This window comes from Cetorhinus maximus, chromosome 16 (genome assembly GCF_964194155.1).
Source record: "Cetorhinus maximus chromosome 16, sCetMax3.hap1.1, whole genome shotgun sequence".
Lineage (NCBI taxonomy): Eukaryota > Metazoa > Chordata > Chondrichthyes > Lamniformes > Cetorhinidae > Cetorhinus > Cetorhinus maximus.
Genome location: NC_135894.1, coordinates 93,137,925 through 93,282,103, shown reverse-complemented (window position 1 = coordinate 93,282,103; position 144,179 = coordinate 93,137,925). Strand labels below are relative to the sequence as shown.

General features: G+C 44.1%; 3 protein-coding genes across 3 annotated transcripts; 1 reads left to right on the top strand and 2 right to left on the bottom strand.

The window, feature by feature from the left end:
* Nucleotides 1–15,688: 15,688 nt before the first annotated feature.
* On the bottom strand, nucleotides 15,689–45,212 carry mrpl39 (mitochondrial ribosomal protein L39). The gene is made up of 10 exons (XM_078560349.1): nucleotides 43,339–45,212; nucleotides 39,010–39,216; nucleotides 35,645–35,784; nucleotides 29,029–29,128; nucleotides 27,135–27,202; nucleotides 21,113–21,225; nucleotides 19,625–19,690; nucleotides 18,245–18,398; nucleotides 16,661–16,708; nucleotides 15,689–16,498 (listed from the first exon to the last, which is right to left on the bottom strand). The coding sequence occupies exons 1-10, from the start codon at nucleotides 43,379–43,381 to the stop codon at nucleotides 16,448–16,450; spliced, it is 990 nt and encodes a 329-aa protein (XP_078416475.1). The 5' UTR covers nucleotides 43,382–45,212; the 3' UTR covers nucleotides 15,689–16,447.
* An 18,073-nt stretch (nucleotides 45,213–63,285) lies between these two features.
* jam2a (junctional adhesion molecule 2a) lies at nucleotides 63,286–128,825 on the top strand. Its single transcript, XM_078560479.1, has 10 exons — nucleotides 63,286–63,515; nucleotides 96,697–96,762; nucleotides 106,568–106,681; nucleotides 108,384–108,533; nucleotides 114,363–114,565; nucleotides 119,815–119,917; nucleotides 121,513–121,620; nucleotides 125,690–125,705; nucleotides 127,263–127,305; nucleotides 128,793–128,825. The coding sequence occupies exons 1-10, from the start codon at nucleotides 63,467–63,469 to the stop codon at nucleotides 128,823–128,825; spliced, it is 885 nt and encodes a 294-aa protein (XP_078416605.1). The 5' UTR covers nucleotides 63,286–63,466.
* Nucleotides 128,826–138,056: 9,231 nt separating this feature from the next.
* On the bottom strand, nucleotides 138,057–141,620 carry atp5pf (ATP synthase peripheral stalk subunit F6). Its single transcript, XM_078560367.1, has 3 exons — nucleotides 141,451–141,620; nucleotides 138,693–138,817; nucleotides 138,057–138,180 (listed from the first exon to the last, which is right to left on the bottom strand). The coding sequence occupies exons 1-3, from the start codon at nucleotides 141,618–141,620 to the stop codon at nucleotides 138,152–138,154; spliced, it is 324 nt and encodes a 107-aa protein (XP_078416493.1). The 3' UTR covers nucleotides 138,057–138,151.
* Nucleotides 141,621–144,179: the final 2,559 nt, after the last annotated feature.

Below are 144,179 nucleotides of genomic sequence, written 5' to 3'. Positions count from 1 at the left end.
CAGTCTCTCGGGGAACCACCCAACAGGATCTAGGTATTGCTAACTGCCCTGTCCCAGGGTGCTCCTCTCACGCTCTCTTCTAGGTGCTGCTGACTGCCTGGCTTGGGGTCCTCCTCTCACATTCTCCTCTGCTCTCCAGTGCTCAGGATGACCTCTCCCCCATTGTTCAGTTATCAATGATGATCTCACCCTAGCATTATTATTTTCACTATTGTGTGAGACTGGATACCGGGACACTGCAGGGCATTGGTGAGACTGGATATTGGGGCACTGATTGCATCCAGCCATGCCTGGGTGCGCCCCTGCTATTAAGAGACCTATCGACACAATAGAACACAGGATGTCTCTGCTGAGGATAACACTGCTCTTACCAAAAAGACACCCGACACTGTCTGAATTCATTTTGCATGATATGCTCATAGCCCAGGGTCATTGGAAGATGAAAATGAAAGGAAAATTTATAAAGTTTTTCCTCATCTTGGCCAATTTTCACCCTTCCTCAATTAAATTCCTTGACTCCTTAATTCCATCAGCCCTTGTCATCCTCTGGCATATCATCTAATTTACGATTAGTTACTATAAAGGTCATCACGGCTCAGCTAGATTATGTCTTCACCCATGCATCCATCAAGCGTTGTGTGGATGGATGGGGTTGGGGCTCACTGGATAACATTTAAGATTAGGAACCTAGACATCTTTCCCTTCCTGACTCAGGCAAATCAATGAAAACTGCAATCCCTAATTGCCATTCTGGTTGCTTTCACTTAAATAAGCAGGGATACGAAATCAAGTTCAGGATGGCTTGACTGAATCCTGAATGAACATGCTGACTCCTCAGGCCAGTCCATTATTCATATAGGTTGCTTAGCACTCAAAAATTTTGAAAACTCTATATTGTACAAAACTAAACCATTGCTTTTATAGATACCTTGCCTAAATTACTCCTAAACTCATAAATAAATGCATTAAACAATACGATATGGAACTGGGTGAGACAAATAACTTAGTAAAACAGAAAGTGCCTCTAATGAAAGATTAAATGTTTGCAGTTAAGCGATTAATAAAATTGCCCAAACAGGAGATGCAATAACGTTAAGCACAATATCAGGAGTGATATATCAAACCCAGGTCAGCAAAGAATCTCATTCACTGGGAGCTCTGACCGGCAATAAGGTTAGCAACAAATTTCCAAACCACACTTCTCCCTTGTCCTCACTTATCACCCCACCAGCCTCCGCATTCAAAGAATCATCCTCCACCATTTCCGCCAACTCCAGCATGATGCCACCACCAAACACATCTTCCCTTCACCACCCCTGGTGGCATTCCACAGGGATCATTCCCTCCGGGACAACCTGGCCACTCCTCCATCACCCTTTACACCTCAACCCCCTCCCACGGCATCTTCCCATGCAACCGCAGAAGGAGTAACACCTGCCCCTTTACTTCCCCCCTCCTCACTGTCCAAGGGCCCAAACACTCCTTTCAAGTGAAGCAGTACTTCACTTGCACTTCCCTCAATTTAGTCTACTGCATTCGTTGCTCCCAATGCGGTTTCCTCTACATTGGAGACACCAAACGCAGACTGGGTGACCACTTTGCAGAACGCCTTCGGTCTGTCCGCAAGCATGACCCAGACTTCCCCGTCGCTTGCCATTTCAACACTCCATCCTGCTCTCATGCCCACATGTCCGTCCTTGGCCTGCTGCAATGTTTCAGTGAAGCTCAACGCAAACTAGAGGAACAGCACCTCATCTTCCAACTAGGCACTCTATAGCCTTCCGGACTTAATATTGCGTTCAACAACTTCAGATCATGAACTCTGTCCTCCATCCCCACCCCCTTTCCGATCCCCCTTTTTCCAATTACTTATAATTTTTCTTTTCCCACCTATTTTTAAATTTATTTTGATCTATCATTTTATCTCCACCTTTTAGCCCATTTCGAACCATTCTCCCCACCCCACCCCCACTTGGGCTATCTGTCACTTGCTCGTCCTGCTTTCTACCCTCACTGTCACCATTAGCACATTCCTTAGGTAATATCACCACCATCAACACCCCTTTGTCCTTTTGTCAATAACATCTTTGGCAATCTCTTCTTTGCCTCCACCTAATCACTGGCCCTCTATCCAGCTCTACCTGTCCCACCCCCCTCAACCAGCTTATATTTCACCACATTTCTATATTTCCTTAGTTCTGATGAAGAGTCATACGGACTCGAAATGTTAACTGTATTCCTCTCCGCAGATGCTGTCAGGCCTGCTGAGTTTTTCCAGCTATCTTTGTTTTTGTTCCATCAAGAACCTCTTCCTATGGGGCCATGGGGTCAGCAAGTTCCCCTTATGAAAATACCAATATATCTGTCCAGCTGGTCACAAAGATCAAGTATCATGCTACACTTCAGAGGTGTCCAGCCTGCCAGCTAACATCATATATAGCTTCCAAGATGCAGCAATCCAAGCCTCAAAGCCCAGGCAAATATTTGTGCTCCCATTTCTTAGTTGCTGGTTTATTCTGATTGGATTTTCTGAGCCTAGAGTTTTGGAAAGAGATGGTTTTAATGCGATTGGCTATGCTTGTGTAGCACTGTTACCTTAAAGTCAGAGGGTTGCAGGTTCAAGTTACACTCCAGAGACTTGAGATCAAAAGTCTAAGCTGACACTGTAGGGAGTGTTACACTGTTGGAGATGTCATCTTTCAGGTGAATGTAAAAGATCCCATGGCACTATTTCAAAGAAGAGCAGTGGGGGGTTCTCCCCAATGTGCTGGCCAAGATTTATTCCTCAAACAAGAAGAAAAAAATATCAGGACATATCACATTGCTATTTGTGGGAGCTTGCTGTGTGCAAAATGGCTGTTGTAGTTCCTGCATTAAAACTGTGACTAGACTTCAAAAGTACTTCATTAAATGAAAAGCGCTCTGAGATGTCCGGAGGGTGTGAAAAGCGCTATAGAAATGCAAATCTTCAATTCTTTACAATCTGAAAGAGAAAGATTGGTTAGTGTTTCTGATAGAAATGGCCTGTTGTGGACATTCTGGTTAACTTTCTGATTTCATTAAACCCTGCAGCGACTCAGAATTTTAATTCTGTCATGAGCACAAAAGCAGAAACTGAAAAAAGAACCAAGGGATCTAACTTTGCACAGCAGAAATAAAGAAAGATGATTTCCTCTCGTCCGCTCACACTGTGTGATAAGGAATCCTAGAAAGTCACAAGCAGATCACACAGGTACATGTGATCACTGCTATTCCAATTTGCTCTGAAAAATGCTAATGCAGTCCAGCTGCATAATTTGGCCCCTTTTAAACATTAATCGTCTACTTCTCGCAACCTCCATCAACGAGCCATAGAATAGGAATCCTCTTTGAACTCACCACCCAAAGTGTTAACATAAATCTCTCTCTACAAGTATTATGGAAGAAGACATCAAAATTATCCACAGCTCACAGGGTTTATCATTTAATTGAAAAGTGAAGAAAATTAATTAAAAGTCTGTGACATTTCATTCAGGTTAATGGGGTCAAGGAACTCAGTGGTGTAATGGGATAGTAAGATTGCTATATCTCCTTTGAGACTGTGGATTGAAGGCTGACAAAGATCTCTTCCTTTTGTTTGCTATAAATGCTGTATGCAAAATTAGTTGGGTAGTCTTAACCCAGTTGCTGGTGGGTTAGGGAGCACGACACAAAACTGCCCCCCATTTGACATTAAATTGTTCCAGAGCAAACATAGGAATGGCTGTGTTTTTATATTTTTATTAATTCATGGGAAGTAGGCATCACTGGCTGGGCCAGCATTTATTGGCCATCCCCAACTGCCCTTGAGAAGGTGGTGGTGAGCTGCCTTCTTGAACCTCTGCAGTCTATGTGGTGTAGGTATACCCACAGTGCTGTTAGGGAGGGAGTTCCAGGATTCTGAACCAGCAACAGTGAAGGAACAGTGATATATTTCCAAGTCAGAATGGTGAATGGCTTGGAGGGGAACTTCCAGGTGGTGATGTTCCCATGTGTCTGCTGCCCTTATTCTTCTAGATGATAGAGGCCATGGGTTTCAAAGGTGCTATCTAAGGAGCCTTGGTGAGTTCCTGCAGTGCATCTTGTAGATGGTACACACGGCTGCCACTGTGTGTCAGTGGTGATGGGAGTGAATGTTTGTGGATGGGATGCCAATCAAGCAGGCTGCTTTGTCCTGGATGGTGTCAAGTTTCTGGAGAGTTGGTGGAGCTGCATTCATTCAGGCAAGTGGAGACTATTCCATCATGCTGCTGACTTGTGTCTTGTAGATGGTGGACAGGATTTGGGGAGTCAGGAGGTGAATTACTTGCCACAGAATACCTAGCTTCTGACCTGCTCTTGTAGCCACAGTATTTATATGGCTAGTCCAGTTCAGTTTCTGGTCATTGATAACCCCCAGGATGTTGATGGTGGGGGATTCAGCAATGGTAATGCCATTGAATGTCAAGGGGCGATGGTTAGATTCTCTCTTGTTGGAAATGGGCATTGTCTGGCACTTGTGTGGCACAAATATTACTGTGGGAAATGTCACACTGGTGCAGAGGACAGCACTCTCTCTGAAGTTGGGACCAGGACACATTGTTGGAGCAAATCAAAAGAGGTTTTATTCTGCATCTGTGATAGACCCAACCAGTGCCTACAATGATACTGAAAATAGCAAAATGTTCCATGCCCAGCGCCAACGTTCCTCCCCTTATCAAGCACAAACTTTGTTCTCACACCCCCAAGAAATGCAGTGTCAAAAACGTAGCTAAGATGGTAAGTAAGAGAAAGATTTTGGTGTTTGACTTTACCTAACTTACATTTTTAGTAGAAATAAATAAGTAGCCTGCTTTTACATACAGATATCTGCTCATAGCATTCTTCTGATATTTAAAGCACTTCACAGCTAATGGGTTCTTATAGAGATGCAATCACTGGGTACTGTTTGCTTACGTAACAACAAAGTCCTACAAGCAGGATATGCGATGAATGACAAATTCATCCGCTTCTTGGTGGTTTTGACTGAGAGAGGGTGTTGACCCGGAAACTAATAGAACATCCAATGCTCCTTTTCAAATTGCGCCACTGGGTCTTTTACATGTATTTCAGGAGGCAGGCAGAGGCTCAGTTTAACATCTTACAGGAACAGGTAGAGGCCATCCCCTTAAACCTGTTCCACCCTTCAATGAGGTCATGGCTGATCTGTATTTTAACTCCATCAACACCACACCCACTTCGTGTGATTCATTTAATAGACTTTCCTAACAAAGATCTATCAATCTTGAAATTTTCAATTGACTCCCAGCTTCAATAGCTTTTTGGAGAGAAGGTTCCAAATTTCTACTACTATTTTGTGTGAGGTTCTTCTTGGTTTCACCCCTGAACAGCCTAGTTCTAATTTTATGATGTCCTCGTGTTCTGCACTTCACTTCCCCCAGCCAGAGGAAATAGTTTCTCCCTATCATCTTAAAGACCTTCAACGATGCACTTAGTCTCCCACGGCTTAATTCCATATATACACGTTAATATTACTCTTTTTCAGGTAGCTAATTACTTACTTTTTCGAAACAGCTTATGGCCCAAGTTTCAACAAGTTGTGACAGGCAATTCAATATATCCCATGCCTTTGTGTCGAGCCATCTCTTTAAATATTTCTGCAATTAGATTTGGACTTTTTCCCCACTTATTCCTGTTCTACTATTTTTTGATTCGAAACAATTTATCATATTCACCTTGCTGTAACTCTTCATAATCTTGTAGACTTCTATCAATCACTCCATAACCTTCTAAGCTTTAGTGAAAGGAGCCCCAAATTTACAAATTTCCCTTTTGTAGCTGTAACTCTCCATCCCTGTTAATTTTAAAGTCATGCCCCCTTGCTTCTTGGGACAGACTATTATGTTAAACACAAGTTGTTGTTGTTGTTACTGTTTTGTTTTTGTTCTTCTGGAATCCAGGGGAAATAATTTCTTTCTATCTCCCCTATCAACTCCTTTAACCATGTTAAATCAGATCACCTCCTAATCTTCCATATTCATGGGAATACAAGCAGAGACGATGCAACCTGCCCTCGTAGTTTAACTATTTTAACCTTGGAGGATGGAAGGACAGGAAGGGAAGCCATGGTTAAAGGGGGGATTAGTTATTATCGATAATCATAACTAGTTCAACAAGATGTTGCACAATGACTGGTTTGAATAAAATATATTGCATAGACTCTCAGAGGGTCTCCACCTCTGGCAGCAATGCACTCAGTGATAGCATTAACGAAAAATCATGTTCTTGCAAAATTAACTGCACAGCTGACTAACTTTACAAGCCCTGGCAACATGACGATTCATTAAGCACAGTCCCAAATGATTCAGTTGAAAGGATGCTGACAGTTATTCTCATTGCCCCACATTTCTGACATGCTATATCTTATAAGCCATCCACAGTAATGGGAATTACCTGCACCAGGTGATATCTACCAACCCATTGCCTTGGATTCACCAGAACTGTTCTGATGAATAGTCAGCGACCTGACATGTTAACTGTTCCTCTTTGCAGATGCTGCCTGACCTGCTGAATATTTCCAGCATTTTCTGTTTTTATTTTATAGATACAGATATTGATACAAAAATAAGGAATTATTGTGAAACTTTCTAGAACACTGGTTTGGCCTCATTTGGAGCATTATATCCAAATCTGAGTATCACACTTTAGGAGAGGGTGCATTAAAGATGTAGGAGAATGATTCTGGGATGAGACAGTTACGTGGATAGATTGGAGAAGCTGAGGCTGTTCTCTTTAAAGAAGAATGACAGATATTTTGATAGAAATCTTCAAAAGCATGAGGGGTCTGGACAGAGTAGATAAGACAGAGTTATCTGACCTTTTCGCGTAAGGGGTCACATTTCAATATTTTTCTTCTCTCAAGGGACTGATGAGCAATTTTCAGAAAGATGAAGTTTGGCACAACATTAACCATGAAGACCACAAATAAAATCAATGTCAAAGCAATAAATTGATATTTTTTTTCCAAAAGGGGTAATTAATAAAAATGACCATTAAAAAGTGCCAAACAGCAGAGCTAACTAACTAATAAACCTCATTTGCCTTTTTGCTTCAGAAGCAGAGGTAGAGAGATAAACGGGGCACAAATCCTGGTCAACAGGGATGGGGCGGGGACCAGCATTGAAATAAGGAGTTGGATTTAGCTAACGCTGAACTTGTGTTCGACTCTGGTCGCGCACACTCCAAGCTGGCAGAATTCATACAGGAAAGCAGGGTCAGAAGCGAGTCGCCTTTCAGTCTGGGTTTCCCTCCTCTCCCGACCTGCTTTGTGGATAAGTCTTTGGGGAGGAAGAGGAGGAGGAGGGGAAAGGGGTGTGTGTGCATGCGTTTGTGTGTTTGGCTCACTCCGTCTCAATGTTCACACACCCTCACACAGACCCACTCGCTCACTAACTCACACACATACAGACTCATACTCACTCCCACAGACTCATACTCTTCCCATCCGAGCCTTCCAGGGTTTGGGCATTTTACTGTCGAAGAAGAATTCGGGATGGCCGCGATGGTACCAAGACACACTTCTTCACTCCGCCTTGCCTGAGGCTCCAGCTGCCCTGGGCAGGGGGCTGGGTGGGCGGACATGTTGCTGCAACTGCTGGTCCTCATGGCATCCCTGGCCCACTCCACCATCTTGACCTGTGTTCCTTTAGGGGCTGGCACCTGCATTGGAGTGCGAGAGAGATTGCACAGCCAAAGGCAAAGAGAGGGCACCATGACCACTCACCTTCACATGCCTCGTTGCTCCTCCAATCACAGACTGTATTTTGAACAATGGGTCTGTGGGCCAGATCGTGGGCTGCAGGCCGTATGCTGGACAAGCCTGAGATAGGAGAAACTGGTCCAATTGGTGGAAGGGTCAAGAACCAGAAGTCACCAATTTAAGGTGAATGGCAAAGAAATTAGAGGCAAAATGAGGGAAAACTTTTTTTATGCAGCGAAAAGAATGGGGAGGGGGATAATTACTTTTGACAGACATAACTTGAACAAGATGCTACACAATGACCGTTTTGAATAAAATATATTGCACATGCTCTCAGCAAACATACTGAAGGGTTTCACCTCTGGCAGCAATGGACTCAGTAATAGCATAAATCATGCTGTTGTAAAATTAGTGCACAGTCTGGCAGTGTAGTGGAGGAAGGTTCAATTGTGGTTCTCAAAGGAGAATTGAATGATTAATTGAAGGGAAAAAAAACGCTGAGCTACTGGAAAAGGCGGCAAGTGAGACCAGCTGAGCTGCACTTGAAGAGTGGGCACCAATAAGACAGTCCGAGCGGTCTCTTTCTGTGCTGTAACCATTCTATGATTCTATAGGGGCATGGCAGGGCATCTCAATCCTGTGGAATGTGCACCCTGTTCCATGAAAGAACTCCAGCGTACTTCACATATCCTGGGCAAACACATGAGCAGGAAATATCATCAGCTGGAAGAGCTCAAGCTCTGGGTTTCGAAGTTTGAGTAGCAGCTGGAATCACTGCGGTGCATCCACGATGCTGAGGGTTACATGGTTAGCACATTTTCAGAGATGGTCACCCTGCAGCTTTATAATGTGTAGGCACGAAAGGAATGGGTGACCATCAATGAGAAATAGGCAAGTAGTGCAGGAGTCTTCCCCACCACCACCCACCCCACCGACCCAAGTGCATCTCGCCCTCTAACCGGTTTTCAGTTTGAAATAGTGACGATTCCTCTAGGGATTGGCACCAGTGCCAATTAAATCAACCCTAGCTATGCTCAAGGGAACACAAACCTAGTCTGTGCAATGTGTCCTCATAATTTAAGCCTTTTCCTAGTGCAACCTGGCAAATCTGGGGCTGTAAACCTCCAAGACCAATATATTTTTCCAGAGGTATGATTTGACTTATCTACAGTTGAATCCTATTAGGTTATCAGAGAAAGCTCCCAACGCTGGCACTCTGAAACTGAAACAGAAAGTGCAAGTAGATTCACTGCTACCTGAAAAAGAGGCAAAGTTAACAATTGGCATGGAATTTTTCATCGCAACAATGAGTTGCTGTGTACTAACACTGTTCTGTTTCAATCTAAGTAAGTAAAGTAAAATAAAAGTGCTCTTAATCATTGTTGTAATTTATTGCAACAATAGTCCAATTTTGAATGGTTTCCACTCAACATCAGTGAAAGTTTTGAGAAAAACGTGCTGTAAATTAATCAAAAGGATATAGAAATAAAACATTCTAAACTATTTCTCTTATTTATTCTGTTCTAAGATTATAATTACTTCTCCCTCTAGCATTGTAGTCAACAGCCTTGTGACAACCATGAAGTATTAAACTCACCCCAGTTTCCTGTGTCAAGCTGTGACATTCAGACCAGGTGTACCTCATGTTTGATACATGGTTTAGAGTAAGGATATCAGAATAAGCCACCTGATACATCTCTTATCAATTTTGAATCATTTGGATTAAGAAACAGGTTATTAATTGTTGTAAAATGATGGAAGATTTGGGAATAACAAAAGGAAAAAGTTACGTCTTTCTCCGAACAAAAAGTATTCTTCTGTTACATTCAGACTCCACAATTACAACTCCGAGATTCACTTACTTCTGCCCATCCCATCATTCAGAGACAAAAGACTGCTTGTACTGATGGATGAGAAACAAGAATCTATTGACAGATGAACCTTCTCTCCTTCCATGCTACCTTTTCCTCTCATCGTTGCAACCCCTTATAGGAGGAGATGATCATATGGCTCCTCAACCTTGCTCTGCCATTCAATGCAATCATAGCTGATCTTTTGCCTCCGCTCAATTTTATCACCCACTCCCCATATTCCCTTGATTCTCAGAGACCAAATACCTGTCTGTCTTAGCATTAAATATTCAGTGATGGAGCATCCACAACTCTCTGGGATAGAGAATTCCAAAGATTCACAACCCTATGAGTGAAGAAATTTCTCCTCATCTCAATCCTAAATGATCACCCCCTTATCCTGAGGCTGTGACCCTGTGTTCTAGATTCCCCAGCCAGGGGAAACAACCTCAATGCATACCTTGTCAAGCCTCTTCAGAATCTTCCATTCTACTTCTCAGAACTTGTTGATTGATGTTATTGCCATTGTACCTCTGAACTTTCCCCTCATATTTATACAAAGCTTCAAAACAAAAAATCCCTCGCACCTTTCACTGCCTGCACTTTCACTGCATTGAAAATTCACTTCAGCCTCCAAACTCCTTCCATCCCTCCAATCCACTTGCTTTTAAACCCAAACTTATCAAGTCACTGCATCCTAACCTATCTAACTTTCTCTCTCACTCTTTACAAGTTGGGTTGTTTTCATCATCGATACATGAACTTTCTTTCTTTACTCCAGTTCCTTAAATCATATTAAAACAGATAGAACAAACTTGCTTTGGAGAGATCAAATAGGAGACATTGCCATATCATTTCTAACTCATCCATCATTTAGGGAGTCAGTCTGCTCTCAAAAGCTTCACCACCATGATTTTAACTTGTCCTCTTCCTCCTTCATGTGATCCTCAACAAGAATAAGAACTAAGCAAGCTCAATCATTAACCTTTCAGTGATTGCTCATCTCCAATGGTACATGTGCACATTCAGAAGACTCCAAATGGAAGCTTTAATAATGACATTTTCTCCAAAATGAACAAATTGCCCTCTTAGTCTCATGCAGATTATTATGCACATTATTTCATACATCAAGCAAAAGTCAACAGATGTGCGTGGGAGTAGCTGAAGCTTTGACATTTTGAATTTGCATAGCCATCTTGAGCAGGTAGTCAAGGTTCTGAATCCTCCACTGTAGGCTGGCATGCTGCCAACACTACTGTAGGACCTCAGCCCAAATCCAGCCTTACGTCCTAACAAAAGGGACAGAAATTGTGACAGCAGCACCAACTGCAAGTGTTATTTAAGATGGAATAGAAAATGACTATTAGTCAATACTTGAACCCATAAAATTTGAGTTCCCATATTGTATGGAAATTTGAGAAATAGGCTCGAGAGAACCAGCTAATTGCTGCACCTATTCCAATATACATGACAGCCATTGGAAGTTTCTTTACAAGCAGATCAGCTGCCCGATGACTCAATAGGTAGGGGTAGTGCCCAGTTGGGCACTCTAAAATAGAATGAAGGTAGTTGTCAAATTCTTTTCTGATCTAATCCTGAAATATCTCAGCTAGGGGAATAATCATGACACTACAGATGACCAATAAGTCTGCAAACTTTCTAATCACAACTGCATTTAGAGCACTGTTGTTGGAACTTGGATCAGCATTTCCTACATAGGGAGGGGGCTCGAATTAACAATAAGCCTATACTTAATCGCTATTCAGTGAAACCAGCTCCAAAGTGACAACGTATCTACGTATGGAAAACAAAAATAAAAATACCTGGAAAAACTCAGCGGGTCTGACAGCATCTGCGGAGAGGAACACAGTTAACGTTTCGAGTCCGTATGGCTCTTCACCAGAGTCATACAGACTCGAAACGTTAACTGTGTTCCCCTCCGCAGATGCTGTCAGACCTGCTCAGTTTTTCCAGGTATTTTTAGTTTTGTTTTGGATTTCCAGCAGCCATAGTTTTTTTGCTTTTATCTATGTGTATATATATATATATATATATATATATGGAGGTTGGAGGACAGTCTTAGGCTCAGATTATATGCCAACTAATGGGACAGCCTAATTACCCTTCCACATGCGAAGAATGGGATTTAAGATCGATACTGGAGGCCTTTCAGAACATGGTGAAAAGTGCTCTAATAATCAATGCTTTCAAGGGATAAGACTTCTTTAGAAAGGCAAGGTTGCATTAACTAACCACAACATGTACACTCAGCCAGAGGCCATACAACAACTAATTCAGAGACATCAACAGTTGCAACAGCCAAAACAATTGTCATAAGGCTGTCTTGGCAAACTCAATAAATAATGGAACGCACTACCAGGGGAATCTACAGACCACCCACAATTATACAACTTCTACCATATGTACTTATTTTGCATGAAGCACTGTGCTAACACTCATTGGGAGTAAAACTATACTTGGATAGGGATACAAAACAGGTTGTAGTACATTTTCCACTAGTCATACATTGTCAAAATTGAACATCATTTTGCATGGGTGACGAATGCAAATCTGCCCGTTTTGCATCCCCACCCAAGTTTCAGTACTATTCAATCTGCAAAATAATTCTGCAAGCTCTTAAGTCCTATTTTTACTTGTTTGTTCTTCTGCTGAGGCCAGCCTTCCTCACCTGACCTCCTTTCATATTTTTACTTCAATTCCTTCAGACCTCTGCTGCAACATACTGCAGTTCCTCAGGTACCAGTTGAGCTTCAGTACCTCTCTCAGCTGGCCATCCTCAATATCAGGGTAAAGGCAGCGAATGCCACCAGGTCCAGGCCAATCTTATCCTCACCCAACATACTTACCAGTTGGGAAGGCAGGGTGGGGTCAACGATCTGGAGGAGGAATCCTGGATAACATCCCCTACCTATTTCTACTCCTAACAGGACAGAGCTAACTATAGAATATTGGTAAGGGTGCTAAGATCAACTAACAGCAGAGGCCAGGAATTCAACGTGACATTCTGGCATGGGCAGCTCAGGATTGGGTAACATTTTGTACGGTAACACAGAAAATTTGAGGTGTAGCATTTTACATGAATGTGAACTTTTAATTATAGCAAAGATCTGGAGTGACAGCAGATAAGATGGGAATCTCCTGCATAGCGATGAGGGACAAGGGGGACAAACACTAACTGCGACAAACCATTACATCAGTAGCAACAATCAGATCAAGAACCTTGTAGTCAAGTAAAAGAAGCGCGTACAGGAATAGGTAGTTATGATTGACTTTATTTTCCAGAAAGAGGGTGGCATGATGGATCAAATGGATTCTTCTGTGCTGTAAAGCTACAAAGGGTGAAATAATTGATCAACTGCACTAGGCAAGCAATAGCATTATTGAACCTGACATTAAATAACAAGAGATGGCAGAGCAGGTTAGAGCCAGGTAACAGAATGACAACAGTGATAACAGTACTCTGCAAAAAAGAATAACACCGTTCAACTTTAGAAAGGTTATTTTGCTTCCTTCCTTCTCAAGTATAACAGTCCTGTTAGAAAAAAAATGGATCATGTATAGAACTGATACATATCAGTAGGAAAGAGAAACAAGAAGAAAAGAATTACAGGCAACAACGCAAGTTAAGCAGGTAGTGTGAAAAAAAAATTGTCCCTATAGTATAAGAACAAACTTGCATTTATGTAGCGTCTTTCACAATCTTGAAGCTTCAAAGCACTTTACAGTTAATGAAGTGCTTTTTGAAGAGCAGGAACAGGTGGCATGGTAGAAGAACATGCATATAAAAACAAAGTAAAGGAGGTTAAGAAGCTGCTCGGGAAAAAAAGAGAGCATGAAATTAGCATAGCAGGGGAATATTAAAATAAATATTATGCATTTTTATTTCTTCACAACAATCGAGTAAAAGAAAGAAATGGTGGGATCAATAAAAAATTCCAATGATGACATTTCAAATGATCAAGGGATAGAAAATATACTAATTTATTTTTTTCTTCTGGGTTGTGACATCAGTATAGAAGTTGAACTTCCAGCACAGGAGCAGGGGACAAGCAGAGGAAGCACTAAATCAAACAGAAATTTTGGATAAGCTGAGGGGGGGATGGTTAAAGACAGAGAAGGTCAAGGCTTGGTGGACTTCATACAAAAGGATTTTGTTGCCGCCGGCAAAATAAGTCATGCCCTGGTTGCTACATCTTTAGGAAATCATTAAGAATTTTCAGGCCTGACAAAGGGCACCTGAGTGAGATACCAGAGAAAAGCCAATACCCAAGGAACCACGTCTCTGCAGGAGTTGGCATCTTCAGGACAGGAGGGGAAAAGGTGGGTTTGAGATTCCCTCTCCTCCCCATAGCAAAAATATTCTGACCCTTTGTATTATGATTATTGCAGTCGATATTATTTATTCTCTAGTCTATACCTAAAGGCTTCAGCTTTAACCAAAGTTACAGTCAATTTCAAACATGTCTAGAGAATCATTTAGTCTCAGAATGTATTGAGTAATTACTGCAAATGTGTGAGGGTTATACTAAATCCTGTTTCCTGCCTTGTTTCTATTTCTGCTCTTGCTTTATTCAACTCAAAAAAAAATGTCTACCTAGCCTCAGGGAGGCTGGCAGTGTACTATACAACATTCATGGCAGAAATGAATATCCTACAATCCCTCACTTGGGAATTCAAACAAAAGGGCTTGGCATTTATATAGCACCTCATCACATCACCTCAGGGCTTCACATGACAGTGGATAAATCATTTTAAGTGTGGCGACTTTTGGCATGGGCACCAACATGGCAGCTATTTCACACAGCAATAACAGACTGAGGTTCTTCTCTCCTGAAAAGCAAAGAACTTAGGGGGGGTAACCTTATAGACATCTTAAATGAAGGGGTTTGGCAGGGTAAACGTAGAAAAAAGTTCTCTCTTGTAGAAGAGTCCAAAGCTAGGGGGCATAAATATAAAATAGTTACTAATAAATCCACAAGAATTTCAGGGGAACTTTCTTTACCCAGAGAATGGTTAGAATGTGGAACTCGCGACCACAAAGGGCAGTTGAGGCGAATAGCAGAAATGAATTTAAGTGGAAGCTAAATAAGTAGACGAGGATACGGCGAGAGAGATAGATAGGGAAGTTATCGTAGGAGGCAGCTTATGTGGAACATAAACACTATTATAGACTTGTATCTGTAATTCCACTGTCAGAAATGAGATGGGCAACTCGTTAATATGTCAGTGATGGTGCTGGCTGATAGAGGAATATTGCCCAGGGCAGGAGTTCTTGTTCAAATTGTAGTGACATCTTTAACAATGGAGTGTAACACAGGTTTACCAGAATAATACCTGAATTCCAAGGATTAAACTACAAGGAGAGACTACCCAACCTAGGGTTGTTGTTCCTTAACCTTCTAACTTTCAGGAGCGATTTGATCGAAGTTTTCAAGATACTAAGGGAAACAGATAGGGTAGACTGGAAGTAATTCAGCTCGTTGGGGAGTTTAGAACGAAGGAGTATTGTCTAAAAATTAGAGCCCATCCTTTTACAAGTGAAATTAGGAAACACTTCTATACACAATAGGTTGTAGAAATTTGTAACACTTGTCTGCAAATGGCAATTGATGCTAGATCAATTGTTAATTATAAATGAGATTGAGATTTTTGTTAACAAAAGGTATTAAGTAATATGGAACAAAGGCAGGCATATGGAGTTAGTTCACCAGCATAATCTCACTGAATGGTGGAACAGGCTCGAGGGACTAAATGACCTACTCCTGTTTCTATCTTAACATCCACCTGATTCAACAGAACAGGTGGATAGGATGTCAGTTTAATGTCTCACTACCTCTTGACAATGTGGTAGTGCTCTCTGCATGCTACACTAGTGAGTCAACCCAGATCATTTGCTGAAGTGGAGCTTAAACCCACTGAGCCAAGCTGACAAGTCGCACTGTTAGTTAACCTGGGGGCAGAAACTGTCCCTATAAATGCTGTGACCATTCAGTTAGTGGTCACAGGATATAGAACCCCGCATCTTCCTCGGGATTAATGGGTAGAAAACATTTTTTTTTTTAAAACTTTGGCTTAGCCAAAACACCAGCAAAGAAATTAATTTTTCAAAAATACCTAAAAGTTACAAATAGATGGAAATATGAGGAAAATCAAGTCCCAACCTCTTACTGGCAGGTTATCTCTCTCTCAGATTAACACAGAACTACTTGAGGTTGCCTTTGTGCCTTAAAAGGCAAGGTCTGACCTGGCTATGATGCCACCCTAAGTTGAGCAGCAGTTAACACTCACACCCAGATTTTCTACCTTCAAGCAGACAGAGTTCATGCCAGGAGGTTTCACACTCATGGCGTGTGGTTTTTCAGGGCTGGGTACCCAAGAACTACCAGCCCCGTGGAAATGTAACCCAAAGGATCAGTGTCTTCAAGGAAGTAGAGAAAACCTAATGCAGGCCTAACATTTTTTGTCCTAATCCCTGCATAGCGTAACACATGAGGCCATTCAGCCTATCATGCATAAATCTGCTAATCAGTTAGTCCCAGTTCCCTATTCTTTCCCTGTAACTCTGCAAATTTCTCCTTTTCAAATATATATATCCACTTTCCTTTTTAAAATTACTATGGAATCTGCTTCCACTTCCCTTTACACAGTGCATTCCAGATTACAACTTGCTGCATACATCCCTCTTTAACACAAGAAGCTCAATAAGGGTAATATCATATTTTGCTGTGTACATAATTAGCCCATTTACTTAAAATTACAATTCTTATTTTTCAAAGCAAGTTGGTTGATGTCCCCTGCTCTGTCTCTTTGTGCAATCTGTTCACGATGCTCTTGCTTCCACTGTCTCTGTATGAACTTTGTCATCTGTAATCTGCAGAACACAGAAAAAAATAAGGAAATACAAAGCTTTTCCCAATAGCACATCAAATAGCACCATCATTGGATACAAGACAAACCAATGTCTAATAATCAATTGTGTTACACTAAAATAAATACACAATTATCAGAATTAAACTGAACTTATTCAACTCACCAGTTTTTGGGATCGCTGCCTTAACCTTTCCCACACAGCAAAGAGAGTCTATGGAAAGGGATGTGAATAAAGAGTGGATAGTTACATTATAAGGAGCTGAAGAGGAGAAATAATCACCAATTACGTGGACATCCTCAAAGGATTAAACTACAATTTGAACCCTTCATTATTATGTAACAATGAGCCATAGGGTCTTCAGAAGAAAAAGGAGATAAAGAACTGCTATCTTTTAAATACCCTCAGGATGAACTGAAGCAAGCTTGTCCGACTCTCAGCACGCAGGCCAGGTTGTGGCCCCCAAGGCCCCTGGACTTGGCCTGCCAAATTTGTTGGATATTTAACTGACTTATGTGAAAAATGCTGTAAAGCTGTTCATCCAATCCAGGCTGGTTTCTCTTTGCATTTGCTGCTGATAGGCTCACTAGCTTCTTTTGTTAATGACTTTAAATCTGTGTCCTCTCATTCTCAATCCTTTCACAAGTGGGAACAGTTTCTCCCCATCAACTCTGTCCAGACCCCTCGTGATTTTGAATACTTCTTTCAAATCTCCTCTCAGCCTTCTCTACTCCAAGGGAAACAGTCCTAACTTCTCGATTTAATCTTCATAACTAAAGTTCCTCATCCCTGGAACCATTCTCGTAAATCTTTTCTACACTCTCTCCAATGCCTTCATATCCTTTCTAAAATGTGGTGCCCAGAACCAATACTCTAGCTGAGACCGAACTAGTGTCTTATACAAGTTCAACATAACCTCCTTGCTCTTGTACTCTATGAAACCTAAGATAGTGTATGCTTTAGTAACCGATCTCTCAACCTGCCCTGCAATTTTCTTCCTTTCAAGTATTGATACAATTCCCTTTTGAAAGTTATTATGAAATCATTAGGTTGTTATATTATGTACCTTGGCGAAAAAGCCATTAAGTCCATCCATGCTTGCGTATATGAGGCTTTTAAAAAAAATTTTGTTTGCAATCAGTTTATTTTTTTTCACATTGGCCGGGCAGTCAGAATGCAACATCTGCAATGAAGGGTTAAATCAGCAAAGAACTAATCCCTGCAGCTTTACCAATAACACTAGAGGGCTATTTATTAACGATGAACCAACTGCAGTTTGAAATCCAGTTTACTATCAACATAGCTATTCACCTTCCAATGCAGAGAAGCCACCTGTTCCTTGCCCTCTGCCACTGTCGCTCTAAAAGCTGTCCGTGTGCAGACCAGGAGACTGACCCTTCTCTACTTGTTCTCCAATAGAGAAAGGGTCTAATCTCTGCTCTTGTCTCCGGAGTCAGCATGTAGCTAATACTGCGATGCTTCAGTCACTGACACTTCACCATTCTACAGTTAAATTGTTACTGATTTTACCTCCTTCCTTAGCTATTGGTAGCACCCTGATCGCTGTCCTGGTAAAGATCAGGTAAATCAGCAGAGACCAGTTATTGAAGCTGGACATAGACGCGGAACTACCACACAAAACCAAGCAAAGCATCAGGACACAGGTCATATTACTAATCATAACAAGGCTAAATAAGAGCCATCACTACGAATGATTCAAACACCTTGTCCACATTTGTGTCAGCTTACCTTCAGCTGAAGGGGCAGAGACACTCCCTGGAATCTCCGTACCAGTCCAGACTGGGTAGTGTTCAGGTTGTGGGCAGCAGTAATCTCATACTGCGAGCAGACACTGGTCCTGGAAATGTGTGGTCCATCGCTGACATCTACAAAATCACCACACCTACAGAGACAGGCAGAGATTGAGAGGCTTACACTTATACTGTGAACATTCAAATGCAAGGGAAAGAACAGTTGACAAGGTTCACGCCATTCAAAATACATTGCCAGTGTTATTACCAGGCTTATTTAGTGCACTCCTACCGATAACCTATAAGCAAAAGCTCTTTTAAGCCAAAGCTATTATTGGGTCCTTAACAAGTTACATCAAATCAGTTACACATTTTCACACTAGTCTGATTAATTTAAATCCTTGCACAAGTTACACAATCTTTAACCGTTCTGCCAGTGGTTTTTCAGATCAAAATGTGAAAATGAGATGAAAATTTCACACCCACCATTAGACCTTACTGAAACCCTAACGATCACATTGCACTGCGTCATCCAATTCAACGGTTGGCTGTCCCCATAACAACAACCTACAGATCAGTTTAACACGGGAGTTACTGTAGTCCTAAATTAAATGTTAAACAACTGTGAGATACCAGAATAATGAACTACGTAGCTCAGGAGTCCCAGGGAAAGGGAAATCAGATATGTCAGGAGTGATGGAATACTCACCACATGTCTGGATTGCCTACAGCTACAAAAATACTCAACAAGCCAAACATCGTCTAGGACAAAGGAGTCCTCTTGACTTTCAGCCCATCCACCAGCTTAAACATCCACTCTCTCTTGTCATTGGCAATAGCATGACTGCAGCGTGTAGCATCCAGAGGATGCGCTGCAGTATCTTCAATAGCATCTTCCACCTTCACTACATGAATGTAGTAGTTGAAGACAGTGTCTTTACCATCATCTTCTTAGGGGCACAAGTGATGGATAATAATTGCTGCCCTTTGCACAACACCCATGTCACAAGAGTAATGTTTTCTAAATGAAGTATTTTCTTAATACATATATAAATATAGGAAAATTCACAAGCTGAAGCATGTCAGTGCAGGAGAATGGAGCCATTCTCAATAATTGAAGCAATCAGCAGCACTAAACTCTCGCAGCTCACATTAGGTGCAGAGGAAAGGGGGTATTTGGGAGGTGTCTGAGTTGCAGTGGCCTGTGGAAACTGGATGCTCTTCAAAGTTCAGGAGGACATGCTACAAATTAACTCCTCATGCTCACTAATGCTGCAGAAGATTGTTCTTCCCACTCCTCATGTATTCCACAGTTGTGATGAAACAGATTGATCACTGTACTGAGGTAGATGGTATCACAGAGTAAAGCAATTCTCACCTGTACAGCTTCACAAGTTTATTGGGATGGAGGGAAGCCTGCTCCTCAATCGCAGCTAACTTGTGCCTGTAAAGAAGTTCAGGCATGTTACGCATTCTGCACACAGATTGTCGATGCACATACAAATTGTCAAATACACACATTCACACCCATAAAACCACATCAGGACACAGAAGTTAAGCATACCTACATATTCATTGTCTCTGTGTGCACACAGACACAATCACTGAATATATTCACATGCCAATACCTATCATCGAGTGCAAACACAAACACGCACAACTATTCTTCAACTCAAATGAAAACCATCAAAGACAAGAATATACTAACATACCTATGCAATGCACTTCAGAGTAGTCATCTCAGCTTCCCAATCACCATTTAAATTCTCTCAAATCAACCACTTAAACAGCAGAAGGTCATACGTCCCAGGTGGCAGATAGAGCACTCTCGGAACTCGAACACCAGGCATTGCCTGAGTGCCTGCCCCAAGATGCAAGAACACCAATTTGGATTTTCATTCCCCAAACGAAATTGAGAATTCCCCAAGGAGCACACATCCCAGATGTACCAACCCACTAACAGCCTTCTTGGAAGGAGGAGGATTGAGCCAGGCTTGTTTACAGAACAGCAGTTGCGCAGGTGGGTCCTGGAGCTCAGTCAGGGCTGTTGAGTAAAACCTGAACACATTCAGACAGGGTGAAGGAACACAGAGGTGAAGCCATCAGCCCAGACCAATGACAGGCTAAATGCTTCCCCACAATAAAATGTAACAAGTGTAACAATCAAGTGCAAAAGTAGAGTATCTGTGGAATAATAAGGTGTGTGTCTGAGCAGTTGGTCAGACACTTGGCCAGCCCATAGATCACTCCACCTTCCTTCCCACCCAATTAAATAATTTAGAACACTAATATTTCTGTTTTCATTGTGAATTTATGTACCCTGACACTTGGCGGAATAAATTACTCCATCTCAAAGAAAGTACCAGATTTGATTCTCAGGTCATTCGAGCTATTTACACCAGAACAATAGTAGGGCAGGGAAGTGAAAAATAAAAATCAGCCAGGGTTTCCGCTCCTGATTAGTAACTTCTGATGGAAAGTGAGTGAGTGGGTATGTGCATCCTTGTACACATAGCTTGGGGGTGGGGGTCGCAGGTGGTGGTGAATCTGGTTTCTCTATATATAACTGCATGGCTGAATAACACTGACAATCCCTATCCAAAATTCACATGCCTAGACTGGTCATTGGGGTGAGGTACCGGAACACTGTCAGAGCCTGTGGAAACGTATTCCAGCAACAGCCTCCGGGGTAGGAGAGAAAATAAGGGGTGCCAGGGCAGAGGGAGGGGGAAAAAAGGGCGAGTGCTAAACAGCAATGTCAGGAGTACATGATATGCAGTGTGCGACTGTCTTATAGGCAAAACAGCAGCTGTCCGAGTCAGTCAGAGCTGTTTAGAAGTGACCGCTCAGATACCCTCATGCTTACTTGTTTTCCTCAAATATTTCCACCGCAACCTTTGGTGCCACCTCCAACGATTCAAAGGGAAAGTCTTTATGAATAAGCCGGTGAGCCTCCTTAGTGAGGGAATGCAGATTCTCCTGGGTTATACAAGGCAGAAACACAAGGTTGAGAGAACACGGCTTACACACGTAAATAAATCCTACCCTAAACACGTGGAGACTGGCAGATCTGCTTTCAAAGACATAATGCTGTGCTAACCAAGATACAAGGAAATACAAGAACCAGGGAAGTTTACAGCATAAACTTGTCATGTGGTGCCCACACCACATGGACTGCAGAGGTTCAAGAAGGCAGCTCACCACTACCTTCTCAAGGGCAACTAGGAATGGGCAATAAATGCTGGTCCAGCCAGCGAAACCCACATCCCGTGAATGAATAAAAAAAAAACAAGTGAGCGACCATGCAGACCAACGTTTCTGTATACATTTTTCCTGTGGAAGATGCAAGTCTCTATAGAGAGCAAACCACTGCCATCAAATACGAAGTAAAAAACATAGAAACACAGAAAATAGGAGGAGTAAGACATTTGGCCCGTCAATCCTGCTCGCCATTCAATATGATCATGGCTGATCCTCTATCTCAACACCATACTGCCACTTTCACCCCATACCCCTTGATGCCTTTAAATTCCAGAAATCTATTTCCTTCTTAAATATATTCAGTGATTTGGCTTCCACAGCCTTCTGTGGTAGAGAATCCACAGGTCCACCACCCTCTGAGTGAAGGGGTTTCTTCTCATCTCAGTCCTAAATGGCCTACCCTGTATCCCAAGACTGTGAACCCTTGTTCAAGGCCCCTCACAGCCTGGGGAAACATCATCCCTGTATCCAGTCTGTCCAGCTTTGTCAGAATTTTATAAGTTTCAGTGAGCTTCCTTCTCATTCTCCTAAACTCCAATGAATACAGGCCTAGTCAGCCCAATCTCTCCTCATACGACAATCCTGCCATCCCAGGAAGGTGAACCTTCGCTGCACTCCATCTGTGGCAAGTATTTCCTTTCTTAGTTAAGGAGACCAAAACTGCACACAAAACTCCAGGTGTCCTGTACAGCTGCAGTAAGATATCCTTGCTCCTGTACTCAAGTCCTCTCGCAATGAAGGCCAACATACCATTTGCCTTCTTAACTGCTTGCCCCGCCTGCATGCTTGCTTGCTTGCTTTCGGTGACTGGTATACAAGGACACCCAGGTTCCTTTGGGAAATGTTGATATACATTCTATCGCCATTTAAATAATACTCTTGCCATTCTGTTTTTCCTACCGAATAACTTCACACTTATCCACGTTATACTGCATCTGCCATGTATTTGCCCACTCATTCAACCTGTCTAAAATCGCCTTGAAGCCTCTTAACACCCTCCTCACCGCTCACCTTCCCACCAAGTTTCGTGTCGTCAGCAAACTTGGAAACTTTACAAAAAATACTGGCACTCCTAAAAATAAAAATTGTTAAGTTCCCCACAGGCGCTGAACCACATTAACCAGAAGGTCTCAGCTCCAACTGCTGGCCTGTCTTCCATTCAGCTGCTTTTAACCAAGAAAACAGTTGGATTGGGTTTAGGGTGACACTCTTCACTGTTAAGAGTTTGTGAGACTCATACTTTAAACCCTCACACTCAGCACCAAGCGCTATGGAAGTGAGCATTAGCTAGTTAGGATCTTCAGAAAAGGAAGAGAGTGAAAAATGTTAGAAAATTTTTAATTTTCAAAATTGAATACAGAACCCATCTGAAGGGAGACTCAGTGATGGACCAGAATGCTAGCCTCTGCAATTTCAGTTATAATCCAAGACAGACTGAAAAATCCCTTTCTCTGTTTGTTGTAAAGGTCTGAAAAATGTTGAGTTTGGGGTAATTCTGAACTAATAATTATTCCTCCCCTTCTTTAGATTCTGGTCCCACCCCAAATCATCCACCATTTCTCATCTTCAAAATCAGAGAATCGGGAAATTACTGGCACCTGCATTCAATCTAAGTAGCCACCTGGAAGTGTACGAGAGCAGTTGGAGCAATATTCGCAATTACATTCGCTGGATTCCAAAAGTAATTGATCGGATGAAAAACTTTGAGATATTTCAAGAAAGCGATATCAATGTAAGTGTATCTTTTGTGATTCATCCCCCTTATACTCTCACTGCCCATTCAAACAGAAATTAAAAGTGGGGACACAATAGGAGTGGGCCATTCAACTCACTGGACCTGTTCAATTAGATCACGGCTGATGCATACTTCGACCTTATTTACCCACTTTAACTCCATGCCCCTTGATATCCTTACCGAACCAAAATCTCAGTCTTGTAAACTCCAATTGTCCCAACATCCACAACCTTTTGGAGGAAAAGGGTTCTAGATTTCTAATGCCAAGGTCGTTGTGTTAGCACTATGTCCAGTTTTACACTCGCTCCAATATCCTAGCATACAGACACGAGTAGCATAGAAGCATAGAATTTTACAGCACAAAAAGGGGACCATTTAGCCTGTTGTGTCTGTGCTGGCTCTCCAAAAGAACTTTCTAATTTAGTCCCACACCCCAACTTTCTGCCCATAAGTCTGCAAGTTAGTTCCCTTCAGATTAGTTCCCTGCAAATGAATGTCCAACTGCTTTTGGAAAGTTTTGATGGAATGTTTCTCCCACCCCTTCAGGTAAGTGTGTTCCAGATAACAACAGCATGCTGTGTGAAATTTCCCTCTTGTTCTTTTTCCACAAGCTGTCCCTCACACCCGTTGTATGAACATTGCTCCACCCAAGAATGAAAACACAAATCAAGCAGGAAGGCAAATACTCCAGGTAAAGCTACTCGTAAACCCCTTGGGATAAAGCAGCTGCCTTGGATCTTGACTCCTTACCAGTTTCTCTAAACACGAACAGGGCTTTCCATCATTTTATAAGAGTTCTGCACTGTGGCTTTAGCCGAGATCATCATAAAGTTTGCAGTTTACTGTGAGCGGAGTCTCCACTCTGCCTCCAGGCAACGAATATCAAGTACTGCAGTGATAGAGGCTTTTTCCTATTCTCACAGCGGTGTCACAAGACTCAGGGCAGTCTGTGAGTAAGTGTGGTGAGGGTGACACCATGTGGATAGAACATTAAACAGCACCTGCAGAAACACAGGCTTCTCATTAACAAGGGAAAGAATCAAGATGTTTTTACACCATTTGCTAAGACCATGCCTGGTAAGGGAAAGCAACCTCCATACTCTGCTGCCATTCTCCACTATACATTGAGTGTTATGCCTTCTTATCCTTAAGCAGTCCCTCAGGAGCGAGGATTACTTGCCTCCTACCTCCTACCCAAAATCCACAAACAGGACTGTCCCGGCAGACCGATCGTGTCAGCCTGTTCCTGCCCCAAGAAACTCATTTCTTGCTATCTTGACTCCATTCTCTCCCACCTTGTCCAGTCTCTTCCCACCTACATCCGCGATTCCTCTCACACCCTACATCATATCAACAATTTCCAGTTCCCTGGCCCCAACTGCCTCCTCTTCACCATGGATGTCCAATCCCTCTACACCTCCATCCCCCACCGGGATGGTCTGAGGACTCTCTGCTTCTTCCTCGAACAGAGGCCTGAACAATCCCCATCCACCACTACTCTCCTCCGTCTGGCTGAACTTGTTCTCTCACTGAACAATTTCTCCTTAAACTCATCTCACTTCCTCCAGATAAAAGGTGTGGCTATGGGTACCCGCATGGGCCCCAGTTATGCCTGTCCCTTTATAGGGTATGTGGAACATTCCTTGTTCCAGTCCTACTCAGGCCCCTTCCCACAACTCTTTCTCCGGTACATCGATGATTACTTCGGTGCTGCTTCATGCTCTCATCTGGATCTGGAAAAATTTATTAATTTTGCTTCCAATTTCCACCCCTCCATCATTTTCATGTGGTCCATCATTGACACTTCCCTTCCTTGACCTCTCTGTCTCAATTTCTGGTGATAGACTGTCCACCAATATTCATTACAAGCCTACCGACTCCCACAGATATCTCGACTACAGCTCCTCACAACCCACTTCCTGTAAGGACTCCATCCCATTCTCTCAGTTCCTTCGCCTCCGTCACATCTGTTCTGATGATGCCACTTTCAAAAACAGTTCCTCTGACATGTCTTCCTTCTTCCTTAACTGGGGTTTTCCACCCACGGTGGTTGACAGGGCCCTCAACCATGTCCAGCCCATCTCCCGCACATCCGCCCTCACACCTTCCTCTCCCTCCCAGAACCATGATGCCACCACCAAACACATCTTCCCTTCACCCCCCCAGCGGCTTTCCGCAGAGATCGTTCCTTCCGGGACACCCTGGTCCACTCTTCCATCACCCCCTACACCTCAACCCCCTCCCACGGCACCTTTCCATGCAACCGCAGAAGGTGTAACACCTGCCCCTTTACTTAACCCCTCCTCACTGTCCAAGGGCCCAAACAGTCCTTTCAAGTGAAGCAGTACTTCACTTGCACTTCCCTCAATTTAGTCTACTGCATTCGTTGCTCCCAATGCGGTGTCCTCTACATTGGAGACACCAAACGCATACTGGGTGACCGCTTTGCAGAACACCTTCGGTCTGCCCGCAAGCATGACCCAGACCTCCCTGTCACTTGCCATTTCAACACTCCACCCTGCTCTCATGCCCACATGTCCATCCTTGGCCTGCTGCAATGTTCCAGTGAAGCTCAACGCAAACTGGAGGAACAGCACCTCATCTTCCGAGTAGGCACTTTACAGCCTTCCGGACTTAATATTGAGTTCAACAATTTCAGATCACGAACTCTCCCCTCCATCCCCACCCCCTTTCCGATATCCCTTTTTCCAATAATTTTAAAAAATTTTTACAAACATATTTTTCTTTTCCCTCCTATTTTTAAATTTATTTCGATCTATTGTTTCATCTCCACCTTTTAGCCCATTTCAATCCCTTCCCCCCACCCCACCCCCACTAGGGCTATCTGTACCTTGCTCGTCCTGCTTTCTACCCTTGATGCCCCCAATAGCACATTCTTTAGATAATATCACCACCGTCAACACCCCTTTGTCCTTTTGTCTATGACATCTTTGGCAGTCTCTTCTTGGCCTCCACCTATCACTGGCCCCCTATCGAGTTCTACCTGTCTCACCCACCCACCTCTACCAGCTTATAGTTCATCTCATTTCTATATGTCTTAGTTCTGATGAAGGGTCATACGGACTCGAAACGTCAACTGTATCCCTCTCCGCAGATGCTGTCAGACCTGCTGAGTTTTTCCCAGTAATTTTTGTTTTCCACCAGTTAGATTTCCAGCATCCACAGTATTTTGCTTTTACTTGCTTCCACTCAGGTTTGACGGGTTCTGAGATGCACGATACTCAGACAAACGACCAAAAGCTTGGTCAAGGAGATAGGCTTTACGGAGCATCTTTAAGGGGGCAGGAGGAGAGGTAGAGGGGCGGAGAGGCTTAAGGAGGGAATTCCAGACTGTAGATCCTCGGCAGCTGAAGGCACAGCCAGGATGGTAGAGGATTAAAGTTGGAAGACGCAAGAGATGAGAATTGGCAGAACGCAAGGATAGTTAGAAATTCACCAGAACCTGGAGATCTGCAAACTTCCATCACCAATTAACCTCTCGCTGAACTTGGAGCCGTGCTTATTTGCAGTTGATCTTGATCATATTTATTTGCATTACATTTTGTGGCCCTAAAAGGAGCAGCTACTCAGGCATAGCTCTACCTTCACAGCAGAAATAGTGGGAAAATGATATATAATAACAAGATTATTATTTCATCCCATCATCTTTATCATAAGCTGTCATAGCTGGTATCTAAAGTTAAGTTCAACTCACAGCACTAAGGGATAATCTTTATTTTGACCTGGATACAAACACTGGAAATTCATTCAAATTCTAGGGTGTGTAGGGCGAAGGGAGATTGGGGAGGTGGCAAACTTACGAAATAAAATCAGAAAATGGCTGCTTGGGATCTCTAAGTAAGAAGGATGGACTAAGGAGCAGCACACTTACCACCGAGGGTGTCCAGTCATCTAGCCGTCTATCCAGTACCACATCATAACAGAAAGCTCCAGAAATCACTACGACAGAAAGGAAATCTTACACTTCAATACTCTCAAGGTGGAAAATACAACATTACACAGGAAAAGTGTAGTGCCTTTTTCAGGCCCTCGAATCCTTACCCGCTCAGGGCCATTGCATTCATTTTGGTGACTCTCAAGTACAATGAGGAGCGGTGAATATTGGACTTGTGTTCTGAGTAAAGATCAGGGACATTCCCCCCCCCCCCGCCATAGGAAGGGAGACACGCCAAGATTATACATCACCTCCAGTCAGCCTATTCCAAAACCACAGTCAATACCTCTTGACACTTGCCTAGGAGGAACAATAATGGCTTCCCCACCCCATCTGCCAATAGAATCACCACCAAGACTGCATAGAGTTGGACAGGAATGCCTCTCATTTCTCCATTGCCTCTTGTGCATCAGATGTGGCTCAGTTGGTAGTATCCTCACCTGAGTCATATGGTTCTGGGTTCAAGTCCCACTCCTGGGCTTGAGCACAAAAATCAAGGCGTCTAGTGCAGTTTTGAGGAAGCACTGCACTGTCGGAGATGCTGTCTTTTGGGTGAGATATTAAACTGAGGCCTAATCTGCCCTCCCAAGTGGATGTAAAAGAGCTCACAGCACTATTCCAAAGAAGAGCAGTGGAGTAATCCCTGGTGTCCTGGACAGTATTTATCCCTTAATCAACATCACAAAAACAGATTATCTGGTCATCAACACATTGCTGTTTGTGGGATCTTGCTGTGTGCGAAATGAATGTCCTGTTTCCTACATTGCAACAGTGACTACAAGGTACTTCATTAGCTGCAAAGCTCTTTGAAATGTCCGGTGGTCATGAAAAGTGTTATATAAATGCAAGTTTTTTTTTCACTCCACAGGAAGTCCACAGGGCTATGGTTCCAAAGAATCAGCAGCCCTCCATGTGACCACCGCTCAAGTTTGCCTGGATGGGAAGTAGGCTCCTGAACTACAGGGGCATCACAGGACGTCCACTTACATGCACTCCCAGCCAGACAAAAAGGGAAGCAAAAAGTCAAAAGCCCAAGCTGATTTCCCCACACTGACTTAAGGAACTTTGAAACCAGTTGCACTGCTCTCTTCGCCCTCCCAGCTGAAGTGCGCCAATTCAAAACTGACCAGAGATAAAATCAGGGATCTTGCTGCTCTTCAGCTCAGTGCCACATCAGGTTGCGTCCTTTGCATTGACGGTACCCGGTTGTTGCACCGAGAGAAGAGCTGAACCCAGCACCAGCCTCCCTGTCAGTGGGGGGAGGCTCGTGTGCCTGACCAAACCGTCTCGAGACACAGTCCCGGCCGGCATGGTCACCGACTGTGGTTTTGGAATAGGCTGACTGGAGGTGATGTATAATCTTGGGGGGGTGGGGGGGGAGAGAGATGGGGGAAGTGGAATGTCCCTGATCTTTACTCCGCTCCTCATTGTACTTGAGAGTCACCAACATGAATGCAATAGCCCTGAGCGGGTAAGGATTCCTGCCCCTGCCCTATTATAGAACAACAGAACATACAGCACAGAAACAGGCCATACACAGCCCAACTAGACTATGCTGGTGTTGATGCTTTACACGAGCCTCCTCCTGTCCCTCTTCATCTAACTGCATCAGCATATCCTTCTATTTCTTTCACCTTCAAGCATTTCTCCAGCTTCCCCTTAAATGCATCTATGCTATTCACCTCAAGTACTCCAAGTGGTAGCAAGTTGTACACTCTCACCACTCCTGGAAGCCAAGAGAACAGTAAATTGACAGTTGTATTAATCTGGCCATAACTAAGAATGACAGACAATGCTGAACTCAGTTTCTTTACAAAACAGTATACAGTACCTGGTACATCTGGTGCTCTGATCAGTTCAACATTGTACTCATCTTTAAATGCTGTTTCAAGGACATAACCCATCATCATAGCACATGACCGCCAATAAGCCTGTTAAAAAGAAAAATGCAGAACAAGCATTAAATCACATCTTCACAAACGCCACAAAACCAGGGGGGTATTGGGAGGGGCTTATATAAAATCTTCATCCCACCCTAAAAATAAATGGATGAATAAACTCTTGGATTCTTCTTAATTCCGTCAATTCCTTTTTTTGTATTTAAGACCATAAGACATAGGAGCAGAAATTAGGCCATTCGGCCCATCGAGTCTGCTCCGCCATTCAATCATGGCTGATAAGTTTCTCAACCCCATTCTCCCGCCTTCTCCCCGTAACCTTTGATTCCCTTACCAATCAAGAACCTATCTATCTCGGTCTTAAATACACTCAATGACCTGGCCTCCACAGCCTTCTGTGGCAATGAATTCCATAGATTCACCACTCTCTGGCTAAAGAAGTTTCTCCTCATCTCTGTTCTAAAAGGTCTTCCCTTTAGTCTGAGGCTGTGCCCTCGGGTCCTAGTCTCTCCTACTAATGGAAACATCTTCCCCACGTCCACTCTATCCAGGCCTTTCAGTATTCTGTAAGTTTCAATCAGATCCCCCCTCATCCTTCTAAACTCCATCGACTATAGATCCAGAGTCCTCAAATGTTCCTCATATGTTAAGCCTTTCATTCCTGGGATCATTCTCATGAACCTCCTTTGGACCCTCTCCAGGGCCAGCACATCCTTCCTGAGATACGGGGCCCAAAATTGCTCACAATATTCTAAATGTGGTCTGACCAGAGCCTTATAAAGCCTCAGCAGCTTTTATATTCTAGTCCTCTCGAAATAAATGCCAACATTTCATTTGCCTTCCTAACTACCAACTCAACCTGCAAGTTAACCTTAAGAGAATCCTGGACTAGGACTCCCAAGTCCCTTTGCACTCCAGATTTCTGAATTCTCTTCCCATTTAGAAAATAGTCCATGTCTCTATTCTTCCTACCAAAGTGCATGACCTCACACTTCCCCACGTTGTATTCCATCTGCCACTTCTTTTCCCATTCTCCTAACCTGTCCAAATCCTTCTGCAGCCTCCCCGCCTCCTCAATACTACCTGTCCCTCCAGCTATCTTTGTATCATCTGCAAACATAGCCAGGATGCCCTCAGTTCCTTCATCTAGATCATTAATGTATAAAGTGAAAAGTTGTGGTCCCAACACTGACCCCTGCAGAACTCCACTAGTCACCGGCCGCCATCCTGAGAAGGACCCCCTTATCCCCACTCTCTGCCTCCTGCCAGACAGCCAATCTTCTACCCATGCTAATACCTTGCCTCTAACACCAAGGGCTCTTATCTTACTGAGCAGCCTCCTGTGCGCCATGTTGTCAAAGGCCTTCTGGAAGTCCAAGTAGATAACATCCATTGGCTCTCCTTTGTCTAACCTGCTCGTTACCTCCTCAAAGAATTCTAACAGATTTGTCAGGCATGACCTCCCCTTGATGAAACCATGCTGACTTTGCCCGATTTTACCATGCACTTCCAAGTATTCTGAAATCTCATCCTTAATAATGGACTCTAGAATCTTACCAACGACCGACGTCAGGCTAATCGGCCTGTAATTTCCCGTCTTTAGCCTCACTCCCTTCTTAAACAGGGGGGTTACATTAGCGATTTTCCAGTCCTCTGGGACCCTTCCTGACTCCAGTGATTCCTGAAAGATCACCACTAACATCTCCACTATCTCTTCAGCTATCTCCTTCAGAACTCTGGGGTGTAATCCATCTGGTCCAGGTGATTTATCCACCTTCAGACCTTTCAGTTTTCCTAGCACCTTGTCATTGGTAATGGCCACCTTACTCACCTCTTCCCCCCTCGACTCTTTTGAACTTTGGGGATGTCACTCGTGTCTTCCACTGTGAAGACTGACGCAAAGTACCTATTCAGTTCCTCCGTCATTTCTTTGTTCCCCACTACTACTTCTCCAGCGTCATTTTCCAGCAGCCCAATGTCCACTTTTGCCTCTCTCTTACCCTTTATATATCTAAAAAAACTCTTGCAATCTTCTTTTATATTACTGGCTAGTTTACCCTCATATTTAATCTTCTCCCTCCTTATTTCTTTTTTAGTTGTCCTCTGTTGGTCTTTGTAGGCTTCCCAATCCCCTGGTGTCCCACCGCTCTTCGCTGCATTGTATGCTTTCTCTTTAGCTTTTATGCTGTCCCTGACTTCCCTTGTCAGCCATGGTTGCCTCATCCTCCCTTTAGTATGCTTCTTCTTCCTAGGGATGAATTTTTGCTGTGTCTCCCAAATTACTCCCAGAAACTCCTGCCACTGCTGTTCCACTGTCTTTCCTGCTAGGCTCATCTCCCAGTCAATTCTGGCCAGCTCCTCCCTCATGCCTCTGTAGTTGCCTTTATTCAACTGTAATACCGTTACATCTGATTCCAGCTTTTTCCTCTCAAATTGCAGGGTAAATTCTATCATATTATGGTCACTTCCTCCTAAGGGTTCCTTCACCTTAAGCTCCCTTATCAAATCTGCCTCATTACACATCACTAAATCTAGAATTGCCTGTTCCCTAGTGGGCTCCACCACAAACTGCTCCAAAAAGCCATCTCGTAGACATTCCACAAATTCCTTTTCTTGGGATCCACTACCAACCTGATTTTCCCAGTCTACCTGCATATTGAAATCCCCCATGATCATCACCTTGCCTTTCTTACACACCTTTTCTATCTCCTGGTGTATCTTGTGCCCCACATCCTGACTACTGTTCGGAGGCCTGTATATAACTCGCATTATGGTTTTTTTTAACCTTTGCGGTTCCTCAACTCTACCCACACAGATTCTACATCATCTGACCCTACATCATTTCTTGCTATCGATTTAATTTCATTTCTTACTAACAAAGCAACCCCATCCCCTCTGCCAACCTGCCTATCTTTTCGATAGGATGTATATCCTTGGATATTTAGCTCCCAGTCCTGATCCCCTTGCAGCCATGTCTCCGTAATGCCCACCACATCATACCTGCCAATTTCGATCTGCGCCACAAGCTCATTTACCTTATTTCGTATACTGCGTGCATTCAGATACAACAACTTCAGTCCTGTATTTTCCGTCCCCTTTCTCATTGTCATCCCTTTATCTGATGTGCTTGAAGTTAGATTCCTAGCCCTTTCCAAACACTCTGTCCTATTTTGTGTTCTGGAGACTTTAATAGCCTCTCCTGTGCTCTCCTTTCTTTTCAGTTTTGCTCTGACTCTTTTCATTTGCCCTGCTGATTAGAATCTCTCCTTGATCCCACATTTTAGCTGCTTGGTCTCAAGTCTCAGCTGCTCCACAATGACTAACAAAGGGAAAAATAAACAATACAACTGGATAGGCACCTTATCATTGTTCCTGGGACTTTGCAGGCACATAAATGCTTTTGTACTTAACCCCATATAACTGCCACGAGTATGACATTTTGGTGACAATAAAGTATGACATAAATGCAGGTCTTTTTTTTTAAACTTTGTTTTCTGATCATCAAGAGGTTTGTCCAAAGACGGAAACTGGGGGAGGGGGTGGGGGTGGTCGGTTGCTGGTGGAGGGAGAAAAGTTCACCTCAGCTTTCCTTGCTAATTATCAGAGAGTAGTAAGTTAACCTCCTCTCAGGTGAGGCAAAGCAGGGGAAAAGGGATTTTTTTTTTTAGTTTTTATAAATAGGGCTTTGAGAGTTACTTTTTAAACTGAGATACTTTGATGAAGAGCCCAGACCCACACGGTGTGGGAAAATCTGCAGTTCCCTCCAGCTAAACATTAGGAAGACCAAAGCCAGAATCTGTCACCACCACCTACCAATATCAACTCTGTACCCTTGCCATAAATATTCCTCTTGGCCCTGTTTGCAACCTTGATGACCTATTCAACCCCAAGCAATGTTTCCAAACTTGACAGTCTTTTTGTGATGGAGAGGAGTCATCTCACATATCATCCACTTCTGTCTCTACCACAGCCAATCAGTTGAGGAAACCCTCATCCATCCCTTTATCAACTGTTCCAATGCTGTTCTCTCCATAGGTCTTTAGCTTTTCCCAAACTCCAAATCCTGCATTCTATCTCACACTAAGTCTCCTTGTCCTCATTGACCTCCATCGGCCCCCACTCCCACATGACTGCATATTTATAGAATTAAATCTTTTTGTTAGGGGATCCGTTTCCAAATTGTATTCTCTAATTTTTTTTGCTACGCTACCCTTCACTTTCTACCTTAAAAACTCTTTGGGAGCAAAATTTTGACTCAGGCTTATCAGAAGATATCTGGAAGTCTATTCTCTCTCATGTACATTCCTCATGTGTGTGTGCAAGACATGGGTTGTTACAAATTAAAATCTTACATCGTATCCATTTATCCAAGGTGAAATTATCTAAGATAATTGATCCAACCTATGATAAATGTCATACTGCCCCAGTCTCTCTGATTCATGTGTACTGGTGTCCCAAATTGGCTTTGTTTTGGGCACAAAATTTTAGATCACTCATTTTCAGCATCAGCATAGAACATTCTCCTAATACAGAACTCTTTGGAGTGGAACCAAATGGCTTCCCTCTTACAAAATTCAGACTGATGTACTTGCCCTTTCAAAATTATTGGCTAGACATATTATTCTATTAAATTGGAAATAGTCTGCCCTGTCTTCTTTTACTAATTGGATACGTGATCTTATGCAGAATTTTAAACTTGAGAAAATAAAGTGCACCAGAAGAGGCTCCACTGATGGATTTTATGTAGCTTGGCAACTTTTCTTATATTACTTTGAGGAACTACAGCTCTCTACTTTCATATAACTGACCCTAGTTAGATTGTATGTATTATATCAGGTGAAACTATGTCTGACCTATGATTGTTGTTGATTTTCTTTTTTTTTCTTTCCTTTTTCTTCTTCTACCCCTTACTTCTCTTTTCCTTTCTTTCTCTTTTTCTTCCAAATGAAAGTGTATTGAATTATTGCTGTACTGTAAGTTTTTTTTATACGGTTACTCATTATGACTGTTGTTAAAATTAAAATTCTGCATATTTAAAATTCTTGCATTTGTGTGTAAATCCTTTCATGGCCTTGTCACTTCCTTTCTCTAAACCTCCTCCAGCCCTACAACCTTTCACCACATCCCTCCAGCAAACAGTATTCCTGACCTCAGACCAGTGAAGCCAAAACAAAAGCCACACTTTAGAAATCCCCCTCTAAACTGCACTACTATCACCATCCCTTTGCCTTCCTAAAATCAACCTGAACCATGTACCTAGTCGTCCTCTCCCAATAACTCATAAGCCTGGCATCCAATTCTGATTACACCTCTGTAAAAGCATTTTGATCCATGTTCCCCATTTTAAATGTTTTATATAATTGCAAGTTGTCTTCGTCACAGTAGTGGTAGCCAGCTGTAATAGTGCTGAGCAAGATTGAAAACAACCAGATAGAAGACCAGGTAAATCAGGGAGTAGTGATTTGATATCACCTGCTGAAATTTTATAACACTGAGGGAGGGGAGAAATTCCACAATTTCAGCATCTTGATAAGGAATGCCACAAATAAGAGACGGTGTGAAAAGCCAACGTGGCGAGGTTACAGGGTGGAAGATGATGCCACATTCAGTGGTCTGACTGAACAAAAGTGAAAAGTTCCCAACAGTAATGGCCAATGTGGACAGGTAAACCTAATAGTGCAGCACAAACAGTACAGCACAGGAACAAATAATGAGCATGAGGAGAGGAAAAGGGCAAAGGGCAATGAACAAACAGAAAGATGCCATCATAAGTAGTCAGTTGTTTGAATCTAAGAGTTCCCAAAGGTAAGTCTGGGTGTGTGGTGAACAGCATCTGTGTAAAGCGGTGACACTACAGAAGGAAAGTTTATGAATAATTCAAGTTCATGGAAAACTATTTCAAAGTATAGCCAGTATTGTTGATTTCAACTATGGAAACATGAAATGTAGATATGTCCTTCCCAGCGTGGGTCATCTACAGAGATGGCATTTTGGTCTGTGCTAGTATTTACAGGCTTGTTACTGGTGTGGGCTATAGTGAGAACTATTTGTCATGATGAATTAACAGCAACGTGAGAGATATCTATTGGCGGAATGTTTCTACTGTCTTCTTTTATTAAGCTCCCTTTTTCTCAAAGGAAACCAGGTTATAGCTGACAGGTTCACTATGGAAGGGGGCAGTGTGCAGAGCAGCAAACAAGTATCATCTTCTGCCAAAACATCTCTAGGAATTACAGTTGAACAAATTGGTTTTGTCTCAACACCCTTCCCCCAGCAACTGACTTAAGCAGAAGAAAACATTCCCCAGTGGCTCCATCATTCAGGAAAATAGCCAGAAGTGTAGAATTGAGCCAGGAGGATTTCAAGTTCAATTCCTGCCTTTAGAGCTAGCCTATCTGATTTGCAGTACCAGCAAGAATGCTATAGTTGGCTGGGGTTCTAGGGTCATGGAAAAAAAAATGAAGCTGTAAAAATTCCGTTCCTTCACACCCCCCACTTTGCCACCTCTGTCCACACCACCCCAATGGAACAATGGAGTAGGGTCCTTACCTTATTAACTTCTTCTGGGTTCTCATCCTTGAAAGTGAGGAACTGGATGTCGCAGGATTTGTTAAGGGGTTTATACATATCCCATATTTCCCCATCTACCAGTGCAAGTATAGAACGTTTTACGCACCATTCACTCATATCTGTGCACAGGGATAAGAAATGGTTGGAGAGATTACAGAATGGAGCAGTTTACGTTTCTAAAAGCACAGAGGATTAATTTTACAAACACCAACAACTGCATGCATTTATATAGCTACTTTAGCACGGTAAAACACCCCAAGGCGCTTCACAGGGCTTAAAGCAAAATTTGATACAGAGCCATACAAAGGTATATTGGGACAGCTAACCAAAAACTTTGTCAACAGATAGGTTTTAAGGAGCCAGTTAAAGGATGAAGAGGGTATTTCCTCCCATCCTGCAACTACTACATAGGCCAGTTGAAGAGGAGAAACTACAATCCCCGACTACATAGCGACCAGAGAGACTCAGGTTTCCTTTACCGGTTTTATTCAAGCATATGCGAGGGAGCCGCAATCATTCCAAAGAATGAAGACCCAGCTGCTCCCTGATTGATTACATTTAATTACTTTTGTACTTTCTCTTATCATAATACATTTGAGTACATTTGAATACATCCAATCGGTAACCTACACATAGGTACCATTTTAAAACTATCCTATTGAGTACATAAACATGTGATTTTGCTAACCAATTATTCTAAAGGGTGTATACATAATTATATTATCCAATCAAAATTAAAACACGTACACAAGACCTTGGTTCTCACAACTCAAGACTGCTGTTGTTTCATCAAAGACCTCTCTTGTCTTTGTATGTCCTCCCATATCTAAGCTAAACCATCTGCCCCGTCCTTCTCTGGGAGAGGAGTATACATAAACTAACTTTATGTTATGTTTTATCTCCAGTCCAGCTCTCAAGGCTTCATTGCATCGTTGCACCACTTGAATGGTTCTGCCTGTGGCTGGACATTAGCTCATCTCTTGAAACTGTGTAAATCACACAAACTCAAAGCTCCTTTGTATGCAATATACATCTGCTTACCCTCGGCTGTCATTAGGTTTAACATCCATGGCTGCTTGGAGATTTTAAGTGTTCTTCAGTCACTTCTTACAGTGTTCTCTCTTTTAGCAATTTTAATTTTCCCCTAACAAAGGAGGAGAAAGGTAGGTGGGGAGGCAGAGGGGTTTAGGGAGGGAATTCCAGGGTTTAGGGCCCAGGCAGCTTAAGACACAGCCACAATGGTGCAGCAATGAAAATTGGGGATGCGCAAGAGGCCAGAATTGGAGAAGTGTAGAAATTGCAAGGGATTGGAGAGCTGGAGGAGGTTACAGCAGGACATGGCCATGGGTCAATATGAAGAGAGTGAGAATTTTAAGATTGAGGCATTGCTGGAACAGGTCGATGTCTCTACATAGCCTTTGACTCGATCAGCATCATCCTCCTATAAAATCTTTGCTCTGTTTTCCAGTTCAGAAGGACTGCTCTTACTGAGTTCCATACTCACCCATCAAACCAAAGTCCAAGAATTTCCAGCACTGGCTTCTCACAAGTTCCCACACTGTGACCTCTGCTGTCTTTCAAGAATCTATGCTTGACACCCTACTCTTCCTCATCTACATAATGCATCTTGGCGGTATCATTAGATATTGGACCAGCTTGCAAACATTCAAAGACAATACTCAGCCCTACCCCTCCATCACCCTTGCCCCCTTCACTGTCTTTTCTGTCAGACTACTTATCCAGTCTGACATTAGCCATAATTGCCTCCAATTGAACATAAAGACTGAAGTCCTTTCTTCAGTCCCTTCCACAACCTTCATTCCCTTGACACTAATGCCAAACCCCTCCTCAACAAATTTCTCAGGTTCAACCAATGGGTCACAACCTCTGTGACCCATTTGACATTGAGCTGGTTTTACAACCCCACATGCACCCGCATAATAATGACTGGCACCCATACCCACTCGCATAATAAAGATCGCCTACTTCCATCTCCATGGTATCTCCTACCTCAACCCATCAACTGGTAAGACTTTCATCCATATCATTATCACTTTCAGTATTGATTATTCCAATGCTCTCCTGAGTGGCCTCAAACGTCAGCATATCTAAAACTCTCTGTTCAATTGTTGGGGAACATATCTTCAAGAATTGTATTTTTCTTTTAAAATTTGGAAGGGCGTTGCATTATTTGGGCACTTTTTTTTTAAAGAAAGGTCATAAGTTCACCTTGGACCATGAGCAAGCACGCCTTTTCCAATAAATCACCTGACCTGCATGATACTTGAGGAGGAAAGCTATTTGCTATTTGAACCACAATCACTTTAATTGATGGGGGAAAAAACTGGTTTAAAGGCAAAGGCCTAGTGATTTACTGGAAATCACCTGGCAGAGGAGCTTTGTTTTGAGCTTGTTTTTTTGTACTCAGTTAGGAATGAACTGAGATGGGGAAAGCTGCCCAGCTCACACTCTCCTTGCCATGCCTGAAATAAGGTGGTAATCAGCATCCAGCTGGGAATCCTTATCTGAGTCTGTCTTTGGAAACCCGAAAGGCTGAGACAGGGAGGATTGTTCCGGCTCTATTTTCTTCCACCCCGAAGCTCCAATGGTGAGAACCTCCAGGCATCTACTGGGACTAATGATCTGTCTTCATACGAGGGAACTCCAGATCATCAGTGTCAAAATCTTGCAAACTTTATCCTTTGTTTTATAAAGTATTTTCTTCAACTGCCCATCTCTGCAAAGACCCTATTCATTTGGTGTGTGTGCGCGGGGAATTTTAAGGGAGATAGATAGTTACACTTCCAGATCACAAATTGTTGTTAACCATTTCTTGCAACTTGTTTTAAAGAAAGAAGTTTCATTTTATAATAGATCAATTATTCTGAGTTTATTTTTTAATTTATTCATGGGATGTGGGCTTCACTGGCTAGGCCAGCATTTATTACCCATCCCTAGTTACCCTTGAGAAAGAAGCCTGGTTAAAGTCTCCTATATTCCGGGTCTAACAGTAGCAAAAATAATTCATTGGCCACCTTGCTGAATGAATTAAACTTTTAAACTAATAGTGGGGCTAGATAAACGGTACTCTCCTCCCACCCTGGTCGTAACACAACCACTATCTCACAGCAAGTCCTGCTCACCCATCACACCTCTCCTAGCTGATCTACAACGACTCTCGTTTCCCACCTGCACCTCCACCCCCCACCAAATAACTCCAATATAAAATTCTCATTCTCTCATTTAAATTTTTTCACGGCCTTGCTCCTCCCTATCTGCAACAACTCCGTGATGGGAACTCTCAAAACCTAAACTGCTTACTAATTTATCGAGCACCTACTTACGCATGGCACAGTTGTAGGGAGTGGAAAGGCCCTTGTTCATGACGAAGACGGTTCCAGTATCAGGCATTCCCATATGTTTAACTTCGATTTTCTCGACCCGCTGGACCAGTGCTCGCTGCCTGGTTTTCTCCTTGTCAAACAGCTCACTGCGCCTCAGAAGTCGCTCGGTGCTCGCCAAGCGTGATTCTGTTGTTGTCGAAAGAAATCCTGGACAGAAAACAATACAAAAGGCTGGTCACAGAGGCTTACAGCACAGAAGGAAGCCATTTGTTCCATCATGCTGTTTGAAAGAGCTATCCAATTTGTCCCACTTTCTTCCCCCTGCCAATTCTTCCTCATCAAGTACATTTCCAATTCCCTTTTCAAAGTTATTATCGAATCTCCTTTCAGGGAGTGCATTCCAGATCATAAAACGCGCTGCTTAAAAAAAAAACTAATTTCCCCTCTGGTTCTTTTGTCAATTATCTTAAATTTGTGCACTTGGGTTTCTAAACACTGGGAACAGTTTCTCACCATCTACTGATCCATCAAAACACTTTAGTGTCAGGTGCCACCCTGTTATTGCCATGACACAGCCCAGAAAGCTTCTTCCATATTGTTACATCAAACGGTGGAAATCAGCAACAGCATAGGTTAAATGCAGGGAAAAAGTTCGTCTACGCTGTCACATCAAGCTTTGTGGTGCAGCAGCAGCAATGGCCATAGTACTCTCTCTCTCTCTCTACCACCCCAATGTTAATCACAACCCAGCAAAGAAACCCCTACAGCACCAGAATGCATGGGTTAAAATTACAGCCATATGCCTTGGTTCAATTAATTCCCACTCTCTGACCTTACTTTTATATTTCCACCATATAAATTCATATGTTGACATTTAATTTGGGACTTGCCTATGTAAACCTGTCACACCAAAATTACACAATCTGCCTGCACTGGCCCCGCAACAGCTGCACTAGCAAGGTGTAATGGCAACAAAGCAAACTGAGGTTCAATAAACAGAAAAAGCAAGTTGATGACAAATGTTAGGTCCAAAATACAGTAGAAAACCAGACAGAATGTGCAGAGTGCAGGGAGAAATATCAGCAGGTAACATAAAAGGAAAAACAAAACTTTTATAAGCGTATAAAAAGAGTATAAGGAATTGTGTGATCGATTAAGGACAAGAATGGAAATCTGCTTGTGGAGGCAGAAGATACAAAGTACTCGTTTAGTATCCCCATTGTATCTATCTCCACAAAAGAGGAGGATGAATTAATGTCATGGTAGGAGGAAAGTAGATATATTAGGTAGTATCTTTTTAGTTTAAGTTATTTTTATCCTAAGTAGATCAAACTTAACAAGTCATCCTTTTGAAACAGGATACATCCAAGGTTGCTGAGGTGGAACTCACAGATGCTCTCACCATAATCTTCCAGTCCTCCTTGAATATGGGAGTGGTGCCAGAGGACTGGAGAATTGTAAATGCTATGCCCCTTTTCAACTAAAGGAGAGGGGAATTAATCTGGTTACTTCAGTCAGTTTGACGTGAGTGATGGGTAAACTAATAGAGACCAATATCAACAACAAAATTAATTCTCGCTTGGAGAAGTATCAATTAACAAGGGACGGCCAGGTTTGAGAAAGGCAAATTGTGTTTGACTAACCTGATTGACTTTCTCTGATGACGTAGCAGAGAGGACTGATGAAGGTAGTGAATTTGATAACGTACCACATAACAGATTTATTTGGAAAAAAGAAGCACATGGTGTGGAGCAGAGGGTGATAACTTGGTTATGTAATTGACTAAAGGACTGGAGGCAGAGATTTGGCAGCGATAGATGGTTTCTTAACAATGCATTGGAGTCCCGTCCCCACCCCCCCAGCACGACAACAACGGCATCATTTATTTTGCACCTTCAACAAATCATCCCAACTTACTTCAAGGAGTGTACACTAAGTGACGCTTGGAGATATTCGTACAGGAGACAAAAAAAGGTAGGTTAAGTAGCATCTTAACGAAATGGGGTAGAGAGGCTGAGTGAGGGAATTCCAAAGCTTAGGGCCCATGCAGTGAAGGCACAGTCGCCAATGGTGAAGCAATTAAAATCAGGAATGCATAAGACACCAGAATTGGAGGAGCTCAGAGGTCTCGGAAGGTTGTAAAAGTGGTTTAGGTTACAAAGATAGGTATAGTCTGATCAGCTATCATGGCAAGGCAGTAGTATATTGGTATTGTCACTGGACTAGTATTCCACAGACCCAGTGTAATACTCTGGGGACCGGGGTTCGAATCCCACCACAGCAGGTGATGAGGTAGCGAAGGCATGGTAGCTAAATTTGCAGGTCCACACAAAGCTAGGTAGGAAAGTATGCTGTGAAGAGGACATAAGGAAGTTGCAGAAGGATATAGATAGGTTGAGTGAGTGGGCAAAAATCTGGCAGATGAAGTACAATGTGTGAAAATGTGAAGTTGTTTACTTTGGCAGGAAGAGTAAAAAAGCAGAGTATTGCTTAAATGGAGAACGACTGCAGAATTTTGAGGTGCAGAGGGATCTAGGTGCTCTAGTGCACGAGTCACAAAAAGTTAGAATGCAGGTATAGCATGTAATCAAGAAGGCCAATGGAATGCTAGCCTTCATTACAAGAGGAATTGAACATAAAAGTAAGGATATTATGCTTCAGTTTTACAGGGCATTATTGAGACTACATCTCGAATACTGTGTGCAGTTGTCTCCTTATTTAATGAAGGGTGTTAATGCATTAGAGGTGGTTCAGAGGAGGTTTACTAGATTGATACCTGGAATGAGTGGGTTGTCTTATGAAGATAGGTTGGACAGGCTGGTCTCGTTTCCATTGGAGTTTAGAAGAGTGAGAGGGACAAGGTGGACGCGGAAATGATGTTTCCTCTTATGGTTGAATCCAGAACAAGGGGACACTGTTTTAAAATCAGGGGGCACCTTTATAGAGCAGAAACGAGGAGATTTTTTTCTCTCAGAGGGTTGAGAGACTTTGGAACTCTCTGCCTTAGAAGGCGATAGAGGAGGGTCATTGTTTAAGCGACAGGTAGATACATTCTTGCTGGGCAAGGGAACCAAAGGTTAATAGGGGTAGATGGAAGCATGAATTTAGTAATACAGTCAGATCAGCCATGATCTTATTGAATGGCGGAGCAGGCTTGACAGGCCAAATGGCCCACTTCTGTTCCTATTTCATATCTTTGTATGTAAAAAAAAATCTGGAACCATTGTCGATTGTCATAAAAACCCAACTGGTTCACTAATGTCCCTTCGGGAAGGAAATATGCTGTCCTTACCCAGTCTAGCCTACATATGACTCCAGACCCACAGCAATGTGGTTGACTCTGAACAAGGGCAATTAGGGTTGGGGCAATAAATGCTGGCCTAGCCAGCGATGCCCGCATCCCATGAACAAATAAAAAGTACAATTTAGAGAGAGCAAAGGTACCTGGGTGTGCACATTAATAAATCTTTAAGAAGAGTTAGGGCAAGTTAATAAGGCAGTTAAGAAAATGTATGGAATATTTGGCTTGGTAAATAGGGACACAATATAAAAACAAGGAAGTTATGGTAAACCTTTACAAAGCTCTAGTACTCAGCTGGAGTATTGTGTACAATTCTGGGCAACATACTTCAGGATTGGTGTCAAGGCCTTTGGTGAATACAAAGAAGATTTACCAGGATGATACTAAGGGTCAGGGAGTTGTTCGGTGGACAGATTGGAAAAGCTGGGATGGGTTCTCTTTAAAGCAAAGAAGATTAGGGGAGACCTAAGTATTATAAAAATTATGATGTTAATAGATTTTCCCTAGCTGCTCTATTTTTCCTCTGTCAAATAGGGCAGTAACATAGATCACAGATTTAAAATAATTGGCAAAAGAACTGGAGGAGCTATGAGACTTTTTTCACATAGTGCTGTTATGATTGAAATGCACTAGCTGAGAGTGGTGGAAACAGATTCCATAGCAACTTGCAAAATGCAAATGCACATATACATGAAGGGAACTAATTTGCAGGGTCGGGATGGGGGGCGGGGGGGGGAGGAGAATAGAAGGGAATGGAATTAAATTGGACTGTTCTTTAAAAGGGTCAGCAGGGGCCTGATGAGCCAAATAACCCCCTCCTGTGCTACAAAATTCTATGATTGTAGGTTGTACTGTCTAGAGAATTATATTGTATATATCTATCTCACATTGCTGATTGCATCGAACTGCATATTATAGCTCGAATTGCACATTATAGCTTGTAATGCATGTGGTAAATTTCAAAGAAACTCTAAAGCATTAGAAGTAAGAATATGAACAGAAGGCGGAACTGAATGTCAGATACTCACTATCACAGGGACCCAAAACCCGACGAACGCAGCGAGCAGCCATGGTGATGGAGTTGGGGAGCGAACACCAATGGCCAACGACCGAGTCACGGCAAAATAATACAGTCGATCGCCCGCAAAAACGAGACCGCTACCAATCCGCACCTCCGCCACTGGCTGCGCCCACGACCGCTAAAGCTTATTTAAACACCCTCGCCCTTCCAAGTCGGCTGACCCACTGCGCCTTCGCGTCGACTTGACGTACGGGGCGACTAACGTCACATGCACGTCGCCGTGCGGGTGACGTCACGGGAACCGCCCATTGTGCATGTTCTGCTCCGACTGGGCGGGGACAATTGGTTTTTGAAACTGCCGTTCATTGATTCCAGTGCACCTTCAATCTGTAAGGGAGGTGTCAGCTGTGGCTCAGTTCATAGCACCCTCGCCTTTGAATCAGAAGGTTGTGGGTTCATGTCCCACTCCTGGAAACCAAGAACTGTGAATGTACTTGAAAGAGTTACAATCTGTGACTGTTGATAACTTGAAAGAGTTTCAATCTGTAGGGAGATTACAGATTTACTTTGAAAGGAATTTTATTTCTGCATCTCCTGAGCGTATAATCTAAAATAAGACCACACTAAAGATAAACTCACCAACTACAGGCCATCAGTTTAACATTGATGGTGGGGAAGCTTGGAGAAGTGAGAATTCAGGACAAAATTATTAGTCACTTGGGCATATGTGGATTTGTTAAGGGCAAATCGCCCTCATCCTGATGGCCACCTTTGTGTGTGGCTGCATCAAGCTATGCGTCGGCTCTCGGTACGCAAACACCAAGTGTCACTACGTGCTGAGGTTCTATCAGTCCCCGATGTTGTGAAGGATGGGCCTGGCCATGCTGCAGCAGAACGCTCCAAGTAGTTGGACCGTGCCGTACCACCTGTCCCTCATGGAAAAATTTATGCAGAGAAACACCTTTGACCACAATTCCATCAGGCAGTGGTCTGCATGTAACGTCCTAAAGGCCCTGCGGGAAAAGTAGATGGTGGATCCTGTCGGATGGTTCCCCGAGCAAAATGTCAAAGTCATTTGGCAGAATGCCTCATCACCAGAACTTTCCAACAAGCACCAAAATGTAGCTTGGCTAGCAGTGAGAAAGGCCCTCCCCATCAGATCCTTCCTACACGCCAGGAGTCTCACCCCCTCTGCACGTTGCCCTCGAGTTGGCTGTGGTGGAGCAGAGACCGTTGTTCACCTCCTTGTGGAATGTGCCTTTGTAAAGAAGGTCTGGAGAGAGATGCTGTGGTTTTTGTCAAGGTTCATCCCAAGCAGTTCAGTGAAACAGGACTCTGTGCTCTCCGGGCTGTCCCCAAGGATGCACACCGAGACAAACATCAACTGCAGCTGGAGGATCATCAACTCGGAGAAAGACGCTCTTTGGTCTGCCCGAAACTTGTTGGTCTTCCAGTGCAAAAACTTGTCCCCGATCGAGTGTTGCAGACTGGCACATTCCAAGGTCCAGGACTACCTGCTGAGGGATGCACTAAAGCTTGAGGCAGTTGCCGCAAAGGCGCAATGGGGAAAGATCGCTTTCTAAGACCTTTCTGCCATTGTGCATCGAGGGGCTGGGAATTGTATGGACCCCTCGAGCTGTATGACTCACAATGAATATATGCAGTGAATACTAAATGTTTCATAATTGTATTGAAGCACCTCAGAGTGCAACATGATCTGGTGTTCAAGATAACCAGATCACCATTGCACCGTCTATAATGACCATTTTGAAAAGTTTGTAATGTTCATTGATTGTATTGAAGCACCCCATGATCTATATGGAAAAGTTGAATATGAATGCACTTTTTGTGATGGCCATTTTGAAATGTTTTGTAATGTTCTTTCACATATTTTATGAATAAAGTATATTTTTCCAAAAAAAAGCATGGATTTGTTAAGGGCAAATCATGTTTAACTAAATTGTTGGAGTTTTTTGATGAGGTAATGGAAAGGGTTGATGATGGTAATGCTGTTGATGTGGTGTACACAGCCTGATAAAGTGTCCCCAACAGAACTGTGAGCAAAGTTAGAACTCATGGAATAAAAGATAAAGTAGCGACTTGGATACAAAATTGGCTGAGTGATAGGAAACAGAAAGTAGTCGTTAATGGATTTTTTAAAGACTGGAGGAAGGTTTGTAATAGAGTTCCTTAGTGGTCAGTGTTAGGACCTGGCTGTTCTTGATATATATTGATAACCTGGACCTTGGTGTACAGGGCACAATCTCAAAATTTGCAAATGATATGAAACTTGGTAGCATTGTGAACAATGAGGAGGATAGTGTAGAACTTGAAAAGGACCAGAGACAGGTTAGTGAAATGGGTGGATGAGTGGCAGATAAACTTTAATGTAGTGAAGTGATTCATTTTGGTACGAAGAACACAGAGTGATAATATAAAATAAAGTACAGTTCTAAAGGGGGTGCAGGAATAGAGAGACCTGGGTGTATATGTGCCTAATTCATTGAAGGTGGCAGGACAGGTTGAAAGAGCATTTAGTAAAGCAGACAGCATCCCAGGTCTTATTAAAAGGGCCATAGAGTACAAGAGCAAGGAGGTTGTATTAAACTTGTATATAACACTGGAGTATTGTGTCCATTTCTGGGTGCACAAGTTAGGAAAGATGTGAAGGTATTAGAAAGAGAAGATTCATGAAAACTGCCCCAGAGATGAGGAACTTCAGTAATGTAGATAGATTGTAGAGGTTGGGACCATTTTCTTTGGAGAAGAGAGGGTTGAGAAGATTTGACGGTGGTATTCAAAATCATGAGGGGTCTGGACAGACTAGTTGGGGGATAATTGTTCTCATTGACAGAAGGGTTGAGAACAAGAGGGCACTGATTAAGGTAATTGGCAAAAGAAGAAATAGAGACATGAGGAAAAGGATTTTTCATGCAGTGTGTGGTTGGGATTTGGAATGCACTGCCTGAGAGTGTGGTGCAGGTAGGTTCAATTAAGAGAGAATTGGATTATTATCTGAAAACGAGGAATGGGCACTGCATGGAGAGAAGGCTGAGGAGTGACACGAGGTAAATTGCTCCTTCAGGGAGCCAGCGCAGACATGATGGGTCAATTGACCTTCAGTGCTGTAACCATTCTGTGATTTTATGATAGAACAAAATTGCATTTCTATAGCACCTTTCATATTCTTAATGGTCCAAAGCACTTTACATGATTTAGATTTTGAAGTGAAGCGTTGCAATCACACATGACAGCCAGTTTGCATTGCAGAAGCAGTAGTTAATCTGTTTATTATTAGAGGGGGTTGGTATTTTGTTGGTTGAGGAGGTAATGTTGGCTGGGCATACAGGAAACCTCCTTTCTCTTTAAATAGTGCTGTGGGATCTTTAACATCCATTGAAGCCATTAGAACAGAATCACAGAATCAATCACAGAATTGTTACAGTACAGAAGGACGCCATTCAGACGTTATTTCTCCATCAGCTCTCTGAATCAGCAATTCACCGAGTGCCATTCTCTTGCCTTCTCCCCGCAACCCTGCATGTTCTTCCCTTTCTGATAACTGTCTAATTCCCTTTTGCCTCGATTGAACCTGCTTCCACCACACTCTCTGGCAGTGCATTCCAGACCTTAAAACTGCTTGCCACTCGTTGTGTGAAAAAGTTTTTCCTCATATCGCCATTGCTTCTTTTGCCAAATACCTTAAATCTGTGCCTCTCATTTCTTTTTTACGAATGGGAACAGTTATTCCCTAACAGTTATTGCCATCTGTCACTTGCTCATCCTGCTTTCTACTCTTAATGTCACCATTAGCACCTCCTTTAGCCACCATCAACACCCCTTCAACCCTTTATTTATGACATCTTTTGCAATCTCTCCTTTGCCTCCACCTTTCACTGGCTTTCTATCCAGCTTCATCTGTCCCCCCACCCCCGCCCCTTAAACAGTATATATTTCACCACATTTCTACTTCTCTTTAGTTCTGAAGAAGAGTTATCTGGACTCAAAAAGTTGAATCTCCACAGATGCTGTCAGAGCTGCTGAGTTTTTCCAGCAATTTTTGTTTTTGTTTCAGTTTTCCAGCATCCGCAGTATTTTGCTTTTATTCCCTATCCAGACTCCTCATGATTTTGAATACCACCATCAAATCTCCTCCCATCCTTCTGCAAGGAAAACAATCCCAATCTCCCCAATCTATCTTCATAATTGAAGTTCCTCATCCCTGGAACTATTCTCGTGAATCTTTTCTGCATTCTCTCTAATGCCTTCAAAAGTGTGGAATCCGGAACTGGACCCAATACTCCAGCTGAGGCCAAACCAGTGTTTTATACAAGTTTAACATAACCTCCTTGCTCTTGAATAAAAGCAAAATACTGCGGGTGCTGGAGGTCTGAAATAAAAACAAAAAGTGCTGGAAAAACTTATCAGGTCTGACAACATCTATGGAGGGAGAAACAAACAGGGTTAATGTTTTAAGTCTAATATCTTCCAAACATCTTCGGAACTCCTTGCTCTTATGCTCTATGCCCCTATTAATCAAGCCTACGACACTGTATGCTTTACTAACTGCGTTCTTAACTTATCCTGCTACCTTCAATGACGTATGCACGTATACACATAGGTACCTCTGCTCTTGCACCCCCTTTAGAATTGTACCCTTTATTTTATATTGTCTCTCCATGTTCTTCGTACCAAAATAAATCATTTCACATTTCTCCAAATTGAACTTCATCTGCCACTTGTCCGCCCATTCCACCAACTTGTCTGACATCCTTTTGAAGTTCTACACTATCCTCCTCACTGTTCAGAATGCTTCCAGGTTTCGTATCATCTGCAAATTTTGAAATTGTGCCCAATACAACAATGTCTAGGTCATTAATATATATCAGGAAGAGCAAGGGTCCCAACGTTGACCCCTACGGAATTCCACTACAAACCTTCCTCTCGCCTGGAAAACATCCATTAACCACTACTCTCTGTTTCCTACCACTCAACCAATTTTGTATCCATGTTATTACTGTTCCTTTTATTTCATGAGCTATAACTTTGCTCATTATTCTGTGTGGCACTGTATTAAATGCCTTTTGGAAGTTCATGTACACCGCACCAACAGCATTACCCTCATCAACCCTCTCTGTTGCCTCTTCAAAAAAACTCCAGCAGGTTAGTTAAACGTGAAACACTGTTAATTTGGTTTCGAATTATTGTTTCTGGAGGTTTCTCCGCCAACGCAGTTAAACCAACCAGCTTGTAGTTGGTGGGTTTAGCTTCACACCCTGTTTTTTGAACCAAGGGTGTAACATTTGCAATTCTCCAGTTCTCTGGCACCACCCCTGAGTCTAAGGAAGACTGAAAGATTATGGCCAGTGTCCCTGCAATTTCCATTCTCATTTCTGTCAGTAAACCTGGATGCATTTCATCTGGTCCTAGTGCCTTATCAACTTTTAAGTACAGACAGCCTTTTCAATACCACCTCCTTATCAATTTTAAATCCTTGCAGTGTATTAATTACTTCTATTTTTACCATGACCTGGGTAGCATCTTCTTTCTTGGCAAAGGCAGATGCAAAGTATTCATTTAGTACTGAGAAATGCTCCCTGCCTCCATCGGTAAATCCACTTTTTGGTCCCTAATCGGCCCCACTCCTCTTACTATTAAGTTGCCAAAGGAAGAATGTGTAGGTTTAATGCCTCAGCTGAAAAGTAACACCACATCTTCAATACTGCAGCACAGATTAATTGCTCAAATCCCAGAAGGGCTTGGACTCCTAACCCTCTGACCCAAGAGTGCTACCACTGAGCCAACATGACAATCACACTTGATAATCCCACTGCACTATTGAGGGAAGGGAATTATATAGACAAACATCAACTGTGATGTTAAACTAAGGTTTCATCTGTGGTGGATGTTAAAGATTACTTGGCACTCACTATTCAACATCAGGCAGTGCTCCCACCCAGTCATTCATGTAAATGGTAATGCCTCAATCAAAAACAGATTAACTTGTCATTCATTTCCTCACTGTTTATGTATCGTATTATTGATTTCATCCACAAAAATAAAAATAATCTTTCACCGTATACCATCCCAAACATTTTCATAAGTTACCACAATTTTTATTTATATAGCACCTTTAACATACCCTCCCTTGTCCTTCTCTGTAATGCTTCTAATGCTTTCTCCACTATTATATCAAGCTGTAATATATCACATTTATGGGATCCTTTTGAATCTTATGTCCTCATGCAACTTTCCTGGCTTTTTTCGCAACTTTTGCAATCCATAGTAGACATTGATTTAGTAACGAAGGCATGCATCTCCTTAGGTGTATAATCTCTTCCTGTGAGGAGATTGGACAATTAAAGCATGGAGATCTTCAGCTATAAAGTTGTGGGGTGGGGGTACATGCACCTAGAAGTATGTTTTAATATGTAAAATAAGATTTAATGAGGTGCTTTTAAGCTTAATGAGGTCCCTTATCTTGCCATTTTCAAATAAATCCTAGATGTGTTTTATTTTTATATTTGGTTTTAGGATTTGGATAGCACCAGCAAGGCAACATTTCCTGTGCGTCCCAAGTCACTGTGAGGGCATTAAGTGCTAGTATCGGACTGAAACCACGTGTAGACCATAGGTAGAAGTGGCAAGGGTCCCCTCTCCGAAGGACGTTACTGAACCAACTATGTTTATACATCAAAAGAGCAGTTTTCAGAATCATTTTTTTTTCTGATACTAGTACACAAATTAAGAGTTATGGAATCTTTTTCGTAATGTGTGGGTTATTAGTCCAAAATATAGCCATTAGGCTACTATACCGTTGGTATGAGATGTTCACTATCATCTACACAAAGCTTTACCATGCAGCAGAAATATGAACACAGTTAGAATAGGAATCTGAGTCCACCAAATGAGCTGCAGAAGGCAGCCAAGAGCCATTAATCACCTTTCTTCTATGTCACCTTCTTCTTGCCTTACATATGTGTTATCTTGGATAAGTGCAAGGCTTTAACAATGAATTTCATTGAGTGATAGTGATCAGTGGAGTGGCTGAAGTGAATAGCATAGGTGCATTTAGGGGGATGCTATATAAATACATGAGATGGAAAGGGATAGAAGGATATATCAATATGGCCAGATAAAGTAGGATGGGTAGAGGCTCCTATGGAGCATAAACACTGTCAGGGATAGTTGGGGCAAATGGAAATAACTTGCATTTATATAGCACAAGTCACTTATGTTTCCTACATCATAACAGTGACCACACTTCAAAGATGCTTCATTGGTTATAAAGAACTTTGGCACATGCTGAGGTTGTGAAAGGTGTTATATTAATGCAAGTTTTTTTTCTTTTTAACAGTAAATCAATAAGGAATCTGAAGGGCAATGCCAAAAGATAAGAGGAAGCAATTGAAGGATTTTCTAGATGGTTTTCCTGTCGTGTCAGAATTTATTCGACTAGGAAGCCACCGTGGGAGGAAGGAAAGAAGGTCTGTATTCATCTGAATGCAGAGAACTGTTTCTCAATCTCTTCAATTGCAGTCAGTCCCTATAATAGCTGAGAGACAGTTTGCCAAGATATGAGTGCTTGGAACCCAGGGAGCGATGACACAATCTTATCATCTTTAGCGGGTTGTATCATAAAATCATAGAAACGTACAGCACAATAAGAGGCCATTTGGCCCATAATGCCTATGCTGGTTCTTTGATAGAACCGCAAGATATCCCTGCTTTTTGTCCATTACCCAGTAAGTTCCTCTCCCCATCTCCCTTTTAAAATTATTTATAGCATCAGATCCCCGCCAAGTCTCTCTGAAAAAAATTCTCCTCATTTCTACTCTAAATTTTTTACCATTGATCAAAGGAAAACAGGCTTCTTGATGCCTCCACCTGGGTTGCATTTATTGTTGTCTCATATGGAAAAGTCTATGAAAAGTCTCAATGTGCTTTACACAATGTATTACTTTTCAAAAGGACTGGCTATGTGGGCAAATCTGTTAGCAGTTCCTTATCCGTATTGTTCTATTTAAGCAGTGAGATGTCAGCTTGTTCCACAAAGCAGCAATAAAATGAATGGATAGGAGTTTTTAGGTAGTACCAATTTGAGGGGTGAATGCCCTACTCATGCTCCTAAGTCCTCTGTTCGTCAGAGCACCAGGAGATTTCCCTGGTCATCTTTGCATAATATTACTGTAAAGTGTCACCTATGGCCCAGTTGGTAGCACTCTCGCCTTGGAATCAGAAGGTTTTAAGCTCAAGTCCCACTCCAGGGGCAGAATTTTCTGCCTGTTGGGTGGGCGGGCCTGATCCAATCTCCGGCGGGCGCGGAGCTGATCGCCGCCGGCGAAGCAGGCCACACCGCCAGTTTACATGGGTGGGCCAATTAAGGCCCGCCCAGCGTGACGTCCGGCGGGAAGCGCTATGCGCTCTCTGTGCAGGCGGGGGGGAATCCCTGAAATTGAAAGTGAACTCTTTCGCATATGCGCACAAAAGAGCGCACATCTCCCTGAGGCTAAGTGCAGCCTCAGGGAGATCGCTTCGAGTTTTAAAAGCATTAAAAATAGAGAAAAGAAAGATCCCTTACATGTCCCCTCATGAGTTGGGCCATGTTCATAATTTACAGAACAACTTTATTACAATTTTTTAAACCCTACATGAAACCTCATCCCGCCGCTGGATGAGGTTTCATGTTTTTTCTATTTGCCGCCGGGGCTCCTGGCCGACCCGCCAACCTTAAGGTTGGACGGGCAGGTCCTTTAATTGGTTTAATGATCCTGTCAATGGCCTCAAGTGGCCATTGACAGGTCGGCGGGCCCGCAGCTGATTTTGCTGCGCCCCCACCTTCCTGAAAATTTAAATGGGGCGGGTCGACGTCAGGGGTTCCTCCCGCTGTCATCCCGCGTCATTTTACACATCGGCGAGCGGGCCCCACCCCCTGCTTGCCAACAACAAAATTCTGCCCCAGGTCTTGAACACTAAAATCTAGGCTGACACTCCGGTGCAGCCCTGAGGGAGTGATGCACTGTTGGAGGTGCTGGTCTTTCAGATGAGACAATAAACTGAGGCACCATCCACCCTATCGGGTGTATGTAAAAGGCCCCATATCACTATTTGGAGGAAGAACAGTGCCATTTCCCAGGCGTCCTTTTTATTCTTTTCGTGGGATGTAGGCATCAATGGCAAGGCCAGCATTTGTTGCCCATCCCTAACGCTTGGCCATTTCAAGTTAAGAGTTAACCATGTTACTGTGGATTTGGAGTCACATGTAGGCCAGACTGGGTAAGGATGGCAGATTTCCCTCTCTAAAGGGGCTCTAGTGAACCAGATGGGTTTTTACAACTAATTGATAGTTTCATGGTCGCTATTACTTATAGCTTTCAATTTCAGATTTTTATTAATTGAATTTAAATTCCACCAGCTTCCATGGTGGGATTTGAACATTTGTCCCCAGAGCATTAACCTGGTCCTCTGGATTACCAGTCCACTAATATCATCACAAAACCGCCATCTCCCCTTGTCTCCTGACCAATATTAACCCTCAATCAACATCAGAAAGACATTAAGATAAAAGCAAAATACTGCGGATGCTGGAAGTCTGAAACAAAAACAAAAATAGCTGGAAAAACTCAGCACGTCTGTCAGCATCTACAGAGAGGAACACAGTTAACGCTTCGAGTCCCGGTGACTCTTCAGTTCTGATGAAGAGTCATCCGGACTCGAAACGTTAACTGTATTCCACTCCGCAGATGCTGTCAGACCTGCTGAGTTTTTCCAGCTATTTTTGTTTTTGTTTCAGAAAGACATTATCTGGTCATTATAACTGTGGAAGCTTGCAGTGTATAAATAGGCTGCTGCATTTCCTACATTATAACTATGAATACTCTCAAACATTTCTACATTGGCTGTAAAGTGCTTTGAGACATCCTGGAGTCCTGAAAGGTAGAAATGTAAGGTCAGAATTTTTAGCTCGTCAAACCAACCCGAGCGAGCGTAAAATGATGCATGATGACGTCAGGCGAGCATCCCGACATCATCGCGCACTCATGCCGATATTTCAGCCAGCGGGCGCACGTGGGAGTTGGCCCCATGCCCGCCAACAATTAACAGGCCTACTAAGGCCATCAAAGTCCCGATTGAGTTAAACTTTTCGTGCAAAAAAGCCAAGCAGCCTTTGGATTTTTTAGGAAACCTCATCCACGGGCGGGACGAGGTTTCCAACAGCTATTAAGAATTAAATAAAAATTTAAACATTTCATTAACAACATATCCCTGCTCATGTGACAGAGTCACATGGAGGGACGTGTTTTTTTAACAATTTAAAATTATTTATTTTTAATTCTTAAAGTCTTCATCTCCCTGAGGCAGCTCTGTGCCTCAGGGAGCTTTTCCCGTGTGCACTCGCGCACATGCGCAAGCTTACGCACTTGACCCCCCCTCCCCCTCACCGCCCCCCCCCCCCCCCCAACACAAGTAGCGCTGAGCGCTGCAGTGCGTGTTTCACGTTGGGCGGGCCTGAATTGGCCTGCCAACATGAAATCACGTTTAGACCCCGATCACGGGCGGCAGTCGGCTTCCCAACCGTTCCCGCTTGCCCAGGCCGAACCCGCCCTACGAGGGCAAAATCCTGGCCTAAGTTTTTGTGCTGTTTTTCTTTTATCTGAAACATTGGGAAAGGGCTGGAAAAGGCAAACAGGATCTAAATTTAATGTGTTGTCTAAACCACACCTCCTTATGCTGCATGCTAATATGATGACATCTTCTCACACATTCCGAGTGATCTTTTTCAATGAAATACTCCTACATCCACATTTAGAATGGAAAGGTTTCATGCATACTCATGACTCTGATTGCACAACCTGGCCATGGAGTTCACACAATTCCCTCAAAATGCTTTATGTAAAAGTTTCCTATCTGACATTTTCTTCTTTAAAAACTGAAATTTCTTTAATGTCCGAAATAAGGGTTTAAATAAAGAATGCTTCTAAGAAAGTCAAAGATCTATAAATTTCACAGTAATATAATTCAAGTCATTCATTGAATTCTTTTCTGTCCTTTGCTCATTGAAGTTTTTACTTGTTACCATCTCTATAGAGACTCATAGAGCAGGATTTTGCCCTCGGTTAGCGTGTGGGCCCCACCGGCTCGGCGGTGGGCGGACAGCTGACCCCTGCCGCCGAAACGGGGCCCACCGCCAATTTGAGTGGGCGGGCCAATTGCCCAGTGGGCCGCCCGATGGGAAGTGCTATGCGCTTCCTGTGTAGGGAGGGGAGGGATTCCCCAACTATCAAAGTGCGCTGTTTCACGCACTGCTCCCTGGGGCAAAGTGTTGTCTCAAGGAGATTAGTGACAGTGTACAAAACTTAAAAAATAGAAAAATAAAAATATGATTAACATGTCCCCCTCATGTGACAATGTCACACGAGATGGGACATGTTAATAAATATCACACTACATTTATTAAAGTTTTTAAAAAGGAACATGAAAGCTCATCCCGCCAGTGGATGAAGTTTCATGTATTATCTGGAGCCCGCTGGGGCTCCTGGCCTGCCCGTCAGCCTTAAGGTTGGATGGGCAGGCCTTTAATCACTTTAATAACCCTGTCAATGGCCTCAATTGACCATTGACAGGTCGGCGGGTGGACAGCTGATTTCACTGTCCGCCCGCCTTCCTGAAAATTTAAAGGGACCAGGATGACGTCGGGGGTTCCTCCCAACGTCATCCCGCATCATTTTCCCGTCGGCGAGTGGGCCCCGCCCCCAAATCGCCAACGGGAAAATTCTGGCCATAATCTTTAAAAAGAAATTCAACCTTCCAGTTAATAGCCAAAAGGATGGCATGACAAGATTTCATGTTTTAAGACATTTATTGTAACAGACAAAAGCACTATTCACTAAGCGCTATTCTTGTAGGAAACTTATACTTCAAACTACAGAACAGAACTTTTAACACAAGAGAAAAAACACATTTCACAGGTATACTTTATGCTGTCCTTTAAGTAGACATTCAAGTCTCCCAGAATCAGTCCAAAATGATTTGTAGCTCCAGAGGGTTTATTTCTGATATTTTCCTTTCCCAGCCTGGAACTGTCCTTCACAGTGAGAGTTTTCCCAGAGTTGTCTCCCTCCAGCTAAAGCTAGGAAAATCTTCCAGCCTTGTTTTAACTCCTTGGTCTTTCCAATCCAAATGCAAGTTCCCACCCACACTCCTGCATTTAGACTCACAATCTATCCACTGTTAGCACACAGGATGCTGCCATTGTCTCCAAGCATAAACACATTGCACCTTCTTCCCAGTAAACAATCTGGACCCCCTTTAATCTCTAACAATCAAACCACCCAGGCTTAGTGTCAGGCACACTTCAGAACAAGTCACATACGATCTTCATTTTACCTTGAATGAAAGACACAGTTCCAAAATGCAACAATCTTTTAAACCAAGTAAATATAACATGCTTGAAACAGTAACCTTTCTCAAAAGCCCGGATTTGCTGCTGACATAGGGTTAATAAAGGATGATGCCAGACTAACAGGAGAGGCTGGATAGGCTGGGGCTCTTTCCGCTAGAAAAATGAAGACTATGGAGTGACCCAATAAATGTCTTTACAATTATAAAAGGGTATGATGGGGTAGACATAGAGAAGATGTTTCCACTAGTGGAGGGATATAAAACCAGAAGCCATAAGTATGAAATAATCACTAATAAATCCAATAAGGAATTCAGGAGAAATCTTTAGCTAAAGAGTAATTAATTTGCTGCCATGTCGAATAGCATAGAAGCCTTTAAGGGGATGATAGGTAAGAGCATAAGGGAGAAAGGATATGCAGAGAGGGTTACACAAAGTCAGTGCAGAGGGGACACATGCGGAGCATAAGCAATAGCATGGACCAGTTGGCTCAAATGGCCTGCTTCTGTGCTTTAAATTGTATGTATTTTTTTCCACCAAAGTTATGATACTGAGAGCTGAATTTGTATTTTGTACTCTGTTCATGTACCATCTACCTAATCTTCCAGACTGTGTCATTACCATTTGGCCAAAATTACTGTCTAATTTCTTTTTTCAGCTTTTACCATTTTCTGCTCAAGGTTTCTAAGTTTTTAAAAAAAAACGAGCAGACAAATTCCAAAACTCCTACTGAGGTGAAATTTATATTGAGTATTTAATTTTAAATAAAGTCACAGAGAGGCTCTGGCCTCTAACAGCCCTTGAGATTGCAAGTGGAAGCTGGAGGAATGCACGGTGGATGAAGGTGAAGTGGGTGACAGCAGGGCAAAGGGAGAACGATAGATTAAGGATTTTGCAGATAGGTCAAACGGGAAGAGAGACTCAAAGTGATGGGAATGCAGTAGCATTGGTATTTTTGGCAAGTTCAAAAGGAAATCAATATTTCATGAGGATTTGAACACCAGCCTGCTTCACAAGGATTTTAACATAGGTTCATTGTAGTCGAAGTTACTGGTTAAGTTCATCAAGCGTTTTTTTTAGGCAATTGAATCCCATCTTTTCTGCTGTAGTTCCTTCAGCTTCAAAACTCAGGGAGTTTTGGCAATGGATAGTAGGCAGGTGAAGGGGTAGGGGGCATGATGGAAGTGAAGGCGGAGGTGTGGGGGGGGAGCACGAGTGATTGGGGACCAAGGGTAACATATTCCGTATGACTTCACCTCACCCAGAAGGAAATAACAGTTCGGACCAGTTCTCTTATTTCCCAGTTTTTACTGATTTTTTTTTGTTCTGGGCAGCCCAATTGCAGCTTGCAACCATTGGTGGCTTCTTTCCCTGCCACTACTACCTCGACAAAAGAAAAAGACAAAGAAGCAAAAAGAAGAACTAAGGAAAGAATAAAAGAGAGCAAAAAGCAGAAGGCAAGAAAAGAGCTGAAGAGACAAAGAGATAGCAGAAATGGGTAAGAAAGATATGTTTTCTGACTTACAGTGTACACAGCCATTAAAGGGTGATTAACAATATATCAAAAATCTAGTATTTGCATGCACTTCTCAGATTCTCCCATTATAAATTCCATTGTCCACAATTATAATGGTCATGTGCCTAAGTAAACTTGGCATGCTGTAATATGACGCTGCAGCACCACCACTGATGCGAAGATGTAATTACAGTGTGGCACGTTTACATTGACAGTTTCCTTTATAAACTTGGACATAGGAATTTCTAATAGAATTCAAACATAAGGACTGAACGTATGTCTTTAAAATGGGGAACTGATTGACACTTTCATTCAATTAACCTTTGACTCGTAACCTTGCTTCACCCCAAAAAAGTCAGACCACGAACCCTCTCCTCCATCTTTACCCCTTTTTTAATCCTTTGTTCTTGTTTTTCTTCATTTTAATTTTAATATTTATTTATTCATTTTTTTATCCTTTTTCCCCAACCATCTCCTTCCCCACCACAGAACCATCTGTCACTGGTTTCTCTGTAGTGCTTTCACACAGCATTGACCCTTGTTCTGCTATTAACACATTCTGCTCTTACCTTTATGCCACTATCAGCACCTTCTTTACCACTGCCGTTAACACTCTCTTTGTCTTGTGTCCATGACATCATTGTCAATCTCTCCTTAGCTCCCATCTACCCCTGGCCTTCTATCTTGCTCCACCCCCTCCTAAACAGTATAAAATCCATCGCATTTCTACTTCTTTAACTCTGAAGAAGAGTCCTACGGACTCGAAACATTGGGTAGAATCTTTGCTTGGCGTGCAAGGGTGGGCCCCACTCACCGTCGCGTAAAATGACACACGGTGACGTCAGGCGTGCGTCCCGACGCCACCGCGCATCATTCAGATATTCAGTTCGGCGGCCGCGCATCAGGGTCGGCAGCATGCCCACTAAACTGTCAAAGACCTATTAAGGCCATTTAAATATCAATTAAAATACTTAAGTGAGCTGCCCGTCCAACCTTAGGGCAGGCAAAAAGCCCAAGCAGCCTTCGCATTTAACATGAAACCTCATCCACGGGCGGAATGATGTTTCATGAAGGTTTTTAAAGTTTAATAAAATTCATTGACATGTCCCAGCTGATGTGACACTGTCACATGAGTGAACATATCTTAATTTTTTTTTGTCTTTATTAAAATTTTTAAAAATCAAACCAATCTCCCTGACGCAGCTCTTTGCCTCAGGGAGATTTCTGCGCTCTTTCACGCGCATACGCGCAAAAGAGCACAGGCCCTAACTCAGCCGACTCCCCCCGCCCGCACAGGGAGCGCTCAGCACTTCCAGGTGTGCGCCCACGTAAAATGGCGGTGCGCAGCCGATCACAGGTGACGATCAGCTACGCCCGCCCGCACCTTTTCCTGCCCAACCCCCTTCCCACCGACGGGGAGAAAATTCTCCCCATTAACTCTGTTTCTATCTCCACAGATGTTGCCAGACCTGCTGAGGTTTTCTAGCACTTATTGTTTTTATTTCAGATTTCCAGCACCTGCAGTATTTTGTTTTCAAGAAAAATTAACAGCTTTGGTTCCTACTGGAAAGTGTGCACTTTGGCTGTCAAAGCGAGTGTTCAGCACTGGTGCTCTTCCCTTACATTCATCTTTAAAGAATCTGAATGAGTTTTTATAAACAGTGCACAGAGTATTTAATAATTCAGGCAATATTCAACAGGATAAAACATCTTTTCCCATCCAGAGGTTAACTGACCTGCTGTTTATTTCCAGCATCTTTTTTTTATTTCAGGCATATAGCATTCGCACATTTTCTTTTGAATCTGAAGTCAACAGCAGCTGCTTAAGAAGGAAGAAAGCAACACATTACACTGGGTTTTTACTAGGTTATTTCTTATGGGCCTGAAGTGACACACTTTGACAGAATGTCATGACCAAGTGCAAGTGGGCTGAACAGAATAAGGTGCCAATAGCCTTCTGGGCATTTTTAGTGGTGCCCTTCCCACCATCAAGCTTTTCCATAAAGTGGCCAACAACAACTTTCTCTTGACTGCCATTCGCATCTTCTTAATTAGCAGTTTCTTCTTATTTTATTGAGCGTCACTGGCTAGGCCAGAATTTATTGCCCATCCCTAATTGCCCTTGTTCAGAGAGCAGTTAAGAGTCAACCACGTAAGAATGGCAGATTTTAAAGGGACATTAGTGAACCAGTGAATACAACAATGAGCAATGGTTTTAACTCCAGATTTTTATTGAATTCAAATTTCACCATCTGCCATGGTGGGATTCAAACCCAGGTCTCCCTGGGATACTAGTCTGTTAGTCAATACTACTATACCACCACCTCCACTTAGCAGTGCCCAATATGGATTTGGGGACTCTTCTGCCTCTGAGGTAGACACAATGAATCTTAAAGAAGAACAGTAGGAGTTTTCCCCAGTGTCCTAGCCAACATTTATCACTCAACCAACATCACGAAAAGCGATCATCTGATCATCATCGCACTGCTGTTTGTGGGATCATGCTGTGTGAATATTGACTGCCACGTTTTCTACATTACAACAGTGACTAAATTCAAAAGTACTTAATTTGCCGTGAAGCACTTTGGGATATCAGGAGGAGGTGAAAGGTATTATAAAAATGCAAGTCTTAACTAATTCTATCTATACAGGCCGACCAGGAAGTCTCAAGTTTTTGATCCATGTGGCCGAATTTTCGCTCTTGAGTTGGAAAATTCCCGATTCCCCGAGCCCAACTCGGGAGAAACTTCCCTGAACATTCGGATTTTCGTTCCTGGGGAACAGGGGCTAACTGGAGTCAGGATAACCACCACCAGAAACAGTGCAGAGGCAGGCACAGGGGCTGATGAGTGCCGAATTGGGCTGGTTAAAAGGGTTTGTCCCAGTTATAAAAGAATTAATAAGACCTTCTAACCCTCACCCCACACACAGTCTCCATGCCAACTCATGCCAACTCATGCCACCTCATTCCAACCACCCCATGGCCCCTCATAGCCTTCATGCCAACTTAATGCCAGTTCATGCCAACCCATGTCCCCCACAACCCTTTGCCCTTACACCTTTCATGCCTAATCACTTGATATCCACCATGGACAGACCACAGGAGGCATGATGAAGTGAAGTAAAATAAAATTCTAAATATCTATTACAGATTTAATTATATTAAGAAGAACATTCATGATAAAAGCCCATTCAATACATTTAAATACTTTCAAGTACTTAATCCCTTATAAAAAAAACCAAACATTTATATTCATAGCCAAACCCTTTTTATAACCACTTGGAGCCATCAATCAAGCAATGAGCTTACAAGCCCCCCCCCCCCCAACCACCGCACCTCCACACTGTGATAATGATAGGTAGTCAAGCAGCACTAATGCTAAAATGTTAACCCTCAGGTCTATGTCAACAAGCAACCATTGAAATTGCAAGCAATGTTTTTTTTCAGAATTTAAAGAGCAGGGGATTTAAATGACTTGATAGCTTGACAGTTCCCCAGACCTTATCCACTTTTTACGCATGTGCATGTCTACTGTCAACAACCCCAAAGGGGTGTCTGAACTCTCCAAAGAACTCCGGCAGGTTTAGACCTTTCTTCAAATTCGTTAATCCCCCGAGCTGCTGTCTCTGTGAACTATGATATGTGAAATATGTCCCGCCCTCAATCAACCACTCCCCCCTCATCTCAGAGAAAATGGCGGGTGCCAGGTTTGGGTTCGGGGACTGGACTTCTGGAATCGGAGCTCTGGCACCATTTTGACAAAACTGTGGAGCCCTTCTGTCTTGGCAAAAAGTCAGCCCTTGGTCTGCGATGAGTTATCTGATCACAGCCAGGACAGCATTTGGAATGCTACAGTTTGCCAGAATCTCCTGAGATGAAGGAGGTGGAACATATCAGCCAGGATTGCCAATCTTGATTATTATCCAAAGATTTCAAAAGTAAAATTGGATAGGCAATTGAGGGAAATAAACCTGCAAGGCCATGGAGAGAGCAGGGGAATGGGACAGACTGGATTGCACTACAGAGAGCTGGCATGGACTGGATGGACTGAATGGCCTCTTTTTGTGCTGTAATAACTTTATGAATCATTGGTTCCTGATGGAAAAACATGTATTTGGATGCTAGAAAGCCATCAAAACGTTACTTCTACCTCCCAAGCACAGAGACAACTCTTCACATTTACCAAGTAAATATATCACAAGCAAAGTGTGACTACATGTCAAGAATTACCAAAGACCATGACTGGAACGGATTCACAGCAGAATTTGAGGAGCAGGTCACTAGCCTCAATTGTGTTGCTAAAAGCTACAGTGCGTTCTGCCAGACCATGAAAGATACAGCCAAGAAATACATACCAAGTAATTTTTGTAAGTGCTACACACCTTGCTGGCTACCTGAAACTGAAACTTCCCCAACAGTATGAAGCTTCTGGGGACCCACGTGTTGCCACTGAGCTTTCAGGATCTCTGGATATGTCCAGACGACAAAGATAGCAGCAGTCTGTAGAGGAGCTCAATTTCATTTACTCAAGCAGAAAGGCTTGGAATCTATTCAGAAACCTTGGAGCTGCTTTACCTGCTCAACACCAACCTTCCAAATTATCGGCGAATACCGTTGCTTGTAGGCTGCTCCTCACCTCTAAGTTTATCTCAAGGAAGCTCACTGCAAAGTCGTAATTTGAAGTTGCGTAAGGTCAGATCTAGGTTAGGTGTCAGGAAGTGGTTCTGTTCCAGAAAACGATGGTCCGCTGGGACAGGTTGCCAGCTCATTCAATGAATGCCAAATAGCTGAATCTCTTCAGGCAAAAGTTGCCGCTGATTCTGTCTGGGATCGAAATCACCTCACACAAAAGTCTAGGTACTGCAGGGAATTATCAATGCCAGAGTTGTGTCCCAGACTGGTCCCGATTGTTTGGGGTCGCCGGAGAGTAATTTCTCAGAATGAATTTCGGCAATTTGGCCTGCATTATTATCTGGCTTGTATTGTCCCTTTCGGGAAATCACCTGACTTTCAGATGGAGTGGGGAGAGTTTACATGGAAAGTATTGAAGTATGAGATCAACAATACAGCCTATTCCTGCTCCTATTTCCCATGTTTTTATGTTCAATTTTGATGCACAAGGTATCACAATTGTATGGATGAAGCAGGGTGCTTTTTCTGCTCCCTCACTGCTCAGACATTCATAAGTAAAGACTGGCATCGCTGCATCTCAATTTCTCTCCTATACTTTTCAAATTTGGTGCTGTTCTGTGCCTTAAGCTTTGCTTTTACCCCTGTGGTGCATCAATTTTAGTTTTCTAAATGACTCGTTTGGCCTCAACTAGAGTATTATATCCAATTCTGGGCACCACACTTTAGAAAGGATGTGATGGTGCAGAAAAGATTCACAACAATGGTTGGGGATATGGGGGAACTTCAGCTATGTGAATAGATTGGAGAAGCTGGGGATGTTCTCCTTTAAGAAGAGAAGATTAAGAGGAGATTTGACAGGAGGTGTTCAAGATCATGAAGTTTTTGGACAGATTAGATAGGGAGAAACTGTTGCTGTTAGCAGAAAGGTCAGGAACCGGAGGACACTGATTTCAGGTGGCAAAAGAAAGAGTCAATGGCGACATGAGGACCAACTTGTTTATGCAGAGGGTGATTGGAATCAGGAATGCGCATCCAGAGAGTGTGGTGGAGGCTAGTTCAATAGAGATATTCAACGAGAATTTGGATCGTTATCTGAAGGGGGGGTGGAGAAGGGGGGAAGAGAATTGCAGGGCTGCAGGGGAAAAGGCAGGGCCCTGAGTAGGAGTTGCTCTTGCGGGGGAGGCACTCGCAAGATGGGCCGAAGGGTCTCCCTCCCGTGCTGTAGCCATTCTATGACTCGTTTAACTAAAAAGGAGGAGCGGCTCCAGATAAGGCGAGCAGCCCAACGCTTGGAGCCGGCTGGTGTGCAGACGAGGGGCGAGTCCCGGCAGCGGATCCCCGCTCCCGTTGCGGGGAAAAGTGCGGGCTCCTTTTAGGCGCCGGGCGCTAGGACCCCGCGAGCGCTGCTGCCATTAAAGACGGGAGAGGGTTGAAATCTTGAGTCGCTGAGAAGCAGCAGCAAGAGTGGGTCGGACGTTCGCAGCTCTGATCCTATTGCACAAAGGCTAGCAACCATCGGGGAAAGGCTCTCCCCACCAGAAAAGTTCTGGAGGAACTTTTGCTTTTGTTTGAAGTGGGGGGGTAACATGATGAGAGCTGAGGTCTTTCTGTATTCGTTCAGCCTTCTGGAGCTGAGTAAGTATTTGACTAAGTCCCTTTAACTTTGTGTTCAGAGCCTCTCCCGACCACCTCCCCCAACCAGCTCTATTTGATCTAACGGTTTCCTTTCATTAGTGTTTGTGCATAAAGTCACCTTGCATCTGGGGAATCTCCTTATTCCTTAGCAGTTGTCAGCTCCTTGGATCTGCTGCTATGTGGGATCCATCCCTAATGTTGCTTAATGCTGCTGACCCCACGTACGCCCCCTCCCCCGCCTCGCAGTTAATGTCCTCAAGGACAGACAGAGAGAGAGAGAGAGAGACAGACAGACAGAAGAGGCCTCCATAAGTGTTCCTTTAGTTTGGACCAAGATGCTTTGTATGGGACACTTTGGTGGAATGAATTAAACTGTTCAAAAGTTTTAAGTTGTTTTTGAAGCCCGAATTCCAACTCTGTGGCTGTCAAACATGGATGTTTGGGGGTGGGGGGGGGGGGGGGTGGTGTGGCGTGGTGGGTGGTGATGGAGAAAGGGATTTGCCAATGCTGGAAATCTGGGATCAAAACACAAAATGCTGGAAACATTGTCAGGGGGGACGGGTTAACCCTTTGTCGGAATGCACGCCTCTGGTCAGACAGAGGGCATCTCCTCCCATACAGTGAGTGGGGCTGGGTGGGGGTGGGGGAGGTGATTGTGGGGGTTGGGTGAGGTGGTAGCGATGATTCTTGAGTAGTTTCCAGGATAGGAGATAATACTGCAAGCAAGAGACACAAGAGAGGATTTGAACTGAAGCTGGGGAGAGGAATGTGAAGCTATCATCAAAAAGAGGGGTTTGTAGACTTTTAAAATGGGGGAGGGTGGGAACAGTCCAATCTGCCCCATTAGATTCTGATGGATTTGTTGTGTGTTTCCACCATTTTATGTATTAAATGGGGATGACGTGTGTTGCCCATCTCCTGGTTAAATAACACAATTCCTTATTTTTCCTCCTCCTGAAAGTGTTCCTTCCGTGAAACTGACGGTTGCCCAACTCTAATTCTGGCCCTTTCATTCTGCATTTATACAATTAACTGATGCCGTGAAGCGAGCCCCCACATTAAGGCAGCAATTGCAGATCAGGCAAGGCCCCACATTTAATTTCCCAGTAGTGCAGAGGTCAGCTGATCCAGCCAAGGCAGTGACTGGGCAATACAATTGACCTCAGTACCCTTAAATTAGAGCTGGGAGAATATCCCACTGCTGACCCAGTCACCCTGAAGTGTGTGGATTGGGAAAGAAGAGGTTTCCATTATAAGGCGGTGCCGGAGCAACTTGGCTTTTAGAACCTTGAAAGGAGATATCTGAGCAGAAATGTTATAAAGTTTATGTGTTGTGATGCATAATTGCGTGGTATTTGATAAGTTCACATAAATATTAACAAGATTATATGGAAGAGTTAAAGATCCAAGGTCCAAGATCCAACCTAGTACTCCAGTGTAGCACTGAGGGAGTGCTGCATTGCTGGAAGTGCTATCTTTCAGATGAGATGTTAAACCAAGACGCCAACTGCTCTCTCAGGACATTAAAAAAAATGCCATGGCACTATTTCACTCTTCCGAAGAAGAGGAGGGGTATTATCCATGGTGTCCTGGCCAATATTTGTCCCTCAATCAACATCACAAAAACAGATTGTTTGGTCATTATCGCATAGCCGTTTGTGGATGCCCTGTCTCCTACATTGACTACACTTCACAAAAGACTTCATTGGTTTTTAAAGCACTTTGGGGCATTCTGAGGCTGTGAAGGGCATTATATAAATGCAATTTATTTTGTATTAGGATGATTCATGGGCAAAGGTGAATTTAGGAACGATATCAGGATGTTTCGCTCTGCTCATGAAATGGACTCCCAGATGGAATAGTGGCAGTGAAAATCCTAGTACCTCTTAAGGACTAGTGAAGTGCTTTAGTGGATGGTATTTCAGGATCCTACTGCGTAGGTGTGCTAGATAGACCAATGACCTCCTCATCCTGCATTTCGCATGGATTGGCTCCTGCCATTCAGTCTAGGCCCACGCATGATTGTTGGCTTCCTGTAGAAGGCACAGATGGCCTGGTGGGGAAATTAATCACAGCACAAGGATCCTTGGGGAGAGGGGGGGATGGGAAGAGGTGGGGGGAATCAGGAAAGTCGACAGGAAAATAGATGTAAAACAAGCCTTGATCTCACGCTGCTGAGACACGGGGAGTGGTTGCTGTCCCCGTTTGCTAATAACGAGGCAGAGTGCGGTGGATGAGCATTTCTGTGAGGAAAAATGAGTCAGAGAGAGTCACTCTGCCTCCCCTTCCGCACCTCCTGTTCACCATCCTGTAGTTGGATGGGTTTGACAGGAGTGAGTCTGTTGCTGTAATTGTTCTGGAGTCAAAAGAAAGGAGTCTGAAAGCACCTTCAACGTGTCATACAGCACAGTCACAATGGGCTGATTGGCCTCCGTCTGTGCTGTGCCCTTGTACTGTATAGTATTATCGGTTCATTTCTGGAGATTTGCATTTCCTTTTTGAAAACTGGAGTTTTTACTGAGTGGCCACTTCTTCTATCGCTCAGAAGTGATGATTTTTTTTTTTAAAAAAAGATTTTCTCACTAATTGTTCTCCCTTCTTGCTGGGATTTGGTTCCATGGACATTCCTATCTTATTGAGTTTTTTCAAATTCATTCTCTGGGTGTGGGTCTCTCTAGCAAAGCTGGCATTTGTTTGCCTGTCTCTAGTTGCCCTAGTTGAATCACTGTCATCTACATGGTGAAGGTACTCCACAGTGTAGTTTGAGAGGGAATTCCAGTGTTTTCATCCAACAACATTGAAGAAATGCCAATCTATGTCCTAGTCAGGATGTTGTGATTTGAAGAGGAATGTTGAGATGGTGTTGCTCCCATGTGCCTGCCATTCTTGTTCTCCCAGGTGGTACAGAAGAGGTCACAGGTTTGAGAGATGGTCATTATTCATGTGTGAGCCTTGGTTTTTGAGTGGTGGTAGGCTTATTAATTGTGGAGAGCATCACAGTTCAGCCCAGTGATGTACTGTCCAGTAGTGTCAAAACATCGTGATCAAGAGTGGGAACCCTGGATAAATAGTCTCATCCCTAAATCCTCTTTAGTTGTAGCAACTCTAATAATGCCTAACTCCGAACAGGCTAGGGATCCAAGGTGGGACCTTTCTAGTCTGTACTGCTCAGCTACTAACTGACTGACTAAATTTGTTGTAGTGTTGGGGCTCCTTTTATCACAGGATCAGAGAGAATAGAAGGCCACTCGGCCCATCACGCCTGTGCAGGTTCTTTGAAAGAGCTATCCAATTAGTCCTACTCTTCTGCTGTAGCCCTGCAAATGTTTCCCCTTTTAATGTGTTTATTTTTCTGAAAAGTTCGTAAAGAGTTTTTGTTTTTTTACACATCCCTGTTAGCTTGACTCCCTATTGACCTTGGCATACAGTCAGCCAGTGCAGCAGTAATGACATTAGTTCCAGTGCGTGGACAGTAACACATACTTTATATATTGCACACCCCCTCACCCCCTCCCCTCCCCTCCTGTATTGGTTGCAATCCATGTTCCTCTTAATGTCTCGTGGTCTTCATCCTTTTTAAAGGAATAAAAAACCAACAATATCTGATATTTAAAGAAATATCTTGCATTTATGGAGTGATAATTTTGTAAGGAAAATAAGGAGGCAACATAAATAAAATAGTATAATTTTAAAAGGGGTGCAGAAAAAGAGACACCCGGGGGTGTTTGTAGGCAAAACTTTGAAGGTGGCAGGACAAATTGAGAAGGCTGATAAAGGCTTTAGCTTTATGTATAAAGTCGTAGAGTACGAAGTCAAGGAAGTTATGGTTAAACCTTTATAAATCACTGGTAAGGCCCTGTCTGGAGGATTGTGTACATTCCTGCGTATCATAATTTCAGAAGAGTATCAAGGCCTTAGTGAAGGCACAGAGGAGATTTACGAGGGTTAGAGTTGCCAACTATGATTAAATGTATTCCTGGAGGTTTCATCACATGACTTGCCCCCACATTCCAGTCATTAGTCGGCCAATACATCTATCCTTGTGACGCACTGCCAATCGGAAAGCAAAAAGACTCTTTACCCAACTGGATGATAATTGACTGTCAGCCAAACAGCCTTTTATTCCCCCCACCCCATTTTCAATATCTTTATATCTGGTAAAGAGAAATGTTCAAAGAAAATAACAAAAAGAAACAATCTTTTTCAATGTCCCTGTGATTTTTCTCCAGGGTTGCACACAGCATTTTGGGCTAAAATTCTGAAGGGAGGGATAAGTCTAGAATCTTCTAACACACAGACATGAGTGGTGCAAACTGAACCATCCTTACCTTGCAGAAGAGCAGGAGAGTGTCCTGACTAATATTTATTCCCTAACCGTAAGTTAACATTATATCACTGCTGTTTTTTGGAACCTCGCTGTGTGCAAATTAGCTGTGTGATTCCTACATTGCAACAGTAACTACACTCCAAAAGTACTTCATTGAGGTCATGACAAGTGCAGTATTAAGGTAAATATTTCTTTCTTATTAGTTGTTCATTGCCACCACCTCTTAAGTTTTTTCCTGGCAGCAATGATTCATAGTGGGGTGTGGTTCCAGCAGTCCTCATGCAACATACAAATCACTATTCTTCATATGCTGCAGGAAAGTGTAGGAAAGCAAGTGTTAGCAGAGTTTGCAACATTGGAGCACATTGCCACCCAGCCTGATCCCTGTTCCCTTTGATGTCTTCATGTGCAGTTGCAAGTACTATAGCGACTTTGTCTGATTTATCCCTTCTCTAGCCCAGGAATATAGAAACCAATTGTGTCTACCACATTGACTAAGGTTAATAAACTTGGTGCTGACGTGAGGGGGAACAGTCAGCTGGAGCCTCCTGGGTCTCCGTGGCTCAGTGCCACTTTGAGTACACTTCACCACAAAGCTACAAGTGGAGCATGTAAAGCTCATTCTTGACTGTGGAATTCCACTCAGCTGCTCAATTTGAGAGACATGTGTCTTCACAAAGACAGATGAGAATGCAACAAACTCCTGTTTGGTTTCCCCTCTCTGTGACAGTGTGGAATTCCTTAGTACGATGGAACTAGTACTAATTAGTTACCTTCCTTTTTCATTTTTGTTTGTAACTTTTTTTGTGTGTGTGTGTATGTTTAGCTTTGACCTCATGAAACTGAGGGATGTTGGAGACAGGGAATGTAATGGCTTTCCTGCTCCTGCACAGTTACATTAGTTGCAGCAAAGCTTGGATGCAGAATAAAGGGAGAGTTACTTTACCCCAATGAGGTGCTTAAACCTGCTGTATGGGTGTGACAGTGTCCAATCTGCACGCCATCCTGTGGTCTCCCAGAGTGAGTTGCCAAATCGGGCTGGTTTTGTTCTGTAAACTTCTCCCCATTTGGAAATGGATTGAGACTGCTGTCCTCTTCCTCTTTTGACCCTATTACCTGTGGCTCACTCTTTCACCTCTGTGTCTGGAGGCTGAGGGCTCAAGTCCCACTCCAGTCCCTTGAGGACAAAATCTAGGCCGGTGCTTCAGTTTTACTCCACGACAATTACTGCAGCTGACTCACTCGATCTTCCCCACCTATCCCAGCTCTCCAATGAGAAATTAAACCGAGGCCCAATCTGCCCCCTCACGATGGACATGAAGAAGAGCAGGGGGTTCTTCCTAGTCTCTTGGCCAAGATTTATCCTTCAACCAGTGTCACTAAAAACAGATTGGGCCACAACTCCTACACCAGAAAGAGATGACCCACAGGAACTAGAAGGAATAAATACGTACTTGACTGTCCTTGAAAATTATGCTGACACTTGCGTTCACCAGAGCTGATTGGGGCCTGCACACAGGCTCCAGCGAAGTGCAGCTCCCACGGATTCAAGGAGGCTGCGCCCCTTTTTGCAGCACTGGCTACCATATAAGCAACTTTAAAGGGCCAGGGAAATTGACAGGCCAGGGTGAAGGTAAATGGATAGGATTTGGGGGATGGGGTGGGGGTGGAGATCAAAAGGCGGGGAGGTGGAAGGAGTCAGAGGTTGGGGGGTGGGGGGATCAGAGGGCGGGGAGGTGGAGGGGGTCAGAGGGGGTATCGGAGGGATGGGGGGGAGTCCAGGATGAGGTGTGGGGGTCAGTCTGGGTGTTTACAATAGTTACCCAGAAGTTAGAAGAGGTTTTAATTCTTCTAACTTTTTCTGAGTAGCCATTGGTGTAATCCTGGCGGAACCATCTGAAGTTTACGATTTAAATTGCATTTTCAGATGGTTCCCAGAGCAGGGCAATTGTCCAGAGGAAATTAACACTCCTGGGCAATTGACGTGCAAACCCTGACCTAGGAACTTTCGAGAAGGATTCCGCTGCACATCTTTGGAGTACCCCCCAAATCTGACGCTGGGGAGCTCAGAAGTTGAGGCCCCTTATCTGGTCATAATCACAGTGCTGTTTGTGGGAGCTTGATGTATGCAAATTGGCTGCTGTGCTATATAAATTCAAGTCTTTCTTTCCTTTTCACTCATTCCATACTTGGCCTTGTGGGAGCAAATCAGTAGCATCATGTCCCTTTCCTGTAGTATTTAGTCTGCCACTAGTGTTGCCCCTCATCATTATCATAAAGTGAGTTCACCAAAATCAATCGGACACTATTTAGCAGCCATAATATCCATGGTGTCTGAGGAATAGGCTACTCTGATTTTTTGTTTGCAATGAGTTCCAAAGTCATCAGGAACAGAGAGAAGGACGTGAAATTGACATTAGAACAGCTCGAGCAAATTTGTAGCTTTGCCAGTCTCCAACTGGTCCTCTCCCAGAAACGGACTGCACTTCCTTCCTTACTCCGACAATCTATCAGCTTTTAAAAACCAAGCTCTTGTACTACTTCCTGTCTTGAATTAGGCCTTTATCCAAATTCCACAGGCAGCTAAATAACAAGAAGTAACATCCAAAATGAACAATGGCCTGTTTTTTTTTCATTCCTTGCTAATCCCCATTCTCCAACGCCTTGCTCCTAGCTCTCTGCCTATCTAACCGAGCAGCAGATGAGTATGTGACTTTTTTTAACTATTTCTCTCTCTACTCTTTTTTTTCATGTGCTTCCCTTGTGACAGTATGTGATGTAATTCACCATGTGGGGAATAGTGAGGCACAGCCTTTTAAAAGACAACTTACTTTCCGAATGCAGTAGAAGTTGGTTTTGGAATGGGCTATGGCATTCACCCCTAGAGTTTATTATATGCCTAAAATAGTTCATCATTAGACCGTTCAGATACCCCTGTCCAAACTGTACTGACCATTAACCAAAGTGGATCAGACAGAGCAGATTGCAAGCTGATAAAAGCAAAGAACTGCGGATGCTGGAAATCCAAAACAGAAACAGAAATACCTGGAAAAACTCAGCAGGTCTGGCAGCATTGGCGGAGAAGAGCACAGTTGACGTTTCGAGTCCTCATGACCCTTCAACAGAACAAGGGTCATGAGGACTCGAAATGTCAACTGTGCTCTTCTCCGCCGATGCTGCCAGACCTGCTGAGTTTTTCCAGGTATTTCTGTTTCTGTTCTTGTTGTAGAGCGGATTGCAATATTACTCTAAGTAAAGTTTAATTTAATTCCTACTTGCCAGGTTCATCAATGATGAAGTCAGACACAGAACTGCATTAACCAACATTATTCTATTTAACATCTAGAATGAAATTAAAACCATTACAAGGTTGAATATTGAGAATGTCAACCAGAAAAGTCTAAATCATCCAAGACAGCATTAGCTATGGTTTGGTTTTTAATTTGCTCTTGAGACATAGACAGCGTTGGATATAAAAATATAAAAACAAAAATAAAAATAATCCCGCCTCCAGCCAATTAATGCTGCTTGGAAATCCTGCCACTGGTGAAATCTGCCATCACCTCCTCTAGGTTGCTCATTCAGTCCCTGAACTACTACACTGCCATACCATAGTGATCGACTAAGATTGCAACACAGCTAAATAAAGTTAAGCTTACAGGTTATATTCAAATAAGCTCTTTCAGATGCGATGCTAAACCAAGACCCTGTCTGACCTCCTGGGTGGATGTAAAAGATCCCAGGGCACTATTGGAAGAAGAGCAGGGGTGTTCTACCGGTGTCCTGGGCAATCAAAATGTTTTTCTTTTTTGAAAGGATTATTTCGTTGTTAGCACTTGGTTGTTTTTGGGATCTTGCTGTACATAATTTAGCTTCACTGTTTCTGAAATGACATTACTACCTACACTTTAAGAATGTTCAATTGGCTGTAAAGCACTTTGGGATATCCGGAGGTTATGAAAGGTGCTGTGTAAACGTGTAAATTTTTTTACTTAAATGACTGCGAGAGGACAGGCAGTCAGCAGCACCTAGAGGAGAATGCGAGAGGAGGACCCTGGGACAGGCAGTCAGCAGCACCTAGAGGAGAGTGCGAGAGGAGGTCCTTGGGACAGGCAGTCAGCAGCACCTAGAGGAGAGTGCGAGAGGAGGACCTTGGGACAGGCAGTCAGCAGCACCTAGAGGAGAGTGCGAGAGGAGGAACCTGGGACAGGCAGTCAGCAGCAGCTAGAGGAGAGAGTGAGAGGAGGACCCTGGGATAGGCAGTCAGCAGCATCTAAAGGATCTAGTCTAGCTAGAGGATCTAGCATCTAGTCTATGCTCAAGGAGGAGTAAGGTGAAATAAAGCAAGAGTCCATGTTATAATTTAGTTAAAATACGTCTGATGAGTTCAGTCCTGTGACTCCGGACTCCATGAAGTCTCATCAGGTCAAACATAGACAAGGAAACCTCCTGATTATCACATATCGCCCTCCCTCAGCTGATGAATCAGTGCTCCTCCATGTTGAACACCACTTGGAGGAAGCACTGAGGGTGGCAAGGGCGCAGAATGTACTCTGGGTGGGGGACTTCAATGTCCACCACCAAGAGTGCTTCGGTAGCAACACTACTGACTGAGCTGGCCAAGTCCTAAAGGACAGTTGCTGGACTGGGTCTGCGGCAGTTGCTGAGAGAACCAACAATACTTGACCTCATCCCCACCAACCTACCTGCCGCAGATGCATCTATCCATGAAAGTATTGGTAAGGGTGACCACCGCATAGTCGTTGTAGAGACAAAGTCCCAGATTCACATTGAGGATACCCTCCTTCATGTTGTGTGGCACTACCACCATGCTAAATGGGATAGATTTCGAACAGATCTAGCAACTCAAGACTGGGCATCCATGAGGTGCTGTGGGCCATCAGCAGCAGCAGAATTATACTCGAACACAATCTGTAACCTCATGACCCGGCATATCCCCCACTGTACCATTACCATCAAGCCAGAGGATCAACCCTGGTTTAATGAAGAGTGCAGGCGGGCATACCTAAAAATGAGGTGTCAACCTGGTGAAGCTATAACACAGGACTACTTGCATGCCAAACAGCATAAGCAGCAAGTGATAGACAAGGCTAAGTGATCCCACAACCAACGGATCAGATCTAAGCTCTGCAGTCCTGCCACATCCAGTCGTGAATAGTGGTGGACAATTAAACAACTCACTGGAGGCGGAGGCTCCACAAATATCCCCATCCTCAATGATGGAGGAGCCCAGCACATCAGTGCAAAAGATAAGGCTGAAGCATTTGCTACAATCTTCAGCCAGAAATGCCGAATGGATGATCCATCTCGGCCTCCTCCAGAGGTCCCAGCATCACAGATGTCATTCTTCAGCCAATTTGATTCACTCCACGTGAAATCAAGAAATGGCTGAAGGCACTGGGTACTGCAAAGGCTATGGGCTATGACAATATTCCGGCAATAGTACTGAAGACTTGTGCTCCAGAACTTGCCGCACCCCTAGCCAAGCTGTTCCAGTGCAGCTACAACACTGGCATCTACCTGGCTATATGGAAAATTGCCCAGGTACACCCTATACACAAAAAGGACAAATCCAACCCAGGCAATTACCGCCCCATCAGTGTACTCTCCATCATCAGTAAAGTAACAGAAGGGGTCTCAACAGTGCTATCAAGTGGCACTTACTTACTGCTCACTGACGCCCAGTTTGGGTTCTGCCAGGGCCACTCAGCTCCTGACCTCATTACAGCCTTGGTTCAAACATGGACAAAAGAGCTGAACTCTCGAGATGTGGTGAGAGTGACTGCCCTTGACATCAAGGCAGCATTTGACCGAGTGTGGCATCAAGGAGCTCTAGCAAAACTGGGAATCAGGGGGAAAACTTTTTGCTGGTTGGAGTCATACGTAGCACAAAGGAAGATGGTTGTGGTTGTTGGAGGTCAGTCATCTCAGCTCCAGGAGTTCGTCAGGGTAGTGTCCTCGACCCAACTATCTTCAGCTGCTCCATCAATGACCTTCCTTCCATCATAAGGTCAGAAGTGGGGATGTTCGCTGATGATTGCGCAATGTTCAGCACCATTTGTGACTCTTCAGATACTGAAGCAGTCAATGTCCAAATGCAGCAAGACCTGGACAATATCCAAGCTTGGGCTGACAAGTGGCAAGTAACATTCGCATCACACAAGTGTCAGACAATCATCAACTCCAATAAGAGAGAATCCAACCATCAACCCTTGATGTTCAATGGCATTACCATCACTGAATCCCCCACTATCAACACCCTGGGGGTTACCATTGACCAGAAACTGAACTGGACTAGCCATATAAATACTGTGGCTACAAGAGCAGGTCGGAGGCTAGGAATCCTGCAACGAGAAACCCACCTCCTGACTCCCCAAAGTCTGTCCACCATCTATAAGGCACAAGTCAGAAATGTGATGGAATAATCTCCACTTGCCTGGATGAGTGCAGCTCCAACAACGCTCAAGAAGCTTGACACCATCCAGGACAAAGCAGTCCGCTTGATTGGCATCCCATCCACAAACATTCATTCCCTCCACCACCGATGTACAGTAGTAGCAGTGTGTACCATCTACAAGATGCGCTTCAGGAATTCATCAAGGCTCCTTCGACAGCACCTTCCAAACCAAGGACCACTACCATCTAGAAGGACAAGGTCAGTAGATAGTTGGGAACACCACCACCTGGAAGGTCCCCTCCAAATCACTCACCATCCTGATTTAGAAATATATTGCCGTTCCTTCACTGTCTCTAGGTCAAAATCCTGGAACTCCTTTCCTAACAGCACTGTGGATGTACCTACAACACATGGACTGCAGCTGCTCAAGAAGGCAGCTCACCATCACCTTGTCAAGGGCAATAAGGGATGGGCAATAAATGCTGGCCCAGCCAGCAAAGCCCACATCCCATGAATGAATTTTTAAAAAGATGGCATGCTTCAGGATGTGGTCACCCTGCAGCTTAAGGAAGTGCAAGCAGAGAGGGAATGGGTGACCGCCAGACAGAAGATGGGGACCAGGCAGGTAGTGAGGGAATCCCACGAGTCCATCTCGCTCGCGAACTGGTTTCCGGCCTTCGAAAACTGTGAGTGACGGTTCCTCTTTGAAGGCCAATCAGAGCCAAGTCCATGGAGCTGTGGGTGGTCCACTTGCTCATGGGGGTAGCAAGAAGTGTGGAAGGTCAATGGTGGTAGGGGATTCGTTAGCAAGGGGAGTAGAGAGGCGCTTCTGCGGCCATAAACGTGACTCCAGGATGGTATGTTGCCTCCTGGGTGCTAGAGTCAAGGATGTCACGGAACGGCTGCAGGGCATCCTGAAGGGGGAGGGTGAATGGCCAGAGGTCATGGTCCATGTTGGGACCGATGACATAGGATGCAAGAGAAATGAGTAAATTGAAAAGCAGGACTTCAAAGGTAGTAATTTCCAGATTATTTCCAATGCCATGCAGTAGTGAGTGTAGGAACAGAAGGATAGAGCAGATGAATGTGTGGTATGTGCGGCTGGAGAGATGTTGTAGGGGGGAGGGCTTTAGATTCCTGGGGCATTAGGACCATTTCTGGGGTAGGCGGGACCTGTACAAGTTGGACGGGTAACATCTGAACAGGAACAGAACCAACATCCTCGCGGGGAGGTTTGCTAATGCTGTTGGGGCGGATTTAGCGGGATGGGATCCTGAAAAGTAGTTCAGAGGGGAGAGAAGCTGGAGATGGAATTAGAAGTTAAAATGCTAGAAAGTGAGTATGGAAGGCAGAGGAAACATAGGCTAGATAAGGAAGAAGTGAGTTCAGCAAGGCTAGATGGAATATATTTTAATGAAAGGAGCCTGAGGAATAAGACAGAAGAGCTGAGGGCACAGATAGGCACATGGGAGTATGATATCATAGCTATGACCGAGACTTGGCTAAAAGAAGGCCAGGATTAGAAGCTCAATGTTCCTGGTTATAGGGTTTCAGATGAGATAGAGAGGAGAGGGGACTGCAGTGTTGATCAGGGAATCAATTATAGCAGTGAGGAGGAATGATATCTTGGAAGGATCATCAAATGAGGCCTTATGGGTAGAAGTAAAAGACACAAAAGGGGCAAACACACTTGGGTGTTTACTATAGACCCCCAAACAGTCAGGGAGAGATAGAGAATCAAATATGTCATCAAATTTCAGAAAAGTGAAGAATAATAAGGCAATAATAGTAGGGGATTTTAACTATCCAAATATCAGCTGGGATAGTTTTAGTGTGTATGGTAAAGAGGGAGAAAAATTCTTAAGTTGCATCCACGAGAGCTTTTTTTAGCCAGTGCGTAGAAAGCCCAACAAGGGAGGGGGCAGTTCTAGGCCTAGTATTCGGAAATGTGCCCAGGCAGGTGAAAGGGGTATCAGCAAGGGAGCATTTTGGAGATAGTGACCATGGGCAGAAATTTCCCCCCGTTGAGGGGGTTTTTTTTGTAGGGGCGGGCGCAAATCCCATCGGCGCCCCCAATCAGGGCCGCGCCGCCATTTTACGTGGGCGGGTCAATTAAGACCCGCCCAGCGTGACGCGCGACTGGAAGCGCTGAGCGCTCCCTGTGCGGGGCGGTGGGGTGGGGGGGGGGGGGGGTGGAATTCCCTGAGTCGGGGCCTGTGCTCTTTTGCGCATGTGCGTGAAAGAGCACAGAAATCTCCCTGAGGTGCCTCAGGAAGATTAGTTTAAGGTTTAAAAATTTAAATAAAGAAAAGGAAATATTTTAAGACATGTCCCCTCATCTGACAGTGTCACATGAGCTGGGACATGTTTATGAATTTTGATAAATTTTATTTAATTAATGAAACCTTCATTGCAGCCCACGGATGAGGTTCCATGAAAAATGCGAAGGGCGCTTGGGCTCTTTGCCTGCCCCCTGCCAACCTTAAGGTTGGACGGGCAGCCCTGTCAATTGTTTCAACGGCTATTTAACTGGCCTTAATAGGCTTTTGATAGTTCGGTGGGTGCGCAGCCGAATTGGCTCCGTGCCCACCGAACTGAAAATCTAAATGGCGCGCGGTGGCATTTGCCGGCCCTGCTCGCCAACCCGAAAATTCTTCCCCATAACTCCGTTAATTTAGGATAGTTATGGAAAAGGATAAAGTCGGGCCAGGAATAAAAGTTGCAAACTGGGGAAAGGCTAATTTTATTAAGATGAGATACGACTTGGCCCAATTGGCCTGGGAGCAGCTACTTGAGGATAAAACTATGTCGGAGCAGTGGGAGGCATTCGAGGAGGAAGTAGCGAGAGTACGGGGCAAATATGTTTCCGTAAAGACCAAGCGGGGGACCAAATCCGGAGAACCCTGGATGTCAAGGGCCATAAAGGTTAGGATTAAGAAAAATATTAGAAGCTTATGGCAGATACTGTGGACTCAATATGGCAGAGTCCCTAGAGGAGTATAAAAAGTGCAGGGGAGAACTTAAAAAGGAAATTAGGAAAGCTAACAGAGTGCATGAGAAAGCATCGGTGGGTAGAATAAAGGAAAATCCAAAGGGGGTTTTTAAAGTATATAAAGAGTAAGAGAATAACTAGGGAAAGAGTAGGGCCAATTAGGGACCATAGAGGCAATCTGTGTGTGGACCCGGAAGGCGTGGATACAATCCTCAATAAATAAATTGCGTCAGTCTTCACAATGGAAAAAGACGACGCAGGTATAGACATCAGGGTGGAGGACTGTGAAATATTAGAGAAAATTAACATAGAGAGAGAGAGAAGAGGTACTCATGGGTTTAGTGGCCTTACAAGTGGATAAATCTGCAGGCCCGGATGAGATGTATCCTGGGCTGTTGAAGGAGGCAAGGGAAGAGATATCAGGCCCTGGCAGTAATTTTAAAATCCTCTTTGGCCACAGGTGAGGTGCCAGAGGACTGGAGGACTGCTAACATTCTCTCATAATTAAAAAAGGCAGGAAGGGGTAGACCAGGAAATTACAGGCCAGTCTGTCTAACCCCAGTGGTGGGGAAGTTACTAGAAAGAATTCTGAGGGACAGAATATATCTGCACTTAGAGAGACATGGGTTAACCAGGGATAGTCAGCATGGATTTGTTAAGGGAAGGTCGTGTTTGACAAATTTTATGAAATTTTTTGAGGAGGTAACCAGGAGGTTAATGCATTTGATGTGGTCTACATGGTCTTTAGCAAGGCTTTTGATAAGGTCCCTCATGGCAGACTGGTCAAGAAAATAAGCCCATGGGATCCAAGGCAAAGTGGCACGTTGGATCCAAAATTGGCTGAGAGGGAGGAAGCAGAGGGTGATGGTAAAGGGATGTTTCTGTGACTGGAAGTCTGGTTCCAGTGGGGTTCCACAGGACTGGGTGCTGGGGCCTTTGCTGTTTGTGGTGTACATAAATGATTTGGACTTAAATGTAGGGGGTATGATCAAGAAGTTCATGGATGACACGAAAATTAGTAGGGTGGTAAGTAGTGAGGAGGATAGCTGTAAACTGTAGGAGGATATCAGTGGACTGGTCAGATGGGCAGAGCAGTGGCAAATGGAATTCAGCCCGGAAAAGTGTGAAGTAATGCACTTGGGGAGGGCTAACAAGGCAAGGGCTTACACGATGAATGGTAGGACCCTGGAAAGTACTGAAGATCAGAGGGACCTTGGTCTGCATATCCACAGATCCCTGAAGGTAGCAGGGCAGGTGGTTAAGAAGGCATATGGGATACTTGCTTTTATTAGCCAAGGCATTGGATACAAGAGCAGGGAGGCTATGCTGGAACTGTAGAAAACGCTGGTTAGGCCACAACTGGAGTACTGCATGCAGTTCTGATCACCACATTATAGGAAGGATGTGATTGCACTGGAGAGGGTGCAGAGGAGATTTACCAGGATGCTGCCTGGACTGGAGGGTCTGAGCTGTGAGGAAAGACTGGATAGGCTGGGGTTGTGTTCCTTGGAGCAATGAAGGTTGAGAGGGGACCTGATAGAGGTGTATAAGATTATGAGGGACATAGATAGGGTGGATAGGAAGGCACTTTTTCCATTAGTGAAGGGGTCAATAACCAGGAGGCATAGATTTAAGGTAAGAGGTAGAAGGCTAAGAGGAGAGTTGAGAAATTTCTTCGCCCAGGGGGTGGTGGGAGTGTGGAACTCACTGCCTGAAAGGGTAGCTGAGTCAGAAACTCTCAACATTTAAGAAGTTTTTAGATATTCACTTGCATTGCCATAGCCTCCAGGGCTATGGGCCAAGCGCTGGAAAATGGGATTAGTGTAGTCAGATCTTTGTTGACCGGTGTGGACACGATGGGCCGAATTGCCTCCTTCTGTGCTGTAAAGGTCTGAGCCTATGAGTCCTTCTATGATATGAGTGTTCTTTTATCAACCAATAAAATAAACAAATAAGCTAATTAAATGGACAGCCCTTTAAAGGGGCACTGTAACAGAAAGCAAGAACTTTTAAAGGAAACTTATCTAAATTAAATTGTTGATTCTGGGGCTGATGAAGCGGTGACCACTGGTCATGGAAGGCCTCAAGGGGACCAATGGACACTGCATGCTCCCTCTCCAGGGACACTCGGGCGCAAATGTAGCTGTGGAAGAGGGGAAGAGAGTCGGCCAAACAACCCCCTCAACCGTCTGCTTCTGGACCTACCGATGGCCACCTTGGCCGGCCCGAGGAGCAGGCTTACAAGGAGGCCCTCCACTCTGCCCACCGCCCTCCGCTCTGCCCACCGCCCTCCGCTCTGCCCACCGCCCTCCACTCTGCCCACCGCCCTCCACTCTGCCCACCGCCCTCCACTCTGCCCACCGCCCTCCACACTGGGTGGCCAAAGATCAGGAGCATGTGGATATGAGTACTGTATGTGCAGCTTCTGCTTCTGCAGTAGACTAATTAGTGTATTATTGGTCAGTTCTGACTACTTTTAGATTATCTGGCTTCATTTCTGTGGACACGTGTAATGAATTATCATCTATGGTTCTTGTCCTTTTTTCTTTGGTACGCTTTTCGAGCTTTAGCTGATTTTTCATTCACATTGTAACTCTACCTCTGTAATGTATGTTCTCTCTGCTCTGAGTTTTAGAGCGGAATTACCCCCCCCCCACCCCCAAATGGGGGCGCGAGAATGCAGGCATGCTGGCGCGTATGTTCACATCGCTGGCTAGCGTGCTGGCACCATCCCGTCCTTGGGTCATTTTCCTGGCACAGGGGTCGGGGGTGGAAGGGCTACCCACCCACGAGCGGTGTAAAACCAATTAAAGGCAGGTAAATGGCTAATTAAGACCAATTATCAAAATCCAACCGCCCCCGCCCCCTTCCCCCACCAGCATCGGGAAGTAAGAGAGATGGTAGTCAGGGCGGTGAATCCTAGGCAAGCTCTGAGGCGCTCCCCGCCGGCCCAAAGTTAGTTTTTATACAGTTATTTTTTTTCTCTGCAAATTATGTTTCTGTGAAGTAACTTGGGACATTTTCCTATGTTGAAGCTGTTAGCCGAATAGTTGATTCAGCTCCATCTACTTCAGGAACACACCACGTGTTATATTTTCTCATTGACCCTTCAGAATGCGTTCACTCTCAATCCAGCTGCTCCTTAAAAAAGAAAGTCCTCGCCTCCGGTTCATTTAGGAGGCAGCGGGCCCCAAGGCCACAGCAGATCCTGTGACTGGCATGTGGTGGGGCTCCAGCTCTTCAAACTGAGCTGAGTTTGGGTGGTGTACAGCAAGTGAGGGGGTCTGCGGAGGCTGACACATTTCTGCGCTGCAGAGGAAGCAGCCATCCAAGAATGTTTTCACGCTTTAACAACCACCCAGCCACTTTTGCTTTCTGAACACACAGCTTAAAAGCTCAACAAAGCCTTGAGGACTTGCACAATTGCCTGCTGAGGGAAAATGGCATGAGTTCAGTTCTTTTTTGTTTCCTTTCAGTTGCCTAAGAGCTTGAACTCTTAGTGAATATTTCACACGGTGTGTCTCCTTGAAGTATTTCTACTCAGGGCAGAGGATTCAACATCACTTCCCTTCCTCCCTACCACACCATCGCCACCCCCCCAGCCCCCAACCTTCCCAGTCAGCAGGATGTGTTGCTGTGGAGGTTAACTTGCATAATTTTTCTTTTAACTTTTCAGATTTTCTCCCTCTCTTACCTGGAGATGGGAAGAAATTCAACTTCATTTCAACCCTTTTCTTGGGTGGAAAAATGAGGGAGTTGGGGGGTGGGGTGGAGGTGCCCTGTACCAAAAACGTGGCCGGGATCCACCTACTTGGATTAGGCAACTTTTAACAACAGCAACTGAGACTTATGTAGTGCCTTTAACATAGTAAAACATCCCAAATTACTTCAGGAGTAAAACACCCCAAATTACTTCAGGAGTAAAACACCCCAAATTACTTCAGGAGTAAAACACCCCAAATTACTTCAGGAGTAAAACACCCCAAATTACTTCAGGAGTAAAACACCCCAAATTACTTCAGGAGTAAAACACCCCAAATTACTTCAGGAGTAAAACATCCCAAATTACTTCAGGAGTGAAACATCCCAAATTACTTCAGGAGTGAAACATCCCAAATTACTTCAGGAGTAAAACATCCCAAATTACTTCAGGAGTAAAACATCCCAAATTACTTCAGGAGTAAAACATCCCAAATTACTTCAGAAGTGTTATCAAATACAATTGACATTCGACCCATTTAAGGGGGTATTAGGGCAGATGACCAAAAGCACGGTCAAAGAGGTAGGTTTTAAGGATTGTCTTTAAAGGAGGAAAGAGAGGTGGAGAGGTTTAGAGAGGGAATTCCAAATGTGAGGGACTTGACAGTTGAATACATGGCCATCAATAGCAGAATGATTAAGATCGGGTATGCTGAAGAGGCCAGAGTTAGATGAGCAGAGATATCTCGGAGGATTGTAGTGTTGAAGGAGATCACAGGGATAGGGAGGGGCCAGGTCATGGAGGGATTTGAAAACAAGGACGAGAAGTTTAAAGTTGAGGCATTGCTCAAGTTGGAAGCAATGCAGGTCAGCGAGCCCAGGATTTTGTGGTTAATCACTTAGGACACCTACCTGAAACGGGACTGAGGCCCTGTGAATCTGATAATTAGGGGCCTGTTGCCTGTTGCAGGGTCTCCAATGCTAAATCGGATGAAAACTAGTGATGTGGGGCACATGATGTACCCAGCCTGGATTTACTAAGCAGCCTTAATGTGGAGCCAATAGTAGCTGGAGCATTCAACTTGGCTCTACAGCAATACTGTGGGCTGCTGTCAGCCTGCTCTTGGTAGGAGAGGGCACCTACCCTCCCCTTAGAACAAGCTGCAAATGGGCCCAATGGCCATGCCAGCTGATGTTCAGAAGTACCGAACCAGTGATTTGTAACAGGGTTGCCTGACTGTCAGCTCACAGGAAATGTGCAGATGAGGCCAGTTTAGGGTGAGACTCAAACTTCGAACTTCTGTTGTGGGGTGCATTTTTTCAACATGCTGCCAATTTTCTTGGCACTTTCACCCAAAAAACCCAACACCTCCCAACGATTGCTGTGACGGTTTGTACCATCCCATGACTACCCACAACCCTCTAGCATCGCAGCCAATCTGCAAATCGGTCCAGGACATGTGGTGCCAAACGATTCTACAATGGGGGCATCACTGTGGGTTCTGCTCTTATCCTCTTAGCGTTCATACATGTTGATTTTCCAGCAGAAGACCAATGGCAGAAGCCCTGACTCTTGTTCATTTCCCTCTCTCATGTAAGAGAGCTGATGTCAGTTTTCATGACCCTACTACGGGTCCCGCTGAGATCAGCTTACTCACCATGGATGGAACCTAAGACCTTCATAACCTGCACGGAACAAGAGGCCTCCTGTTTAGTTAAAGCCTTTCCATCTCTCTCTTTCTCTCAGGATCACCCCAACAGGCTTCAACGAATATGCTTTGATTACAGTATAGTGTAGGTGAATGCAGCAGCCCTGAAATCAGAGACAATTTCAGCTTCTTTTGGTGTAATGGGTTTGAAGAAGGAACGCTAATCAGGACAGCTGTCTGCTCCTTTCCAAACCTTTTACATCTGCACAGACTGCCAGAACAGGCCGACAGAGACCACCTCGGTTTAAAGTCTCGGCTGATGGCAAGACCCCTTTAGCAGCATTCACTCAGTGTGGCACTGAAGACCCAGTTTAGACTGGGGCCAGACTAGCTATTGGGGAGCTATTTGGTTCATTTTTTTTCCCTATTAATGTGGTGAAAGGCACCCACTGGCAAGGAATCAAGAGAAATGGAAGCATTGTCAATGGGTGAGTCTCTGAGAGAATGGGCTGAACTTTACGTGCCCCCGCCGGGCGTGTTTTTGGCGGGAGGGCACATAAAATAGGGGGGATGCCCAGCCCACTACTTTGCCACCCACCTCCGAGCTAACCCCCCTAACACGGTTGGTGTGCGGACGCCAATCGGCAGCCCACCTACCATGTTTAAAAAAACAATCAAGGGTAAACTGAGCTCGTTAACAAGCCAATTGACCCTGACAATACAGTGCCCGTGCCATAATAAGGTTGGCATAGGTAGGCAGGCGGGAGTGGGCAGGCGGCTTTTTGTTAAAAAGAGCATTGGGAGCACAGCCCCAAAGATAGTACCTCCCTTCCATTCTACCCACCTGCTCTCCAGAACTCACTCCCCACTCCCCTAAGCTGGCCAAACCCTCCCCGCCCAATACCCTGGACTCGCCTCATTCAGGGATCCATTGGACCTTCTTCTTGGAACTGGTTGCAGTCCCAGCGGTGCCCACTACTGAGCTCCTGGCGCTGTTGGGACAGCTGGAGCTGCCAACTAATCGGACTGGCCGGCAGCTTCCAATGGTGGGACTTCCTCCCCAGTGCGGGCAGAAGTTCCACTGTTAAGCAAGTTAGCCCGCCCACAGGATGTCACGGCTGTGGGGCTGACTTGCATGGACCGAGTCGGCTTCCAGCCAACATTCCTTCTGGGGGTGAGGGCTGAATATCTGCCTGATATTCACAATTCTGCGCTGCAATTTAAAGCCACTTTTAGAATCACTGGTTTCTCCATGAGAGGCTTGTACAAGTGCAGCATTCTGGTGTTTTGCATTCATCTCAGTTGGCAACAAACTAGATAAGATGGGTCTGTGCGTTAGTCACATTATCACTGGAAGTAGTCAGAGAACTTCCCGTACTGAATATGGGTTCAAAGTTACACAAAAATTGATACAAACATCACCTCCTTGTTTCTTGATACAGGCCCAAGAATTTATTTTCATATTTCACATAGCATTATCTGCTTGTTAACATTTTTTTTTAAAATTATAAAGGAACTGGAGCCTACTCTTTACACACTTTAAATTTTCCTTTACAGAGATACACATTACAAACATGCGCCTCCAAACCCAAAAACCAGAGTTTCAATCTGTCCCAATTTATAACCCTTAAAGAACCCACAAGCATAAGTGGCCCGTTTGAAAGGGGAATTGCTAACCCTCTGGAATAAAAACAAACCAAAACTTCAAAGGAAACTTAATAACTTAAATTGAAAAACCATTCCCACTGCGATGATGCACTCCAGCCTCCCTGGTGCCCACCGGTCATGGAAGGCCTCACGCATACTGGTGGACAAGGTGTTCTCCCTCGCCAGGGTCTCCCGGGTGATGACATAACCACGGAAAGGAGGCAGGCAGTCAGGCCGTGCAACCCCCTCGACCACCTGCTGCCTGGACTTGTTGAGGGCCACCTTGGCCAGGCCCAGGAGCAGTCCAACAATGAGGTCTCCTCATCTGCCCACCCTTCCCACCAACCACCCCCCTCCCCCCTCCCCATCAACCCCACACTGGTTGGCCAAAGATCAGGAGTGTGTGGCTGAAGTGCAATCAGAAATTGAGGAGCAGCCATTTCAGATAATGGAAGAGGGGCTGCAACCTCTTACACTCAGTATAAATATGAAATACATGAAATATGGACTTCTCCAGGCTGTAGAAATTACAGAGAGCCGGAGAATTTGAGAATCGACTTCACGGCCTCTGCATGGCTGCATGGGACTGCCGCGTGCAACACCCTCCACGCCAAATGCCCGATCGGAAAAAAGGAAGATTCCTGCATACAGCGCCTCCTCCAGACTGCAGGATGTTAATGCCACTGCACAACCAATTTATAGGAGTGCAAGTGAATCCCTAGTTAATGCTCCCCACCTGAATCCAAATAAACAAAATATATATTAAACACTTATAACCTCACTTAATAATCTGAGTGTAAGCATGCCAAGGATCTCTTTTGAATTTTATTATTTATGATTGATGTATTTCCTTTCCCTGTTCTTCATTCCAAAATGAAATACTTTGTATTCCATTTCTCCACAGCACTGCCACCTATCCTTCATCCAGCTAGTTCATCGACCTTGCCCTGCAGTCTCTCGCAGTCCCTGTCATAACTTGCCAAAGCCATTTTTGGTGCCATCGGCAAATTTTACTCACAAAGGCATATATGGTAGTGTAATGGATATGTTGACATTTAACTGAGGCTGCGTCTGCCCTGCAGGGTGGCTGTAAAAGACCCCGCAGCATGATTTTGAAGAAGAGCAGTTGAGTTCTCCCCAATGTCCTATTTATTAACATCACTAAAAAAAACTTTTTCTGGCCTTTATCCTGTTTGTTGGAGCTTGCTGTGTGCAAACTGGCTGCCACCTTTCTGAATTACAACAGTGACTATACTTTGGTTGTATTTCATGACTTTAAAGCACTTTTGGATATCCTGAGGTCATGAAATGCACTGAAAATACAAATTATTTTTCTTTTTCAATTCTTAAATGCAAATCATTGTACATAGCAAACATAGTCTAGCCCTAACGTAGCCTCTCGTGGGACATCACTCACTGAATCGTATCAGTCGATAACCCTGCCTTTTTGCTATCTGCCACTGGAAAATGTCTAAACTGCTTCTGTGTATTTGCATTAATATATTGATACATTCTGATTAAAAGACTGAAAACTATTTTGATTTATCTGCAGCCGAGTCAGTACTGAAGGAGTTTGGTAGTGTGGTGGTTATGCTACTGGACTAGTAATCCACAGACCTAGGCTAGTTATCTAGAGAAGGTGAATCCATAGTCCCAGCAGGCAATTTGAGAGTTTAGAAAATCTGATATTGTAAGAGTGACGATGAACGTTTTAGTAAAGACACAACCGGTTCACTAATGTCCTTTAAGAAATGAAACCTGCAGCACTTACCCAGCATGGCCTATAGTAACCCCAGTCCCAACATTATTGACTCTTAACTGACCTCCGAAGACACTCGATTAGGGGTAGGCACTAAGTGTCACTTGCCAGCAACGTCCACATCCAAAGAATGAATATATTTTTTTAAAAACGGTTACAGTACTAAAAACTTGAGCCTGTAATGATGCTTCTACTTGTGACTGGTTAACACCAAGTGGTTAAATGGCTGAGCCACTTCCAGGCAGTGCCAATGGTGATGGTGCAAATGAACACCTAGACAAGGGTAGTAGACCCTCGATGGAGGAAACGCTGTCAGAAGGCGCTGAATTAACCAACAGGATCACTCTCTGTAAGGGTGACACAGCTAACCGTGCAAAACTGGTCAACAAGAGATCCACCATGGACAATCCGAAGCACAACACCACAGATTGGTATTCAAACCCCTGCCTTAGGAGTGTGGAGGTCAGTCACAGGAGCTCGGTTAACTCTCGATCGATGGTTGTGCTCAAGTTAACGAAATGTCACCTCAATAGTTTTATATCGGAGGAGCAAAGAGTTCGTAATTATATAGATGATAACATGACAGTGCTGTGGAACTGTACTGTCCAGATGCGAATGTCCCAGTGCAGCAGTGGATCTGTCACAGTCCCTTAGTTGCTGATGTGGCTGATTTCAAGTAGTTTAAGTGGAACCAGGTTTCCTCTTCAGCTGGTTTATAGCTTTGATTTTATTCACGCTACTAAATGGCTCTCTTCCCATGATCACAAGAAGCTAGCAACAGGAGTAACCCATTCAGTCCCTTGAGTCTGTTCCACCACTTAACTAGAACATGACTGATCTGTACCTCCGTTTATCCATCTTTACTCCATATCCCCGGGTAACCTTACAAAAGCACACTATCGATTTCTGTCATGAAAAGCCTGATTGTTTCCCAGCACCCACGGCCTTGGTGATAACTTTATTTTTTCCCTTTCATTCTTTTGACCTATTTGCGGAACTAGAATCTTTAAACATGGCATTCTGCAGTGACTGCACTAGATTTTTTTGTTGAAATACCAGGCTCTCTCCACCCCCAATTCCACGTGTCTCTTATCTGGCAATGTAACAAACGATTTTTGGAAACCTATTTAAACCATGCCTGCTGCATTTTCCTTATCTTGCTAAGTCCTCGCTGCAGATGTGGAACATTTTAAATCAATGCAGACCAACCGCAGTGATCTCACTACAGATTGGTGTAACACTTTTTTAACTATGGGAGGAGCTTGCTGCACTGGATTTGGAAAGTCACCAGTTAGGGAAACGAGCCAGAGAAAGATTATACAACCCTGGAGTCCTTCAGCACGATAAATCATTGACTGTCAGGAATATTCATTTGAATGGCAGCCAAAGAAGCCGATTAAATCGAGCTGTTTTTTATGAGGAATCTTATGTTGTTGTGTTCGATTGACTGGCGGGCGGTGGGGGGGTTAGTGGGAAAGAAGCTGTTGTGAGGATTTTATACATTTTCCTCCCTATTCACTACTTGTGTTTTTCCTTCCCACCAGTTTTACCTGCTGATTTTCCTCCCCTCTCCCCACCCAAAGGTATTAACTCCCATCATTCGTGGCTCAGTTGGTAGCACTCACGCCACTGAGTTACAAGGTTATGGGTTCAAGCTCTGATCCAGACATTTAAGCCCATAATCCATGCCGACACCCGAGTGCAGTACGAAGGGAGTGCTGAACTGTTGAGATGCTAAACCAAAGCTCCTCCTGCCCTCTCGGGTGGACATAAAAGATTCCCTTTTGAAGAAGAGCAGTGGAGTTTTCCATGGTGTCCTGTCCAACATTTATCCCTCAGATAACATCAGAAAAACAGATTATCTGTTCACTATCACATTGCTGTTTTTGGGAACTTGCTGTGCACAAATTGGATTACACTTCAAAAACTACTTCATTGGCTGTAAGAGATTTGCGATGTCCTGAGGTCAGGAAGGGTGCTGTATAAGGGCATCTTTCTTTCCTCATCAGAGCCAAGCATGATCTTTTCCTTATGCACTAGCACCATATACTCTCACTCTCACTCGCACTCCCGCTTTCCACTGTCTAACAAATAGGATGGTAACCCTAATTGATATTCCTCCAGATAGTGCATTTACCAGTTAAGCTGGTGGGAGAGGAAGGAAGAAACAGGGAAGGGTTTTCAAGAATGCTTTGGCCATTATTTGTTGCTAATGAGATCACATGACTTTCGAATAAGGTGGGGAAAGTATATGGGAAAGTGTTGAGGCATAAAATCAGCAATGATCTTATTAAAAGCCTCGATGGGGGCCATATGGCCTACTCCTCCTATTTCTCATGTTTCTATGTTCTATTACGATGTACAAGATATCACAATTACATGGAACAGACTGGATGGGGCAGAGTGCCTTTTCCTCTCTCTCGCTGCTCATAAGGAGAGCCTGGCGTTACTACAACTCAATTTCTTTCCTATTGCTTAAAAAAGAGACATGCTATCAAAGTTTTTCATCTTGCACTCATCAGGACAGCTTGCAAGAAATTACCAACAGTAAAGGGAAACAACAGTTTATACTGCATGAGGAGACAGAGCAATGCCTTGACCAGAGTCGATCTGCCTGGTTTGAATTTGAACAAAACTGGGCAGTTAACTGTTCCATGCTGCATTCTCCATAGCAAAGCTTCCACCAATCAGAGTCCACTTGCTAAACAATCAGCACTCTCTTCTCATGCAGTATAAATTATTGTTCCCTTTATTATTGGTAATTTCTGGCAAGCAACCCTGATGATTGCAAGACAAAAAACTTTGATAGCATGTCTCTTTTATTCAGCTATTTTCAAGTTCTGTACTACCAAACGATTATCCTTTCCTGTACTTTTCAAATTTGGTGCTGTTTTACACCTTGCGCTTTGCTGCTACCTCTGTGGTGTATCAATGTTATTTTTCTGAATGACTCATTTAGCCTCAACCAGAGCATTGTGTCCAATTCTGGGTGCCACACTTTAGAAAGGATGTGAAGGCTTTGGACAGCAGTGCTTAAAAGATTTACGACAGTGGTTTGGGAATGAGGGATTCAGTTATGTGAATAGATTGGAGAAACTGCGGTTGTATCCTTTGAGAAGGGAAAGTTTAGAGGAGATTTGATAGAGGTGTTCAAATCACTGAAGATTCTGGACAGATTAGATAGGGAGAAACTGCTCCTGTTAGCAGAAATGTTGAGAATCAGGGAGCCCATGCTTAAGTTGATTGGCCAACGAAACAATGGCGACACGAGGAAAAACTTGTTTCTGCAGCGACTGATTAGGATCTTGAATGCACTCCCCGAGAGTGTGGTGGAGGCAGGTTCAATCAAAGAGAATTGGATAATTATCTGAGGGGGAAAATGAATTGTTGGGCTGAGGGGGAAAAAAGGCAGGGCCAAGAGCGGGACTTGGTAAGTTGCTCTTGGAGAGAGAAGGCACTCACACGCTGGGCCACATAGCCTCCCCCTGTGCTGTAGCCATTCTGTGAATCTATGATACAAAGGCTTCAAGTCAAATTGATGACTTAAGTGTGTGATTTTTTCTTTTAAAAATTCATTCATGGGATGTGGCTTTGCTGGCCAGGCCAACATTTATTGCCCATTCCCAATTGCCGTTGAGAAGGTGGTGGTGAGCTGCCTTCTTGAACCGCTGCAGTCCATGTGATGTAGGTACACCCACTGTGCTGCTAGGGAGGGAGTTCCAGGATTTTGAACCAGCGACAGTGAAGGAACGGCGATATATTTCCAAGTCAGGATGGTGGGTGACTTGCAGGGGAACTTCCAGGTGGTGGTGTTCCCATGTATCTGCTGCCCTTGCGCTTCTAGATGGTAGTGGTCGTTGGTTTGGAAGGTGCTGTCTAAGGAGCCTTGGTGAGTTCCTGCAGTTCATCTTGTAAATGGTACACACTGCTGCTACTGTGCATCAGTGGTGGAGGGAGTGAATGTTTGTGGTTGGCGTGCCAATCAATAGCAATGTACAGTAATTTATACATTTGCACAGCACACTGCTTCAGAGTTGATGGTGAGCCTTTGAACCAAATCCCCAAAGCAGGATTAAACAAGGACTCAGTATCTTAGCTGTCAGGGCTAATAGGAGGTGTTTCATTACTAAACCATAAAACACAAACTGACTAAAGGAAGAAACTACTCATCAAACATTAAACCATAAAGTTTTGTTCCTGCAGAAAAATAATACATTCTGCATTGCTTAAGTCAGAACTTAAAATGTCAACAATCCTCATGAAACTGTTGAAAACTTTGGCATTGTAATGACTTTGCTGCAAACAGAGGTCATTGCACAACCGATTACCAGATGGAGCCTTTTTGTTAATGGCTTTGTGACAATTTAGTATGAAACAAATTTTCCCCTTTCAGATGTCTGATCACCTTGGGTGGTGAGGAGTTGGAGGAAGAATTGTGTTGACCGTTGCAATTGTAAAATGCTGAATTGAAAACCCATACACTTAAACAGCCTAAAGGTGAAACATCAAGTGGGCACCCAAAACAAATAAATGTTATATCCTGAAAATTGAGCAGCACTTGTCAGAAATTGATTATGTTTATGCGAAATATCCAATTTTCAGATTTTAACTGCTGCGGCAGATTCTTTTCCCGCCCTTTTAACCCCTCAGCCCCACCTACAAGGTGATCCAAGGAAAACGGGAAGGAATGGCTGCTAGTCAACTTCCTCCAGGATCTGAGGATTGAAGCAAAGCACTGGCACTCTGTAGCTGTTCTGTGCTCAGGTACAGGTGTTGGACAGAGGAGTCACCGTTAAATTATTCCACCGGTCTCTCCGAGAGCCCTTCAAACAGCTGAGTTATGTCCAAGTTTTTGAGATTGAAATGTGACTGCTTTACCTCAAAAAGGGAGGGAGATGGAAAACAGGAAACTATGAGCTAGTTAGCCTAACATCTGTCATAGGGAAAATGTTAGAAGCTATTATTAAAGATGTTATATGAGGGCACTTAGAAAAATTTAAGGCAATCAGGCAGGGTCAACATGGTTTTGTGAAAGGGAAATCACATTTAACCAATTTTTTGGAATTCTTTGAAGGAGTCTCATGTGCTGTGTATAAAGGGGAATCGGTGGATGTACTATACTTCAATTTCCAGAAGGCATTTGATAAGGTGCCACATCAAAGGAAATTAAAAGCTCATGGTATAGGGGGTAACATATTGGCATGGATAGAAGATTGGCTAGCTGACAGGAAGCAGAGAGTTGGCATAAATGGGTCTTTTTCTGGTTGGCAGGATGTGACGAGTGGTGTGTCACAGGGATCAGTGCTGGGGCCTCAACTTTTTACAATTTATATAAATGACTTGGATGAAGGGACCAAAGGAATGGTTGCTAAATTTGCTAATGACACAAAGGTAAATAGTAAAGTAAATTGTGAAGAGGACATAAGGAGACTATAAAATGACACAGATAGGTTAAGTGAGTGTGCAAAGATCTGGCAAATGGAGTATAATGTGGGCAAATGTGAAATTGTCTATTTTGGCAGCAAGAATAAAAAATTTAAATGGTGAGAGATTGCAAAGCTCTGAAATTCAGAGAGATCTGGGTATCCGCGTGCGTGAATCACAAAAAGCTAGTATGCAGGCACAGCAAGTAATTAGGAAAGCTAATAGAATGTTATTGTTATTATGAGGGGGATTGATTATAAAGATAGGGAGGTTATGCTTCAGTTGTACAGCGCACTGGTGAGACCGCATCTGGAATACTGTATACAGTACTGGTTTCCACATTTAAGGAAAGATGTAAATGCATTAGAAGCAGTTCAGAGAAGGTTTAATGAACTAATATCAGGAAATGGGCAGGTTGTCTTATGAGGAAAGGTTGGACAGGTTAGGCTTATATCCACTGGACTTTAGAAGAGTAAGAGGCAATTTGATTGAAACCTTTAAGATCCGGAGGGGTCTTAACAGGGTGGATGTGGAGAGGATGTTTCCTCTTGTGGGAGAATCCAGAACTAGGGGGTCACTGATTAAAAATAAGGGGTCGCTCATTTAAGACAGGGATGAGCAGAAATTTTTTCTCAGAGGGTCGTGAGTCTTTGGAACTTTGCTTTCACTGCCTTTTGAGGAAGAAAGTCTTTGAATATTTTTAAGGCAGAGTTGGATGGATTCTTGATTAACAAGGGGGTGAAAGGTTATCGGGGGTAGGCAGGAATGTGGAGAAATCAGATCAGCCATGATCTTATTGAATGGCGGAGCAGGCTCGAGGGGCTGAGTGGCCCTACTCCTGCTCCTAATGCAAATGTTCATATGAAAGATTCATCTGCAGCTCTAGGGATATGTAACTTGCTGAGCTTCGATTTTCTGGTGGGAGTCACGTACCATTTGACCATTTACGAAATGATGACCATTCCTGTTCAGTGCCGCAGGGTTGTTATTTGTCAACAGTTACACATTTTGGTCATTGTCACGCTGTATCTTGAGAAAGCCATCCTTGCATGAGAAATCCATGCTGCTTGATAAGGCTTCAATCACCTCCTTAAGGGAGTAGTGAACTGCACAGTGACTGTCTCCTGCGAGGGACCCTGAGATATAAAAGTTAAGTCACCGGTGACTATCTGGAATATAATGCAAACGTTAGTTGTTCCTGCCTGTGTGGACTAGATGGCAAAACTCAATCATGCCATGGGAGCAGAAAACTACCCTGTAATCGGAAAGAAGGAAAGAACTTGCATTTATGTAGCACCTTTCATGACTTCAGGTTAGCCCAAAACACCTTATTGCCAATAAAATGGTTTTGAAGTGTAGTCACTGTTTTCATTTTGGAAACGTGGCAACCAATTTATGCACAGCAAGATCCCACAAACAGCAATATGATAATGACCAGATAATCTGTTTTAGTGACATTGGTTCAGGGGTAGTGTGTAAGATGTCCAAAACATCCGAGCGCAATAGGAATATAGGAGGAAGGAGTAGGCCATTCATCACCTACAATTACATTATTGCTGATCTTGTATCTTAATGTCATTCACCTGCCTTGGTCCCATATCCCTGAACACCCTTACTTAACGTAAATCTGTCATGCTCAGTTTTCAAATTGCCAGTTGGTCCACAGCCTCAACAGCTTTTTGGAGACTTCATTCTTCATTTTGTATAATGATTAGCTTGAAAACCACCTGACCCCTGAAGTCTGTGTTGCTTAGCAATCATAGCTTTGAGCCAGGCCAACTTCCAGAATAGAGAGGATTGCCAGGGCTGCTGTTGTAATGTAGAAAGAAGGAAAGGAAAAAGCCAGTGTGTTGCCTTTCAAGACCTCAGGATGTTACCAAAATACTTCACAACCAATTAAATACTTTCTGAAGAGTAATAAATGCTGCACTGTAGGAAACCTGGAAGCCAATTTGCACACAGCAAGATCCCACAGACAGCAACATGGTAATAACCAGATAACCTACTTCCTTTTAGTGATGTTGGTTAAGGGATAAAAATTGGCCTGGACACTTGGGAGAACCCATTGTCGGTTCTTCAAAATAGCGGCATGGAATCATTTACGTGCACCGGAGAGGGCAGATGAGCCTTGATTTAACATCTCATCCAAAAGATAGCACCTCTGAGAGTGTAACACACCCTCAGTACTGCACTTCCTATGATCTCTGTTGCAACCAAAAACTGTTTAGTAAGAAATTGGAACTTCCAGTTATTAACTGAAACATAACACATCAAGATTTCACATGTTAAAATAACTTTTACTGTATCAATAACGAAAGACAAAACATTATTACTTAAATATTATTAACTTTTCTTAACTATTAACTATAACTTACACTTTAAACTACCAGAGTACTTTTAATAACAACCAATACTCCAATTTTGTTACATTACTCAGTCTCTTAATTAGACATCCAATCTCCTGATATTAATCCAAAGTATTCTGCAGCACCCAAGGGTTTGCTTCTGCTTTTTCCCTTCCCAATACAATCTTCCACTCTAAGAGTTTTCCCTGGGGAATCTTCCTCTGGTTTCAGCTAGGCAAATCCTCCAACCTTGCTTTAATTCCACATGCATTTTGTCTTCAAACTGAGTGTAAGCTCTCACCTGCCTTCCATGTGGTGAATTATAGAGTCAGCATTTTCTGTGCTTAAGGTGCAGCCCTGGCTAACATCTATCTCTTTTTGCTCTTCAACTCCCATTCGGCTGCAGCCTGCACCAGACCAAAAACTTCAATTTTTCTGTGATATTGCTGGTTTTATAGGGAAGCCTGAAACCTGATCTCAAAATGGCTTCCTATACCCCCCTCTCCATGGCAATGAGAAACACTAGCCTTGAATCCAAGTAGAAACGTTAATCATCTACTGCTGATCACCAGCACTTTCATCTTAGAAACAAAGGGACCAGTTCGAGCTCAATTCTTTACAACCTGATATCAGTAATGCCTTTTTGGGTCTTTGGAGACTTAGGGTCTTCTCAATGTGGACTTAGAAATAGCTGTCATTGTCCCAGATGTTAATGTTTGGCACCTCCTTTTCAATTCCAAATTTTGGGTGAGGTGTTGGCATTGTGGTACTGGCGCTGGACCAGTAATCCACAGACCCAGGTTAAGGCTCTGGGGAACCTGGGTTTGAATCCCACCACAGCAGATGGTGAAATTTAAATTCAATAAAAATCTGGAGTTAAAAGTCTGATGAAACCATTATTGTAAAAACCCATCTGGTTCACTAATGTCCTTTAGGGAAGGAAATGTGCTGTCCTTACCTGGTCTGGCCTACATGTGACTCCAGACCCACAGCAATGTGGTTGACTCTTAAATGCCCTGAAAACAAGGACAGTTAGGGATGGGCAAAAAATGCTGGCCTAGCCAGCAATGCCCACATCCCATGAAAACTCTTTTTAAAAGTAACGCAATGTGACTCTCTTTTTGATCTAACAATTAAACCACCCAGGTTTACTGTCAGGCAGACTCTAGCCTAGGTCACATGACTCCTTTCATTTAACCTACATTTAAAGATTATGATAATCATATAAACGAAAATAAATAGTGCTAAAACATAATAATCTCATAAATTTCACCATTGTAGCACCCCTGAAGTGTCAGCTTAGGTTTTTTTGCTCATGTTTCTGGAGAGGGACATGAAACCTGGAAGTCACAACCTTCCAACTCGGGAAGCAAGAGTGGTACCCACTGAGCCATGACTGACACCTTTGCAAGTCTCCTTTGTGGTGGTAACACAACAGCATTTCCCCCAGGTCTGAGAGTGAGGTACTACAGAGGACTCCACTCCTGAGAATAGCAGGGATATAGTCGTGGGTATTTAAAGGTGAGAGCACTGCTTGCTGTTTGGCGTCTGTGAATGCCGTTTTACGTTGGGCCTGCCAAGTGCAGTGAATGAGTTGATGTTGAACATTGTTGAGCGTTGACCGAAAGTGGTGCTGAAATGTCTCTAAACAGAAGACAAGGGGGGAACAGGCACCTGACTGACTTGTGTTAGCACTCGGCTATGTGAAGCCAACGGAGCCACATTCGGTTTGAGTCTGTGCTGAGTTAGCAGTCTCAACCAGTGCTTTTAGAATTGGGGATTGGGTGGGTTTTTCTGACCTGTTCTCCTATCACCCTTACTGGGAAAGCTCATGTTGGCTGAGATCATGATTGACTCAAGTGTAATGCTTCTTGCAAGCATAATTTTATTGGATTGATTAGTGACTATCTTCTCTCTGTCTACCCTTTCAAATCCCTTCATAATTTTAAAGGCCTCCATTAGATCACCTCTCAGCCTTTGCTTTTGTAGCGAAAAGGGTCTCAGCCTGTTTAGTTTTCCCTGATCACCATAATCTTTCAGTTCCGGTATCATCCTTGACAATCTTTTTTGTACCTTCTCCGCTATCTCTACATCCTTTTTGTAATATGGAGGCTGTGTATGAATATTTTTATAGTATGAACCGTACGGATGTAACAGTAGAAGAGGGAGCGAGGTTGGGACCAAGGCACGGATAACAGTAAGAGGTGTGGAGATAGTTACTGAAACAAGACTGCTGATTACTTCACTACAATTGGTGCCTGTGGGTTAGGCGGTGGGGAGGAGGGCTGAAATAAGTCAGGGTTACTGCTCCTGATTGCTACTTTGCGACTTCTGCTGTAAGTATGGACATTGGGTGAGGATGGGATGGCAGACAGCTGAGATGCCAATGTATTAATAAGTCTGCCCAGTGTCACAGTTCAGGCTTGCAAGTGAAGAATGATTTGTGTACCAAGAGAGTGACTTTACACCACCACTGGTGGCCATATCTTCAGCCATCCAGGCCTTAAGCTCTGGAATTCCCTCCTCAAACCTCTCCACCTCACCACCTTTCTCTTCTCCTTTACAACACTTCTTAAAATCTAGCTCTTTGACCAGACCTTTGGTCACCTATGCTAATGTCTCCCTGTGTGGCTTAGTTTTTTACTTGATTACTCTCCTGTGAAGCAGCTTGGGATTTTTCACTATATTAAACCTGCTTTATAAATGTAAGTTGTTGTTGGTTGTTTGTACCCACAAAATCTAGGCGGGGAGAGGACATAAATATTGAATGTCTTTTTTAACTGTGCTGGAATGGAACTGTGTGTGAAGGATTTAATTGGCAGTGAGAATGGGTCTGGGTTTTGACCAATATCCACAAACATTGCAGCTTGTAATACTCAATGCAGCCTCACTGAGTCATTTCTTTTTTTATCTGGTTTTAGTTTATCAAAGCCACGGAGTAACCATCACGTCTACAGTTCGTAATGTTGAAGTGAAGGAATTTGAACGTAAGTGTTAACTTTTATTTGTGCTGCTCCAACTATGGCCTCTTACACATCCCCGACGAGCATTACCCCATTACTGGCAGCCATGCCTCCTGCTGCCTAGGCCCTAAGCTCTGAAATTCCCACTCCAAATCTCTCCACATCTCTTTCCTTCTTTAAGACACTTCTTAAAACCTTCCTCTTTGACCAAACTTTTGGTCACCTGTCCTAATATCTCCTTCTTTGGCTCGATGTCAAGTATTGTTTGATATCACTCCAGGCACTTTGGGTCGTTTTACTATATTGAAGGTGTTATATAAATACATGATGTTTTTTTTTATTCATTCATGGGATGTGGGCGTCGCTGGCTAGGCCAGCTTTTATTGCCCATCCCTAGTTGCCCCTGAGAAGGTGGTGGTGAGCTGCCTTCTTGAACCGCTGCAGTCCATGTGGTGTAGGTTCACCCACAGTGCTGCTGGGAGGGAGTTCCAGGATTTTAACCCAGTGACAGTGAAGGAACGGCGATATATTTCCAAGTCAGGATGGTGAGTGGCTTGGAGGGAAACTGCCAGCTGGTGGTGTTCCCATGTGCCTGCTGCCCTTGTCCTTCTAGATGGTAGTGGTCGTGGGTTTGGAAGGTGCCGCCTAAGGAGCCTTGGTCCATTCCTGCAGTGCATCTTGTAGATGGTACACACTGCTGTCACTATGCATTGGTGATGGAGGGAGTGAATGTTTGTGGAAGGGGTGCCAATCAAGTGGACTGCTTTGACCTGGATGGTGTCAAGCTTCTCGAGTGTTGTTGGAGCTGCACTCATCCAGGCAAATGGACAGTATTCTGTCACACTCCTGACTTTAGATGGTGGACAGACTTTGGGGAGTCAGGAAGTGATTTACTCACCACTGGATTCCTAGCTCTTATAGCCACAGTATTTATATGGCTAGTCCAGTTCAGTTTCTGGTCAATGGTAACCCCCAGGATGTTGATAGCGGGGGATTCAGTGATGGTAATGCTAATGAATGTAAGTAAAGGTGAATTGCTGGTTTCATTTACTTAAAATATGAAATACATTAAAACTGTGAAAATGTGCTATGTGATGTTTGTCATGACCATTCTTGTGAAATCCCTCTGCCCATTATTGAAGTGCAGGCATAAAAAGGTTTTAGGGTGAGCAGGTTAATTAATTATTCAGCGACAAAGAAAAGGCAAACATCAAGGTATTGTCACTTTTGACCATTTTTCTACAGGAAGGTTCTGAGGGGGGTGGGGGGTGGTGGTGGTGGTGGAGAAGTTACCTTTAAGTGTTGTGTTTTAAAGCATTGTGCATTTATGCAAGTTTTTTAAATATAGAGCTGAGAGGCAGTTAAGATTCTAGTGAGCTAACTTTGATGTTACTTTCCCATAGACTGTCAACTACAGGCAGTTCATTATGCTGTCTCAGCAATGAAACGCACCTCACACCCATTGTGTTGGATAGTTTCCAACCTTTTCCTGACTAAACAGGGAAGAATAAGAGATGGGGACACGGGCGATCAGCCAGGCTTTTGACACAAAAGGCTATGTGGCAGTCATCCCAGAATAGCCTGAGAGAAGTTTAGGATGAATGAGGGAGTGGTTCGAAGTTTATCTATTTATGTCCAGCAAGTTTTCCTCCTGTAAAGGGGAGCATGGCATTTTCAATATTTTGTATGATTACCGGGACACAAGGTGTATTGATTTCCATAAAGTGGGCTTGCTCTGCATGTTGTATTGTCTGTACCCAAGTTGTGTGTGTAGAATAGAATCATACAGTTCGGGTGGCCATTCAGCCCATTGTACCTGTGCTGAAAGAGTTATCTAATTAGTTCAACTCCCCTGTTCTTCCCCATAGTCCTGCAAATTCTTTTTTTTTACCATTTTATAATTTGTGGTGTAGCATTCTATTGCCAGTAGGAAGAAAGGTATTATTGTGTGCTTCTCTCCATTGTGCATGCATGTGTCATGCATACATGTGTGTCTGCTTGCGTGTACGTGTGTGTGGTTGTAGGAATTTTTGCACAAATGCATGTTCATGATTATAGGCCACATGTATCTGTGTTCATGTATCTGTGCATGGTGGTAGGGTACATTATGTGTGTTGTGAAGAACATATATTTTTATTTCTGTTGGACTGTGGACTAAAATTACAATGGCTGTAGTTTGAAAGACATGCCTACTGGAACAGTGTGAGGGATATATACAATCTTGCCATGCTGGAACAGAATGTGCCATGAAAGACAAGATGGGGCCGAGAAGGAGTCCTGTCTAATGGGGAACTGCCTGGCAACAACATTTTAATTGGCTCCTGACCAGGTGGCCAGGGTTTGTGTGAGAGCAGTGCAGCAGAATAGCTCCTAGCCTGAAAAGGAAAAGACCGAAAACCTGTTGCTCCTGTTTGCGTCAGATTCCAGTAATTCTACAATAATAGCTAGCTGGCTTTTTCTCCTCATCTCTCTATAACTTGCTGTCTCTCTGAAAACCCCTGTCAAGAGACAAAGGAGAAAAATCAGTGTTCGAAATATTGAAAGGCAAGTGCTCAACCAGTAAACTAAATACTGAAAGTGCTGGGAAGACCACCTCGTGTCATCAACAAAGAACTGAAAGGAATTTGGAAGATGTTGATCAAAATCAACCCATCAAATCCTGTACTCCGGAATTGGTGCAATTGAACTGTTTAAGAAGGGGGTAGAGTTTAGGTTATAGAGTTAGAAATTAGCAGTTCATATTTCTTTCTTTTGCCACTGGTCAAAGACAATTTGTTCAATAAACAGTTATTTACTTACTAAGTTTACAAACCTGGTGCTCGTATTCTGTTAACCTAAATTAAATAATTAGGTGGGGCGATCGAACTTTATCTCATTTGTCGCGGCTTGGGGAGCAGTGGGGTTTGATATTGCAGCAACTATCCCCAGTGAGTCGTGACAGTGTGTGCACAGGGATGGTTTTGGGCATGTGTATTTGTGTGGTTGTGGGGTACATGCATGTGCACCGGCATATACTTGTGCATGGCTGTACAGCACACACATTGTATTACATACAATGCGTGTGCTGTACAGCACATGCACAAGTATATGCCGGAGGTATTGTAGAGCTCGTGTGTCTCCGTGTAGTTGTAGGTCACCCACATGTACAGAGAGTGAATGGAATCCTCTTCACCTAAAAATTCTCAGGCGACGGGGCTAGTTGTGGGTCTGTCTCCCACTCGTGTTGGAGGCGCGTCCTGCAGTGCGACCTTTATCGGAGGTGTCCAATTAACAGACCACCTCTGCGTTCGCTATCCCATCAGGGATGAGAGGTGGGACATGGACAAGGCAGGCCCCATGATGGGACTGCAGGACTGGCCATCTGGCAGCCCCTCTGGGAAAGGTGGGTGCTGCTGAAGTGGATGGAAAGCACAAGGGTGCCTCATAATGGAGGCGCTCTCAAAGGTTTCAGAGGGATTCATAAAAATGAAGGCCTGTGCACATGTGCATGCCTCTAGGCTGTAGATTACCCTCTTTTTCTGCGGGGAGTGTGCGAGTGATCTATTTAAGTGCGAGGCCTCTTTTAGGGTGTTTTTTTTTTGTCTAGCTGCACATGCACAGTCATTTAAAGGGGCCGCCTTGTGCATGACCTGCACAGGGACTTTTGAATTGCTATGTGAATGTTGGTTGTAGGGTGTGTGTATTCTGCGAGTTGATGGATCAGTCTCTAGGGGAACACATGGACTGGGCGGGAGGATTGTGTGTGGATGGAGTTCTGCTGTGAACTAGGAGTCGGAGACCATTTGATAATGATCTTAAATAGATCACTCACACACTCCAAAAAAAAAGAGGGTACGTTGCCTACAGCCATACAAGGGGAGGTGGTGGCATAGTGTTATTATCACTGGACGGGTATCCAGAGACCCAGGGTAATGCTCTGGGGACCTGGGTTCAAATCCCCACTATGACAGATGGCGGAATTTAAATCCAATAAAAATTTGGAATTAAGAGTCTGATGATGACCATGAAACCATTGCTGATTGTTGTAAAAACCCATCTGGTTCACTAACACCCTTTAGAGAAGGAAATCTGCTGGCCTATGTGTGACTCCAAACCCATAGCAATGTGGTTGACTCTTAAATGCCCTCTGACTAAGGGCAGCTAGGGATGAGCAATAACTGCTGGCCTAGCCAGTGACACCCACATCCTCTGAATGAATAAAAATAATCCAGAATGATGTACAACTCATTCCCTCTCTCTCTGCACACAATTTTCCCTATTTCTCTCTCCACGCAGTCTCTCTCTCTCCACAGGCTCTCAACCCTCCAAAAGCTCTCTCCCTGCACTCTCTCTCTCTCTCGTCTCTCAACACTTTCACCCTCTTCCCACTCTCTCGCTCTCTCACTCTGCACAACCTCTCTCCCTCTTCACTCATACTTTCTCCACACATATTAGGATGTTTAGTTTTCTAGTTAATGATTGTGTGGGGTTCCTGTTCTTCTCTGTCTTAGGGGAATTTCAGCAGCATCAATGCTTTATTCCTGAAACTAAGGGACTGTGGGTAGTTAACATTATCTTGATTACGTGACACACAGATTCTGCCAAGATTTAAATCCGACTCTGCTGCTTTGTGAGGATCATTAATTGAATTGATTCTGGATATTCCAAAGCCTGCAGAGATTCCAACTATTTATGGTGGAGGAGAGTTCATTCTGAAACAAAAATCCTGGTCACCTGTGCCTTTGAAAAGAGGCACATAATTACATTTGTTTCCTCAGAATGTGGACCAAAATACAGCAGAGGCCAGTGTAAAAATTAAAGCTTCCAAACTCCAGTCATGCTGCAACATGACATCGTGTCTCAGGCCCAGACCCAACCTTGGTAGGTCTGCTTCCTACAGACTGTGCCTCAGTCCTGCTCCCTCAATGTTGCCACAATGGGATAGAGCAATTCTAACACAACTCGCAAGTTGGGAAGCCCTCAGGCTGGGGTGTAATGTCTATTTTTACCACCCCCCCCCACAATACTATTCCTAATGGAATTTAAAATCAGGTGAAAAGTCAGCCTTGCATCCGATCCCCCAAGACAGGCTGAAATTTCCTCCTAATAATGTTCCAATCTTTCAGGGCTGGTGTTCGCAATCGCGGAATCTTTGAGCGAAAACGTAAGATCGACCCAACCCCGAAATTGTAAGATGCTGTTGACTTGTTGGACAGGATTTTTAGGTCCCACTAGGGAGGAAACGGAGGCAAACGGGCACTCAGCCACTGGCACACAGGTACCATCCGGTGTGCAGGGGGAAGTGGTCTGTACACAGTTAGTGAGGTGGTGAAAAAGGCCTTTATCAATCGAGGCATAGATTACAAAAGTAGGGAGGTCATGTTGGAGTTGTATAGAACCTTGGTGAGGCCACAGCTGGAGTACTGTGTGCAGTTCTGGTCGCCACATTATAGGAAGGATGTGATTGCACTGGAGGGGGTGCAGAGGAGATTCACCAGGATGTTGCCTGGGATGAAACATTTAAGTTATGAAGAGAGGTTGGATAGACTTGAGTTGTTTTCGTTGGAGCAGAGAAGACTGAGGGGTGACCTGATAGAGGTGTACAAGATTATGAGGGGCATGGACAGGGAGGATAGGGAGCAGCTGTTCCCCTTAGTTGAAGGGTCAGTCACGAGGGGACACAAATTCAAGGTAAGGGGCAGGAGGTTTAGGGGGGAATGTGAGGGAAAACTTTTTTACCCAGAGGGTGGTGACGGTCTGGAATGCGCTGCCTGGGAGGGTGGTGGAGGCAGGTTGCCTCACATCCTTTAAAATGTACCTGTATGAGCACTTGGCACGTCATAACATTCAAGGCTGTGGGCCAAGTGCTGGTAAATGGGATTAGGTAGGTAGGTCAGGTGTTTCTCACGTGTCGGTGCAGACTCGATGGGCCGAAGGCCTCTTCTGCATTGTGATTCTGTGATTCAATAGTGATGGGGTTCGTCAGCCTCTTGGCACTATGGGGACATTAGAGAAGGAGGCAAGGCTTCCAGACACAATTGGGACACCAGCTGAGCGCACAGATGGCAGTAGCTGGTAATGGAAACACAATTCAGAACTTGGACTCATTAATGATGAGGAGTAACATCCTCCTCTTCAGGAGAAGCAGAGCCTCAATGAGGGGGAAGCGCTAGATCAACAAAACTCACCAGAGGAAGAGAAGGAGCAGGACATGGAAGAGGGGGATGAGGATGATCTGGAGCACAGAAGTGCCACAGGGAGGTAATCGTGGCTATTGCTGGGTCTCTTCTGAATTCCATTAACATCAGGAATCATCTGATTCTGGTATGTTTCAGCTGAGCATCTCTGACCCAGGAGGATGGCATGGCCTGGAACTCACTTTGAGCAGTTTTTTTAAATTTTGTCAGGGGATATGGTCATTGCTGGCTAGGCCAGCATTTATTGCTTTGAGAAGGTGGGGGTGAGCTGCCTTGTTGAACCGTTGCAGTCCCTGTGGTGTAGGTATACCCACAGTCCTGTTAGGGAGGGAGTTCCAGGATTTTGACCCAGCAACAGTGAAGGTACGACGATATATTTCCAAGTCAGGATGGTGAGCGACTTAGAGAGGAACTTGCAGGTGGTGGTGTTCCCATCTACCTGCTGCCCTTGTCCTTCTAGATGGTAGGGGTCACAGATTTGGAAGGTGCTGTCTAAGGAACCTTGGTGCATTCCTGCAGTGTAGCTTGTAGATGGTGTACACTGTTACTACTGTGCGTCGGTAGTGTAGGGAGTGAATATTTGTGGATGGGGTGTCAATCAAGCGAGCTGCCTTGTCCTGGATGGTGTCAAGCTTCTTGAGTGTTGTTGGAGCTGCACTCATCCAGGCAATGGGAGAGTATTCCATCACACTCCTGACTCGTGCCTTGTAGTTTTCTTCTTTCCACGCATTTATTCAACAATCATCACATCACAGAACTGTGTGAAAATATGGATTGAAGGTGCCTTGTAGATGGTGGACAGGCTTTGGGGAGTCAGGAGGTGAGTTACTCACCGCAGAATTCCCAGCCTCTGACCTGCGGTTTTAGCCAAAGTATGGCTGGTCCAATTCAGTTTCTGGTCAATGGTAACCTCCAGGATGTAGATAGTGGGGGATTCAGCGATGGTAATGCCATTGAACATCAAGGGGAGATGGTTAGACAATCTTGTTGGATTGTCCAGTACTTGTGTGGCGCGAATGTTACTTGCCAGTGGGATTGAGAATACTTCTATGAAGACGCAGGCTGAAATAGATCCACTCTTACCACCAGTGAAGGACGCGCGTTTGTCCAGAATTTTCAATGTTCCTGTTAAGGAGCCTTGGTTCCCTTCAGTACTTCAATCCCTCTTTACCTGTCTCACTATGAAAGAATGGATGTCCAGACGTCTGGCGCATGTGTCAATGTTTACATGGTGTTGATAAATAGAAAAAATGCACAAACCCCCACGCAAAGCTCTGCCCCTCTCGGGATGGCACCCTCATCCTCCTCGGTAACCACTGGTACTCAGGATCGCTGTTGGGGCACAACTGGCATCTGCTCCATGTCTCTTTGCCTCAGCGCCACTGACTGGCCAATGCCACAGAATGTTGCATGCTTTCAGTGCATGTCAATGTGCTGTTTCTACACCCACTCTGAGTGCTGCAGCATTTGGCTCTCCATGAGGTTGGCCACTCGCTCAATGGAGGGTCCGATGCACACAAATCTCTGAGCCATAATCGCGTCCATGAGCAGGAAGGACTGCTCCATTCTCAGCCTATGACCCCACACTGCCTCAGAGAGAGCTCTGACACATGGCACCACATCTATTGCTGCTGGTGCAGGTAGAGCCTCCTGTGACTCCTGAAGCCCTGCATCAGTGCCCTGCTGAGCATAGCTGTGCCTGTCCTCCTTCCTCTGAGGGGAACTGTCCAGCTCTGCCTCTCCCACCTCCTACTACTCACTTGTGATGTGCCCTTCACCCAGTTACCACCCTATCTGTGCATGCACTGGATAAGTGCATCGGCTCTGGTGGAGGGTGCCCTTGTAAGATGTGGTGGTGATATCTCTGCTGAAAGTGCTTGTCTATTGCAGACACCGGCAATCTGACCTTGCCCCCTCAACATCTGGACCTGTGGGAGACGCAAGAGATCGTGAGAACTAGCGTTGGCGAGTAGAAGACTCTGCAGTGCTGAGGCTTCCCAACACTCAGAATTTTCCCAGCCCGCTGAAAGTGGCTTTGGGGATGGTGGGGGTCTGGGAAAATTAGCGGGGGAGAAAAAGCATCGGGCTGGCTCCCTGAGACACCTCAAACTTTCCTAAAATCCCGCTTCACATTAGTGACCCAGCAGCGATGGGAATCCAATTAAAGTATTTAACGAGCCAATTAGCCCTGAATTACAGCAATGTCACCTTCCAAATATCTCACAGCTCCCCCCTCCCGCTGCTGTGCCAGCGCCCCCAAGAGGAGGGGAGGTCAGAGATGCGGTCGATTTTGAAGGATTTCACGTGCAAAAAAAAAAGTAGTGAGGCTAATGTTTTCCAGGAGCAGAGAGTTGCTCATTGCACACCAGGCCTCCTGGTGACCGATATCTCCGATCGCGCTCAGGCTGAAGCAGTGGCGACCGCTCCCATGTAAAGATGGCGGCTCCGTTGAGTTCCTGCCATTGCTGCTGCTTGGGCCGCAGCCGTGTTCTCACCGGTAAGACAGTGAAGGCTGCCGGACGCGCCAACAATAATCCGTGATCCGGCAAACATTCGCCTCCAGGACCCCTAATTGGAGGCCGAACGCAGAGGCAGCGTGCTGATTGGCTGCCTCCAGTAAGGTTAAGCATGCTTGGAGCAGTGAGCGTTGTCAGGACATGCCTCCTGGAAATTTTCCCTCTACAGCCTGACCAAGGGCCAGGAGAATTGGATGAATTTTTCAAAAGCCACCATAGACCAGCAGTGGACCAAATGGCCTCCCTCTCTGGTGTGTGACCCTCTGACTTGAATGAGTCAATTGAAGCTTTCAAGGCTGAGATCAATAAATCTTTGTTGGATTAGGTTATCATATGGATATGGGTTAAAAGCAGGTAAATAGAATAAAGATGCAGATCTACCACGGTCTAATTAAATGGCAGAACAGGATTGAGAGGCTGAATAGCTCCTTTTTTTTTCATATTCGTTCATGGGATGTGGGCATCTCTGGCTAGGCCAGCATTTATTGCCCATCCCTAATTGCCCTTGTTCAGAGAGCAAAGAGCCAACCACATTGATGTGGCTCTAGAATCACACGTAGGCCAGACCAGGTAAGGACAGCAGATTTCCCTTCCCTAAAGGACATTAGTGAACCAGATGGGTTTTTTTACAACAATCTGCAGTAGTTTGGTGGTTATCATCAAACTTTCAATTTCAGATTTTTATTGAATTCAAATTTCAGCGTTTGCCCTGGTGCAATTCAAACCCGGGTCCCCAGATCATCACCCCTGGGTCTCTGGAATACCAGCCCAGTGACAGCACCACCACTACACCATTGCCTCCCCTGTTCCTGTGTAACATTTGCTAACATGGTTTTTATATTGTGTGGCTGGTCGCTATGCAGTTTTTCCATTTCATCGCGCACCCTCATAAAGAGCTGGATGAGGATGCAGCACAGATTTACGAGAGTGATGTCTGGGATCGGGGACTTTGAACAGCCCTCGTGGTGTGGGTTCACACGTGGCTAAATACTCAGTAACCTTCGGCGGGGGAGCTGGGGAATTGTAAAAAAAAAAGACATTCACATATAGTGTTGGAGAAATCCTCTCCCCCCCCGCCCACTTCCCCCGCCTCACTCCCAATCCCCACTCACATTGTTTTGGGCTTGTTGTTTCTAGCGGCAATGCTCTCCTGCATTTACCACGTGGAAAGAGATGCCAACCCTCGGGTGGAGTGGAAGAAAATCAAAGGAGCTGACGTACGTTTTGTGTACTTTGATGGTTCTCTCACAGGTATGTTTGGCATTGCAAGTAAAATGCTCTCACACTCACACCTCCTAGTTGGGAGCGACAGGATCGGATGAGCCCGGGTTGGGAGCGACGGGATTGGATGAGCCCGGGTTGGGAGCGACGGGATTGGATGAGCCCGGGTTGGGAGCGACGGGATTGGATGAGCCCGGGTTGGGAGCGACGGGATTGGATGAGCCCGGGTTGGGAGCGACGGGATTGGATGAGCCCGGGTTGGGAGCGACGGGATTGGATGAGCCCGGGTTGGGAGCGACGGGATTGGGTGAGCCCGGGTTGGGAGCGACGGGATTGGGTGAGCCCGGGTTGGGAGCGGCGGGATTGGATGAGCCCCGGTTGGGAGCGGCGGGATTGGATGAGCCCGGGTTGGGAGCGGCGGGATTGGATGAGCCCGGGTTGGGAGCGGCGGGATTGGATGAGCCCGGGTTGGGAGCGGCGGGATTGGATGAGCCCGGGTTGGGAGCGGCGGGATTGGATGAGCCCGGGTTGGGAGCGGCGGGATTGGATGAGCCCGGGTTGGGAGCGGCGGGATTGGATGAGCCCGGGTTGGGAGCGACGGGATTGGATGAGCCCGGGTTGGGAGCGACGGGACCAGAAAGATGATACTGGGGGGATTGAAAACGGAAGGATGGGGATGAGTCAAAGAACTTAACCGGCAGGATTGGCTGGGGGAGGGAACGTGCTGGAGAGGCAAAGGTTGACGGAGGATTATGTCCATTCAGCAAGAGGACATGGGAGAAGAGCAAGGTCATAGAGAAGGCACTGCAGATAGGAAGGGTAGCAATGTCATTACTGAAACAGTGCAGCGGAGGGTCCGGGGAGTAGCACATGTCCGAGAGGCACTGAGGGAGTCTGGAGAAGTCTGCAGAGGATTTGGAAGAGAGCAGGAGAATCTGAAGGTGAAGCCTGTGGAGTGTGGGAAGGTGGGGAGAGCAGGGCTTTCTTCATGGGGTGGCCCTGGGAGACAGTCTGAATATGCGAGGTGATGGAGGTGGATAAAGTCAGCATTGATGCAGGCGAACCTCCAGATGAGAAGGGGCCCAGCGGAACTTGGCAAGACCAAGGGGTGATGAAGAAGCAGGTCGGAATGCAGGACAGGTCGTGAGGTTTAAGTGGCATTTATTCAGGGTGACGCTCGGGAAGCAACGCAGGAGAAATAAGTGTCAAGGTAAAATGAGCACAGTTCAGGAGTTCAGCAGCAGGTAGGGATTGTGGGGAATAGGGGAGCTTTTGTAGAACATTGAGCCTATGAGCCTGACCTTTTGCTCACCCCCCATGCTCTCTCTGCTCAGCAGACCAGCACCATTTTAAAATGGAGTCCGACCTCTGAGCTAAATCTGTCTTTTGGATAAGATGTTAAACTGGGGCACTGTCTGCCCTCTCCGATGGATGTAAAAAAACCCCAGTGCACTATTTTGAAGTCACGGGGAGATCTGCCCTGCTCTCCTTCGAAATAATGCCTCAGGATATTTTACATCCACCCACTTAGCTGTGGCTGACAATTCGTCTAATTTCTTGCTGTATGTGGGAGCTTACTGTGCATAAATTGGCTGCCCTGTTTGCCTGCAACTGTAATTCATTGGCCGTGAAGCACTTTAAGATGTCCTAATAACGTGAAAGGTGCTATGTAAATGCAATTCTTTTATTTCTTTTCCTGACTTTATTTTTGTGTCTCTTATTCTTCCTGAAGCGGCATATGCTGATCGGGCGGAGATGAGAGGCTCCAACATCAGACTGCATGAAGTGACCCGGGCAGACATGGCTACCTACCGGTGTGAAGTGGTAGCCAAGGAGGACAGGGTGGTCTTTGCAGAAATAGATGTCAAACTCTCTGTCCTCGGTGAGCAGAGTTGGTCCGCACGAGGTCAAAGGTTACTTTTATTTTAAACAAGCAACCCAGAAAGAAAATGGCTGGAATTATGTGGCTGGTCCAGTCAGCACCCGAACATAGTCTGTTTGTCAGAGAGCCTTGCTCTGCATCTTCAATATTTTATTTCAGGTTTATAGTTTTTGACTGATGCCAGATTTGTCTGAGTGTCCCGACTGTCTGAGTGTCCCGACTGTCTGAGTGTCCCGACTGTCTGAGTGTCCCGACTGTCTGAGTGTCCCGGCTGTCTGAGTGTCCCGGCTGTCTGAGTGTCCCGGCTGTCTGAGTGTCCCGGCTGTCTGAGTGTCCCGGCTGTCTGAGTGTCCCGGCTGTCTGAGTGTCCCGGCTGTCTGAGTGTCCCGGCTGTCTGAGTGTCCCGGCTGTCTGAGTGTCTGACTGGCACTAATCGGACACTCCACAGAAATGGACACAGCGACAGACTCAGTTTGTTGGCATCATTTGAAAAGAAAAGACCTTTTCCCCTCTTTGCCAGATTCATCTACACCTTCGCCTGACCCCTCTGTAGAGGAAGGAAGGATATACCTGCACTGGAGGCGGTACAGTGAAGGTTCACTAGATTGGTCCTTGGGATGTCCTATGATGAGAGGCTGAGTCAATTGGGCTTATATTCTCTGGAGTTTAGAAGAATGAGAGATGATCTCGTTGAGACATACGAGATTCTGAAGGGGCTGGATCGGGTAGACGCTGAGAGATTTCTGCTGTTCGGTGAGTGAATCTAAAACCATGGGGGTGCAGCCTCAGGAGAAGGGGCTGATCATTTAGGACTGAGATGAGGAGAGATTACTCCACTCAAACAGTTGTAAACGTTTGGAATTCTCTACTTTAGAGGGTTGTGGAGGCTGCGCCGTTAAATATGTTTAAGGCTGAGGATGGACAGATTTTTGGTCTCAGGAAATCGAAGGATATGGGGACCAGGCGGGAAAGTGGGGTTGAAGCCCAAGATCGCCATGATCGTATTGAATGGTGGAGCAGATTCAACCGGCCATATGGTCTACACCTCCTATTCCTTGTGTTCTCTCTATCACCGTAACCTCCTCCAGCCCTCTTCTCATCTTCCAAAATCTACGGGCTCCTCCAGTTTTGGTTTCTTGTCCTTCACCTCTCCCGGCACACCCCTGTCCCACCCACAGGCAGCATTGCTTAAGCTACCTCAAGCCTAATCTGTGGAGTTCTCCTGCCTAAACCCCTCCGCCTCTCTGTGCTTTTACGACCCTCCTCAAAAGCCACCTCTTTTGACCAAGATGTTGGTCACCTGTGACCAGGGGGACACGTCTTTGAGAAAATCGGCAAACAAAGCGGGGAGGACATGAGGAGATTTTATTTTTATGCGGCGAGTTGCTATGACCTGGAAGCAGAATTCACAGCAACTTTCAAAAGGAAATTGGATATGTACTTAAAAAGAAATAATTTGAGGTGCTTTGGGGAAAGAGCAGGGGCGTGGAAGTAATTGGACAGCTCCTTCAAAGAGCTGGCACGGACATGATGGGTCAAAAGGCCCCCTTCTGTGCTGTGCTGAGACCCTAGGAACTTAAACAAGTGAAAAATAAGTTTAAAACATTTACGTACATTAGGAAGAAATTATTTGGTCAAAGAGTGCAACATACTTTGAGAAATCTTGCAGGGAGGGTAATGGTAGGAAAAATACCGGGGTGATTAAAAATGCAGTTGGACTGTGTGACAGGATCGAGTGGTCAGCGATGATCTTTCTTATATCTGGTGCTGCAGTGTCCTCTGCTGGTGTGGAAATGGTGCTGCAGCCAATCCCTGTTTCTGTCTTTAATACAACTTAGGGTGGGAGGGGTAATTTTCAGCCTTAGAGGGGTAGATCAGCCACTGATTATACAGCCTGTCTAATTTTACTTGCTCTCCATTGTCCTCTGGGTGGCCGGTCCAGTGCCATAACCACAAGCACCCATACCCAGCTGCAGAGATTTTAAATTGTGGTTCAATGACTTAACATTATTGTGTTGTTGATCAGTGGAAGCAACCTTTCAGTAGCTTAAATCTGTGCTTTAGGTGAAGTGTTACACCATGATCCGGTTCCATGATTCATGTTAGCAAAGTTCCCTTTACACTTTGGGAAGGAGAGCCGAGTGTTATAGATAGAGTCATAGAGGTCTACAGCACAGAAAAAGGCCCTTTGGCCCATCAAGTCTGCGCCAGTCAAACAAGTACCTAACTATTCGAATCCCATTTTCCGACACTAGGCCCATAGCCTTGTATGCCATGGCGTCGCAAGTGCACATCCAAATACTTCTTAAATGTTATGAGGGTTTCTGCCTCTACCACCCTTTCAGGCACTGAGTTCCAGATTCCCACCACTCTCTGGGTGAAAAAATTCTTCCTCACATCCCCTCTAAACCTCCTGTCCCTTAAATCTATGCCCCTGGTTATTGATCCCTCCACCAAGGGGAAAGGTTCCTTCCTGTCTACCCTATCTATGTCCCTCATAATTTTATACACCTCAATCATGTTCCCCCTCAATCTCTGCTCCAGGGAAAATGATCCCAGTCTATCCAATTGCTCCTCATAACTAAAACTCTCCAGCCAAGGCAATATCCTGGTAAACCTCCTCTGCACTCTCTCTCGTGCAGTCACATCCTTCCTATAATGCAGATTCCAGAATTGCACGCAATGCACAAACTGTGGCCTAACCAGCGTTTTATACAGTTCCAGCTTAACCTCCCTGCTCTTATATTCTATGCCTCAGCTAATAAAGGCAAGTATCCCATATGCCTTCTTAACCACCTTATCTACCTGTCCCACTACCTTAAGGGACCGGTGGACATGCACACCAAGGTCCCTCTGATCCTCGGTACTTCCCAGGGTCCTACCATTCATTCCGTGCCTTATTTGCTCTACCCAAGTGCATCACCTCACACTTATCCAGATTAAATTCCATTTGCCACTGATCAGCCCATCTGACCAGCCCATCTATATCCTCCTGTAATCTAAAGCTATCCTCCTCACTGTTTACCACCCCACCAATTTTCATGTCATCTTCGAACTTACTGATCAACCCTCCTACATTCAAGTCTAAATCATTTATATATACCACAAACAGCAAGGGACCCAACACTGATCCCTGTGGAACCCCACTGGACACAGGCACCCAGTCACAAAAATGCCCCTCAACCATCACCCTCTGCTTCCTGCCACTTAGCCAATTCTGGATCCAATTTGCCAAATTGCCTTGGATTCCATGGGCTCTTACCTTCGTTATCAGTCTCCCATGCGGGACCTTATCAAAAGCCTTGCTGAAGTAGACTATGTCAAATGCATTGCCCTCATCTACACGCCTGGTCACCTCTTCGAAAAATTCAATCAGATTGGTCAGACATGACCTCCCCTTAACAAAACCATGCTGACTGTCCTTGATTAATCCCTGCCTCTTCAAGTGTAGATTAATTCTATCCCTCAGAATTGCTTCCAGTGGTTTCCCCACCACTGAGGTTAGACTGACTGGCCTGTAGTTCCCTGGTTTATCCCTTCCTCCCTTCTTGAATAATGTTACTACATTGGCTGCCTTCCAGTCCTCTGGCACCTTTCCTGTGGCCAGAAAGGCATTGAAGATTATTGCCAGCGCCCCTGCTATCTCCTCCCTTACCTCACTCAACAGCCTGGGATACATTTCATCCGGGCCTGGAGATTTATCAAATTTAAGCCTGCCAGACCACTTAGAACTTCCTCCCTTTCTATGCTAATTTCTTTAATTATATCACAGTCCTTCTGCCTGATTTCTATACCCACGTCGTCCCTCTCACTTATGAACACCTATACAAAGTATTCATTTAGAACCCTATCTACATCTTCCGGCTCCACACACAAATTACCACTATGGTCCTTACTGGGCTCTACTCTTTCCCTAGTTATCCTCTTACTCTTAATGTACTTGTGAAATAACTTTGGATTTTCCTTTATTTTACCTGCCAATTTTTTTTCTAGCCCCCTTTTTGCTCTCCTAATTTCCTTTTTAAGTTCCCTCCTACACATTCTATACTCCTCTAGGGCTTCCGCTGTTTTCAGCCCTCGATATCTGCCATAAGCCTTTCTTTATCCAATCTTGTATATCCCTCGGCATCCAGGGTTCCCTGGATTTGTTGTTCTCTCAGTGTCTTGGCCAATATTCTTCCTTTAATCAACACCACCAGAATCAGATTACCTTGTTCATTCTGTTCATGGGACTCTACTGTGTGCAAAATGGCTGCATTTCAAAAGTAGTTCACTGTCAGTTGAAGCACTTCAAGATGTTGTTGAGAGGTGCTTTGTAAGTAGTGCAGGTCCTAGGTTGAACCATCTTCAGCTGCTTTATCAAGAACACAAGAATTGGGGGCAGGAGTAGACCATAAGGCCTGTTGGACCTGTTCTGTCATTCGATACGATCATGGGTGATCTTGGGCTTCAACTCCATTTTCCCGCCTGGTCAAAATAAGGGGTCACCCATTTATGGTGGAGGTGTGGAGGAATTTCTTCTGTCAAAGGGTCACTAATCATTGGAACTTTCTACTCCAGAGAGCAGCGGAAGCTGGAGGCATTGAATATATTCGAGGCTGAGCTAAGACAGATTTTTGATCTGAAAGGGGGTCAAGGATTATGGATGCCCAGCAGGAAAGGAGTTAAGGCCATGATCAGATCATTCTTATCGAATGGTGGAGCAGGCTCAATGGGCTGAATGGCCTACTCTCATTCCTATTTCTCATATTCTTAAGTTCTTATGTTTGTTGATGATTGTACAGTGTTCAATTCCATTCATAACTCTTCAGATAATGAATCAGCCTGTGCCTACATGCAGCAAGACCTGGACAACATTCAGGTTTGGGCTGATAGCTGGCAAGGAACATTTGCAGCATACAAATGCCAGGCAAAGACCATCTCCAACAAAAGAGAGTCTAGCCACTTCTCCTTGACATTCAACGGCATTAGGATTGCTGGATCTCACACCATGAAAATCCTGGGGGTTACCATTGATCAGAGATTTAACTTGACCAGCCAGATAAATACTGTGACTACAAGAGCAGGTCAGAGGCTAGGTGTTCTGCACTGAGGAACTCCCCTCCTGACACCCCAAAGCCTGTCCACCATCTGCAAAGTAAGTCAGGAGTGCAATGAAATACTCCCCACTTGCCTGGATAAGTGCAGCTCTATCACTCAAGAAGCTCAACACCATCCAGGACAAAGCAGCGCAATTGATCAGCACCCCATCTACCACCTTAAACATTCGCTCCCTCCACCACCAGCACACAGTAGCAGCAGTGTGTACCATCTACAAGATGCACTGCAGGAACTCACCTAGCCTCCTTCGACAACACCTTCCAAACCCATGACCTTTAGCTCTCAGAAGGACAAGGGCAGCAGATAGGGCCATAGAAAAGTTGCAGCACAGAAAGAGGCCATTCAGCCCATCATGCCTCTGCTGGCCAAAAAAAGAAAAAGAGAAACAGAGTTAATGTTTCCAGTCCGTATGACTCTTCTTCAGAGCAGACCTGTTAGGCCTTCCCAGATTTTGACCCGGCAACATGAAGGAAGGGCAATATATTTTCAAGTCAGGATGGTGTGTGACTTGCTGTGGAACTTGCAGGTGATGGTGTCCCCGTGCATCTGCTGCCCTTGTCCTCCTAGATGGTAGAGGTCCACAGGTTTGGAAGGTGCTGTTGAAGGAGCCTTGGTGAGTCGCTGCAGTGCATCTTGCAGATGGTGCACACTGCAAGTTATGAATACATGTACTTATTTTTGGTGATTCGCGTGAAAGCGCCTGTTTCATCTCTACTCTCTTGTTGCTAGTGCCACCAGCCATTCCCACGTGTAAAATTCCAAGCTCTGCGATGTCAGGGTCCAGGGTCGTGTTGACCTGCAAGGAGTCAGAGGGCTCGCCTCCGTCCGATTACACCTGGTACAAAGACAACAAAGTACTCCTGGAGCGTCCTACTAAGGATTCGACCTTCACCAACACGTCCTACACAGTGAACCAAAAGACTGGAGTACTGGTAAAGGGAGACTTTTGGGGAATTAAGTCATATTCTGGTGACCCTGTTCTGTTTAATAGTGAGGTTTAAAATTGTTATCTTATTTGTTCTTGTTTTGGTTGAATGTGGTTGAAAGTTTAAAACATCAGATTCAAGGGGAGATGGTAACATGTGGTAATATCACTGGACTAGTAATCCAGAAGCCCAGGCTAATGCCTGGGGGCATAGGTTCAAATCTCACTATGGCAGTTGGTGGAATTTAAATTCAATTCATTAATTTTAGAAATCTGGAATTGAAAGCTAGCCTCAGTCATGGTGACCATGAAGATATCATTGATTGTTGTAAAAAAAAATCTGATTACACTAATGTACTTTGTTATCCTTACCTGGTCTGGTCTGGCCTACGTGTGACTCCAGACCCACAGCAATGTGGTTGACTCTGAACTGCCCTCTGGAATGGCTGAGCAAGCGACACGGTTGTATCAAACAATTACAGAAAGGTCAAACCAGATGGACTGTGGTGGTTCAAGAGGGTGGCTGACCACCACCTTAAAGGGCAATTAGGGATGGACAACAAATGTTGGTCGTGCTAGTGACCCCCACATCCGAGGTAGAGTGGGTAGCGCTCTGCTGCGGAGGCAGAAGCATGTGCAGTACTCAGTTCATGCTGCACTGTCAGGGGTGTCATTTCCGGATCAGACATTAGACCTGAGGCCCTGTCCGGCCTCTCAAGTGGACATGAAAGATCCTACGGCGCTATTAAAAGAAGAGCAGGGGATTTCTCTCTGGTGTACTGGGTAATGTTTATCCCTCAATCAACCTCACTAAATCAGATCATATAATTCTGGGAGCTTGCTTTGTGCTAATTGGCTGTTGCATTTCCATCATGACGACAGTGGCTACACATCGAAAATAAAACGATTTCAATGGCTGAGTGCTATATACAGGAAATGCAAGTCTTTTATTTCTATTTTAAATAAGGTTATGTCTCATAATAAAGTTTACTAGCATTTTTCTATTAAAAGAATATTCATAAAGTAAAGGGATTGGTTAAAAGTTTAAAATATCTGGAGGTTGCTAGTGACTTTTTTTGTGTGTTATTTTGACCTGATAATTGTTGACAGAGTTTCCCCTCCATCAACAATGTGTCAACTGCCTGAGAATCCTGGTCAAAGGTTAGTGATGGGTCTGGAGACAGTGAGAGGACTAGGTTTTAATGTTTTCATCCCTAATTCAGAGGGCATTTAAGAGTCAACCACATTGTTGTGGATCTGGAGTCACATGTAGGCCAGACCAGGTAAGGAAGGCAGATGGGTTTTTTTATGACAATCAGCAATGGTTTCGCCGGCTTCTAATTTCAGATATTTACTGAATTCAGATTTCACCATCTGCCTGGCGGGATTCAGACCCAGGTCCCCAGAGCATTACCTGGGGTCTCTGGAATACCAGTCCAGTGACAATACCACGACGCCACCTTATCTTATAAGCCGATATATAAACGGAGAAGGTTACAGGTGAGTCACTCACTAGCACACCCATGGGAAAGCAGGAAGATCTGCCCTCCAGTTAACATGGGCTAAAAGAGTTGCCTCCTTATAGGAAGAAACCTAACCCACATGTTCCAGCTTATTGCATTTTAATGCATCACAAACACATGTGTCGACAAGGGAGTAACTAGTATCACCTCCGAATATGAGTTAGTCAAAATATGCTGGAGTCAGTTAAGTTACCACAAACGTACAAAGACCTCTACTACCAGCCTGTCGCACGCAGTTCCAATACCTTGGATATCACCATGTATACACTCGCCACACATAAAATGGAGAGATTTCAATTATCAGTTTCAACGATCAGTTTTGATCGTTATTTCCATTTGTAATAATTTAATATGACAAATGGACAGTGTTGAATAACAGGTACTGAGTGAACAGGGCATTTTCACTACTTCTTGGGCAAAATTTAACAGGCCGTGCCGTCGGGTTTGTGGGGAGTCCCATAAGATGTGGTCTCCCCCGTCACCGCCATGTCACCCACCCCCACCTAATTACAATATTACAAGCGGGGGGCAAGTGAGGCCTATGGTGGCCTACCCTCCCTTGCCCTAGTTGAGGCCCTTTTAGTGGCCAATTTAAGGGGCGCTTCCCGCCCTGCCTCGGTTTTGAGGCCGGCAGGAAGAGTTTGGGAGCAGGGGGCGGGAGTTGTGGGTGGTGCAGAAGTTGTGGGTGGTGCATGGGCGTGAAGCCCAGCAGATCACCCTGCGTGGGCCTCGGGCGGGAAAGGTGGAGCAGGTGGGGTGTGTTCCTTCAATGGCCCCCATTCCAAATCGGGCACCTCTCCCTCCCCAACATCTGCTGATCCCCGAGATGCTATATCCCCACCCGTCCTTACCATCACCCCCTCCCTGAGGTGCAGCTGTGGCTGCGTTCTCCACCGACACTTTGGGTGGCAGCAGGAAACCCTGCCAGCCCATTAGATTCTGCCCTTTCGTACCAATACACAACAATTGGTAATTCTACCGTATTCCTAATGCAGGGATACCCTTCAAAGTGCTTTACATTGGAGAGTGAAAAACAGTGGGAGGAAAGTTTTAAAATAAAGAGTCGATTAGGGAATGGAAAAGCAGAACAGAAGAAAAGTGTTTTAGGGAGTCTTTTGTTTAAAAAAAAAAGATTGTGTAGAGAGAACTGAGTTGAGAAAAGGCAGGACTGTGGTGACTAAATGAGGAACCATCAATAGTGAAGAGTGAAAAGCAGTAAGAATCTTTGGTGTCAGAGGGTTAGACGGAACAGGCAGGAATTTGAAAATCAGGCCAAAGAATTAAGCCGACTCTCCAAGGCTTCTCTAACGCCTGAGGGATGAGGAAAAGGGGCAGTGCTGGCACTCCAATTCCAGATTCCAACCTGACCCAGGTCCCTAGCCCAAACAGCAGAAAAATCAAAAGGTTTCATTGCCGTCCTGCTAGATGGTGGGTGTGAGCCTGACTTTGGCTGAAAAATTGTATCTCTCGTGATCAGTTCACAGGAGTTGGCCTCTCTGGGGGGGGTGACAGCAAAGCTGAGTCACAAGTTAATATACCCATGGATACAGTGAGAGGCTGAGTCACAGGCTGATGTATCCACAGAAATGCAGGAGGCCTGTTCATTCGTCGCACGTTGATACGAAAATACGAAATAGGAGCAGAAGAAGAGGCTGTCTGGCCCCTCGAGCCTGCTCTGCCATTCAATAATGATGTTTCGAGTTCCACATTCCCATCTAGCCCTGATAACCGTTGGTTCCCTCGCCTAACAAGAATCCATCTACCCCTGCCTTAAAAATATTCAATGACCCCACTTCCGCTGCCTTCTGAGGCAGAGAGTTCCAAAGTCGCACAACCCTCTGAAAATTTCTCCTCATCTCTGTCCTAAAGGGGGACCCCTAATTTTAAAACAGTGCCCCCTAGTGCTGGACTCGCCCACAAGAGGAAACACCCTTTCCAAGTCTACCTTTCAGATGAAGCAGCGCTTCACTTGTACCTCCTTCAGTTTGGTCTACTGTATTTGCTGCTCCCAATGCAGTCTCTTCTACACCAGGCTAAACACAGACTATAAGACCATAAGACATAGGAGCAGAAATTAGGCCATTCGGCCCATCGGGTCTGCTCCGCCATTCAATCAAGGCTGATAAGTTTCTCAACCCCATTCTCCTGCCTTCTCCCCGTAACCTTTGATCCCCTTACCAGTCAAGAACCTATCTATCTCGGTCTTAAATATTCCTAGGATCGTTCTCGTGAACCTCCTCTGGACCCTCTCCAGGGCCAGCACATCCTTCCTGAGATACGGGGCCCAAAATTGCTCACAATATTCTAAATGTGGTCTGACCAGAGCCTTATAAAGCCTCAGCAGCACATCCCTGCTTTTATATTCTAGTCCTCTCGAAATAAATGCCAACCTTGCATTTGCCTTCCTAACTACCGACTCAACCTGCAAGTTAACCTTAAGAGAATCCTGGACTAGGACTCCCAAGTCCCTTTGCACTCCAGATTTCTGAATTCTCTCCCCATTTAGAAAATAGTCTATGCCTCTATTCTTCCTACCAAAGTGCATGACCTCACACTTCCCTACGTTGTATTCCATCTGCCACTTCTTTGCCCATTCTCCTAACCTGTCTAAATCCTTCTGCAGCTTCCCCGCCTCCTCAATACTACCTGTACCTCCACCTATCTTTGTATCGTCTGCAAACTTAGCCAGGATGCCCTCAGTTCCTTCATCTAGATCATTAATGTATAAAGTGAAAAGTTGTGGTCCGAACACTGACCCCTGCGGAACTCCACTAGTCACCGGCCGCCATCCTGAGAAGGACCCCCTTGTCCCCACTCTCTGCCTCCTGCCAGACAGCCAATCTTCTATCCATGCTAGTACCTTGACTGATGTATCCACTGACCTTCACTCAGTCCGCAAGCGTGACCCAAACCTCCCTGTCGCTTGCCATTTCAACACACCACCCTGCTCTCCTGCCCACTTGTCTGTCCTTGGCCTGCTGCAATGTTCCAGTAAAGCCCAACGCAAACTGGAGGAACAGCACCTCATCTTCCGATTAGGCACTTTACAGCCTTCCGGACTTAACATTGAGTTCAACAACTTCAGGCCAAGAACTCTCTCCTCCAGCTTTATCTGTTTTTAAATCCAATTATTTAATTATTTATTTATTTGCTTCATTTTATTTTAACCTTTTTTATCCAATTCCCCCAAACCTCACTGCCCCCACCACCACCCACCCCACTACCCCCCCACCACCTCCCCACCCCCCTCCCCACCACCCCACCCCCGCGCCCCTTGGATAATCTGTCACCTGTTTTTATGTTGTTCTTTCACAGAGCGGTGACCCTTGTTCTGTTATTAACACATTCTGCTATCTTACCTTTATGCCACTATCGGCACCTTCTTTAGTCTTTACCACTACCATTAACATTCCCTTTGTCCTGTATCCATGACATCTTTGTCAAATTTCCCCTTAGCTCCCACCTATCACTGACCTTCTGTTTTGTCCCACCTGCACTGCCCCCTCTTAAACAGTATAAAATCCATCATCACATTCCTACTTCTCTTTAGCTCTGAAGAAGAGTCATACGGACTCGAAACGTTAACTCAACTTCTCTCTCCACAGACGCTGCCAGACCTGGTGAATTTTTCCAGCATTTTTTTGTTTTTGTTTCAGATTTCCAGCATCCGCAGTATTTGGCTTTTATCTTCTTTATTCCGTGCCTGTGTAATCCTTTTTTTTTGCTTTGACAGACATTTAACCCTGTCAGAAAGACCAACAGTGGAGCATACTACTGTGAAGCGAAAAACAAAGCTGGTGGCCCAAAGAAATGTTCTGTTCAGTTCATGCAAATCAGTAAGTGCTGTCGCTTTTGTACCTGAATCACACATCTCCCTTTGTCTTCTACTACGTGTTTAAAAAAAAGAATGTAGTTCTTTGTCATAAATGCAGCCTGACTAAAGATTTTTTTTTAATGGACTGAAATTATACTTTGTTGGTCTTCCATCTTTTGTATTCTTGTCTTGTCAACTTGGCTCAGTAAGAAGCATTCTTGCATCTAAATCAGAAATTACATAAAATTGACAGCACAGAAGCAGGCCATTGGGCCTGACTGATATGTGCGTGTTTATGCTCCACACAAGCCTCCTCACACCTTACTTCAACTAATCCTATCAGCATATCCTTCTATCTTTTTCTCCGTCATGTGTTTATCTCGATTCCCCTTTAAATGCCTCCAGGCTACTACTCCCATGTGGCAATAAGTTCTACATTCTCACCACTCTCTGGTTTTTCCTCCTGAACCCCCTCTTAGATTTATCAGTAATTATCTTATATTTTTGACCCCCCTGGACTTCCCCACAATCTCCCCAACTACGATCAGCGAAAGCAGTCAAGAACAGAGAGAGAATTTGGAGGTTTGCGGCAGAGGAGGAGGAGGTCACTAAGCCTATGGGTGTCTATGTTGGCTTTACAAATAATCTGCTCTCTTACTGTCTCCTCATAGCCTCACATCTTCCTCTGCTTCATTGATTTCCCTTGAAAGATACAGTGGTCTCTGCCTTAGCCAAGCTCTGTGCCAAAGCACTCCATGCACCAACAGTCTGCTATGTAAAGAACGCTCTCCTAATTTCTCTGCCCACTCTTTTAACAACAATGATGACTCCTGGTCACTGGCTCCCCAATCAGGGAAAATAGCTTTCCCTATTCACCGTATCGGTAAACCTTCATAAATGTACAAATATCTATTTATTGCAAGCCTCACCTTAGTACATAACTGTTAGCTGTGTGACAGCTCAGTGGACAGAACACTGGCTTTCAAGTCAGAACGTTGTTTGTTTAAGCCACCCGAGAGATGGAAAGTTAGGCTGACACTCTAGTGAAGTACAGAGGGAGTGCTGCATTCTCAGAGCAGCTGTCTTTTGGATGAGGTATTATACCAAGGCCCCATCTGCCCTCTCAGGTGGATATTTAAGATCCTGTAGCACTGCTTCGAAGATGAGGAGGGGGGTTCCGCCAACATTTTCCCCTCAACCAACGTCAATATAAAAAAGAATCAGATTATCTGGATAATATCACGTTGCTGTTTGCTGAACCTTGCTTTGCACAAATTGGTTTCCTATGTTATCACAACGACAAAACCACAAAAGCGACGTGTAAAGTTTTAAAGCATTGGAGGTGTAAAGCACTAATAAATACGTGTTTTTGTTTTTGAATGCTTTTATACTTTATAATAAATGTAGCCACCTTTCTTCTAACAAAAGAGCATTCATAGAGTTAAGTGATTGGTTATAAGTTCCAAACACCAGTTCAAGTAACTTCTGTAAGACACTTTGGGGCATCCTGAGGGTGTGAAAGTCGCTATATCAATGCAAGTTCTTCCATTCTTTTCTTCATATTGTCCGTTGAATGAGATTGTCTGATTCAAACTCACCCTCCACACTTGTTCACAGACGATCTTGACGTCGGTGCAGTCGTCATCACCGTAGTAATCATCGCCTTGGTGCTGTCGCTGTGCGGGCTCGGAATGTACTACGCCCACAGAAAGGGTTACTTAGGGAGTGAGTAATGTCTTGTTTCCTGGGTCAGTGTCTGTAGAGGATTGTTAGGATATAATTTATGTCCTGCAAGCAAGGGACCAGCTTGAGTGAGCTGCACACCTGTGGAGCTCCGATGCGAATGGGCTGGGCAGCGATATCTTCCAAAGTCAAGTAGCCAGGTAATGCCAACTCTCCAGGCTTACACCAGGAGAACGACCAGTGGGGCAAGACTAATGAAGTCCATAGAATTACACTGCCAGCTAGAGAGAAGGGGGAAAGAATTGAGATGGGGCAGAGAAAGAGGAAGTATTTGATGCAGAAAGCTGGTTAAATGAACTTTGTTACACATTGTGATGGTTTTTTCTATTTACATCGTATTTACATCCTCTCTAGAAACAAAAAATATGATAATGAATAGTCAGCATGGATTTCAAAAGGGAAAATCTTCCTTGATGAACCTAATTGAATTTTTAGAGGAGCTAATAGAGAGAATAGACAGTGGTAATGCAGTAGATGTAATTTATCTGAACTTTTAAAAGGCCTTCTATAGGGTGCCCTATAATAGACTAATGAATAAGGTCAGAGAATGTAGAGTCAGGGGACAAGTAGCAGAATGGATTGTTAACTGGCTTCAAGACAGAAAGTAGAGAGTAAAGGGTAGTTATTCTGAGTGGCAGAAGTTAGGAAGTGGTGTTTCACAAGGGCCGGTGCTGGAACCACTGCTGTTCATAACTTGCATTTCTAAATTTATGGATGGCACCAAATTGAAAGGGTTAGTCAATACTGAGGAGAACTGCAACAAGTTATAGGAGAGCATTAATAAACTTGCAGAATGGGCAAATAATTGCTCACTGAAGCTCATTTTGGGTTCTGCTAGGGTCACTCAGCTTCTGACCTCATTACAGCCTTGGTTCAAACATGGACAAAAGAGCTGAACTCCAGAGGTGAGGTGAGAGTGACTGCCCTTGACATCTAGGCAGCATTTGACCGAGTGTGGCATCAAGGAGCCCTAGCAAAACTGGAGTCAATGGGAATCTGGGAAAACTCCCCGCTGGTTGGAGTCATACCTAACACAAAGGAAGATGGTTGTGGTTGTTTGAGATCAAACACCTAAGTCCTAGGACATCACTGCAGGGGTTCCTCAGGGTAGTGTCCTAGGCCCAACCATCTTTAGCTGCTTCATCAATGACCTTCCTCCCATCGTAAGGTCAGAAGTGGGGATGTTCGCTGATGATTGCACAATGGTCAGCACCATTCGCAACTCCTCAGGCACTGAAGCAATCCATGTCCAAATGCAGTAAGACCTAGACAATATTGAGGCTTGGGCTGACAAATGGCAAGTAACATTTGCGCCACACAAGTGTCAGGCAATGACCATCTCCAACAAGACAAAACCTAACCATCGCCCCTTGACATTCATTAGCATTACTATCACTGAATCCCCCACTATCAACATCCTGGGTGTTACCGTTGACCAGAAACTGAATTGGACTAGCCATATAAATACTGTGGCTACAAGTGCAGGTCAGAAGCAAGGAATCCTGTGGTGAGTTACTCACCTCCTGACTTCGCAAAGCCTGTCCACCAAAATCTAGAAGGCACAAGTCAGGAGTGTGATGGAATACTCTCTGCTTGCCTGGATGAGTGCAGCTCCTACAACACTCAAGAAGCTTGACACCATCCAGGACAAAGCAGCCTGCTTGATTGGCACCACATCCACAAACATTCACTCCCTCCACCACCGACACACACTGGCAGCAGTGTGTATCATCTATAAGATGCACTTCAGAAACTCATCAAGGCTCCTTAAGCAGCACCATCCAAACCCGCAACTGCTGCCATCTCGAAGGACAAGGGCAGCAGATAGATGGGAACATCACTACCTGGACTTTCCCCTCCAAGCCACTCCCCACTCCCTGCCTTGGAAATATATTGCCGTTCCTTCAACGTCGCTGGGTCAAAATCTTGAAACTCCCTCCCTATCAGCACTATGGGTGTGCCTACACCACATGGACTGCAGCGGTTCAAGAAGGCAGCTCACCACCACTTTTGCAAGGGCAATAATTGCTGGCCCAGCCTGCGATGCCCACATCCCGTAAATGAATAACAAAATAAATTGGGAAATGAAGTTCAACACAGATAATGTGAGGTAGTATATTTTGGTAGGAAGAATAGGGAGGTTACTTTTTCTTGGAAGGTGCAATTCTAGGCGGGGCAGGGGATCAAAGGAATCACAGAATCCAAGTACATCAGTCGCTAAAAGTTGCACCACAGGTAAACAGGGTCATCAAAAAAAACCAAGCACTAGAATTGGAAAGCAGGGAAGTTATGCCAAAGCTGTATTGAACCTTGGTTAGACCACACTTAGTGTATGCAGTACTGGTCATCATATAAAAAGGATACAGAACCACTGCAGAGAGTGCAGAAAAGATTTACAAGGATACACCAGAAATGTGTGGGTATATATATCAGGAAAGGGTATGTTTTTGCATGTAAAGAAAATGGGTCTCTTCTCTTGAAAAAAAAATGGCTGAGGGGTCACCTAATAGTGATCTTTAAAATTATGAAAGGTTTTGATAGAGTGGATACAGAGAGAATGTTTTTTCTTATGGAGAAAAGCATAACTATAGGCCATCAATATAAGATAGTCACCAAAAAACCAATAGGGAATTTAGAAGAAACTTCTTTACTCATGAGTGATGAGAATTTTTTATTATTATTCATTCATGGGATGTGGGCTTTGTTGGCTGGGCCAGCATTTATTGGTCATCCCTAGTTGCCCTTGAGAAGGTGGTGGTGAGCTGCCTTCTTAAACTTCTGCAGTCCATGTGGTATAGGTACATCCACAGTGCTGTTAGGGAGGGAGTTCCAGGATTTTGACCCAGCAACAGTGAAGGGACGGCGATATATTTCCAGGTCAGGATGGTGAGTGGCTTGGAAGGGAACTTCCAGGTGATAGTGTTCCCACGTGTCTGCTGCCCTTGTTCTTCCAGATGGCAGTGGTTGTGGGTTTGGAAGGTGCTGCCGAAGAAACCTTGGTGAATTCCTGCAGTGCATCTCGTAGATGGTACACACTGCTGCTACTGTGCGTCGGTGGTGGAGGGAGTGAATGTTTGTGGATGGGGTGCCAATCAAGCGGACTGCTTTGTCCTGGATGGTGTCAAGCTTGTTGAGTGTTGTGGGAGCTGCACTCATCCAGGCAAGTGGGGAGTATTCCATCACACTCTTGACTTGTGCCTTGTAGATGGTGGACAGGCTTTAGGGAGTCAGGAGGTGGGTTTCTCGTTGCACGATTCCCAGCCTCTGACCTGCTTTTGTAGCCATAGTATTTATATGGCTCATCCAGTTCAGCTTCTGGTCAATGGTAACCCTCAGGATATTGATAGTGGGGGATTCAGTGATGGTAATGCCATTGAACATCAAGGGGCGATGGTTGGATTCTCTCTTGTTGGAGATGGTCATTGCCTGACACTTGTGTGGCACATATGTTACTTGCCACTTGTCAGCCCAAGCCTGGATATTGTTTAGGTCTTGCTGCATTTGGACATGGACTGCTTCAGTATCTGAGGAGTCGCAAATGGTGCTGAATCATCAGCGAACATCCCCACTTCTTACCTTATGATGGAAGGAAGGCTGAGGACACTACCCTGAGGAACTCCTGGAGCTGAGATGATTGACCTCCATCAACCACAACCATCTTCCTTTGTGCTCGGTATGACTGCACCAGTGGAGAATGTGGAACTCGCTACCACAGGGAGTGTTGAAGTGAATAGTATAGATACATTTAAGGGGAAATTAGACAAGCTTATGAGGGAGAAGGGAATAGAGGGTTACGATGCTAGATTTAGATGAGGAAACATGGGAGGAGGCTCGGGTGGAGCATAAACACCGGCATGGACTGGTTGGGCCGAATGGCCTGTTTCTGTGGCGTATATCCTGTGTAATCCTATGTGAAAGCATTCCTCCTCTTTGCATTTATTTCAAATGTTTGCTTTATTTCTATTGTATCTTGAAGTACAGACATGTTTCCCATTCGTAATGTTGTTTGCGATTGTTAAATATTAATTCTAGTTCCTTTTTCTTTTCACAGATTCAAGATCATCTAAGTAAGTAACCGTGTTTTCCCTTCTCCCATCTCCTCTCCAGAAGCTAACATCGCCACCATTAGTCGCCATGCCTTCGGCTGTCTAGGTCCTAAGCCTCCCTGCCTCTCCACCTCTCTTTCCTCCATTAGGACACTCCTTAAAACCTACCTCTTTGACTAAGATTTTGTCCACCTGTCCTAACATCTCCTTATGTGGCTCATTGTTAAATTTGGTTTGATAACTACTCCTGTGAAGCACCTTGGGCCATTTTACTGTGTTAAAGGCATTATAAAAATGTGTTATTGTCTGTTTCATGGGTACAATTGTAGGGGCATCAGGCACCCTCTGCTACCAAGCTAATGCTCTGGGGATATGGGTTCAAATCCCACCATGGCAGCTGGTAGAATTTAAATTCAATTAATAAAAAGTCAAATCTGGAACCTAAAGCTAGTTTCAGTAATGATGACCATGAAACTATTGTCATAAAAACTCATGTGGTTCACTAATGGAAGGAAATCTGCTGTCCTATTGTTCCATCTCTGGTGCGTCCTCCTATGGTTTTCATTACATTTGTCATAGAGGAGCATCCAAAGACAATAGGTGTGTGTTAAAGTACAGTGAAAACCTGCTGCAATATTGATCAGTGACTTGTGAAGAGTAAGGCAAGGGAGGAAGAGGCAAATCAAACGCTGACACTTTACGAAGTCTGGGTAAGTTATATCACTGACCCATAATATAGCTGAAAGGAAGCTTCATCTACTTCAATAGCCAGCTGCTATAATGAGATTCCCTGGACCAACACACCCTCTAAACTGCACAGGTATGACCGCACAGCAATTGGAAATGTGCTACACAGGACAAACCGGCCATCAAAAAGCAGTGGTCCTTTTAAGATGTGCAGTCAAGGGGCAATCTTAAAGGGACTGAGCAATGCAACAAACGGGCCAGCGAAGGGAAGTCAGAGCCTTACACCCAAGGTTGCAAGCCACAGACGTAGTCACATTGTACCAGATTACTTCATTGCTATTTTCAGACATCCTGAGAAGGTAATAAGTAATATATAAATGCAGTTTCATTCTCTCTCTTTTTTTCCTCCATTTTCACAAAGGGAAGGTCAGGGAAAGAACATCTACCCCCACCCCATCTAGATATGGTACATTGCGCTCACAATGTCTGTCCTGGAAACAATACGTTTACACATTTTGTTAAAGTAAAAGATCACATTTCCAAGAAGGGCCATCTGCGAGCTCTCTCTGGCATCCTGGACAATATTTCTCCCTCAGCCAACATTTCTGATAAACAGGTGACGTGGTCATTATTACTTTACTCTTGTGGGAATTCCCTGTTTGCAAATTGGCTGCCACGTTTCCTACATTACAACAGTCACTACACTTCAAAAGTGTTTCACTGGCTGTACAATGCTTTGGGACATCCTGAGTAGGTGAAAGGTGTTATATAAATGTAAGTTTGTTATTTCTTCTTTACCGTTGGCTTTCCTCATTCCTCCCCCAAGAATTCACCTGCTGACTATTTCTCCCCCTCTGATTATACTGAACTTAACTGTTTCTGTTTCCACAGGGGAAAAGACACCGAGCACAAGACTGTCTCTCCAGTTAATGAAGTAAGTTTGAAATAACATGATGTGTGGATATTTGTACTGGAGGATTTGTGGGTTCCAAAAGGCATTCAATAAGGTGCCGCACTTAAGGTTAATAGGCAAGATAAGGCCTCATGGAGCTGAGGGCATATATTGGCATGGATAGAGGATTGGTTACAGATAGAAAACAGAGAGTGGGCATTTTTCATGCTGGCAGGCAGTGAATAGCGGAGTGCCGCAAGGGTCAGTGCTGGGGCCTCAGCTATTTACAATCTATATTAATGTCTTAGAAGAAGAGACAGAGAGTAGCATATCTAAGTTTGCTGATGATACCAAGCAAGGTGGAAAGGTAAGCAGTGGGGAGGACACAGAGACTGCAAAGAGAACAGGTTTAGGTGAATGGGCCACAAGATGGCAGTTGGAGTATAATGTTGGGAAACGTGAAGTTATTCACTTTTGTCATAAGAATAAAAAAGCAGAATGTTTCTAAAAGATGAGAAACTTGTAAGTAAACATTGATGTTCAAAGAGACTTGGGCGTGCTTGTACAAGGAATACAAAAACTTAGCATGCAGGTGCAGCAAACAATTAGGAAAGCAAATGACATGTTGGTCTTTATTGCCAGGGAATTGGAGTACAGGAATAAAGACATCTTGGTGCAGTTGTTCAGGATTTGTGAGACCACATCTGGAGTAGTGTGTGCAGTTTTGGCCCCCACAGTTAAGAAAGAATATACTTGCATTGGAGGATACAGCGAAGGTTCACTAAATTTGTCCCTGAGATGAAGGGGTTGTACTATGATGAGAGGCTGAGTAAATTGGGCTTATGTTCTCTGGAGTTTAGAAGAATGAGAGGCGATCTCGGTGAAACCTGGGGCTCGACTGGGTGGACGCTGAGAAATTATTTCCATTGGTCAGGGAGTCTAATAGATGGCAGTGCAGATTCCAGATAAGGGGTTGATGATTTAGGACTGGGATGAGGAGAAATTACTTCACTCAAAGAGTTGTGAATCTTTGGAAATCTCTACCCCAGAGGGTTGTGGATGCTCCATTGTTAAATACACTTAAGGCTGGGATAGATAGATTTTTGGTCTCTCAGGGAATCAGGGGAGATGGCAACTGATGGGAGAGTGGGAGAGAGCCTGCTATTCCTTGTAATAAACACCAAACTTGCAGTTAGACAGACTGATATGACAGGATCCGTAATAACACAACGTATAACCTTGCAGTTTTCTCTGTTTGGAGGAGTTTCATGTTGCCCTCACCCTGTCCTTCTAGTGGCTCGAAGTAAGCACACCCTGAGGTCAGCCAGCTGTCAGTGAGGAGAGTTTACAAATTGGGAAGTACTCCAAACTTCCAGCTCCTGGTCAGAAGAAACCAGCATGAGTGACTGGTTCTTTTGCTATCTTTTATTATTCCAAATACTATTCTTTCTTATATGTAATTATATATAATATATCCTGTAAAGTCTATATTTGTTTCTCTGATTTTCTTTTTCTCTTTATTATTGCAGGATTTCAAACATACCAAATCTTTTGTTATCTGAAGTAGAGGGAAGGACAGTACATCTGTGAAGAATTCCAAACCACTATTCATATCCATACAGAATGTTCAGCTTGTATTTAGGACAGTGGGGTAGATCTTGACTTTGTTCCTCCAATTCTGGCCTCTTGCGCATCCCTGATTTCCTTCACCTCACCATTGGTCACAGGACCCTCAGTTGCCTAGGCCCTAAGCTTTGGAATTCCCTCCCTAGTCCTCGCCTCTTTCAAGACACTCCTTCAACTTTCCTCTGTAAGCAGTAATATCTCCCTATATGGCTGTGTCTACCATCATCTGATAGTGCTCCTGTGAAGCATCTTGCATCGTTTTACTATGTTTAAGCCGCTTCATGGATACAGGGTGTTGACAGCAAGTCATAAACTTGTTGTACATCTCTACAGTTGTCTTTAATGGAAAAATGGAGAGAGGTGTGAAATGGACTGCCAACTCTATCACCATCATCTCTTTTACAGTATTGCATAAAGCCAAGATTTACCCCAATGCCCTATACTCAAAATAACTTTGAATCCTCTGACTGAAAACAATGTCCTACGCGTGACACTTGAAGGTAGTATTGGCTCATGTCCATGCACATAAACCACCACTCATTTTAAAAAAAGGCAAGTCCCGTAGGTCCAAAGGTCCATTTAACAGGGTCTTGGCACATTTCTATTAAATTAGGTTTTTTTTTGAAAGAGGGAAAAGAACAGCAAATGCTGGAAATTTGGAAAGAGTCAGGCATTCTGACTTAACTGTTACCCAACAGAATCTGGACAGGGAATTCTTCCAGTGTCCTGGCCAACATTTATCCGGCATACATCACTGACAAGAGATTGCAGTGGGTGGTCATTCAGTACATTGCTGTTCATGGGAGCTTGCCGCACACAAATTGGCTGCCGTGTTTCCTACATTTATAACAGCGGCTACACTTCAAAAGTACTTCATTGACTGTAAAGTGCTCTCAAATGTCCTGAGGTCATGAAAGGTGCTATATAAATTCAAGTCCTTTCCTTTCGTCATGTTGCATCTACTCATTTTATTCAGTCCTATAAGCAGGGTTATCTGTGACCCTTTGCAATCCAGCTCTTAAAACCCAGGCACCTTGAACCTATCGGTGCTGATATTTATTTAAAACTGTAGCCCCCATTAATTTGCATATTTCTCAAATTACTGATATCCTGATGTTTGTAGGAATTGTCCACCAAAAAAGACAGACTTACGTTTACAACCTCAGAACATCACAAAGTGCACCACAGGCAGTGACATACTTTTGAAGTGTAGCCACTGTTGTAATGTAGAAAACATGGCAGCCAATTTATGCACAGCAAGCTCCTACAATATAATGACATCATGATTTGATTTAGTGATGTTAATTAAGGAATAAATATTAGCCAGGACAATGGAAAAAACACTTTTTCAAAGTAGCACCATGGGAACCTTTTACATATACCAGATGGGGCCTTGGTTCAATGTCTCATCTGAAAGACAGCAGCTGCAACAATGCAGCACCCCCTCAGTATTGCGCTGAAGTGTCATATTAGATTATGTGCACGACTCTGGAATGGGACTTGAACCTACAACCTTCTGATTCATAGGCAAGTATGTTACCCACTGAGCCACAACAATGAGACAACAGCATTATGAGCAGATGATTCCAAGTTCTCCAGATTTATAACACTAAAACAGGTCTCATGAGATCCATGAGTGACTATCTGAGGGTGTGCAAGCAGCGAGCAAAGTGTCCCAAGACTTATAGATCTATATTTTTCCCAATATTTGTTGATTTACTTGCTAGATATTGTCACAGAGTACTAATGAACATTCTTCTACAAAAATGGCACTGATTTCCTTTGCATAGAGAGACTAAATGGGACGTGGCAGGGAAGTGTGAGGTCACCTACTTTGAATCTTGAATCTGCGGACGATAAGTCAACCAGTTTTCTTAATGTACTCGGAAACTCTAAGAGCTGAGGAGAAGCAAAGGGAATTGTGCATCCATGCAGAAAAATCATAAAACCAGTGCACAGGTTTCAAAGAAAAAGCTAATGGAATGTTAGCTTTTAGCTCAATAACTATGCTTCAGTTTTATAGGGCTTTGGTCAGACCCCATCTGATGTACTTGTTCAATTTTGGGCCACACACTTCAGGAAGCATTTATTGGACTTGGAAGGGGTACAGCATGGATTCACCAGAAATACAGTAAGGATTAAATTGAGGAGAAATTGCATAAACGTGGTTTGTATTCCCTTGAGTTTAGATGATTGAGGGATGATTTTTCTTAATCATTTGCAGGATGTGGGCATCACTGGCTAGGCCAGCATTTATTGCCCATCCCTAATTGCCCCTGAGAAGGTGGCGGTGAGCTGCTTTCTTGAACTGCTGCAGTCCCTGTGGTGTAGGTAATCGAGGTGTTGTAAAATGGTGAAAGTTATTCAGGAGGGTCGATAGAGAGAAACTATTTCCTCTGGTGGGGGCAAAAAAGAATAAGGGGATATCTTGAAATTAGAACTGGGCCATTCAGGAGTGAAACTAGATTGCACTTTCCCACACAAGTATTCGTGGAAATCTGGAAATCGCTCCCATGTTCGGTCAATTGCAGTTTTCAAGAGTGAGATTCACAGGTTTTGTTGGGTATATCAAGGGATATTGAGAAAGGGCAGGTAAATGGAGTTGAGATACAGATTATCCATGATCTGATTGAATGGCATAACAGGCTCAAGGGGCTGAATGGCCTACTCCTGTTCCTATAATAGCTTATGCTGTCTGTCGGGAAATTGGGTTAAAGAAATACATGTGACTTGATCAGAATTTGCAGGAGACCATAAGAATTTTTTAAATATTGCAAGTGATCCTGAAGAGAGTGTATCAGCCTGAGCAATGAGGGTGCCCAGGAATATAATCAGTAGCTTCAGCGAGAACCCCTACTGTTTACAAATATTTCTCGATGGGACCCAGGAATATATCAGTATTTGCAGGGGGAAATCACTACAGTATATCAATATTGGTTGGATTTTCCAAGAAATTTATCAGTATTTGCAGAAAAATTTGAACGCAGTTGCAATAAGTGCTTGCTCAGGTGATCTGTCCAGTCTTTTGAGATGCTGATAGATTTGTGTATTTCCAGCATTTTCTGTTGATGCTAGCTCTTTTTACATGCTTTTTTTTTAAAAGCTGCTTTGAGTTACATAACTTGAATTGATGCAGAAAAGCTTTGTTGCTGTGTATAAGAAGTTTAAAAAACTAACTTTTAAACAGAATTGTAATTTTAACTGTTAATAACCAGAGTCGATAGTAAGTTAACATTGAACCCAATGTCCTGTACTGACACTTTGTTTTTTTTCTAACACTGATTAAACAGTATGTGGAAATTTCAGTTGTTAGTGTGAAACTTCTTGACCCCACCCTCCCACTGCCCCCAGTACAATTTCATTATTTAACTATTAGTCCGGCTTCTTGAATTACAAGGCCAGTATTTTAACCACACAACCCAGTGAATCACTTTACACTGAAAGAATCACAAAATGGTGACCCAACCCATAACCAACTAAACATTTGGATCTTGAACTGAGACACTATTGTCTTCAATAACAGCAACAAAATCTCTCAATACATGAAAACAATGACACCATTTCAAAGGTACTGCTTTGGCTGGTGGAGCAATTTGAGATGTCCTGAAAGGTGCTATATAAATGCACAGAAGGGTCATGAGGACTCGAAACGTCAACTCTTTTCTTCTCCGCCGATGCTGCCAGACCTGCTGAGTTTTTCCAGGTAATTCTGTTTTTGTTCTATATAAATGCACACCTGTCTTTATTGGAAGAAGAATTTCCTCAGGAGTTCTCCCACTCATCTGCCAGTTACCTGGGGTTTCCACAAAGTTTTAGCTTGGAAGTGGGAGAACCCTTGGAGAAATTCACCCCCACTATCAACCAATGCTCTGCAAAATGGTCATCAAAAAATTACTATTGCATTTTTCATTTATATAAACAGTATATCCACACCACAGGGTGTTTATAACGTTCTTGTGCAATTGGGTGTACATATAACAGCAAGCTGTAAATGGCATATAAAAACATAATTCATCAAGTATTTTAATGTTAAACACTTCAATTCTGCTAGCCATAACACTTCACTTTTTTCTACTCAACATTTCAGTCAGGTTCAGCATATGAATGAAATTAAAAAAACATTACATATAGAAACAGAGAAAATAGGAGTAGGCCATTCGGCCCTTCGAGCCTGCTCCGCCATTCATCGTGATCATGGCTGATCATCCAACTCAATAGCCTGCTCCCACTTTCTCCCCAGATCCTTTGATCCTTGTCGCCCCAAGAGCTATATCTAACTCCATCTTGAAAACGTACCATGTTTTGGCCTCAACTACTTTCTGTGGTAGCAAATTCCACAGGCTCACCACACTCTGAGTGAAGAAATTTCTCCTCATCTCAGTCCTAAATGGTCTATCCCATATCCTCAGACTGTGACCCCTGGTTCTGGACTCCCCCACCTTCGGGAACATCCTACATCTACCCTGTCTAGTCCTGTTAGAATTTTGTACATTTCTACAGCACTTAAGGAAGTGGCCCCCTCATTCTTCTGAACTCCAGCGAATATAATCCTAACTGACTCAATCTCTCCTCATATGTCAGTCCCGCCATCCCAGGAATCAGTCTGGTAAACCTTCGCTGCACTCCCTCTATAGCAAGAACATCCTTCCTCAGGTAAGGAGCCCAAAACTGCACACAATATTTCAGGTGTGGTCTCACCAAGGCCCTGTATATTTGCAGCAAGACATCCCTGCTCCTGTACTCGAATCCTCTGGCTATGAAGGCCAACATACCATTTGCCTTCTTTACCGCCTGCTGCACCTGCATGCTTACCTTCAGCGACTGGTGTACGAGGACACCCAGGTCTCATTGCACATTCCCCTCTCTCAATTTATAGCCATTCAGATAATAATCTGCCTTCCTGTTTTTGCTACCAAAGTGGATAACCTCACATTTATCCACATTACATTGCATCTGCCATGCATTTGCCCACTCACTCATTGTCCAAATCACACTGAAGCGTCTCTGCATCCTCCTCACAGCTCACCCTCCCACCCAGCTTTGTGTCATCTGCAAATTTGGAGATATTACATTTAGTTCCCTCATCTAAATCATTAATATATATTGTGAATAGCTGGGGTCCCAGCACCGATCCCTGCGGTACCCTACTAGTCACTGCCTGCCATTCAGAAAAAGACCCGTTTATTCCTACTCTTTGTTTCCTGTCTGCCAACCAGTTTTCTATCCGTCTCAATACAATACCCCCAATCCCATACGCTTTAATTTTACACGCTAATCTCTTAAGTGGGACTTTGTCGAAAGCCTTCTGAAAGTCCAAATAAACCACATCCACTGGCTCCCCCTCATCAACTCCACTAGTTACATCCTCAAAAAATTCCAGCAGATTTGTCAAGCATGATTTCCCTTTCTTAAATCCATGCTGACTCTGTCCGATTCTGCCATTGTTTTCCAAGTGTTCAGCTATTAAATCTTTTATAATGAACTCTAGAATTTTCCCCACTACTGATGTCAAGCTGACTGGTCAATAATTCAGTTTTCTCTCTACTTTCCTTTTTAAATAGTGGGGTTACATTAGCTACCCTCCAACCTGTAGGAATTGTTCCAGAGTCTATAGAATCTCGTAAGATGACCACCAATGCATCCACTATTTCTAGGGCCACTTCCTTAAGTACTCTGGGATGTAGATTATCAGGCCCTGGGGATTTATCAGCATTCAATGCCATCAATTTCTCCAGCACCATTTCCCTACTAATACTGATTTCTTTCAGTTCCTCCCTCTCACTAAACCCCGTGTTCCCCAACATTTCTGGTATGTTACGTGTCCCCCTTTGTGAAGACAGAGCCAAAGTATGTATTTAGTTGGTCAGTCATTTCTTTGTTCCCCATTATAAATTCCCCTGTTTCTGACTGTAAGGGACCTACATTGTCTTCACCAATCTTTTTCTCTTCATATACCTATAGAAAGTTTTACAGTCAGCTTTTATGTTTCCTGCAAGCTTACTCTCGTACATTATTTTCCCCTTCTTAATCAATCCCTTGGTCCTCCTCTGCAGAATTCTAAACTGCTCCCAATCCCCAGGTCTATTGTATTTTTTTAAGCCAATTTGTATGCCTCTTCCTTGGATCTAATACTATCTCTAAGTTCCCTTGTAAGCCATGGTTTGGACACCTTTCCTGTTTTACTTTTGCGCCAGACAGGGATATACAATTGTTGCAGTTCACCCATGCGCTCTTTGAACGTTTGCCATTGCCTATCCACCATCATCCCTTTAAGTAACGTTTCCCAATCCATCATAGCCAACTCGCGCCTCATACCATCGTAGTTTCTTTTAAGATTCAGGACCTTAGTCGAAGAATCAACTATGTCACTCTCCATCTTGACGAAGAATTCTAAGATATTATGGTCGCTCATCCCCAGGGGGCCTCACACAGCTAGATTGCTAATTATTCCTTTCTCATTACACAATACCCAGTCTAGGGTGGCCTCAACGTATTGGTCCAGAAAACCATCCCATATACACTCCAGGAATTCCTCCTCTACGGTATTGTTACTGATTTGCCCAATCTATATGCAGATTAAAGTCACCCATAATTACAGATGTTCCTTTATTGCATGCGTCTCTAATTTCCTATTTAATGCCATTCCCAACATCACCAATACAGTTTGGGGGTCTATATACAAGCCTAACATTTTTTGCCCCTTAGTGTTTCTCAGCTCTACCCATACAGATTCCACATCGTCGGAGCTAATATCTTTCTGCGCTATTGCGTTAAATTTCCTTTTTAACCAGCAATGCAACTCCATCGCCTTTTCCTTTTTGTCTGTCCTTCCTAAATACTGAATACCCCTGGATGTTCAGTTCCCATCCCTGGTTACCCTGCAGCCATGTCTCCGTAATCCCGACTATATACCTGTTTACATCTATTTGCACGGTTAATTCATCCACTTTATTGCGAATGCTCCTTGCGCTAAGGCACAAAGCCTTAAGGCTTGTCGTTTTAACATTACTTGTTCCATTCCCACCATTTTTCATTGAGGCCGTTTGATTCTTGCCCTTGATTTCTCTATCACTTTTCTTATTCCCCTTTCTGTCTTTTGTTCTTGTCCTTGATTTCCCCCTCCTCTGACTCCTTGCATTAGTTCCCATCCCCCTGCCATTTTAGTTTAAACCCTCCCCAACCACTCTAGCAAATATTCCCCCTAGGGCATCAGTCCTGGTCCTGCTCAGGTGTAACCCATCTAGTTTGTACTGGTCCCACCTCCCCCAGAACTGGTCCCAATGTCCCAGGAATCTGAAACCCTCCCCCTCACACCATCTCTTCAGCCACGTATTCATCCGATATATCCTGCTATTTCTACTCTGACTAGCACGTGGCACTGGTAGTAATCCTGAGATCACTACCTTTGAGGTCCTACTTCTCAACTTACTTCCTAACTCCCTATATTCTGCTTTTAACACCTCATCCCTTTTTTAACCTATGTCTTTTGTACCAATGTGTACCACGACCACTGGCTGTTCACCCTCCCCCTTCAGAATGTCCTGTAGCTGCTCTGAGGTATCCTTGAGCCTAGCACCAGGGAGGCAACATACCATCCTGGAGTCTCATTTGCAGCCACAGAAATGCCTATCCCCCTTAAACAATTGAATCCCCGATAACTATTTCATTCCCACACTTTTTACTCCTGCCCTGTGCAGCAGAGCCAACCGCGGCACAACGAATTTGGCTGTTGCTACTTTCCCCCCGAGAGGCCATTCCCCTCAACAGTTTCCAAAGCGGTATATCTGTTTTGCAGGGGAACAGCCACGGGAGATTCCTGCACTGCCTGCCTAGTCCTCTTTCTCTGCCTGGTGATCACCCATTCCTTTCCTGCCTGTGGACTCAGCCTGCGGTGTGACCACCTCTCTATACGTGCTATCCATGATACGCTCCACCTCGCGGATGCTCCAGTGTCCCCAGCTGCCGCTCAGCTCCAAAACCCGGGCTTCCAGGAGCTGCAGCTGGAGACACTTCCTGCACACATGCTGACCCCGGGCACTGGAAATGTTCCGGGCTTCCCACATGGAGCAGGAGGAGCACACCTTTGAGCTCTCCTGCCATGACTTATCCCTTTTGGAAGATACTTAATATCAAATAATATCAATTACTCTTGGGCCCTTCTTCCATGCTCCTCGTTGTTACAGAATATAGCCCTTGCAAACGATGAACCACAAAATAAGACCTTAAAAACTGTAAGTGATAAAAGTAGTAAATACTTACCCGACTGTACTCATGGTACTCAAAGGATCACCTCGTTCCCTCCTCACCGAACTCCCAAAGCAGCACTCCAGTGCAAACTATGATGCTGACTGCAGGAAACTCTTCCTAGACTTAATAAAACTTCATGCTATCATGTACCATTTACAGTTTGCTAACACCTATCTAAAGTTATGAAAGATTAAAGTCACGTAAGGTCTTTATAAACACTGTATTAAACTCCATTGCAAAATTTTATTAAAGTACTTTTTAAAAAAAAACAGGGCTCAGTAAAAAGCTCCACATTACTGCTGGAGAGAAAGCATCCACATTAGACCGCATGGATAAAATCCGGCCCATTTAAACTTATTTCTGTTTGTCTCATTTACTTTTCATAGGGTTGGAGGTTCGACCCTTCTTGCCTAATTGATGAATGCCAAGATCTTTTACTATTAGCAAGATGAGGTTCAAACAATGCGGAACTTGGATTTGGACTTTAAGTTGCCTCATGAGTGGATATACCTCCACAGCTGAGATGCTGCGAAGGGGAAACAGATCCCTCTATGGTTTGTCCTACTCCAATTCATGGGTTGCTTCAGTTTATTGGATCCAGCTTCTCATTTAAAAATAATCTCCCAACTCCTCCCAAGTTTTGCACTTGGGTGCAGATTTCAAAGTCACTGCTGCCATCGGTGAGTAAATCGTAAAGCGAGAAGAGGAGTGTATGTTCACGCTGACCCAGAGGAGAGGAAGCAGCTTGAACAATATCTACAAAGGTTAGTATTTGAACAAGAGCCCGAGGAAGCTTGTGGGAGTGGGCAGGGACAGATGGGTAGCCAAACTGACTGATTCATCCAGACACTTGTGTAGGGTGCACGTATAGAACAGACCCATCCAGTCCACAGGTATGCAATCAACACAACAAAAAGACGTACTTTAATCCAATGGAATTTATTAAATTACAACTTTACAGTCCCAGGAAACGTGAACGAAGCACAGACAGTCCCTTCCTTTCTGAAGATCCTAATCACTTGCTGACTTCATCAAATTTCGGTTCTGAATAATAAAAGAAATAAAGACATTTTATTGGAAAACCTATCTCGTGGGCTTTTTTTTTTTTTAAATTAAAGCTTTTATCTTTAATACGCTGCATGATTGTTCCAAACCCCATGCCCTCAATGGAGTCTGACCTTCCAGCCCCTCCCCTCCTACTCTGTGTTGCTCAGAACCATCAGAAGAGAGATGTATTTTCACTCTAGCTGCGTTTAAAGTCAAGACAAGTTACACAGGTCATATGCTGACAGTTCAACACTGCAGAGGCCACTAAGAATCCATCTGGAAATGGCCCACCAGCACACGACCTGTACATCACTCTTACATTAGCAAGTTAAATATTCTACAAAGCCTCAGTGTAATTTCACATTGCACAGCACTGTTGAATATTTGCATGTGGGAACCTCCATTGCCTGCCGGAATTGTAGTAAAGGGCTCAAACCCACCAGGGCGCCCAAAGCTACCTCTTTACAGGATTGCTTCGCTTACAGTTTACATCCTTCAGAACACCTTACCCTCAAATTTAAAATCTGGGAATTTGTTGAGGTCTCCTCCCCCATAGAGCCGTTGCAGTTTGGCAATCTCCTCATCCATATTTTTCTGGTATTCTGGACCAGCATCAACAGGACCACTCGCTTTCCTGTTTTTATAGGGAAGGGAGGAAAACACTTTAGATGTTCATCAAATACCTCACTTTCACATTTACCCGCCATTGTAACCTATTCAGAACCAAAGCAATTCGGCCAGTATCACTATCAAACATCAGATTAAAGCAGCACCTCTGGCTCTGTATTGGCATGCATTCAACTCCAACCACTCCACCTACCCATTCATACATATTATTTGTTATTTATGTTATTCATATACCTTCCTCATGACTCACTTTGTTCTGTTTCCTACTGGAACTAATTCTGTTCCACAACTTCTCAATGGGGGAATTGCCTTACCTCCCTCAAATTGCTTATGAGCTTGTGTAAAGAACATATCTTATTTTTGTGGGACTGTGGATTAAAATTACAATGGCTGCAGTTTGAAAGACATGTCCACTGGAACAATGAGGGATATATATAATGCTGCCACCCTGGAACAGAGTGTGCCTAGACAGGATGGTGCCAAGGATGAGTCCAGTCTAATGGGGAACTGCCTGGAAAGAACGTTTTAATTGGCTCCTGACCAGGTGACCAGGGTTTATGTGAGAACAGTGCAGCAGAATAGCTCCTAGCCTGAAAGGAAAAAGACCTAAAACCTCTCTCTCCTGTGAAAGATTCAAGTAATTCTACAATAATAGTTAGTTGGCTTTTTCTCCTCATATCTCTATAACCTGCTCTCTCTGAAACCTCATCAAGGGGAAAATCACCATTAAAGACATTGAAAAGCAAGTGCTCAACCAGTGAACTAAAGACTGAAAGTACTGGGAAGACCACCTCGCGTCATCAACAAAGAACTGAAAGGGATCTAGAAGACATCAATCAAAATCAACCCATCGAATCCTGTACTCCGGAATTGGTGCTATTGAACTGTTTATCCCACCCTTAAAATCCACGTTTTTGTGTATCTTATGTGTCTTTTTTCTGTGTGTATAGGGATTTAAAAGGGGGTAGAGTTTAGGTTATTAGAGCTAAAAATGAGCAGTTCATATTTCTTTCTTTTGCCACTGGTTAAAGACAATTTGTTCAATAAACATTTACTTATTAAGTTTACAAACCTAGAGCTTGTATTCTGTTAAACTAAATTAAACAGTTAGGTGGGTTGATCAAAATGTTCACACTTGTAGCAGCTCAGGGAGCAGTGGGACTTGATATTGCAGCACACTATCCCCAGTGAGTCGTGACACTTGTACAGTGAAAAATTGGGTCTTATGAGGAGAGATTGAGCAGTTTAGGCCTATACTCGCTAGAGTTTAGAAGGATGAGAGGAGATCTAATTGAGGTATATAAGATGCTAAAGGGAATAGACAAAGTAGACGTGGAGCAGATGTTTCCCCTTCTGGGGCATTCTAGAATGAGAGGCCATAGTTTTAGGCTAAGGGGTGGTAGATTTAAATCAGAGGTGAGGGGGAATTACTTTTCTCAAAGGGTCGTGAATCTGTGGAATTCACTACCTCAGAGCGCAGTGGATGCCGAGACATGGGGATAGGGGATAGACAGATTTTTGATTAATAATGGGTTGAAAGGTTATGGGGAGAGGGCAGGAAATTGGAGTTGAGGCCGAAATGAGATCAGCCATGATCGTATTGAATGGCAGGGCAGGCTCAAGGGGCTGAATTGCCTACTCCTGCTCCTAGTTCTTATGTTCTTATTAATCGAATATGGGGATTGGATTGTGTGTATACCACATTCTTCTTAAATCCAATCTAAAAAGTAATGTTCTCTTTGAGACCAAATTTAAGCTTACCTTACCACTTCTTAATTTCTCTTTTGCTCACCTACTTCTCAGCCTTGATGCTATCTTAGTAGTCTTGTGTTTTCACCTGGGTTTCAATTTTAAAAAAACCTATTGCTTTGTTGTTTTGCTCCTCCCTATCCTCTGGCTGAGGAGAAATGGGAAGTGCAGCCTACAGCTCATTGTCTTCACAAAAACAAGAGCACAGATCTTCAGGACACTATAGAAGCAGACCTTCAAACAGTGAAAGTTTTAAGTGCCTGGCATCATCCTTTGGGAGTGAACTCATTGCTGCACTATGTTGCAATAGCTAACCTGCCCTTAGACGGCAGGAGCACTACAAGCGACCTCAACGTACTTCCTTAGGAGAGAAAAACACAAGCAACATTCCCGTTCCCACCTGTTATCTAACGCCTTCTGAGACAGACTTCACAGCGCTCAAAGCACCTGCATTTAAACAGCACTTGCAATGTTAGCTGTGGCTCAGTTGGTAGTACTCTCATTCTGAGTCAGAGGTGGTGGGTTCAAGTTCCAAGTATTTTGATGGGATCTTTATGTCCACTTCGAGAGGCCTAAACTGAGGGCCCATCTGTCCTCCCTGGTGGGTGTAAAAGATCCCATGGTACCATTTCGAAGGGTAGTTCCATCCAGTGTCCTAGACAGTATTTATCCCTCAAGCTACACAGCAGAAACAGATTATCTGGTCATGATCACATTGCTGTTTGCAGGAGCAGTCGTGCAAAAATTAGCTGCTACATTTTCTACAATACCAATAGTGACTGCACTTCAAAAGCACTTCATTGGCTGTAAAGCGCTCTGGGATGGCCACGGTCATGAAACACACTGTGTAAATGCAATTTTTTTTTTTTTTTTTTGTTTTTGGTCACTTACTTGCTCTTAGTGTCATAGTCATGGATCTTATCTAGAAAGAGTTTTTGGACTGGGTCGAGGCTCTTGGCCTTGTTAAACACCACCGCTGTGAACCCGATGTTTCGCCGGAGCACAACAGAAAGGGAAGATCGCAGGATGGTGGAAAACTGGAACAAGCGTTGCAGGATCATGGTGGCCTGGCTAAACAGATCAAAGCTAACACTGTAAGAAAACAAAAACACAGGGTATAAACCCTCAAAGAAAAACAAACACTCACATCCTCAAAACCTGCAAATCACACCCCCACCCCCACACCTTCCTTTCTCCTTATATGAGAGCAAAACCAACTGGTCTGTATATTTCTACAAAGGAAACTGTAGGCTATTTGGCCCCCGTGATTCAATAAGATCATGGCTGATCGTCAACCTCAAATGCACGATCTCCATATTCCTTAATTCCCTTAATACCCAAAAAATCTTATTGACCAGAGTCTGGGATATACTCAATGACTGAGCATCCACAGCTATCTGGGGTAAAGAATTCCAAAGATTCACAAGCCTTGAAGTGAAGAAATTTCTCATCTCAGTCCTAGCTGGCCTACCCATTATTCTGTGACACCATGTACTAGAGGAGGAAGCACCCTCCTAGCATCTACCCTGTCATGGGGAAGGAAACCTCCTGCTGATGAACACCAGCCATCCTCCCTCAACTGAGGAATCAGTAATCTTCAATGTTGAACACCACTTGTAAAAAGCACCGAGGGTAGCAAGGACATAGAACGTACTCTGGGTCAGGGACTGTGATGTTCATCACCATGAGTAACGGGGTAGTACAACTATGGACCAAGCTGGCCGAGTCCTAAAGGACATATCTGTCAGACTGGGCCTGCTGCAGGTAAGAGGGAAACAACAAGAGGAAAAAACCTACTTGACCTCTTCCTCACCAATCTACCTGTCGCAGGTGCATCTGTCCATGACAGTATTGGTAGAAGTGACCCTTGTGGAGACAAAATCCTGTCTTCACAATGAGGATACCCTCCATTGTGATGTGTGGCACGACTACCATGCTAAATGAAATAGATTCAGAACAATTTAGCAGCTCAAAACTAGGCATCCATGAGGCGCAGTGGGCCATCAGCAGCAGAATTGTATTCAACCACAATCAGTGACCTCACAGACCGGCATATCTCTCGCTTTACCATTAAGCCGGGAGGTCAACCCTGGGTCACGAAGAGTGTAGGAGGGCACTCCTAGAAGAGCCAGGCATATCTAAAAATGGTAGGACAACCTGGTGAAGCTACAACGCAGTGTCGAACAGCATGCAATAGGGTAACAACTAAAGGATAAGATCCAACTTTACTATAACTTCCTACTTTCTTTTTAAATGAAAAGGCACCTCAAGTCCTGCCCTCTCTCACAACCACCCAATGATGGCTCTGTTGACAAATGGATGCCCAGGTACTGAGCCATATGGCCAAAGGAGGTTCCAAACACAACCCACATGCTTTCACCTCCCCCATCCCAGTTTGTGCTAAATTATCAAGAGCATAGCTGGAATATTGGTGGAGATGCTGCAGTTGCTTTTAATGATCCCACATTAACATATGGGAAAAAGCATGCTGTAGTACCGAATGACCAGTATTGAGTAACCCCCCCCCGCCAATCAGAAGTTGGATACGCAGACTAGATCAGGCTCCATTTCAACAACTATCCTCCCAACAGCCACTGGCTCAAGGCTCCGATAAAAAGGCACCAATGCCTATGCTTCTGTACCATAGCACGAGCCAATGCCTTCACGGTTGCAGAGGGGAAAGAAAACTGGGAGCTTTTAAAGGAATTTAGAAAACTATTACCACCGAAATAGGAATAAACTGAGAGAGACACACACATCCCAAATAGTTAACAGAATTCCAGTTCAACAAGTTGTATCTATGTAGCACCTTTACCTTAGCAAAGCGTCCCAAGGTGCATAACAAGGGCAATACCAGTTAAAAAAAAATTAACAGACCCACATAAAAAGATATTAGATAAAACAAAATACTGTGGATGCTGGAAATCAGAGATAAAAACAAAAAGTGTTGGAAATCTCAGGTCAGGCAAGAGTTAACGTTTCAGGTTGAGTGACCTTTCAACAGAATTGTTATAGGACTTAGCTTTCAGCCACATAAGGGGATACTGGGCAGGTGATCAAAGACTTACACAAAGATATATTCAAAGCTGGGCATATTTTAAAAAAGAGAAATTAAGCTCTTTCACTGCCCCTCAGTTAATTATCTCAATTTTCTGCCCTGCAGTGGCCAACTCATTGACAGCAGAAAGAGTATTGTTAACAACCCCGTCCCTTCAAACTTTGACCATCGCTCATATTTTCTAAGTACAATTTTGATTTTAAGTGCAAGTGAGAATGACAAAATTGAGAACCAAAAATAACCATATTTTAACGCTGTGTTCTTATATACATAAAAGCCTCAGTACCCAGTGTTCCCAGCATCAAGTGCCCAAAGCACTCAGCCCCCCAGAAAAGAATAAGGGCAAAGAATTACACCAGGAGACCAGAACCCCAGTACCCTCAGCCCCCATTTTCCTCTGCACCCCTTTCCCCCTGAACCCTTTTCCCCCAATCCCTCAATGAACCCTTTTCCTCCAGTGCCCCCTTTGCCCTCAACCCCCCAGGAGAGTGTAATAACATCAGAGAAAGAGGAGCCCCAACACCCAGTGCCCCCAGCCCCCCAATACCCACCTTTGCCCCCA

Coding starts and splice junctions, on each gene's coding strand:
- jam2a (XM_078560479.1), top strand. CDS start 63,467: ATGATGAGAGCTGAGGTCTTTCTGTATTCGTTCAGCCTTCTGGAGCTG. Junction 63,516..96,696: donor GTTCAGCCTTCTGGAGCTGA/GTAAGTATTTGA, acceptor ATCTGGTTTTAG/TTTATCAAAGCCACGGAGTA. Junction 96,763..106,567: donor TGAAGTGAAGGAATTTGAAC/GTAAGTGTTAAC, acceptor TGTTGTTTCTAG/CGGCAATGCTCTCCTGCATT.
- mrpl39 (XM_078560349.1), bottom strand. CDS start 43,381: ATGGCTGCTCGCTGCGTTCGTCGGGTTTTGGGTCCCTGTGATA. Junction 19,691..21,112: donor GAAATATTTGAGGAAAACAA/GTAAGCATGAGG, acceptor ACTTCTTTACAG/GCACAAGTTAGCTGCGATTG. Junction 16,709..18,244: donor CTCTGCCCCTTCAGCTGAAG/GTAAGCTGACAC, acceptor CCCTTTCCATAG/ACTCTCTTTGCTGTGTGGGA.
- atp5pf (XM_078560367.1), bottom strand. CDS start 141,620: ATGATCCTGCAACGCTTGTTCCAGTTTTCCACCATCCTGCGATCTTCC. Junction 138,818..141,450: donor GACTATGACACTAAGAGCAA/GTAAGTGACCAA, acceptor CTATAAAAACAG/GAAAGCGAGTGGTCCTGTTG. Junction 138,181..138,692: donor CCCAGATTTTAAATTTGAGG/GTAAGGTGTTCT, acceptor TTTATTATTCAG/AACCGAAATTTGATGAAGTC.